This window comes from Delphinapterus leucas, chromosome 12, assembly GCF_059928025.1.
Source record: "Delphinapterus leucas isolate spDelLeu-1000000601 "Yukka" chromosome 12, BTC_Dleu_Yukka2, whole genome shotgun sequence".
Lineage (NCBI taxonomy): Eukaryota > Metazoa > Chordata > Mammalia > Artiodactyla > Monodontidae > Delphinapterus > Delphinapterus leucas.
The window spans coordinates 42,840,774-42,984,952 of record NC_143140.1 but is presented as its reverse complement, the minus strand read 5'-3'; the positions used below and the strand labels follow the sequence as shown (position 1 = coordinate 42,984,952).

General features: G+C 37.3%; 1 protein-coding gene across 7 annotated transcripts; it reads left to right on the top strand.

Moving 5' to 3' along the window:
- Positions 1-28,676: 28,676 nt before the first annotated feature.
- Positions 28,677-124,428, top strand: HACE1 (HECT domain and ankyrin repeat containing E3 ubiquitin protein ligase 1). Of its 7 annotated transcripts, XM_022553357.3 has the most exons (24): positions 28,678-29,009; positions 34,711-34,765; positions 35,769-35,858; positions 36,641-36,745; positions 43,629-43,704; positions 48,894-49,025; positions 60,558-60,640; positions 67,776-67,872; positions 68,820-68,921; positions 69,919-70,025; positions 75,810-75,960; positions 81,858-82,192; positions 87,074-87,142; positions 87,389-87,476; positions 93,553-93,664; positions 93,756-93,853; positions 94,036-94,123; positions 98,214-98,363; positions 98,877-99,073; positions 107,830-107,961; positions 114,976-115,074; positions 115,353-115,423; positions 122,176-122,289; positions 122,847-124,428. In XM_022553357.3, the coding sequence occupies exons 1-24, from the start codon at positions 28,934-28,936 to the stop codon at positions 122,947-122,949; spliced, it is 2,730 nt and encodes a 909-aa protein (XP_022409065.1). In that variant the 5' UTR covers positions 28,678-28,933; the 3' UTR covers positions 122,950-124,428. The 7 variants fall into 7 exon arrangements, with proteins under 7 accessions (XP_089778019.1, XP_022409065.1, XP_089778017.1 ...); XM_089921891.1 differs by lacking the exon at positions 107,830-107,961; XM_089921890.1 differs by lacking the exon at positions 122,847-124,428 and having other exon boundaries at positions 118,587-122,283.
- Positions 124,429-144,179: the final 19,751 nt, after the last annotated feature.

The following is a 144,179-nucleotide window of genomic DNA, read 5'->3' as shown; positions in this document are numbered from 1 at the left end:
AGCTAATTAGACTTGCAGTACTTCCAGCCGCAGGCTCACAGACCCCGCCCAGTCGGCACACCTTTGTCATGCTCCTTTCTCCTGGCGCATCTCACTTTGTTTTGCTGCTCAGAAGTGGCCCAAGAGGGATTTTTATGTTCCAGGAAAAACAAGCAAACAATTTTTGTATTTTAAGCAGCCTGTCAGTGCACTGATCTTGATTTGTTTTTGTTGACTATGCTTCAAAAGAGATGCACAAGGGAACTTAGTGATTCTATGGCCTAAATCTGAGAGACTGAAAATAGTTGTTGGGCAGGTGCCAAGAAGCAACACAGGCAGCACGTGTGCAGGACCATAGCTAGTGTGGTTCTTTTGTGAAGAACATCTTGGTCCCATGACCTGAAGGAACTGCCAAATACTTAGATTCAAAGTCCAGTTATTTGGTTCTTGAGATGATAGGGTACTGCTTGTAGAGAATCCTTGCACATAGAATTTTGTCCTGGTCCTGATTTGGCAAAGTGCCAGTTGGTGAACCTCCAGGGCTTGCAAAATGGTCATTTAAAGTTAGATTTTTATTCTTGTTTTAAGAATTGTCACCATAATTGAGTTTATTATTTTCTAAATATATTATTTTATATATTTCAAGCAAACCTTTCATATGTTTTCCAATTATCTTTTCTCATAAATCATAACCTTAAAGAAAAAATGAAATTGACATCAGAACCATTGGCAGGATTTCAGTTCATAAGTGCTGACATCTAGTGGTTGTTGCAATTCTTTGATAAAGTGATAAAGTATCATCCAGGGAGTCTTTTCTGCAGCTTCTATCAGAATAAGTGATTTTAAAAGTACTTACTTCAAAATGTAGTTAATTTTATTTATCCTTATAAAACTCTATGCATTTCAAATAGTTTGGTTAAGAAAAATCAGTCTGAAACCTTGAGATTAAACAAACTTTTTCCCCCTGCAAGTATGCCCTCCACAGGTGTGGTGCTTTCCCATCATAACATCCTGCTCTATGCAGTGATTTTCAGGAAGGGCATGGAGGAGAGGTGGAAAGTCCTAGGTTACAGGTAAGGAGTTTCCTACACCTCTTGAAACTTACTAGTTTTAACTTTGTTTTTAGTGTCTGCTTATAAATGTGGATAGCATTGATGGATGGTCATGATGCTTAAATTCGTTAGAATTTCCTGGAAGCTTAGATCTGGTATTATTTTGGTGATCAAAAATACCACTTAGAATGAAAACACACTTATTAGGCATGTGCCCAGACTAGCCCTAGGAATGCAACATGAATTATTGTGAAACTTAATGTTGAGAAATCCTAAGATCAGGAAAACAAATGTGTCATGAAATAACTGCAATTTAGTATGAGAGGCAGAACTTTTGACTGTGGTAAAGATTGAAAAGCACAAAGGAGGAAATTGGAGAGGTGAAGAAAAAACTTCACATAGAAGTGATCTCTAAACCAGGTTTTGAAGATTATTTGTGAATTATCTAGGTGACAAAAAAGAGGAATTCTAAACAGCCACTTATTCATTAGCCATTCCATAAATATTTGTTGAGCACCTACCATATGGTAGGTGCTGCATGGGGTACAACATGTGCAAAGGCTGGAGATATAAATTGTATTTTAGAGTACGCTATTGCCAAAGCAGAAAATAGCAGAAATTAGGGGAGCAGTAGGAGATGAAGGCGTGTAGTGGGGAAAAACAAATCTGAGTTCAAATCCCATATCCACCACACTTACTTAGTCTATAGACTTAAGCAAGTAACATGAGCTCACTAAATATCAGTTCTCCCATCTGTGCAGTGCAAGAAAGACTGTTTCATAGGTTATTGGGAAAGTTAAATGAGCTAATAGATGTGAAAGTTCCTGGCACTGTATAAGGACTAAAATGTTAGTTATTGTGTCTATCATCTTTTGCTGTGTAATAAACAACCATGAACATATTTTTGGCCTGCAATAATTAGCATTTATTTTCATGCTCATAGGTCTGCAGTTCAACTGCTAATCAGCTGATCTAAGCAGGGGTTGGCTGGGAAGCTCTGCTTCAGGTTGTGGGTCCAGCCCACATATCTCATTCTGGACTCAGGCTGCAGGGACCAAGGGTATCACAGTATGTTCTTAGAGTGATGGCAGAAGAACAAGCCCAACCATGCAAGCTCCTTTTAAGCCCCTGTTCATGTCACATTCCTAACATACCATTGGTCAAAGCAATCCCATGGGCAAGTTGAAAGTCAAAGGGTGGGAAATCACCCTGTGCCTCCATGGAGCCATGACAAGGATGTGGATGTATAATATTACCAAAGGGAATAAGATTTGGTAGTGATTTATTTTGTTATATTTCTTTTGTTGCAAAGGCCTTGTATATCATCCTAAGGAGTTTGGACTTCATCCTGCAGGCAATGGGGAAACACCTGATCAAACCTGTGACTTTAGAACAGGTTCTCCTGATGCCATGGAGAGTAGAATTGAAGAGAAACATGACTGAAAGCAGAAATAACAGTTGCAATAATTTTAATTCTTTTTTTAAATTTTTTATTTTATTTATTTTTATACAGCAGGTTCTTATTAGTTACCCATTTTATACATATTAGTGTATACATGTCAATCCCAATCTCCCAATTCATCCCCTCCACACTTTCCCCCCTTGGTGTCCATACGTTTGTTCTCTACATCTGCATCTCAATTTCTGCCTTGCCAACCGGTTCATCTGTACCATTTTTCTAGATTCCACATATATTTGTTAATAAACGATATTTGTTTTTCTCTTTCTGACTTATTTCACTCTGTATGACAGTCTCTAGGTCCATCCACATCTCTACAAATGACCCAATTTCGTTCCTTTTTATGGCTGAGTAATATTTCATTGTATATATGTACCACATCTTCTTTATCCATTCATTTGTCACTGGGCATTTAGGTTGCTTTCATTACCTGGCTATTGCAAATAGCGCTGCAATGAACATTGGAGTGCATATGTCTTTTTGAATTATGGTTTTCTCTGGGTATATGCCCAAGAGTGGGATTGCTGGGTCATGTGGTAGCTCTATTTTTAGTTTTTTAAGGAACCTCCATACAGTTCTCCATAGTGGCTGTATCAATTTACATTCCCACCAACAGTGCAAGAGGGTTCCCTTTTCTCCACACCCACTACATCATTTGTTGTTTGTAGATTTTCTGATGATGGCCATTCTGACCGCTGTGAGGTGATACCTCACTAAAGTTTTGATTTGCATTTCTCTAATGATTAGTGATGTTGAGCATTTTTTCATGTGTTTGTTGGCCATCTGTATGTCTTCTTTGGAGAAATGTCTATTTAGGTCAACTGCCCATTTTTTAATTGGGTTGTTTGTTTTTTTGATATTGAGCTACATGAGCTGTTTGTGTATTTTGGAGATTAATCCTTTGTCCATTCCTTCATTTGCAAATATTTTCTCCCATTCTGAGGGTTGCCTTTTCATCCTGTTTATGGTTTCCTTTGCTGTGCAAAAGCTTTTAAGTTTAATTAGGTCCCATTTGTTTATTTTTGTTTTTATTCTCATTACTCTAGGAGGTGGGTCAAAAAAGATCTTGATGTGATTTATGTCAAAGAGTGTTCTGCCTGTGTTTTCCTCTAAGAGTCTTATAGTGTCTGGCCTTACATTTAGGTCTTTAATCCATTTTGAGTTTATTTTTCTGTATGGTGTTAGGGAGTGTTCTAATTTCATTCTTTCACATGTAGCTGTCCAGTTTTCCCAGCACCACTTATTGAAGAGGCTGTCTTTGCTCCATTGTATATTCTGACCTCTTTTGACATTGATTAGGTGACCATAGGTGCGTGGGTTTATCTCTGGGCTTTCTATCCTGTTCCATTGATCTATATTTCTGTTTTTGTGCCAGTACCATACAGTCTTGATTACTGTAGCCCTGTAGTATAATCTGAAGCCAGGGAGTCTGATTCTTCCAGCTCCGTTTTTTTTTTTTTTCCTCAAGATTGCTTTTGCTATTCAAGGTCTTTTGTGTTTCCATACAAACTGTAACATTTTTTGTTCTAGTTCTGTGAAAAATGCCATTGGTATTTTGATAGGGACTGCATTGAATCTGTAGATTGCTTTGGGTAGTATAGTCATTTTCACAATATTGATTCTTCTAATCCAAGAACATAGTATATCTCTCCATCTGTTTGTGTCCTCTTTGATTTCTTTCATCAGTATTTTATAGTTTTCTGTGTACAGGTCTTTTGCCTCCTTAGGTAGGTTTATTCCTAGGTACTTTATTCTTTTTGTTGCAATGGTAAATGGGAGTGTTTCCTTAATTTCTCTTTCTGATCTTTCATTGTTAGTGTATAGGAATGCAAGAGATTTCTGTGTATTAATTTTGTATCCTGCAACTTTGCTAAATTCATTGATAAGCTCTAGTAGTTTTCTGGTGGCCTCTGTAGGAATTTCTATATATAGTATCATGACATCTGCAAACAGTGACAGTTTTACTTCTTCTTTTCCAATTTGTATTCCTTTTTCTTCTCTGATTCACATGGCTAGGACTTCCAAAACTATGTTGAATAATAGTGGCTAGAGTGGGCATCCTTCTCTTATTCCTGATTTTAGAGGAAATGCTTTCAGTTTTTCTCCATTGAGAGTAATGTTTGCTGTGCGTCCATCATATATGGCCTTTATTATGTTGAGGTAGGTTCCCTTTATGCCCACTTCCTGGAGAGTTTTTATCATAAATGGGTGTTGAATTTTGTCAAAATTTTTTTCTGCATCTATTGAGATGGTCATATGGTTTTTATTCTTCAATTTGTTAATATGGTGTATCACATTGATTGATTTGCATATATTGAAGAATCCTTGCATCCCTGGGATAAATCCCACTTGATCATGGTGTATGATCCTTTTAATGAGTTGTTGGATTCTGTTTGCTAGTATTTTGTTGAGGATCAATATTGATCTGTAATTTTTTTTTTTGTAGTATCTGGTTTCTTTTTGTCTGGTTTTGGTATCAGGGTGGTGGTGGCCTCGTAGAATGAGTTTGAGAGTGTTCCTTCCTCTGCAATTTTTTGGAAGAGTTTGAGAAAGATGGGTATTAGCTCTTCTCTAATGAAGCCATCTGGTCCTGGACTTAGTTTGTTGGAAGATTTTTAACCACAGTTTCAATTTCAGTGCTTGTGATTGGTCTGTTCATATTTTCTATTTCTTCCTGGTTCAGTCTTGGAAGGTTGTGCTTTTCGAAGAATTTGTCCATTTCTTCCAGGTTGTCCATTTTATTGGCATAGAGCTGCTTGTAGTAGTCTCTTACGATGCTTTGTATTTCTGTGGTGTCTGTTGTAACTTCTCCTTTTTCATTTCTAATTTTATTGATCTGAGCACTCTCCTTTTTCTTCATTGCGGTGCGTGGGCTTCTCATTGCGGTGGCTTCTCTTGTTGTGAAGCATGGGCTCTAGGTGCGTGGGCTTCAGTAGTTGTGGCACACAGGCTCAGTAGTTGTGGCTTGCAGGTTTAGTTGCTCCGCGGCATGCGGGATCTTCCTAGGCCAGGGATCGAACCCATGTCCCCTGCATTGGCAGGCGGATTCTTGACCACTGCACCACCAGGGAAGCCCTGCAATAACTTCTTAATCTAGAGATGACAAAGGCCTGAGCTAGAAATGTGCCTTGGCCTGCATAGAGGCAAGAGACTCCACTGAATAAAGAGAAGAGAGTAATATGGTAAGTTAAATCCTGAGGCTGAATCCTAAAGAATTTATTAATTTTATTTTATTTGCTTTACTTTTTAATTAGAATTTTTTAAATTATTGAATAAATCTGACTAGAACAGTTCTTTAGGTCATGGAATTTAGACTTGATAACGAGAGGTAATCTTAAATTGAATAAGATAATCTCTTTGTCAGATGGATGTAGAAAGTGAGGCTCAGAGGCAGCTTATACTGATTTGTGAAAGCCAATTGCTAAATTTTCAGGAACTTTGTGAGCCAGTTGATTTACACAGTCCTTATTAAAAATTAAATTGTATAAACTTATAATGAAATAAATACTAAAAATAAAGGTAATTATACTGCCTCCAGCCAAGATGGAGTAACAGGAAATGACCTGACTTGTCCACCTGAAAAAGAAAATTTTCAACTTAGACAAAATATATGAAACAACAGTTTTCTAGATACTGGACATCTGGTAACAAAAGACAGCGATCCCTGAGAGATGAGAAACAAACAAAAAGAAGCCTGCAAGTGGCCTCAGCTTACTGCCTTGAGAAAGGTTCCAGGCAATGGAGCAAAGAGGGAGCACACAGCCAGAGCCTGGACCCACTGAGTTGAGATAGAGCTGAGGGTCTAGTGAGACCAAGGCAGCTACAGTTCTCAGGACAAAGTAGCAGAGGAGAGAGCTGCAGGGAGAGAGCATCTTAGAGCTCTGGACAGGGTTCCTCTGGAATATTCTGCAGAGTACTAACCAGTACCTGCATATAACGAAATTACTTGATCCTGGCAAAACAACTATCTGAAAGGATTACCAAAAATAGTATTCTGTGCTCACACATGATGTGAAATAGTACCTGTTCTCACCAGCTGGAAAAACTCATAATTTGGATAAAATACTCAGAAAGGTCTTGCCTCAGTAGTGGGGAACATCTAACTCTAGACTAACTACTGCTCTGTCCTCACCTTAAAAACCCTAAAAATTGAGGCTCAAAAGGAACAAACTGTTTTTAAGTAACTTAACTACATCTCAGAAAAACTCAAGAAAATTTAGAGGAGTACAAAAAAATGCAGCACTCAACAAAGTAAAATTCACAATATCTAATGCAAGATTACCAGGATTGCAAAGAAGCAGGAAAACAGGAGTCATAAAAAGAAAAATTAATCAGTTAAACCAACTCAGAACAGACGCAGAGGTCATAATTAGCAGAAAGACTGTAAAACACTTATTTATTTTAGCTGTATTCCATGTGGTCAACATTTAAGTAGAAACACTGAAGACAAAAAAAGACCCATATATAATTTCTAGAGATGAAACTACAAGGTTGGAGATGAAAAGATATACTATAGAGTGGATTAACAGCTGATTAGACATTGCAGAAAATGGATGAACTTGAATACATAGCTATAGAAGCTGTTACAATGAAACTCAAAAGAGTAAAAGGAATTTTTTTTTTTTTTTTTTTTTGGCTGCGCCCCATGGCATGCTGGTGTGGGATCTTAGTTCCCTGAGCAAGGATTGAACCCATGCCCCCTGCAGTGGAAGCACAGAGTCTTAACCACTGGACCACCAAGGAAATCCCAAGAATTTTTTTAAAAAATGAGTGTCATTAAACTTTGAGATAGAAACAACCCAAACATCCATCAGTAGGTAGATGGATAAACAAATTATCGTATATTCGTACAATGGAATATGCTCAGCAATTAAAAGGATACATTATTGATATATACAACATGGGTGAATCTCAAAATAATTAGTCTGTGAGAGAAGCAAGATAACAGTAGGGTACACACTGTATGATTCTACTCTTATAAAGTCCTAGAAGATCCAAATTACTGTGACAGAGAGCAGATCAATGGTTGCCTGGGGAATAGAGTGAGGATGGGAGGGGCAAAAGGGAGGGGTTACAAAAGGGCACAAGGGAAATTTTTGGGGTGGTGGATATTTTATTGACGGTTTCATGGGTGCATACATATACCAAAAATGATCAAATTGTACACTTTAAGTAAGTGCTATTTATTTTATGCCAGTTAGACCTTAATTTAAAAAAAAAAGTCTGACCCACAGTAGTAATTCAGTAAAATTCAGCTATTTTGAACACACACACACAGGTAAGAAATACTTAGAACTCATCATTTCCTAATGATTTTTCTACATTCTATTGCCATCTATGTACTTGGGGTTACTGTTTACATCTATTATGTGTGTATGGTAGCAGTACTATGTGATGTGCCGCTTTGCATCTCTTCACAACTCCACGTTCAGTGACATCACGCTGGTAGCTTGAAATAGGTCACGGTGGGAACATATACATCACAGAAATTGGCAAATACTACAAATCATGGCCACTCATCTCCCACCACCCCCCATTCCAAGAACCTGTAGTTAGCTAGTTAGAGATACAGGTCTAAAACCAGGTGTCCTATTCCTAAGTCCAATGATCCTTTCACCCAACCATGCCACCCATCTTACCAGCATAACTAGAAACTGCTCAGAGACACGCTGGGGAGGAGGGAGACTGAAGCAGAGACTGAAAGGGCCCTTTCCTTCTGCCTTCCAGCCAGAGGAAGACTTCGAGGCACAAGACATTTTCTTCATTGTTTCCTCTCATTTTCACTTCTTTGCTACCCACCCCCCATTACTCCTTTTCCACCTTTTTTTCATCTGATAAAAGAACAGATCTGCTCTCAGAAAGCAGTGCTTAAAAAAAGGAATATATTATTTATGTTATTTATGGTAGAATTTCAGCAGTCAATGGAAATGATTTTTTTTTTCTAGCAAGGGTTCTTGCCAACACCTCTCTGATTATAACATATGAATATGGCAACTATATTTCTGCCCCCAAATGGGCCATATAACTTGAAGATGAAATTTATGCATTTCCATGGTTTATTTGAAATCTGGATTTTTACCAGAAAATCCACAAATGCTGAATTCCTCAGTCTTTACCAGCCTGTGGGTACAAATGGCATTAAATAAGTGGTCAATCAAATTTCACGTTACTGCCCCCACCTACTATCACTGGACTTACAGGATCCCTCTGAATCTTAAGGAATGATTCATATCAGCTTAGGAAGCCCTCTCATATCTGGGATTCTGGTCACCTGGTTAATGTGAAGGGAAGCCTCTGAAAGTGGTACCTGGCATTGTTGCCCACTTCCAATATAATATTGACTCTATTGAAGGTGCCATCTTTCATTGCTTTCAGAGCTGCCAAATCTGGAGGTGCTGAAGCCGCCCTGCATTTTCTGAAGCTATTGTTGGTGATGCCAAGTCATGTTGTGCTGTGAGAAGACAGATGGATAATACCCCTGTTCCTCACTATGTCCAGCTGTGTTCCCTTAGCTCCTAGAGTGCCGTATAATGTGTTCCTTGGAATTTTTTTTTTGTAACTTCTCTTTCTGGAGGGCTCCAAGTATCCAAGACACAGAACATACTGTTTTCTCCATCTGTGGCCTCAGGTATGTGGTTGGTGGGAGTGTGCAGGTGTGGGAGACAGCAGGGGAGAAAAGTAGAAAAACAAAAGTCTGGTCCAGACATGGCTAAATGCTGATTTTGACTCAGTACGGCCCCGTTACATCCAATAATGTGAATAACCTTCAATTTTTCCTATGGTGGTAAAAACTGGTCTCTTTTAAACTCTCTGACCCAATTCTTGCCATAGAGGTGAGATGTCTGGGCAGCACATACAGAGATGGTCTTTGGTTGACTAAGGAAATTGACGTGTTACATCAGATCATATTGCCCAGTAGCTTAGCTTTTTTTTTTTAACCAATGATCCTTCTCATCCTATCACTTAATCTGGTATGTTTATTTTTGTGGGATAAAAATTGAGAAGGGTACATTTGAAAGGCAGGGAGAAATGCACAACAAAGAACCCTCTCCTGTTCCTTCTTTCAGATAATGTTAGCATTAATTAAGGTATAGATCCTGGCACGTGAAATCAATTTTATAGAGAAAAATGAGGCACTGAGGTGTTAAATGTCTTAAATTTACAAAGGCCCTTAAGGCAGAAATGAACTGAGAGCCTGTGTCCCTCAGCTCCTAGATCCGCAGCCATCCCAGTGTGTTGGCTGCTTATCACCGTATATTATCTACTCAAATCATAAAGTCCCATCTGCTGATAAATGTTATGGAGGAACATCTTTTTGTTATATTTTGATATTTGTTCATGACTGCAGCCCATGCAATTGCTGAGGATTTTCATGTACAGAGCCTTTATATGATGGGTATTTGGGAAATAATGAAAGCCTTACAGAATGGTAGAGAATCTTTTGACAAATCATAAACCCCCAGGAATGCAGTTTTGTTAAATAGTGTGTTTTTACATCTCCTATAATTCTCCAGAGGCAGATGACCTGCAAATACATGAAAATCAAAAACTCTGAAGGTTTAAAATCATACTTTAAGTTCTAAAGCTGCAGAAGCAATTGAATGATTTAGTTCAGGCAGGGGGTTTGTAGGGCTTGGTTCTAATATTAGACAAATCAGTTCCCTCATCTCTAGCTGACCTATTTGTTCATCCATCCAAGTCATTACCCTAATCTCTATAGCTCCTGTGTTCTGTACCATAATTAGCACATATGGGATCCATTTGTAGCAGACAGTGCCACCTCCTTGATAGTAAGTTTAATCTAAATTCATACATTTATGAAAAACTTCCTCCCCTAAAAGGAGTGGCAGATTGATTAATTGAAACAGGTAAGGTGTACCTTGGCAATAGCTGTCAGGCAAATGCAGAACTCTCTTCACTCCAGACGTGAGTACTGCTCTATAACGTGACACTGGAGACCTCTTCGCTACATGAGTGGGTATGTCCAGTACCTTATGGAGGTGGGAGGTAATGATTGCACAAAACTAGTTAACTGAATGGCTGTGCAATGACCACTCCTACTCATCTGATCATATTCTATTAGCTCCTTTATATATCTTTTGAAATTATATATGAAAGCTGTGTTCTGCAAAAGTAAGAACTGTGAACTAGAGAAAATACGTAAATATGTTTATATAATTATATATACACATTTTATATATTCAGTATCATATATGTATTATATATATAACATATATTTCATCTATTTCTTATATCTAAATACACACACCTATCCACATACAAGTTTTCTCCATATAATATAGAAGGAAAGTTTTCTTCTCTCGAGTTATTGCTTAAACAGTTCTGTCATGAAGAAGAAAATCAAGGAGGGTAGTGATATTCCACTTGAGTTTGTCAGCAGTCTTTCTTATTAATTTACTCCTATAAACATTGCTGCTCATAGGGAATGGACACATATCCTTTTCCAAAAGACAAATTAATTTTAACTTTCAAAAAAACCAAAACATAAATAGCATGGCCATATCATTTCTTTGAAAAAAAGAATGGCACATCTTCTTTAGAAAGTTATTTGTATTTCTCTGGTTTTCATTGATAGACCCTCATCCCACTACTTTCTTTAGACCAATTAACTCCAATCTTCTAACTATTTTCCTGGTAGGAGTTGGCAAATTATGTCCTATGGATCAAATCTGGCTTGTGGTCTGTCTAAGAATTTTTTTAACATTTTGAATTGTTGCTTAAAAAATTTTTAAATGAAGGAGAATATGTGATGGAGAAGAATATGGGGTCTACAAAGGCCTAAAAATATTTACTATCTGGCCCTTTATAGAAACAGTTAGTTGACACCTTTTCTAGGAGTTGGCTCCAAGGCCCTAGTCATAGCATATGCAGAATAAAAATCATTATGGTCCAGGCTTGGCCCTTGATATTCCCAGTTATTAGACAAGACCTGAATGTCTTAGGCAGTGGTATAGTTTCCTGTATATCTCTGACAAGAAAATGCATCTCTTATATAGAAATTTATCCTGTAACCAACAAAGCACGAACTTGGAAAAAGTACACATGGAGCATTGAAGAATTTTGAGGACATCCATGTAGTCAGTCACATTATACCAAATCCATTGAGGAGGTCAATGAACTTATGTTAATACCACATTACATTTGCATCCATGATAATTATGCTGGTGATGTAGCAAAATAAAGTGCGTATATGGTCTTCTACTACTTCTGCTTGCTTATTTGCCAAACTCTTGAACTTCTAGTTAGAGTTTCTTCCCACTTAGTTGGCCAACACTGTCAATCTCTGAGAAAAGAGCCTCTGATGTTAACCATCTTACCTCCTGTACTCTTGGTTTGCTTCTTTTAATAAGACTGTCCTTTATTTAAAATATGTAAAAAGAGATTATAAGGATTCTGTTCTTACCCTTAAGTAAGAGGTGACTTTCTTCTTGAATGGAAAAAACTTTTCTCTATATACTCTGCTTACTTATCTATTTTTCCCAATTGTGTTCGCACCCCTTTATCTATTGGGGATAAAATCAAGACAAAATGTCTTCTCAACTAATATGCACATATACACACACACACACTTGTGGTTTTCTTCCTAAATCAGGTTCATATAAAGTCATTTTTTGTCTTGACAGGAAAAAAAAGTTAAAATGAAATTCCTAAAATAAAGATGAGAATAATCATATCAGTACTCATCATTTTTCCCCCTTCCCCAATTACCTCATTCTTCTTTTCATTCTGTTTTGTTTGTTTTTTTAATCTTCTCTGGGTTAGAGCAAAATAATCGGTAGTGAATTAAGGTATTTGCTTCTAAAATGTCAAGACCATGAGGGCTCCAGAGGACCTACGTCACAGTTGTAATCAATGGCCTCCATTTAATGCTGTTCACACCTGTGAGCAGCGCAAATCTGTTAGCTGTTATCTGTCCACACAGGATTATTGCTTAAAACCATTGTCTCACTATTATTGGCATGCATTGAGTACTTGTGGACTTGAATCCAACTGAATTGAATTGAATCAGATCAAAGGGCAGGAAGACCTTATTCTCTGTGCACTGTTGTTGGCAGCTGCTTGCCTGCTGCTTCACTTGAAAGTGCTGTTTCTAGTTCTCAAGTCTGAATTCCTTCCCTTTCTATTTTATACAGCCTTAGCTTGTACCCCAATCCTTATTTTTGTTCTCAGATTGGACTTTTCCTTTCCTTGAGTGTGACGCCTGGATATCTGATTTTAAGACCTTTACCATGCCTCTGCCTGGGCTCTGTGGATGCCAGATTGGCCTCTGCAGTTGGCCTCTGAACTGTGCCTGTGCTTTCACTCCAGCCACTACTGCATGATACACAATAAAATATGCTTTTCTATAAAAGCAAACTATCCAAAGTAGAGGTGGTGCAGCACTATTTACAATAGCCAGGATATAGAAGCAACCTAAGTGACCATCAACAGATGAATGGATAAAGATGTGGCATATATATACAATGGAATATTACTCAGCCATAAAAAGGAACGAAATTGAGTATTTGTAGTGAGGTGGATGGACCTAGAGTCTGTCATACAGAGTGGACTAAGTCAGAAAGAGAGAAACAAATATGGTATGCTAACACATGTACATGAAATCTAAAAAAAAATGGTTCTGATGAACCTAGGGGCAGGACAGGAATAAAGACGCAGACGTAGAGAATGCACTTGAGGACACGGGGAGGGGGAAGGGTAAGCTGGGACGAAGTGAGAGAGTAGCATTGACATATATACACTACCAAATGTAAAATAGATAGCTAGTGGGAAGCAGCTGCATAGCACAGGGAGATCAGTGCTTTGTGACCACCTAGAGGGGTGGGATAGGGAGGGTGGGAGGGAGACACAAGAGGGAGGGGATATGGGGATATATGTATACATATAGCTGATTCACTTTGTTATACAGCAGAAACTAACACAACATTGTAAAGCAATTATACTCCAATAAAGATGTTAAAAAATATACTTTTATGATACAGAAAGCACAAAACAAAACGAAACAGAGGTGGTAAGGGCACGCACATCACTGTCCATGGTCCTGAATTTACCACTGCGCTAAAACACCCCGGTGTTGTCTTCTCTGATCTACCTACACTCCATTTATCTTGCTCTCCAGTCTGGTTCACGGTCTTGGCCTCTGAATTCTGTTCTGCCAAGCATTGGACGTGAACACTATTTTAAGTTGCAGAGCACCTCCAGGAAGATGCTATGTGGAGGCCCTGAAATAGTGAACTTGGCCTGCATCTGCCACCTGAGTTTATTTTCATTTGATCAAAACATGTTTACAACCAAAGACCATGGCTTGAAAGAAAATGTTAAGTGTGGGTACAAATCTTAGAACTTTTTTCCAAGTTATTTTATTTGCTGATCCCTCTATTTTACTCAACTCTTTAACTACCTGTCAGTGCACACTGATAGGTTTATATACATAATTATCATTGTAGTTCTTTGCACAGGATTTTTATATTTTTTGGTATTTCATTTTTGTCACAGGGATAGAGAAAAATCTTAGAGGATCTAGATTTTAAATAAGCTTGCCCAGATAGTTGTGAAACTCTGATAAATGACCTTGTCATTAATGAAAGATGATTTCAAAGCCTAGTTAAAACCGTTGAGAATGGTGAGTGGATCAGAATCCAGATATTTATAAAAATCTCTTGGGCTTCCCTGGTGGCACAGTGGTTAAGGATCCACCTGCCAATGCAGGGGACATGGGTTCAAGCCCTGGCCCAGGAAGATCCCACATGGCACAGAGCAACTAAGCCCATGCGCCACAACTACTGAGCCTGTGCTCTAGAGCTCACATGCCACAACTACTGAAGCCCGTGCACCTAGAGCCTGTGCTTCGCAACAAGAGAAGCCACTGCAGTGAGAAGCCCGCGCACCGCAAGTAAGATTAGCCCCTGCTCACTGCAACCAGAGAAGACCCGTGCACAGCAACGAAGACCCAACAGCCAAAAAATAAAATAAATAATAAATAAATTGATTAAAAAAATCTCTTCTTTAGAGAAAGATGATTACAAAGAGGAAGAAGTTATATGAATAGAGAAAGTAAAGTTTTCATTTTAGGCAAACATATTTGGCCATAAATTGATAATCACTGAAGCTGGATTATGGATACTTGGGGGTTACTTATGAATATTCCCTCTACTTTGGTTTGTGTTTGGCAAACGTAACAAAAAGTTTTAAAAGTTGTTTTAGATAGTTGGGAACAAAATAAGAGACCTATGAATAAAATCATACTACATCTATATAATAAAATACCAGATACATATTAAAATGATTTCTGAATGTTTTATGTAAGTATGCTTATAATATAACTGTGTCACAGTAACAGAGCTATTAGGGGCATGGGAAATTCTATCAAGTCCGTGTCAAATCCTGCTCTACCAGTTCATGTGGTTTTTCTGTTTTGTTTTGTTTTTCAACTGGCAAGATTAATACTAAATACAACTTGGGATTTTTTTGATAAAAACTTAAGAAATATAGAGACATTAAAATAAATGTATAAATTTCTGCATGTGGCCTTAGCTTTACTTCTCTCAATATAATGTCCCTCCTCAGAAGTAACACCTTTATCAGTTTCATGGGTATTACCCTTGAAGATTTTTTTAAAAAATGAATTAATATCAATGTGTAAATTTATAAATATATAGTTCTATTATACATATATGTGTTAACAAATTGTGTGTTTTTCTGTCAATTGAATTTTAAACTTAATTGCATTTGAGAGATAATAATAATCATTAAAAAGGAATTTAGGGACTTCCCTGGTGGTCCAGTGGTAAAGAATCCACCTTACAGTGCAGGGGATGCGTGTTGGATCCCTGGTCAGGGAACTAAGATCCCATATGCCGCGGGGTACCTAAGCCCACGTGCCTCAACTAGAGAGCCCATGCGCCATGGAGCCCGCGTGCCACAACTAGAGAGAGAAAATACACATGCCACAGCTAGAGAGAAGCCTGCGTGCCACAATGAAGAGCCCACACCACAATGAAAGATCCCGCATGCCGCAACTAAGACCTGACGTAGCCCAAAAAAGGTTTTTTAATAGATTTTTTTTAAATAATAAAAAATAAAATAAAAAGGAATTCACTCATCTATTTAAAATACCTATTTCATCTTAGAACTGAGTCTGTTGTCTCATTATTCTAATGACAAGCTTCTGAGCCTTCCTGGTATAGAAGGAAAAAAAAGGATGCAGTTTTAAAGATAAAAGAAAATATTTATCACCTATTATTACCACAGTCCATGTAAGTATGGCTAATTGTTAGCCTGAGCTTATAAAATACCTGGCAGTAATGATTTGGAAATACTTCTCTGGTTTTCCCAGAGTCATGGTACTGAGCCAAAATTAGACTTCCAATCATGGTGGATTCTGCTCTGGTCCATAATTACACCCTAACGTGCAGAGTCTGACAGCTTTGTTCTGGGTCATCCATGTGCTCATGACTGCCTGTCAGTTGTTCTCCATTACTTTTATTGAGCATACAATTACTGCAATTACAGCATCAAAGCACTGGCAGGGACGTAAACAATTATCTGATTTGCTTAACGAGGGTGATAGCACAAAGCCACCCCATATTATTGACATGTTGATGTCTTAAAACATTACCTGCTTCCTTAAATCCCAGATACTTTTCCCTCTTGCATTAGCTGTTTGTGTGTGTGTGTGTGTGTGTGTGTGTGTGTGTGTTCCCAGCTCTATTGAGATGTAATTTTGTAAGTTTAAGGTGCACAGTGTATTGATTTGATACATTTATAAATTGCAAAATGATTACCATCTCCATCCTATCACATTGTTACCATTTATTTTTTTGTGGTGAGAACATTTAAGATCTACTCTCTTAGCAACATTCAAGTATATGATACAATATTATTACCTATAATCACCATGCTGTATATTACATCCCCAAACTTGTTAATCTTATAACTGGAAGTTTGTACCCTTTAACCAATATCTCCCCTTTTCCCCCACCCCCATCCCCTGATAACCACCACTCTACTCTCTGTTTCTCTGAAGTTTGTCTTTTCTAGATTCCACATATAAGTGATATTATACATTATTTGTCTTTCTCAAAATCCAGATTTTTGCTTTCACGTAAGTAACATTACCTCAAACATCACTGAGGCATATCAGCCAATGGTGTTATAAGACATTGACTTTTAAATACTTTATGATAGAATTTCTGTGTATATGAAATTGATAAAACCTGGGTTACTTTTCCTGAGGCTATGTAGCCTCTTACCAATGAGACTTGCTGCTGGGGTGATATCTTTTAACATTTTCTACTGAAAATCATGTGTCCCTTCCATATGCAGGAGCATATTTCCAGAATCAAATCTGTAGTGAGATTTTCATAAGAGGCAGTATGTCTTGTAGAAGAGTAGCTATTGTAGGGAGGAGCAAGGAGAATATAGAGATAGAAAGACCTCAATGAAATCACTTAGTGAGGGAGCCAGACAGTAAAACAACCTAACACATGGTGATTAAAGTGTAATATATGTGTGTAGAATAAACAATGGGATCCTAGAGGGCATACCCCTAACTCATCTAAGGAGTGTCATGAGCTGAGTCTTGAAGAAAAAGTAGGAATTAAGCAAGTAAATGAGGCTGGAGGAACATTCCAAGGAAAGGTAACAGCACATCATAGATGTGATATGTGAGAAAGCACTATATATTTGGAGAACAAATATTTTGTCATGGTTGGAGTGAGGGGTTCATATAGCAGAATATCAAAAGAAGATGAAGCTGAAAATGGAGATTTAGAAGGGCCTTGCATGCCATTCCACTAGTCTGAACTGTGTTCTGAACGTGATAAAGACCACTTGACAGGGAATTCCAGGGCGGTCCAGTAGTTAAGACTCCCTGCTTTCACTGCTGAGGGCCCGGGTTCAATCCCTGGTCGGGGAACTAAGATCCCACAAGCCGCGCAGCACGGCCAAAAGAAAAAAGGAAAAAAAAAAACCCACCACTTTACAGACTTTAAGTAGGGGAATGATATGATCAAGTATTTGAAAGACATTTGTGTAATAGAAGTATGGAAGATTGATTGCAGGGGGCGAGGCCTGACTCAAGTGAACCAAGTCGGATACTATAGCAAAAAATAGTCTGCTGTGCATCAGACTCTTTCTGCAGAGTGATCCTGATTGTAACCTGGCTGCTGTCCAGATTCCCTTGGGTTTGCCTTGTTCCCAAGCCTGGCTGTATTTTTCCTAGTAACTCCTCTTTAGCTTAAATCAGTCATAAGTTTCTGATGCTTGCGATCAAGTTCTTTGATGGATACTAGCAAATTTGGAGGGTAGAATGGTGTAGGGCTGTAGAGAAAATGTTTTTATGTGTCTATCTAGCTAGGGCTTTCTGAACAAATGTTACTGCAACTTGGTTCTACCAAGCCCTTAAAGGTGACTTACGACTAATTAGATAATGAGAGTTCTGTAGAGATTTACCTCAGAGAGGCATGTGTTTAGAGTTGCGGAGGGAGGGGTGAAAGCCAGGACCTTAAAGGCATCTGTGGGTTGTAAAGCTGAAGACAATGGTCTTTTCCACGAGAGGTTTATTTACATGAGAATCCAGGATCCTTTCCATTCTACCTCCAAGGAGACTTTCTGTGGGGAAGGGGACAGCTGCTTGATTCTTTTATATAAATGTCCTGATTCCTTTTGGTTGGTGGTGGGGAACCCTTTCCTGCAATACAATCCCTGTATTTGTAGAGTAATATCTGGCTTTTGTTGTATCACCCCAGGGGAAAGAATAGGGACTTGGGGAACCACAGGGTGCTTACTTGGTTTAAAGTGAATAATAACGATCTGTCTCTACTCCAGAAACCTCGTGTGTGTGTGTGTGTGTGTGTGTGTGTGTGTGTGTGCGTTCAGGATAATATTAACAAACAAGGAAAGAGAGAGGAAGAAATAGTAATATGTTCATGTATCTTGGAGACATCAATGGACTGAAGGTAGCAGTTTTCAGGAGGTCACAGAGGAAGGACAAGGGGACTAAATTTGAAACGGTGGCAAAAGATAAGAAATGGATCAAAGTTGCATTAAGAAAAAAGTTGTGACTGTAGAGAACTGATGGAGAGAAACAGGAGGAAAGAACTAAGGGCTAAACACTTGGAGAACTCACATCCTCAGGGACAGGGTCTAATCCATTAGCCAGGAAGTTAGAATAGGAATGCTTACCCTCCAGAACCTCATTCATGCCAACAAGTATTTGTGCTCCTACACTTGCCAAGTACTGTGCTAGGTTCTGAGGATATAACAATGAACAAAAATAAACAAAGGTCCTACCCTCAAGAAGCATAAAGTCCAGTGCAGGGAGACAAACAACTCTATGTGTCAGGCAGAAATAAATATACTATAATGAGAAAAAATAAAACAAGATGAAGGAGCTAGAAGATGACAGGAGGGGTCAGATGGATATGTTTAAAGATAAGCTGAGGTATATTAAATTTTTTAAGAGTTTATCTGAGCAAAAATCCATTCAGATTGGGCAGCATCCAACCGGAAGTGGTTAGAAGTGCTCCACTAACAGGAGCTGGGGCAAGACTTTTATAGAGAAGACATGGAAGCGAAGCAAGGAAATTAGATGATTGGCTATAGCTTAAGTGGTTGCCTTATTTGGGAAAGCCTAGTTGGCTCTTTGTGATTGGCTGTCCTTAGGTTTTGAGTTCTTAGAACTGAGGCACTTACAGGCTTAGTATCTGGTTAGCTTACAGAGACGGCCTCAGTCTAATGGCCTCCTTGTTTAATTAATTTAACAGTATTAATTTATACAGGACAGTGGTCAAGGGCTTCCCTGGTGGCACAGTGGTTGAGAGTCCGCCTGCCGATGCCGGGGACATGGGTTCGTGCCCCGGTCCGGGAAGATCCCACATGCCGCGGAGCGGCTGGGCCCGTGAGCCATGGCCGCTGAGCCTGGGCGTCCGGAGCCTGTGCTCTGCAACCGGAGAGGCCACAACAGTGAGAGGCCCGCGTACAGCAAAAAAAAAAAAAGATACGTGCAAAGGTTTGTCTTTTGATAGATATCGCCAAACTGTCCTCCAGATGAGTTATACTAATTAACATTACCTCAACGATACAGGAAAGCTGTTCAATTTCCCATCAAACCCATTCCAAGCAGGTTATTCCACTGAAACCACACTTGTCAAGGACACAAATGACCTCAAACTGCCAAATTCAGTAGTCGATTTTCAGTCTTATTACTCTAACTCTCAAGAGTGCTTTAAACACTTTTTTCACTTGGTTTCTAGTCTACCAAATACCACTGATTGCACCTTCTTAGCCTGCTGTGCTGGATCTATCTACACTTCCCTATCTGTAAATGTTGGATGGCTTATTACCTCAAATTTCCCTATCTACGGTCATTCCCTAAGGGGTCTCATTCAGTTCCGTTGTTTTATTTTTTACTTATTTATTTTTTAAATTTATTTATTTGGCTGCGCCGGGTCTTAGTTGCGGCAGGTGGGATCTTCGCTGCTGTGTGTGGGATCTTCATTGAGGCATGTGGGATCTTTTTCAGTTGCAGCATGCAGGTCCTAGTTCCCTGACCAGGGATCAAACCCAGGCCCCCTGCATTGGGAGCGCAGGGTCTTAACCACTGGACCACCAGGTAAGTCCCAGTTCTGTTGTTTTACTACAATCTAATGCTGATGAGATATGTAATATGAGAAATGTATTATATCTAATCCTGACCTCTTTCCTCAATGCCAGACTCATAATCCAGCCTTCAACTTGACATTTCCTCTTAGATGTCTAGTAAGCATAAAAGGACTCTTGATTTCTCCCATCTGCAACCATCTCCTCCTCCAGTGTCCTCCATATCAATACATGGCCCAATAAGGACTTACAGTATAGCACAGAGAACTATACTCAATATTTTGTAGTAACCTATAAGGGAAAAGAATCTAAAATATATATATATACGTATAACTGAATCACTTTGCTGTACACCTGAGGCTAACACAACATTGTAAATCAACTACACTTCAATTAAAAAAATTGAGAATGAAAAAAAAAATACATGGCAACCCCAGTCACCCAGAAACTCGGGACAAAATCCTTAGGCTCTAAATCTTAGACTCTTGTCTTCCCTCTTTCTCTGAAACTCCTCATTCTATCTACCAGCAAATTCTTGAAAACTATCATATCTTACCACCTTCAGTGAAGTAGTTATCTTAGTTCAAGCCACCACCATCCCTGTACTGAATTGTTCCAATAGCTTCCTAACTGACCTCCTAGTTTGCAATTTTTTACTCCTACAGTTTGCTTTCTGCTCAGTAGCTAGGGAAATATTTAAAAAATATACATTAGATTACATCACTCCATAGGTTCAGACCATTTGGTGATTCTTCAAACTATGGTCTCTTACGTCATTTCCTTGCACTTTCTCCCAAGCTCCCTGTATTTTAATTACCCTAGGCTTTGTGCTATTCCTCAAACACCCCAAGGTCTTTCCCATTTCATGACCTTTGTACTTCTGGTTCCTTCTGCTTTTTTCCCCTAGCACTTTTAGATAGCTAATATTATATTATTTATTTTTATTTTCATATATTAAGTTTCCTCTACTTGAATGTTAACCCATGAGGACAGGGATATTGTCTGTTTTACTTATAGCTATGTCCCCAGTACGTAGAACAGTGCCTGGAATGGAATAGATACACAATAAATATGTGTTCAGTGAATTAAAACGTGTGTGTCTTGGACTTCCCTGGTGGTCCAGTAGATAAGACTCTGTGCTTCCACTGTGGGGGACACGGGTTTGATCCCTGGTCGGGGAATTAAGATCCCACATGCCACGTGACGCAGCATGGCCAAAACAAAACAAAAAACCCGCGTGTCTTAATCTGTTTTCTGCCAAGTATTTCACCTCTGCCCCATCTCCACCACCAGCTCTCGCTTGCTATTTTCTTAAAGACAAGGACAACACCTTATATTTAATCAGTGTCTCCTTCAGCATGAAGCACAGGCTCTGCCCTCTTTCCACCTGTTGAACACTTGATGAAATAGTGATTTGGAGAAATAAAGAGGTGTCAGAAGGATGAAAGGCTTTCTTTTAGCCTTACAGTCTGATGCTATCTTCCAAAAATGTTTAAAGTTATAATCAATTCAATTATAAAAAGCTGTTCAGAAAAGAATAATATAGTAGCTATTCTATAACTGTAATAGAATAGCTATTATAGAATAGTGCCAGCCTAGTGGCACTTCTGTGAGCATCACTATAAGCGGTTCATAGCCATGTGGGTCCCTCAGTGAGAATCAGACACCTTCCCACCCTCAGTGCTCCTGAGAACAGCCCCTTCCAGAAATGAGGTGGTCAGAGCCATCTAATTCTCTAACAGAAAGCTGGGTCTGAGCACAGGAGTACAGGTGATCCCCCCAACCCCTGGACAATTTCTCAGACATCAAGTCTAGAGCACCCACTTCCCCTTTCATCTGCCTTCTGCCCCAATCCCCACCAAACCTCTCTCCACATGACCCAGGAAGTGTAACTGGATCCATTGTCTTGAAATTCAGAGAAAGAAAAAGAAACTAAAGATTCTGTAGAGATTAATCAGGAAGATGAAAAGAAATCATTCCTCACCAACTTAGTGCTCAGCTAAGAAAGTACCATTAAGCATCAAAGATTTGCTACACTCTACTTCTACATCTACATACCTCCATTTCCAGGTATGCACATTTTAGGTAATTGTGAAGAAAAGATAGATCCATCATTTTTATTGTTTTTTGGCATGAATTTCCATATGAAGTGTAGCCCTGCCTTTGTGAATGCTATAGGCATACTAAGTCATAAATGTAATTTGAAGAACCAGTGCCCAAAATGTTGAAATGTAGGGGTTAAACTGGAGCTGTGGGATTAGGTAGGAAGCAGGTGGGGGCACAGAAATTAATGGTTAATAAGGGAGATTTAAGGTTAAATAAGGACTTTGGAGCTGTGGTATGTGTCCAGGTGAAATAAAGCTGTAAGAAAACTGCTCTCTCTCGACAGCATGAAATCCACCACCTCCAAGGCTCAGAGTAAGGAGACTGACCAAACATTCTCGACCCTGTCCCGAATGGCCAATTTGGGTCAAGAGAGTGGTGAGGAGGCAGTCTTCCACAATGGCTGTTACAGAGGGTAGAGGGGACAGCAAATTCTGCTAGATCAGCTCAGCTTACTTTAAAAAAACAAAAACAAAAACAAGTGATAATATATTCAATTAATCAAGAATTCCTGGGGTGTGGTAGTGCTAAAACTGAAGGATTCAGGAGATAAATGCAAGACTGGAAGTACGAACAAAAGAAGCAAAAAATTTACAAGAACATTTTGGAAGAATAGATGTCAAGGATGTGCCAAATAAGGATGCTATTTCCCAGACACAGACTTGTAGGATTGAATAAATAAGTCCACATCCTCTGTATTGGCCAAATTATTTTGCATCTCTCAGCTTCTACCTTTTGGGGAACTACATCTCCCATGTACGTGGTTTTTAAGAGAGCAGCCTATTTAAATAGCCTGACCCTGCACCTTGATCCAAGAATGAGCCATCAAGAAAAGCTGTAAGATATGAGATCATGTGTCCCTCCATGAAATGAAGAAAGAAAGAAGTGAAATAAGACAGATACTGTAATTACCCCCATTTTGCAAATGATGAAAATGGAGGTTTCCAGAGGCTAAGGAAGTTTTTTCAAGGCGCATGGTTAGTACGGATAGAGCCAGGAATTCTAATCGTAGCCTGTTTCCCTCTAAGACAAATCCTGGTTGCAGTAAGCACTCAATAAGTGCAGACAATTATTAAAACAGGACTGGAAAGGTTATTTGAGAACCGATTGTGTCAGGCTTCGAATAGCGTGCTTAGGAGGTTAGACTTTAAATTATGGAGAATGGGGACAGCTGCATAGATTCTGAGGGAGGAAGTGAAATGTTTCCAGTTGTTCTTTAAGAAGATAACTCTGACAAAGAACAGAGAGAGTTCTAATGGTGCCTCCATCCCTTGGGGGTCCTTAAGCCATCCGCTTGTATTAATAAATTTTTTATTTGACATATGCTAGCTGAAGTCACTTTCCTGTCACTTGCAACTGGAAAAGTCCTGATTAATAAATTTCATTTTGCTGATGAGGAAACGTGAAACCAGACAGTTGAAATGAATCACAGTTTTCTGGTCTCAATGTCAGTACTATGTCTCCAATATGTAGCCCTAAACCACCCTACCCTGAGAAATTAGACCTTTTCCTTTTTTTAACTGCACTATTTGTCTTGAAGAAAAGGTGAACAAAATAATTCTTCTTCAGGGGCAATTGAAAGTGACTTTTAAATATAATTGAAACCCACACCAATACGGATGTGGAAAACCAGCACTCAGAAAACAGGCCTTTACTAAATATATCTAGCATAGGATTATCCCATACTCCAGACTCAGCCTTGATAAGGCTCTTCAGATTCTGCAATCTAATGATTTGGAGTTATGCAATAGAATATGCAACTTTTTTTTTTTGAAGATGTTGGGGGTTGGAGTTTATTAATTATTTTATTTATTTTTGCTGTGTTGGGTCTTAATTTCTGTGAGAGGGCTTTCTCTAGTTGTGGCAAGCGGGGGCCACTCTTCATCGCGGTGCGCGGGCCTCTCACTATCGCGGCCTCTCTTGTTGCGGAGCACAGGCTCCAGACGCGCAGGCTCAGTAGTTGTGGCTCACGGGCCTAGTTGCTCCGCGGCATGTGGGATCCTCCCAGACCAGGGCTCGAACCCGTGTCCCCTGCATTGGCAGGCAGATTCTCAACCACTGTGCCACCAGGGAAGCCCCCAGAATATGCAACTTTTGAACAACTTTTTTCCTCTCAAAAGAACTTACTCCTGACAACTACTAACTTTGGAGTCATCTTTAACTCTTACCCATCTAGTCCACTGTTCATGTAGAGTCAAAATTCTGCATCCTGTCAATCCACAGTACCCATATCTGTCTTTTTCCTTCACTCCCACCCTAGCACAGTGTTTTTTTTCCACTCACCTGTACAAGTGGCCTCTTAACTCATTCAGCTGTTACCATTCTCTTCCACTACCATCTAATTGTGTTGCCCCTTGCTGTTTAAAGAACTGGCTTCAAGCTCCTAAGCATGACATTCAAGGCTAACTGAAATCTGACTAACACGTGTTAGCCTTAATTCTCCAATTACCCACAAGCCTTAGCTAAATAAGCTATTGATGCTCAACAAGTATCAACTGTTAATATTTGTTGTTAATCAGATTGTCCTGCTTGTTTCTATTTCCCATGTGTTAATGTGATCTCCTTTCAAGCATGGAAGTTTCCTTGATTCTGCTCCCTCTCTACAATGAAGGGATGATTCTCTCCCCCACATCCCCAGGGTTTTGAGTAGAGCATGAAGGACTCTCCACAGTTTACTATGTATTACTGTCAGATTTGTGCATGTCTAATTTCCTTTCCAGAAGCTGAACTCCTTGAGAGTGAAAAAAGTCTTATTTTTTTTATTTTTATTTTTTTTGCTGTACGCGGGCCTCTCACTGTTGTGGCCTCTCCTGTTGCGGAGCACAGGCTCTGGACGCACAGGCTCAGCGGCCATGGCTCACGGGCCCAGCCGCTCCGCGGCATGTGGGATCTTCCCGGACCGGGGCACGAACCCGCGTCCCGTGCATCGGCAGGCGGACTCTCAACCACTGCGCTGCCAGGGAAGCCCAAAAGCCTTATTCTTTATTTTACTTCCACCTTGCATATAAATATTGGTTTGCTTTGAATTTGGGACCAAGTTACTGATGATGGAGTAAACTCACCAACATTTTTTATTTAATCCAAATTGAATGCTTTAAAAAGGCAGTTATTGGGCTTCCCTGGTGGCGCAGTGGTTGAGAGTCCGCCTGCCGATGCAGCGGACACGGGTTCGTGCCCCGGTCCGGGAAGATCCCACATGCCGCGGAGCGGCCGGGCCCGTGAGCCATGGCCGCTGAGCCTGTGCGTCCAGAGCCTGTGCTCTGCAACAGGAGAGGCCACAACAGTGAGAGGCCCGCGTACCACACACAAAAAAAAAGTGATTTCAAATATACACAAGTTTAGTGATACTGGTTTTCTTAGCACTATTATGTTTTTGGTAGGAGACATTATCTTTCATGTTCTCTCCAGTGATCACTAAGATTGTTAAACTTACTACAAAATTAGGAAAATCCTTTCATAGTAATTTCATGAAATTACTGATTTCATTTTATTTATTACAAAAGTCAGATTTCTACAAATGCATTATTAATGGTTTAAAAATTTTAAATTCTCAGTATGTCTCATTTTGGATGTTGTCTATCTCTATGTATATCCTAATACCTTACTTTGGAAGACATAGCACTGCTCTTAATAGTAGCGTGAACCATGAAATTTTTGCAACAGGTATATGAAAATTTGAAACATCAAAATTATTTTAGTCATAGCCAAAAGCCCCTCCTTTACACAATCCCAATTTAAATGATTTATGGAAATCCCATACTTTACGTCTCTCCCAAGAGCTAATACATTTTTAATCCTAAACTTCATGTAGGCTTGCAATACCTCCCGATAAAGTTCTGGTGGCTTGCAATTCATATCCACGAGGAACAGCGGCTGTTGGCATATACTTCCTTCCCATGGTTGATATGCAGGGAGAACTGGTTTCTATAGTGCTTTGAATTCATAGAGTTAGATATGGATTTTGAATATATAGCCTCAATATTTGTAGTGTGTTATCTCAGGACACAAGAAAATAGAAAAAAAAATATTTTACTGCAGTTAGATTTTTCCAGGACTAATTCTTTCTCATATATTAAGCATATATGTTGTCTGGAAAGGAGAACATTTTCCACCCTATCCACAGTTGACTCTGTTTATATTTTCTGTGATTATGGCCATGAACATATTTGGATTTATTTCTACCATCTTATTTTTGTGTTTTGTTTTTACAGTGGTTGTTCTTTGTTCTTTTCTTTTGTCCCCCCCTGCTCTCTTCCTGCCTTTTATTGAACTGTTTTCTTCTTTTAAATGGAGAAACTTAAGCTTGGGTATCTCCAATAAAACCAATTTTCAGGGAGAAGAAAATCCAGAAGTAGAAAAAAGAAAGTTAAAACTGGGTCACAGAGAAATCTGGATTCTTATAAGTGAAAAGCGCTATATTTTTGATAATGGAATTTATGATACAAAATGCCCTTTTAAAGCTTTCATTTGATATTCTTGGTGTTGACTTCCACAGGGCAAGTGAGAATTTTCAGTTCTTCAACTATAACCTATGAGGAGCTATTTCACTTTTTTGTTGTTCTCATGGGCAGCTTCCTTGGTGTGATAAACTGCCCTGTCCAATATGGTGGCCACTAGGCACATGTGGCTACTTAATTTAAATTAATTAATTAGACTAATTACATTTAAATAAATATTTAAAATCTAGTTACACGAGCCACATTTCAAGCACTCAGTAACCCCTTTTGCTTAGTGGCTACTATTCTGGACAGTGCAGACTATAGAACATTTCTGTCATTGTAGAAAGTTCTATTGGACAGGCAGTGATAAGCCTATAGTGGTACCACAGCTTCATACACCTTGGAGCAGAGCTATTTGAGAGAGTGCATCACATTGCAGAATTTAGAACTGACAACCCACAGCAGCATTCTGTAACATTCTTCCAGCATCTTTTACTCCTGTGGTGAACAGTGACCAGCATGGGGAGAGATGCCCACCAGAGAGGTTATTGGGGACTCCTGCTCTGCACGTAAAATCCAGTCTTGGTGCCCAGAGGACATCGGAAATGACTTATATGGAGCAACAGCTTAAGGGGTGGCAGTAATAGCAGAGGCTGAGATGCTAACTTCTGTATAGCAGTGGGGATCTTGACTTTCTGAATGGTATGGGGAAGCCAAGAAAGGCAGGACCATTTCCAGTTGAAGCTAGGTTGCAAAGGGTTGGACATGGCCTGGCCCATAGTGTTTGGCATTCCTTCGAAGCTCTGATGTCTCCACCTTGTTGTTGGACTGGTTTAGGTCTCATCTGAACCAACTGGTTAGAAGGTCTACCCTGAGCCTGTTGCATCACTGGCACAAATAACTGATAGCAGCAGGTTGGAACTGATTCAGGATGGCATTGGCAGGGAACACCCATGCCAGCCACCATCTGCCCCTGCATATCCTGGAAGGGCAGGTGAGATTCTCTTTCTCCTTCTGGGCCAGCTAATATATATCACCAACGTGCATGTGCCCATTCATTGCAGGAACAGCTTTGCCTCTTTGAGGAAGGAGAAGCTGAGAAAGACCAAGCTCTTTGGTTCTCTCTTAACTCCAGCATCATCTTGGCACTGGTTATGCCCAAGAAGATAAAATTCCTCTTTTCATTGTCAGTGGTGTTAGGTAGGCTCATACTCACCTGCATTGGATAAATTCTTTCATGTTTCAGCTGCTTCAAATTTGTTTTTATCCTGGCTTGTGCTCTACTTCTGTGTAGAGCTGACAAATATGGTTTTTCCCCACTGATTTCCTTTTAATTAATTTCATCCACACTTGTTGGTATTGTCAAGTTTTTTTGCAACTCACGAAATCAGTCTTTGGATTTCCCACTGGGATCTGTCATCATCTTGAGACTTCAGCATTGTTCCCAAATAAACTAGAATTTTCTTTTAGGATGCCACCATCCATATATTCCCCAAAGTTTCAACTTTGTGTCAGGTGCTGTGGTGAGTACGGGAATACAAGGCACAAGATAAAGGGACGGCTTTGCCCTCACGAAATCGCCCAGCAGGGGAGACAAATAATTAAGCTACGGTTACGTTACTTGCAATGAAGGAAAGAGTGTATTCTGCGTTTGCATTTGTTTGACTTTATCATTCTTTAACATATGAAAATGTAATATTTCAACAGTTCATGTATCTGGAAAACAAATGTACCAAAACTGGGATGATTGACGATGGATTTAAGAACAACCGTGCAAATCCCCAATCGGCTATATTGGGGGGAGTGACAGAATTGAAGGGAGCTGCTCTCGTACAGCTTTGCGGTGCAGGAGAAGGGGCTCGTGGGGACACCCAATAAGTCCCTCCGCAAGCCTGCGCACAGCTTCCCGCACACACGGCCCTACCCAGGCGTCTGCGTGGCAGGGGCGCGGAGCCACGGGCGCACCCAGCGTGGCTCCGCCCCGGGCGCGCGACTCGGAACTACCGCTCCCAGAAGGCTGTGCGAGTCCGGGAGGGAAGAGGTGGTGGCGGCGGCAGGAAGGGCCAGAGCCGCGTCTCCGGCGGCGGGTGTCCACTCGGTGGTCTGTCCGACAGCTCCCGGCCCCCGGACGGAGGACGCAGTCCTAAACGGCCTCCGTAGCCCCGGGCTCTGGCCCGGGCGAACCGCCGCCTCCGCCCGCGGGACGGGCGCGGGGCGGGATGTAGGGCGCTGGGCGCGGAGGCCGCGAGCGCGGCAGGGGTAGCGCCTAGGGCGCGCCGAGGATGGAGAGAGCGATGGAGCAGCTCAATCGCCTGACGCGCTCGCTGCGCCGCGCGCGCACTGTAGAGCTGCCGGACGGTGAGCTGGCCGCGGGCTAGGGGCGCTGGGGGCGGGGCTCGGGGCGCGGGGAGGCCCGGGTGGGAAAACTAACCAAAAGCTGAACAAACGCCCACATTTACTTTCCTTGGCAGGGGCCGGGCTGGGACCTCCTGCTACCCCTCGCTCGCCGCTCCCGCCCGGGGCAGGTGGGAGTTTGGGGGAGGGGTCCGGGCTGTGAAGGTTCTGCTGCTAGAAGAAGCAGGATAGACCCAAGTCTCTCCAGACTATCGATTGGGGTTTTGGCGAAGGAGCAGAAATATCACCCGAAGGGCGGAGATCCGGATTCAGAAAACATAACAGTTGTGGGCCATTTTACAGTCTCTGCCTGCTGGGGCTAGAGAGATGCTCCCCAAGTAGTATTGTTTACTTTAAGCTGCTGAGGGGAATTAAACAGTCTTTTCTTTTTCTAAATGTAGAGCACTGTTGTATTTTGACAATAAATAAAAGGGTGTCAAATATCAAACATGTACTTGAAGTACTGTGTGTGTTTACATATATACACTTTAATATGCGTGTCTGCCTTCATTTATTCATCAGACGGAGGGGGCTGGGGCGCTTCTACAGAGAGGAGTAAGGCATGAGCCCTGTCGTTTAGGAATTTTAGTTCAGTGTGCCAGGATTTCTTCAGAATTGGTAAAACACTAGTAATAAAAGAGATGAGAAAGAAAGCCGTTTTGTTTGCAGCCTCATGAATTCAGATGGTTTAGTGGTAGTGGGAGAGGGCAGTGCTGTCTCTAAGAGGCTTGATTCTGTATGCCCAACTGAGAGAAAGGGTAGGAGTTAAGTCTGGTGATTTTTTATTTTTAATGCATTGCATTAGTTTATCTTATTCTTATTCTTAAAAAAATTTCTTTGAATTGTTGCTGGGGAGGTGATCTGTAAGGTTAGTGAAGGAGAACTTGGGTGAGAGCCATAAAAGAAATGTGGGACTGGAGACCTGAGGATAATTTTTCTGAAAAAAATTTTCCCTAGTCTCTACTTATGATTCAGAACAGGATGATTTGTGGCGACTGTTTCTCAAAAGATAATTTTGTACTTGGCACCTTGCTAGTGTAAAGTAAGAGACTGAAAATGATCCTGATTTTAGGAACAAGACTTTTGGCTTCAACGTTTTCTTTCTCTGTTTTCTTTCCACCTTCCACCTTTGAGTCCATTTCTTAAGTGCTGATCTCACTCATTTTCCGCAGTCAAATTATTGGTATCCTTTGCTGCGTGTGTAGTTTCATTTACACGGTATTTGTATTGCTCAGTGTAAATCCCGTTTTTTTTTTTTTTAACGTAAATGTGACTTAGAAGACTTTGATAATGTTTCTTGTTTTAAAAGTAATGTGTTTTCATTGTGGAACATTTTGAAAAGAAAGAAAAATAAAATAATCTGTCATTTCACACCCAGTGATAAACAATGTTAGTATTTTCTTTATTTCCTTCTATTATTATTTTTTCTCTTTTTCTACTGAAACTAAGATCATACTGCATATAGTCTTTTATTTTGCTTTTAGAAAACATACATTTATTATATCTTTAAGTACGCTTAATTATTTTGTAGGATTTAATGTAGGTTTATTTTGTAGGTTAATATGTAACAAATATTGAATCTAATTATTGTTTTTATAATAGATTTTATGAGGAACAGCTTTGTACATTTTTAAATCTCAGTCTGCCTTTATAAATATTTCCTTAGGATTATTACATAGAAGAGTATAGATCTAATTATATCAGCATTTTTAAGACTGAGTATCAACCTCTCAACTAACTCTTTGGAAAAGAAGGTTCCACCCACAGTCTGAGAGTCCCTGGAAACTAGAGTAATTAAAAATAAAACTTTTTCCCATGTTGCTTACATTTGTTTTTCTTTGATTATAGTGAGTTTGCTCATCCTGTCCTTTTAATTTATCTTTGTCCCTAAGTTCTGATGAATATTTTTGAATTCTCTGAGATTGGCCCTTTCAAATGTGTGTGTGTGTGTGTGTTACATTCTAATTATAAAAATTTAGATTGTTGTGCTTTCATTTTAAGGGCTGAACAGAAGTTCTGAGATCTAACTTTAGGAAATAATCAGATGTTTATCTTGCCTTGTTAGACTTCAGTGATTAATAAGCACTTGATTGGAGCTAATTATTAAGGTTGGAAAGTTTTTAATCAGCCCTCACTCTAAAATTAACTTTGTTGCATAGGATTAACCTGCAGATATTTTATTTATTGAACTGAATTCTGGGAAAACGTATTTATGTTTCCTTGGGATGATGAAAACCTGAGTATTCCCTCTAAGTAATGGAGTGCAGGTTGTTGAGTCATCTTAGGCAGGGCTAACAGGAATATTCTTGTGAGAGAGGAAGTGAAAGGAAAACAATTATTTTAGGGATATAGATTCTCTGTGGACTGTAAAAAGTTGGCTTATATTATTCATTTATGTGGAAAAAGTAATCTTAAACTACTGCATTTACAGTGAATGTAATTTGTTTAATAAAATAATAGAACTTGAGCCCATTTGAGCATATATTTGAATAATGATTAGGATAGTTATCAATTTTTTAAAAAGTCTCTCCCATTTTATGGTTTGATGAGACATTGAATATAGCATAGTGAATCTGAGCTTCCTGTTCTTTGAAGTTTTCCTTTTAGTTGCTGAGTTCTGAAATGTTATTAATAAAAATGGCCAACATATCTGATAAAGTGAGAGATTGATTAAACTTTTCTTATCACTCTGAAAACTTTTGTTACATACCTACTTCTCAAGATTTCTTCATGAGTGTGGAGAAGGAAGCACCTGACAGCAAATTTTATTCAGTACTTTCTTAGTATAGTATTTCCTGGATAGTCTCCTTCTAGCATCATAGTTGTGGTTATATTTGTGTCTTCGTACCTTTTAGCGTATGTGAGCTATTTTTTAATAAGGTTAGATACTACTTAAAAAACAAGATCTACCTCTAAATTTTATCTAAATGAACACCCTATAAGTAAAACCCATGCGAACCTTATGGTGCTCACTTAAAAGTATGTACTATCTTGATTTATAAGTTTAAATTCACAAATAAGGGTATTTCCTGTTTATGACTTTGTTTATTATGGAGTGACTTACTTGAAATTGTCATGGTTTAGAAGTTCAGATTTTTATTGGGGCGTGTATTATATGAGAGAGAAAGAATGTTGCCATAATGAGGGAGGCTTAGTGAAGTGCTTTTCAACTCCTTTTGGTGACTCACTGTTAGATAATGAGAATAATTTAGTGGTTGCAGTCAGCATTTTGAAAAAATTGAGATGGACGAGAATAAAACAAGTTAGACTGTATTGTACATGTTAAGAATAGTATTGTAGGGCTTCCCTGGTGGCGCAGTGGTTGAGAGTCCGCCTGCCGATGCGGGGGACACGGGTTCTTGCCCCGGTCCGGGAGGATCCCACAGGCCGCGGAGCGGCTGGGCCCGTGAGCCATGGCCGCTGAGCCTGCGCGTCCGGAGCCTGTGCTCCGCAGCGGGAGAGGCCACAGCTGTGAGAGGCCCGCGTACCGCAAAAAAAAAAAAAAAAAAAAGAATAGTATTGTAGACCTTTTGGCTATTTATATAGTGTATACTGGGGGCAGTGGAAGATTTTTCTTGTAGGGGCTTTGGAATCAGCCCGCTTTGAATTCCAGTTTAGCCATTTAATGCCACCATCACACGGCTTATTACTTAGTGCTTCAGCTTTCTCGTTTGTAAAATAGGGATAATACTAGTACCTACTTCATAAGGTGGCTGTGAAGATAAAAGAGATGATGCATATGCATGTGGAGTATTTAGAACAGTGCCTTTAAGGTAATGGTTTAAAACATGTTGGCTGTTATTAGTAGGATTCTTTGGTTATTAAATTATTATTATAGTGAAAGAGTTGTTGCATCTGCATACTGTACTTGTGAATGTTGACAAGGACTAAATTGCTCTTCATGTATACATTCAAAAATAGTAAAGTAATGAACAAAAAAGTGAAGAAATGGTAACTTTTTTTCTCTTCGTTTAAATACTTCAGGATATATTTCTACATATGTAATGTTTTTTCAAACATAATCACAATACCATTATTAGAGCCAACACAAGTAACAGTAATTTTAATTCTCATCAAATACCCAGTCCATGTTCAGTTTTCTCCTCTCAGAAATATTCACTTACAGTTGGTTTGTTTGAATCAGTATCCAGTCAGGTCCACACATTACGTTTGGTTGACTCATCTCTTAAGAATCTTTTAATGAAAACAGTTCCCCCTCTTTTTTCTTTTTCTTTTTAACTTTCCAGTTTTAAGTAATTTTAGACTTACAGAAAAGTTGCATAAATAGTACACAGTTCCTGTATACCCTTCACTCAGCTTCCCCTCATGTTCACATCTTATACAACCAAAGAACAGTGATCAAAACTAAGGAGTTAATATTGGTGTAATACTGTTAGCCACATTCCAGACTTTTATTAGAATTTCATGAGTTTTCCCACTAATGTCTTTTTTCTATTTAAGGATCTAATTGAGGATACCACATTGCATTTAGTTGTCATGTTTCCTTAACCTCCCCTGAACTGTGTTATTTCTTCAGTTTTTCCTTGACTTTAATGGTCTTGATTAAGAGGACTGATCAGGTATTTTGTGCAATTCCCCTTAATTTGGGTTTGTCTGATGTTTTCCCATGAGTAGATTAAAGTTACAGATTTTTGGCAAGAATACTACAAAAGTGATGTGCCCTTCTCAGTGGAAACTCAAGGGCTACAATATACTGATATGTATTATTTCCGGTGATGTTACCCTTTATCAGATGATTAAGGTGATAATCTGCTGGGTTCTCCACTGTAAATTCACTGTGGGGGAAATACTTTGATACTATGCAAATATCCTTTTTCTCAAACTTTTACTCATAAATTTTAGTACTGCTATTAACTTTTTAAGGGCTAAATGGGACTTGTCAGTGTTACTTCTCTGTAAGTAACTTATTAAAAAACGTAAAGCTCTAATACGCATTGAATTGAGGAATGACCATTAGTAATACATAAAAGTAAATTCAGGGACTCTCCTGGCGGTCCGGTGGTTAAGACCTCGCCTTCCAAAGCAGCGGGTGCGGGTTTGATCCCTGGTCAGGGATCTAGGATCCCACATGCCTCGTAGCCAGAAAAACCAAAACATAAAACAGAAGCAATATTGTAACAAATTCAATAAAGACTTTAAAAATGGTCCACATCAAAAAAAAAAAATTCAAACGCAATCTGAAATTTATATAAGTATTGCATGAGATCATAGATGTTATTGACTTTTAACTTCTTTTGGATCATATTTCTGTGAATTTATTCTATAAAAGATAATAAATGAAAATGTGAGGTAAGTAAAAATAAGACTTTAATGCTGTTTCATAAAAACTTCTAAAAATTTCTTGTGTTATTGACAAGGAGCAAATACTATGTATATGTAATATTTTAAAATAATTTTAGCATACTTATCTTTGATATTCATATATACTTAACATTCCTCCAAGTACTTGTAAGTATGATGAAACATTGTGCATTATTGCAAATCTTGCAATACCTCTGGTGTTTTTCACTATCCATAATCTTCTTCCACCTCTTCTCCTAGCTTTTTATTTAGAGTTAAGAAAACTCTGAAGTAGTCATAAGTATCACCCTTTGGAAAAAGTAGGAGATAAATTAATTCCTTTTCTTTTTTTTTTAACACTTAGATAATGAAACTGCTGTTTATACATTAATGCCAATGGTTATGGCTGATCAACACAGGTGAGTGCCTATTTACAAATTTATATATTTTTTCCACAAATTTATATTTTTTAAGAATATAAATTTACCTAAATGTTGCGTACACACACACACAAACACACCATAGAGTTTGGACATAGGTTTTGTCCTGTGGCAAGTTATTTAACCTCTAATTATAATTTTCTGTCTGTGAAATAAGAAACAAGCTTTTCTAAGATCCGTATCAACTGTAAAATTCTATGATAAGAGATTTTCTAAATGCATAGTCAGAACTTAAAACAAGTATTTGCTTGGTCACTGACAGTGAAAAAAACATGATGGTTTCTGTTAGAGGTCACTACTGATCTTTATAGCAAAAAGTTAGGGCTGATGGACAAGTTATTCCCTAATATTCTACTACTTTCATGTTCTTTCTATTGGGGTAGTGTTGACACTTCTTTTACAGGGCGCACATGAGGTGTGGTTGTCTGGCTGTGTGATGAGATGTTTATACTTGTAACAGACAGCTCTGCTGTGGTTAGCCATTGGGTAGTTTGGTATTATGAGGAGAAAGTAAAGAGACACTGTATTTTGAAACACGTTTAAAATATAAATGATTTTTTTGCTTTGAACTCCTGTCTGATATAATTAAAGCATGTTTTTGTCTGATTTTTCTTATTTGACCAAAATTAATATAGATAGGCTCAACTTTCTGCAGGGGGAGCAGCCAGTCCTACTCTCTTTGCTTCTCAAGAATCTAGTGGGAGCTGAAGCCAACTTAGGTGTCCTCAGAGCAGGTGACATAGTCAGAGCGGCAGACGAGGAACCCTTCAGCACCAGTTTATAGGTGAGGGCAGTTGGTTTTTGGATGATGCTGCACTGGCTGCTGTGCTACGCTTAGAGAGTAGTGCCTTGTTTTTTGGCTGATGTGGGACAAAACCTTTTGAATAATTGGTAAGAGTAACACTAAATAGCTATTAACTTGAGTTAGTATGTTTTTAAAAACTTTTTTTTTTAACCTTGACTCAATTTTCTTTTGGCATAGGTCTGTTTCTGAACTACTATCAAATTCAAAGTTTGATGTCAATTATGCATTTGGACGTGTGAAAAGAAGCTTGCTTCACATTGCAGCAAAGTAAGACTAAGACATTTTGGATTAAATTTTGGTCTAGAGTAATGATAGTAAGCTTTGAATCAGTGTGTTCCATAGTAGTTACGGAGAGAGATGAGAACAGACAGCTGAGTGGTTCTTTGTTTTGTCGAGGGCATAGTGTGCTATGCTTACATTCTTTCACTAGATAGATTGTTAATCTTGGGATTGGACTCAAGTCTTATATCTGATGTTTTAGCTTGCTCTAGATCAGATTAGAGGAGATTAGGCACGGGGATTATCTTTCCTGGATATACTTAAGAGGGTACCTTCACCAAAATTTTACTTTCATCCCACCAATATAAGATTTTATATGCTAATTGCATGTGAAGTTGTTGGCTTTATATTTTTTACTTAGCTGTGGGAATGATTTTTATTCATAATTTTCCAGTGTGTAGCTAATCAATTTGTTGATATCTCATCACCCTTTAGGATTTAGGTTGAGATTACTCTACCTAAATAAAATTGATTTTTCAATATAAATTTGGATTCTGGAAAGCCAAAAGTTGAGAGTACTGTATGGTTTCTTTTATATGCTAATACTTTATTTCGCTTTATGTGAACTTCTCAAATACTTCATAGCTTTTGCAGTAGAATGTACCATCTTGAAAGTAGAGGATATTTACTATTTGTGACAGGAGTTAAATTGTAGGTCAATATGGACCCCCCAAATAATGTGTTTAATAGGGCTTTTTGTTTTTTAATTAAGCTATGTCAACTATGGCTGTTTGTTAAATGTGTCTGAACTGTTTTTAATATTGTTTTAGTTGTGGATCGGTGGAATGCTTGGTTCTGCTTTTAAAGAAAGGAGCAAATCCTAACTATCAAGATATTTCAGGCTGTACACCCCTTCATTTGGCAGCTAGAAATGGGTAAATATTTTTTCTTAAGTAGCTTAAGTTGTATTGTTATGACTAAGAGTAGTCAAGGCACTCTACCTTCATTTGGGAATTTTTTTTTTCTTTTGCCCAATATTTGCCTTGGGAAGAGGGTCTTGGATTATTTTGTTACACTTTTAAGTAACTATAATTTTAATAATTTATTAAGTTTACTGATATTTTTCTTCTTGAAGATATATTTGTCAAAGTTTATTTTTACTAGTATTATAATGACATTTTCTGAAAAGCATAATTAATTACCTCTTTGTTTGAGTGTACTTTTTCCTGGTAGTCTTTTGCCTTGCTGAACTCCATGGCTTATTTTCCACATTGTTTAGTTAATTTTATTAATGCAATTAAAGACAGAGTAAATACATTATACTTAGTTTTTTTTTTTAAATAAATTTATTTTTGGCTGTGTTGGGTCTTCGTTGCTGCATGCAGGCTTTCTCTAGTTGCGGCGAGTGGGGCTACTCTTCGTTACGGTGCGTGGGCTTCTCATTGCAGTGGCTTCTCTTGTTGCAGATCACGGGCTCTAGGCATGTGGGCTTCAGTAGTTGTGGCTCGCGGGCTCTAGAGCGCAGGCTCAGTAGTTGTGGTGCACGGGCTTAGCTGCTCTGCGGCATGTGGGATCTTCCCGGACCAGGGCTCAAACCCGTGTTCCTTGCATTGGCAGGCGGATTCTTAACCACCGCGCCACCAGGGAAGTCCCTATACCTAGTTTTTTTGTCAAGAATTTCAGATAGTCATGTCTCTGTGTCTGCCTCCACAATATTTTTCTGTTGGACTGAGAAACCAGACTAAAATAGTTGGAATTATGTTTAAAATGAAAATAAGTAGTTTTTGATTCAGGGCTTGAGGAACTTTACATTTATAAACATTTTTTGAATGCTGGAAAACTTTTCTATGAAAGACTATTCCTATGTGTCTCTGCTTTTGATTACTCTTGGAAGTATTTTTGTTGACTGTTTTGAACAGGAATTCTAGGTAGTTGAGGTGGCTGCCTAAGTGAGATGGATATGGGGCTAAAATTGTCCACTGCCTCAGTCTGAGGCCAAATTTTTGTAGACAAGGATTAAAGTGGAACCAGAAAGACTAGAACCATAGTGATGTCTCATTTGGACAGAGGAGAAGCATAGCCCTTTGACCCTGTCTGGTCTGTCCCATTTCCTGACTTAGCACGTGAACCAGTTTAGTTGTCCACTGTTGCAAGAGGTAACGTGTTGATTAAACAATTGTTTTTTCTAATAATTGGCCACATTAGGTATGTTGTAGGGTGTCACGCCCAAGGTCATAGACTAAATCATTCATTCCCTTGTTGAATTGATCTCAGGTCTAGATACATTATCCCAGATGTTGGTAGGATAGTGACAAAGCTCTCTGAAAAAGTTACATATAGAAGAATATCTTAGTACAGTGTCTCAACAACTGTAAATGAAAGGACAGATTGGTGCACAGCAGGGATAAAATGTCTACTGCTGTTGTAGTAGGAGACTTAGTCATTTAGGAGACCATTGCTTTTTTTTTTTTTCCAGCTTTGTTGAGGTATAATTGGTAAATAAAATTATAATATATTTAAAGTGTGCATCATGATGAATTTGATCTATACATTGTGAAAGGATTTTTGTCACCTAGTTAATTAACACATCCATCACCTCACATGTTTATCTTCTTTTTTTTTTTTTTGGTGAGACATTGAATTTGGAGACCATAACATTTTAAAGATGAAGAAATATAACAGATATTATTACATAATTCATATGGTAAATCAGTGAAGAGAAAAGGAGTAAAAAGAGTCCATAACCCTAACATAACATCTAACTTGGATGCCTTTCTATTTCTATAAAGATTACTTTTGATATTCCATACTTAACTATTTTGGTTTTTATATATTGAATGAATGCCTTGTACAACTTAGAGGTGCTCAGTAAATGTTTATTAAGTGACTTGATTACTTGTTGCTTCCTGTAGCTTTTGATGGTTTCAGAAATAGTCTTTGGCTCTAATTTCTCTATAAGTTCAAATTTGTCTAGACTGAAGCAGAAGTCATAGGTGAATTCTACCCCTTTTGCTGGTCTGTCTGGTTTATGGGGGTTTTTGTTTTGTCCCCTCATCTATCGTTGTCAGAGGGGTAGAGTATTTCTCTTGGCCTGCTTTAGTGTTTCTGTCTTCAGCCATCAGTGCATTAATACTAAATTGCCCTCCTTTCCAGTGGAAAACCCAGTAAGCTGCCTCTGAGCACGTGGATGACTGGTCCCTGTGTCATTTGGGTTACCATAAACTTCTTATAATTGTTGCAGTATCTGGCCAGGAAAATAGTTGTTTCCTGTACAGTAGGATCCAGCATTGCTCATGATTGTATGAGAATATAAAAAGGGAAGACTTAAAAATTATTGTCTATCCTTATGTTGCATATTGGTCAGATTTGAAACATTTTTTCTTTTTTCTTTTTTTTTTGCGGTACGAGGGCCTCTCACCGCTGTGGCCTCTCCCGTTTTGGAGCACAGGCTCCGGACGCGCAGGCCCAGTGGCCATGGCTCACGGGCCCAGCCACTCTGCAGCGTGTGGGATCCTCCCGGACCGGGGCACGAACACGCATCCCCTGCATCGGCAGGCGGACTGTCAACCACTGCGCCACCAGGGAAGCCCTCTTCTTTCTTTTTTAAAAAATTTTTTTGCCACACCACACCGGGATGTGGGATCTTAGTTCTTCAACCAGGGATTGAACCCGCGCCTCCTGCAGTGGAATTGTGGAGTCTTAACCACTGGACTGCCGGAGAAGTCCCAGAAACATTTTTTCTTTGTTTTTTGGGCTAGATTGTGAGCTCATAAAGGGCAGAACTCATAAGTTAGTTAACATTTTAGTTCCATTCTAAGCAAAATTGGTGTGCACTTAGTTGGTCTTTTTGATTTACTCAGGGTTCTGGAAAATAGCAATAATGATTATTAAGTAAGAAAAAGAATATAGTTCTCTTATATTGCCCTGTAGTTTTGCAGTTCATTTTTGGGATGGGGATTATGGATTGCTGCTTTTCTTCAACAATCTCTACCCTAAACACTTCTTTAGAGCTTTTTTCCCTGGTACAGTCCCACCTAAGTGTTTATTTTGACAATATGCCAGTGGTCCACGACAGGCTTCTGAATAGATTTTAGACATCCAGCAATATGGGTGCAGACACACAGAGACACACACACACACACACACACACACACATAATTTAAACAATGCAATATTAATTTTAATAAGACTTTCTGGTCTGTTGCCTCACGTCATTGAAGATTTATTTTCTAAGGTTGTCATAACAATGTGTTAGATGAAGGAACTTTGTAAACTTTTTTTTTTTTTTGCGGTACGCGGGCCTCTCACCACCGCAGCCTCTCCCGCTGCGGAGCACAGGCTCCGGACGCGCAGGCCCAGTGGCCATGGCCCACGGGCCCAGCCGCTCCGTGGCACACGGGATCCTCCTGGACCGGGGCACGAACCCGCGTCCCCCACATCGGCAGGCGGACTCTCAACCACTGCGCCACCAGGGAAGCCCACTTTGTAAACTTTTGAACTTAAAAGTTTACTCAGAGCTTTGTTTTCTTCCATTTCTTTGATTATAAAGCTGATTTTAAATGACATTTAACCTCATTTTAGATATAAAAAATCAAAGCAAGGAAAGTAATTTGTTCTCTTTTAAAAGGTTTATTCAGTTAATAAAAACTTTAGCTATTGATTATAAGATTTAATAATTAGTAATCAGTTAGTTATGCTTAGTACTGAGTTGATTAAAGAAATACGATATAATCCATGGCACGAAGATATTTATTGTCTGAATAAATAGTTATATATATTACATGTATTATGTATATTCTCTGTATGTCATATATATATATATATATAGCATACTTGCAAAGGGTCCCTGGACCCAGTTCCACTGTGTGTGTGTGTGTGTGTGTGTGTGTGTGTGTGTGTGTGTGTGTGTGTGTACGCTTCCCCATACCAACAAGCAATTCTCGGATGCCAGCAGAGTGTCCTAGAAGTCAGCTCAGTTCCGACTCTACGTACCTTCAGGTAGAAGCAGGTTCTGTAGGTAAAGGGCTCAGTCCTGTAAGACCACTCTCTACTTCAGATGCCATTTGCAAGCTCAGTCACAAGTGGTGCTTCTGACTGACTGGCTACAAATTGGAGGTTCCACCAACCCCCTCCAACTCAGGATTCCAGTCTAAAGTCCAGGTTGTTATCAGTACTTTTGACTGACTGGCTATAAATCAGAGGTTCCCACGATCCCTTTCTTGGGTTCAATTAATTTGCTAGAATGGCTCACAGAACTCAGGAAAATGTTTGTTTACTCACTAGATTACTGATTTATTATAAAAGGGTATTAAAGGATACGAATCAATAGCCAAATGAAGAGACAGATACACAGGGTGAGGTCCTGAACAAAGAAGGTCCCGGCATGGTCACACGGAGAAACACTTTGATTCCCATCCGGGAAGCTCTCCCTGAAAGGGACAAAAATCTCTCCTTTTGGGTCTTTATGCAGGCTTCATTACATAGTCATGATTGACTTAAATCATTGGCCACTAGCAGTTGATTCAACCTCCAGGTGCTCTCCCCTCCCTGGAAATCGGGGTGGGACTGAAAGTACCCTGTAGTCATGTGGTTGGTTCTCCTGGCAACCAACCCCCACCCTTGGGTGGGACCCAAAATTCACCTTCCCTGAAACGTTTTCAGGAAATGAGGGCCATTGCCCTTAACTGCTTAGGAAATTCCAAGGGTTTGGGAGCTGTGACCCAAAAAGTGTGGATTAAGACCAAATATATGTTTTTCCCATAAATCACAGTATCTCAATACTCATATTAATACTATATATACTATATTGTGTAACATTATACATAATATGCTATTACACATACCCTATTTTATATTTTTTATGTATATATATATATAATTTACTCAACTAGATCATAAACTTTTTTATGCTATGGATTAAATCATATTTCCTTAATTCAGTACTGAGCATAGTTAAGCATATACATAAAAAGCATATTTTATTTATTTATTTATATATAGTGTGTATATCACTTTGTTTCCAAAGCATGAATTTTCATTTAATTATTTAATGAAGGGGAAATTGAGATAAATACTGAAGAGTGACTAGGAATGGCTCAGGCTAGGAGGAAACATTGTGAGCAAAATGAAGTGGTAGGCAGTTCAAAAGGTGGCAAAGGACTTTTGTAGACATGTCTCCAAATAAGATACATAGGGGGCTTCCCTGGTGGTGCAGTGGTTGAGAGTCCGCCTGCTGATGCAGGGGACATAGGTTCGTGCCCCGGTCCGGGAAGATCCCACATGCCGCAGAGCGGCTGGGCCCATGAGCCATGGCCGCTGAGCCTGCGCGTCCGGAGCCTGTGCTCCGCGACGGGAGAGGCCACAACAGTGAGAGGCCTGCGTACTGCAAAAAAAAAAAAAAAAAAAAAAGATACATAGGTGGCCAATAAGAACATGAAAAGATGCTCAATACCCCTAATCAGGGAAATGCAAATTAAAACTCACACTCATTAGTATGGCTATCAGAAAAACAGTGTTGACAGAATGACAAGTGTTGTTGAGGATGTGGAGAAATTGGGACCCTTGTGCTCTGTTGGTGGGAAAGGAAAATGGTACAGATGCTCTGAAAACTAGTTTGGTGCTTCCTCAAAAAATAAAAAATAGGATTATCATATGGGAAATTCCTTGGCTGTACAGTGGTTGGGATTCCTCGCTTTCACTGCTGAAGGCCCAGGTTCAATCCCTTGGTCAGGGAGCTAGAATCACACAAGCTGCATGGCGTGGCCAAAAATTACCATGTGATCCAGCAGTCCCACTTCTGGGTATATAACACCCCAAACTTTGTCACAGGGTCTTGCAGAAATATTTGTATACTTGAGCTCATAGCAGTATGATTCATAATAGCTAAAACAAAAGGAACCTATGTGTCCATTGACAGATGAATGGATAAGCAAAATGTGGTATATACATACAATGGAATATTATTCAGCCTTAAAACGGAAAGAAATTCTGACATATGCTACAACATGGATGAGCCTTGAGGACATTATACTAAGTGAAATAAGCCAGTCACAGAAAGACAAACTGTATGATTCCACTTTTATGAGGTACTTAGATAAGCCCAAATCATAGATATAGAAAGTAGAATACTGGTTGCCAGGGGCTAGCAGGAGAGGGAATGGGGAGTTATTGTTTAATGGATATAGAATTTCAGCTTTGCAAGCTGAAAAGAGTTCTTGAGATGGATGGTGGTGATGGTTGCACAACAATATGAATAAACTTAATATCACTGAACTGTACACTTAAAAATGGTTCAGATGATAAATTTATGTTATGTGTATTTTACCACAGTAAAATAAATTGAAAAAAAAGTGAAGTAGGTAGGGGGATGAATAGATAGGCATTTTATTAATTCTGTGGTTTTTATAACTCATCTTAGTATTTTAAATATTTTGCAATCAAGAATGTAGGATACAACATCGAGACATCATTTTACTCTGTCCATTCCCCTTCCATTAGACTTATATTGTCTGACATTTCTAATGAAGATTACTATTCCAAATATTCTGTCAACTCTAGAAATTTCTCAGCATTTTGAATGATGAATTTGTCCCAATGGCATGAAAACCTCATTGTGCCTTTTCTTTATCCTGTTATCTTTGAGTCATAGAAAAAATTTTGTGTTTTGTTTCAGATGTTACGGTACTTATTTAAATATTGCAGATGGAAGTTGATATTTGCCATTAATTAATGTTGAGTATAGTTACTGTTTCAGTAAAATAATTGTCATTTGCTTATATTTCTAGTACCAGTTATCTGTAACTGTCTCTTTCTTTTCAGGCAGAAGAAATGCATGAGTAAATTATTAGAATACAATGCTGATGTCAACATTTGTAATAATGAAGGCCTTACAGCAGTAAGTGCTAAGAATTTTTATCTGCGATTTAAAAAATACTTTTTAGAAAATAATATTGAAGGTGATAGTATGCAAAGTGTAGTACAAGTATTTTTGCAGTTACCTCTTTGTGGTAATTGGGAAGATACAGTATGATTGAGACACAGTTCTCAGCTATATTTATTAAGAGAAGTTATGGTTCACCATTTTTCTCCTTTCCCCTTATTTTTTAACTTTATGACCTTTCATTTATTTTGAAGTCTTGATCCCCTAGCTTTTGTCACTGACTTTCAAGGGAGTTTGTAGGAGCATCTCCACTGAGGTGTGTTATGAGTTCATTATAGGACAGCTGTTTTTCATTATGTCCTTTTAAATTCTTTTAATATATACATGGTAGGAAAATTTGGATGGCTATGTTTTTATAACTCATCTTAGTTTGAAAAAAGGAAAGGAATGAAAAAAAAAAGGAAAGGAAATAAAAGATAACTAAGGGAATGATCACTCACCTGTACTCCCTGCACTCAGAGATAATCACTGTTAATATTTTAGCCTATATCCTTTCAGACTTGTTATATCTTACTTAAACTAGTATTTTTATCCTTTTTGCCATGTCACTTTCTTTTCAAAAATATGATTATATTTTTTTGATCCACATAGATATTATAGGAAGGGTGGTGTGGGATATTTCTGAAGAGATTGCTGAAATCTCAAAATTTTAATCATATTGTCATTTAATGGAGCATATTTGATTTAGAAGTAGAGATAAGATAGAATTATGTGATTACTGAGAAATTGTTTTGACATTGTGACAGAAATAAATTTTGTTAAATTTTACCTTCCTGTATGTGAGGTGATGGAGATTTTAATTAAATGGATAGTGGAAATCCTTTCACAATGTATATCAAAACATTGTGATGTATACTTTAAATGTCTTACAGCTTTGTCAATTATACCTCAATAAAGCTGAACTTTTTTTTTTTAACCTTCCTTTGGTAGTTTTTGTAAATTTTGAGTCCTTTAATTTGTGAATAAAGAAGAATATTGAGTATTTACATACCGTGCTAGTTTTCAAGGCCTTTCTGATTAAAATTTTTTTTTTCAGTGGGCAGGGAGGGAGCTGGGGCATAACAAAACAGCTTTCCTAAGATGTGAGTTATTCTGGGAATGACTTGTTAAAGATTAAGTTCAATCATGATTATTATATGGAATTCACAATTCCTGTGATAATCTACATTTTTGTTACATAGTAACAATATAACACCATTTACTCTGTAAAGAAAAACTGTATTCCAGATATCTACAGGATGCTATAGTGGTATGGTAGGTACCACAGAGGGTTATAAAACTATGGAATTGACATAGCTCTATCCTTAGGACACTCTCTAGCATAGGTAAGATAAGATGCTCAGTACTAACATAGTCTGTTTAATCGCATAAGTTTTTATCTGCTAATTTTCCCCCTTCACTCCTGAACTTTAAGGGAAGTGGAATATAAAATTTTTTAAAATCAAATTTTTATTAAAAAATTATTCATGCATATATTTAAAGAGTCAAATGATTCTACAAGGCTTATTATATAAAAACAGTCTCAGCTCTTTTTCTGCCTGGGACCAATCTCAGTGTTCTGTCCTGTGGCCCTGATTGGTGTGGTGTGCCTCCTTCTCTTAGAAACAATTCTGGCCACCAAGCGTGTTCCTGCCTAGTCCCAGGTCACATGATGGAATTAATTCAACAGCCAGGCACATTGACCCCATCAGCTGAAGGAAGCTAGCTAGGATGGTGGAAATGTGGTGCTGCAGAATTGAATAGTGGCCACCAAGCATGTGGGGCAGTAAAGGCAAGGGCTCCTGAGATGGAAGAACCTTCAGTGGGGAGTCAAGATCCCCAGGATTTTTCATACAAAAGGAGAGAACTGTTGACTGCATCCTTTGTAGGCTGATCACCTTCACAAAGGGCTCCTCATGTTTCTTCATTCATTTGTTCTTTGAACAGGATTTTCTTGGATACCTATTATGTGCTAGGCACTTTACTGGTATGGGGTTAGAGCAGTAATTTGACTGACCCAGTCCTTGTCTTTCCCAAACTTCCAAGGAAGTCAGGATAGTCAACAGGCAATGGTGACACATTGTAATGAATGTTAACATAGGTGATGGAGATGCTGTAGAAGTCAGATAAGGGGACCCATCCTCACCAATGGCATTGGAGGAGGCATCCCAGGGAAGTATCACAAGAGCTGAGGCCAAAGGGACAAACAGAAGTTAGACTAGTGTAAGTGGTGATTGTGAGGTTGGGAGTGGTAGTGGGGTTCTAGCTCTGTGGAATAGGTTGGCAAAGGCTTGGAGATGCAAGAGAGCATGCCACATTGGAGCAGTGAGCTTAACTGGTGTTCAGATACCTCTTGGGGTTTATGAAGACTTCCAAAGGTCTGTAGCATGGATAGTTAAGGGGGTCACGTTCCAGGTCTTCACCCTTTATATGTGTGCTTCTTCCTCAAGCTGATTACTCAAGGACACCTTGCACTTCCCACCTTCACCTTCAAAATCACTCTTCTGTCACTTTTATGTTTTTATTTATTACTTATTTATTTATTTATTAAATTGAAGCATAGATGATTTACAGTACTCTTAACTGAGCCTTTTGTAGTACGGAAGTTTTAAATTTTGATGTTCAGTATATCAGTTTTTCCATTTATGGATTGTGTTTTTGGTATCAAGTTTAGGAACTCTTTGCCTAGCTATACATCCTGAAGATTTTCTCCTATCTTTTTCAAAAAGTTTTATACTTTTACATTTTACATCTAAACCTGTGATCTATTTTGAGCTAATATTTGTCTGTGATGCTTAAGTCAAGGCTTATTTTTTTTACCTATGGAGTCTAGTTACCCTAGCACTGTTTGTTGAAAAGGCTGTATACTTCCTGCATGAAATTGGTTTTGTCTCTCTCTCAAAAATCTTTTGGGCATATTTGTATGGGGTTATTTCTGGGTCCTCAGTTCTGTTCCAGTGATCTGTCTGTCCCTTTGCCAATACCACACTGTCTTGATTACTCTAGCTATATAGTAAGTCTTAATATCAGGTAGAGTAATTACTCCCACTTTATTTTTCTTTGTCAAGATTGTGTTAGCTACTCTGGTTCTTTGCCTATCCATATACATTTTAGAATAAACTTGTCTATGACAAAAAACCTTGCTGAGATTTCTTATTGGAATTGCATTAAGCCTGTAGATCAATTTGGGGAGAATTGACATCTTTACTCTGTTGAGTCTTCCAATCTATAAACACAGTATGTCTCTCTGTTTATTTAGGTCTTTGATTTCTTTCATCAGAATTTTGTATTATTCAGCTTACAGATCTTGTGCATGTTTTAAGTGTATAGCTAGGTATTTTATTTTCTTTGGAGCAATTGTAAGTGACGTTGTTTATATTTTTTAATTTTTAAAAAATTTATTTATTTATTTTTGGCCGCGTTGGGTCTTCATTGCTGCACACAGGCTTTCTCTTGTTGCAGTGCACGGGCTTCTCATTGTAGTGGCTTCTCGTTGAGGAGCACGGGCTCTAGGCATGCGGGCTTCAGTAGTTGTGACATGCAGGCTCAGTAGTTGTGGCGCACATGCTTAGTTGCTCCGTGGCATGTGGGATCTTCCAGCACCAGGGCTTAAACCTGTGTCCCCTGCATTGGCAGGTGGATTCTTAACCACTCCACCACCAGGGAAGTCCCGCAACATTGTTTTTAATTTTTATTTCTGCATGTTCATTGATAGTACATGGAAATGCAGTTGCCTTTTATGTGTTGATCATGTAGACTGTGACCTTGCTGAACTCACTTATTAGTTCTAGGAGTTTTTGGTAGATTCCTTGGGATTTTCTACATAGACAGTCATGTCATCTGCAAATAGAGATAGTTTCATCTTTTCCTTTCCAATCTGTATGTCTTTTATTTCTGTTTCTTCATGTATTGAACCTTAACATTTTTTTTTGTTTTCTAAATACGTGTTAATTCATTACTAGACTTCCCTGAGCTTTGTAAATATCCTCATAACATGTGTTCAGTACCTTTCACCTTCTTGAATAGTTTTGAAGGAGTCTGTTATGGGGACTGCTGTTCTCTAAGTGAGATTGGTTGATTTCTAGGCCTGCTTTACAGCGTTATTTGGAATAACTCTTCACCATCATCCCAGAGATTCCTTTGCCTTTCTTTTGTTTTGGGTTTTTATTTATAGGCATACCTCAGAGATACTGCAGGTTCTGTTCCTGACCATGTCAATAAAATGAATACTGAGATAAAGCAAGTCATACAAATATTTTGGTTTCCTAGTGCATATAAAAGTTATATGTAACTTCAAGAAGTGCAGCAGAGTGTTGCTACCTGTTCTTGAGCCTTTTGGGAGTTCTGTGATTGGAATCTACCTTCTTGGTGCTCTATTACTGGTTTAGGATTCAGCTCTTTGTTCTGACAATGCAGACAAAAGCTTCCAGCTTGCAAAATGTGTTGCTCTTGTATTCTCTCCTTTTCTTTTTCTTAATAGGTCTGTCCTTTAAGAAAAAGTACTCTTTACTGTCATTTCAGTGATGTTCGGGGAAGAAGTAGGAGCTGATGCATGGGTTCAGAATTACCATTTTAAAACAAAAGTTTCATGATATATTTTTTTAATGGAAAAAAAGTCAGATGAAAAATGCATGGACAGCATAGTCCAAAGTTTTAACATTGATTATCTTTGTGGGGTAGACTTATAGGTGTTTTATGTTTTTTTAATCCTCCTCATATATGTTATTTATATATGTTACATGCATTATGTGTAAAATATAGGAAGTAAAGAATATGACACCTACTGTCATATTAATTACTTTTTAACTTACGTTTGTTTCTGGGGGAGGAAAAATATCCAGTACCTCTTCTCTAGAGATAAGCTATACATACAGTCCATGGTCATCTAAGAAGCAGAGTATTTGGTGATCCTAAGTTTAGGATTTTTAACTACTTTGAAACCATGAAATGCTTGATTTTGAAGTACATGGTGGTGTAACCTACATCCTGATGCATATTTTTTCCCCATATAAAAATATAGGAAAAAAGTATATTGGCTTAAATTTTAATTTTAATATTTAGTGTGCGTGTCATGCTCACAGTTGATAAATATTTGCATTATTTATCTGCTGCTTTTATATGAAACACTCTTGCACAAATGTTAAGTAACCTAAATGGCTGCACAGATACACTGGCTGGCTGTGAATGGGCGGACAGAACTACTCCATGACCTTGTACAGCACGTCAGTGACGTCGATGTTGAGGACGCGATGGGGCAGACAGCGCTGCATGTGGCCTGCCAGAACGGTCACAAGACGGTAAATAAAGCCTCGAGGACTTTAAATTAAGTTGCATCTGTTTAAACTTTGAATTCATGAAAAGTTTTCCACTGTGTATAATTGGAAACATGAAGCAAAATCTTATAACATTTTCTGTGTCGTGTGGTCTTCTGATTAATACATTCTATGTGGATAAAAGGAACAGAAAATAGTGTTTTTAAATATGTTTAATGTATTTGTAATTTGGATTTCAATTTTATTTCTGATTCATAGATTCTAATAGCTGAATATTTAAAATTTTAAATGTAGTATGTTCACATATAATAATTTTAACAGTTTATAATGTTTATTGTCCTCAGTTTTATCAAATAACTTTTTCATATTTTTTTACCATTTTCATATTTTTACCCTTAAGCCTCAAGTTTTGGAATTAGTGAAGAAAGTGAGCTCTGACATTGCTTAAATAATTCAACTTGGATTATCATATTTTTCTACTCTCTTGGAATATGATTTAAGTGCTAGAGTCACAGCTGTTTTCTTCCTTACTTTTGATTTCTAAAATCATGCATTTGTTTTAGGCAGTACTTTCCTGTTATCCCTATGTATAAACATTTGGCTTTTAAAATCGCTAATAGTTTTCTCTCTCATTAGAAGACTGCTGCCTTATTTAAAGATTGTTAGCTTAAGATTTTAGATTGAATTTCTGCTTTTTGTATTTTCCTATCCTGGTTACTTTCATTTTTTTCCCACATTTAACATTATGGATAATAGAATATTATTTATTTACTAACTAAACAACAAAAACCAATTGAAAACCAAAAAACACCACCAGCATCTACAAAGATACAGAAGTTTGCTTGTTTATATTTATTTTTTGGTATACACTGAGTCTTATCTTTTTGTTGGGAGAATTCCTAGTAGAATCTAGATTTCTGTCTCTGCAAACACTTTTTTTTTTGTGGTACGCACTGTTGTGGCCTCTCCCGTTGCGGAGCACAGGCTCCGGACGCACAGGCTCAGCGGCCATGGCTCATGGGCCCAGCTACTCCGCGGCATGTGGGATCCTCCCGGACCAGGACACGAACCTGTGTCCCCTGCATCGGCAGGCGGACTCTCAACCACTGCGCCACCAGGGAAGCCCCGTGCAAACACTTTTTTCCTAACCTAGGTTCAGGATGTCAGATCCTACGTATTTAGATGCTTTATGTATGACCTCAATTCATAGAATACTGCACTTCTTTTAAGATAGTGAGCTCAAGGTTGACATTGTCTTATGTTTAATGAGAGTTGGATAAAAGGAAGGATATATGCTTTTTCTTTTTTTCTTTCCTGGCATTTCTTCTGAACACCAATGTTCGTTTTTATTCTTTTGTCTTTTATCATCTGAAAACTAACCCATTTGTATTCAAGGAGTATTCCGTTTCATTACCTTTTACTTTCTCTATGTCAGTACTACTAAATTTAAGAAGTACTACTAAATTTAAGAAGTATTCTGGGTGGGAAAAAAAAAATCATCTGAAATGTTCTAATCTTGACTGGCCCCACTAAGCAACTGCTGCCTGTTAGAGCAAGAGTCCGGCTGGCAGCTCTTACAGGACAGAAAAGCACCCGCTGTAATATAAATACTCCCTGCCGTTAATGAACGAGTGGCGTGTCATTTACTAAGATTGTAAACCTACTTGTCGCCCGGGAACTTGTGTAGTGAAAAACTGCAATTCAGATTAGGAATTACCTACAAAGGCTAATTTTAGCTGCCTTAAGCCAGTGAAGAAACAAGAATGACGCAGAAAACCTTGGTTCAAAACATGTGCATTACAGGGTGCATTAAAAATTTAGAATTGCCTTCTGAAGTTATTGAAGAGTAGTTAGTATAACACACTCCATATGGTTTACCACCTAAAGCAGGCGTGGTAAAGTAAGGGAGAATTCCTCATAGTCATATGCCTTTGAAGAATTGTATTTTCAGAAGATTTATAGGGGGCCTGACTTCACTGTGGTGATGGGCTTCACAGGGTGAGATTTTGCAGGTATACAGGAGGAAGAGTACAAAAAGTCATGTTGACTTGTGATTGATTGTATTAGTGAGTGAGATTCCTTTCTGTCATAGTTGGTCCATTATAGTTATCTGTGAGGATCGTATACAAAGAGAATGTTTAGCACTGTTTTCCAATTCATTGTATGCACCTTTAGTCCTTCAATAGGGCAAAAAGGAATCCTGAAAAATTAGGCCATCTCCTAGCCTCCAGGCTGAATTATACCTCTAAAAATCTGTGTTGATAGTTGTGCTATTATTACGTGTGTGCCATAATTACTCATGTATTTCTGGGACATGTTCAGATCTCAGTGGATGAGAATATTCTTTTGTCTTGAGTTGGATATGATTTAAGAGCTCTGAGATATGTTATTACAGGGTAGATGTTATTGATTTTGTTTTTAACCCTTTGTGTATCTTTCCATAAGTTGAACAGAGTCTAAAATGCTTTGTCAGATTTCAGCAAATGAAAATGGCCTTTTCATTGTCTCAAAGTAGTCAGTTTTTGCATAAATTCATTAAAAGTTCTTCAAAACTTGTGTCCATGTAGACATATACCAGTGCACATAGGTTTCAAGATTTATATATATTGGTTATATATATATTTTATAGAATGAAATGTAAAACTTTAAAGGGGGAAAGAAACTCCCTTAAAAATATTCTCAAAAGCACATCAGCTCATTTCAAATTAAAGAGGATGATACGAAAAAAAAAAAGAGGATGATATGATAAAGAAATCCTCTGAAATTTACTTTCTAATCTCATTTTAAGGTAAATCTCAAGAATGCATGAAAAGATTTTGAACAACTGGCTAAGAGCTCTAAAGCTTTGTAGAATTTATAATTGAATACCATATTCTTGCTTTGATGACAAATAATTTTTAGATTTACATGACATTTTTACAGATAAAAGATTTGGAAGAAAGATTGATTTTGTCATAACTAAGAAATCAAGTAATTTTTGCCATGATTTCCTATAGATGCATCTGTTTAATTAGAGGTAAACCAAGATAAGGGTCTCTTCATCATCTTGTTAGAAAGAAGTGATTTGGGCAGTTGAAGAGTGCAGCGTGACCATTTTTGTCCTTGTAACATAATAGCACTATGATTTTAAACGACTTCTATTCCTATTTTAAAATGATCAGATGAAAGAAATGATCAACTCCTTAATAATTTAATTTTTTATAAATTTCTTTAGGTCAGCTGTTACTAACTATACAATACCAGAATTATGGTTTGTCTTTATTGATTTAAAATAAAAAATAATTAGAGGATTTGGTTATTCATCTGGCTTATTATATAGTCTTTGGCAACTTTTTCTTCCCCTGCCTTTATCTGCCTCTTAAGATATACTCTGCTGATTACACAGTTAAGGAAAGTGTTGTGAACATTTTGGAAGATACTTAAGCGTAATGATAGGGGCTTCCCTGGTGGCGCAGTGTTTGAGAATCTGCCTGCTAATGCAGGGGACACGGTTTCGAGCCCTGGTCTGGGAGGATCCCACATGCCGCGGAGCAGCTAGGCCCGTGAGCCACAACTACTGAGCCTGCGCGTCTGGAGCCTGTGCTCTGCAACAAGAGAGGCCGCGATAGTGAGAGGCCTGTGCACCGTGATGAAGAGTGGCCCCCGCTTGCCACAACTAGAGAAAGCCCTCGCACAGAAACGAAGACCCAACACAGCAAAAAATTAAAAAAAAAAAAAATTAATAAACTCCTACCCCCAACATCTTAAAAAAAACCAAAAAGAGTAATGATAGTATTGGTACTGTTACTACCATTATTAATATTGATGATGTGATTCTGTAAGAACAGTACAAAGAGCACTACCTGGACTCTTCATTCATTTGCTCTTATGCAGTAAGCTAGGCCTAATGTGTTGTTTGATTTTTAATCTCATTTTTAGAAAGTGTAGTAAAACCTAATATTATTCTACATAGGTATAATTGACTCCATTTTTTTTGGCCATAAATTGAACTTACTTTTTGGTAATTTTTTTCTTTGTCATTAGGTCTTTAAGATTTATTGATGTGTTGAATTGCCACAAATGGTTGATTACTGTTTTCCTGGAATAACTTGGACTTAGAAACTCTAGAGAACTGTCAAACGGTTCAATCTCAATTTCTATTAGTTAAAGTACACAGCAGGATTAGTTTTTGGACTAATTTCAGTTCACTTAAGGAAATTTTATTTTTATCACAATAGACTTTATATTGCTAAATTTAGATAACTGAATATGATGGTTCACAAACAATATGAAATGATAGTTGAACCCTGCTTAGAGTAGATTACCTTTGATAGAACTGACTGCATTTTTTTTTTTTTTTACTGAAATTGTAGGCTTGTTAAGGAACAGTGCTCATCTACGTTCAGTCAGCTCTCTTGGTATCTTAAGCCAGCTTCCAAGCTTTTCATCCAGAGAATTACAGGGCAGCCATGCAAACTTAATTGAAAGCTTTTGCAAAAACATTAACTGGATTCAGCCTTGAAGCATGAAGGTAGATGTACTTAACATTTCAGGATATGTTTTTAGGTTCAGAGTAATTTTATTTATTCTAATGTTAGAATTCTCCTTTCATCACTTCTGAGAAATGTGAGCAAATAATAGGAAATTCTATTACTGTGATTTTTTTTCCTAACACAACTGGGTAATATTAATTTTTTTGCTAGGTATTACATAAGGGTTCAAAGTCTTGATAGGCTTAGGTGGACAGGTTTCTAGGGAAGACCTATAAACACCAGTCACTGACTAGTGAGTTGGCCATTTTTCTTAGTGCATAAGTTGTTTGTACATTGCTGTCCTGTCATCAGAATTACTTTTTTTTTTTTTGCCATACGCGGGCCTCTCATTGCTGCGGCCTCTCCCATTGTGGAGCACAGGCTCCGGAAGCGCAGGCCCAGCGGCCACGGCCCACGGGCCCAGCCGCTCCGCGGCATGCGGGATCCTCCCGGACCAGGGCACGAACCCGCGTCCCCCTGCATCGGCAGGCGGACTCTCAACCACTGTGCCACCAGGGAAGCCCCAGAATTGCTTTTAATAAGAGATGAAAGATGCTTTTTTTGGTGTTTGGCTATCATTGTTTTAGTAAATGAGGATACAACTTATGTTGTATGGTTTAACATTGGTTTTTACTTATGGTTTAATATTGAATATTCCTTTCTACTTTGGTCAGTGTCGTTCAGAGAGTTGACATTGATAAAGTAGAGCTGCCTTGGATTTCTTGCTTTGTAACTTATTAGTGTATTGGGTACAGGTGGTCTTGGTTAGTCACTGCCTTCAATTAAATGACTTTTGAGATTGACCCAAACATTAGCTTTTGCACATTAGTTTTCCACTCAGGATTTGTTTTATCATTTGAAAGGTCATGACGTCTGTTGAAAGTGTGTTGTTTCTTGAGGATTTCTTGAAGGCCATGTGAAAATCGCCTTTCCATGCTTTTCTTTCAGTATTCCTTCCCAGCTCTTCCTTACTCTGTAAGGAGGAAGACTCCCCTTGTAGATTATCTAGGAATAGGATAATAATGTGTTTTTGTTTTTTAAGGGGGAGAGGGTTGGACAGGGAATTTGAAGGTCTGAATTATTTTAAAAACATATTTTGGTGATCTATATTACACACATAAAATGATTTTAGTTCAGTGTACTTCTTAAAATTATGTTATATTAACTTGAAAGATACAGGTAATCAGCTCTCAGTCACAGATATTTGTTAGTATACTTTTACATGTTTACATTTACTAAATTGTAAGCTGCTGAGCTTAATTTTTGCAAGTAAATGAGAAGCTATAAAAGTTTGAAAATGGGAACTTATGACCGTTGTAAATTACAGTGATTTATTTTGGACTTCATGGCTTATAGTCTGTTATACAGACACAATGCAGTTTTCACCGAAGTACTTGTGTGTAGGGGTTTAGGGGTGAGAAATTTGCTAAAACAAATTGAATCCAAATCTGTCATAGAGAATCCTATCAGTTTTTCTGGATAGCACTAGTCACCATCTAGCATACTACATATTTTATTTCTCACGTCCCTTTGTTTTCCTTTTCCACTAGAATGTAAGCTTCATGAAGGCAGATGTTTGTCCATTTTGTTCATTTTGTGACTCTAACATCTAGCACATACTAATAGCACATACCAACATTGAAATTTTTGTTGAAAAATGGAATGGGCTAGTCAAATGCAGTATCATTCCAAGCAGTTTTTTCTACCATTTTCTTTCCGTTTGTAAATGTTTGTAATTTTTTTCTTTTGTACCTTTAAGTGAAGCGTATATTGATAGTGCTGATTCTTATAAAAGATTGTATCTGGTTTGTTTATTGCTGAAAATTTCTGCTTTTGAGACTCCTTAGGGATTGTAGTGGTTGAATCCAGAATTTATTCTCTTTGATTTTGTTTTCCCTTATGCTTCTGTATAATTTAAAATCTTCAAGTAGTATTGTTTCTTCAAGGGCTTTTATGTTTTTAATTTAATAGTTTCCTCCACCTGAATTCTCCTAGTTTCAAAGTTATTTTGCCCTTCATTTACATAGATTGGAAATTTTAAAAAAAAAGAAACTTTTAAGTTATGTGACTTTCTTGCTTCTTTTATTATGCTATTTAATCAATAATTGAATTCTGTGTTATCCTTACTCTTCCTGTTTCAGAGATTTTACAAAAAGAAATCTGCATACATTTTTTTTAAATCACAAAGATTGATGACTTTTCACTCATGTCAGTGCTGCAAGGCAATTTTTTTTACTCTTTACATTCAAATCCCTTTATGTATTTTTTTTCTTCTTACTCTGAGGGAAATGGGTTTTTCTCCCTCTTTAACTTCAGGCAACATTTTATCTACAAGTGAGCTATTGAAAGCTTTTTTAAAATATGTGTTTCTCTTAATAGTTGTATATTTTGAGGATCTTAATTGAGATAATTTTGTTAAAACAGAAAAGCAGATTTATGAATGTAAAAGAAAATGCTGGAATGAGCTTTTCCACTTTATTAATCAAGTGTTTTTCTCTGTTAAGAACAGAATTTTTAATGTATTCATAGGATATTTCCTGTGTACAAGGGTATGATAGAAATGTATGACACAGAAGTATTTGTGTGTAGGGGTTTCGGGGTGAGAAATTTGCTAAAACAAATCATGCTGTCTTGCTATGATTTGCCTGAAGTTTGTCTTACCACTTTGTAGAGGAATATGTTAGTCTAATGTTAGTCTAATGGCTAATTTGTTTTACTGTTAGCTCTACAGTATAAATAAAAATACAGAAATACTGTAAAAAGTATATGAATTTAGAAATGGCATTATTTAAAAACTGAACGGAAATAACTGTCTAGGCTCTTGAGCATGACTCTCAAATAGTTATTTAGTAGGGAATTAGTAGATCATCTGTGATTAATGCAGCTTATGAAGATATGCCAAATTAGCCAGAATACTATTTAGTATTCTGAATTTAGAATTTCTGTTTTTTGGTAAATTGGTTAGTGGTTATGACCATGGGCTTAGGTTTTAATCCCCGCTCCCCTGTTTATTTGTGTGTTGGGGTGCTCATTACTTGACCTCTTTGAGATTCAGTTTCCTACTTGTGAAAGTGCAGAGAAGGCTATCAACTTCCCATCAGGATGCAGTAAATGAAATGATAAATGCTTATTAGCACAGCATCCAGGCACATGCTAAGGTTATTCATACTATTATATCATTATATACTTTTAACAATTATATAATTTTTATGAATGCATAGTATGTTTTGTTAATAATTACTTTATTTCAGCTTCTCTCTGGATTGCTGGGTTTTAACTGAACATTAATACGTATTTTTGATATAATTGCTTTTATCTCTCCTGAGCCTTTTTGAGAGATGGCTTATTGTCTATATAATTTCTGTAACAGTCAGTGAAAATTATTGCTGCTATCCATCTCACTTCTGATTTGGGACCACATACACACAACTTCTAGGTCAGATATCAAAAAGGGCAAAGCCATGATCAAAAGGCTCAAGTGGGCCTTGCCTTATAATAACCTAAATGCTTATTTTCTTATATTTTTGAGAGCAGTACTTGACCGCTTGTCCACAGTTTAAGAATTATATAGCTGATAATAAAGTTTTATGTAACAATGTTTCTATTACATAGATTTTCAAATTCCTCCTGAGATAGAAGTAAATTCAAATAGTAATAATACATGAATACTATATCTTAAGATATTTTATTTTTATCAAAATCTTTGTAATAAAAAATTATAGTCCTTTAAATCACCCTTCTTTGTCAATTCACAATCACTAGGTGGCAATTTTCAGCTCTTTTAGCTCTTCTTCTGGTATCTATTTCTACATAATATGCTTCTACTGCTCTTTCTCAATTTATGACTTTTAGATATCACTGAATCATTTCTTGTTATGGTGAGTGAGTGTTTAACTCATTTAAATCCTCTTCCCATGCCCTGTCGCCCCATTTCTAAAATTAAATATATCATAAATTTTAACGAGACAGTATTAGTTGCATATACAGTTAGGTAAATATTGTTTACTGCTGAGTCAAGTAGTGAACTATAATAACATTTTCTACTAGGGTGACTATTAGCTTAGCTCAGGTTTTTTTTTTTTTTTTGGTGAATCAGTAGTTCTTCCTATATGCTCCCACAGAATCTTTTTCAGTACTGTTTTCTTCAAAGACAAGTTCATTAGATAATGTCACTCCATTGTTTTTCTCTAAACCTGGGAATTTCTTGATATCTCCTGTGTTTGATCTTCAGTATTGTAGATTCCACATCTTCTATTTTGATGTATTCCCTTGTTTGGAGGAGGATATCCTCCAGTAGCTTCTTGAGAAAAGGTGCGTTGGAGGTAATTTTTTTGGAAATCTTACATAGCTAAGCCTATTTCTTATTTAAAAGCATGTATTTGAATGATAGTGTGGCTGGCTATAGAATTCTACATTGGAAGTCATTCACCTTACAATTTTGAGGGCATTTCACCTTTTAAATTTCAGTGTTGCTGTTGAAAAGTTTAATGTCAATCTGAATTCTGTTTATCTCTGGAATCTTATATCCCCAGTATTATGAAATTTCACTTTGATGTGCCTTGTTGAAGGTCTTTTAATTTATTAGACTGGACACTGGTGAGCCTTTTCAATCTGGCAACTTGTGTCCTTCAGTTCTGGGAAATTTTTTGGTATTATTTCTTGATTACTTCGTTTTGGTCTCCCACCTCCTTCATTTTCTTTATTCTCAATTTCTACAACGACTCCCTGGATTGATCTACTAGTTTTCTCATTTTTCCTGTTTTCCTTTGTCTTTTTGTTTCTTGTATAGTTTTTCAACATTGTATTTCTAACTTCTATTGAATTTTTATTTCTTCCATCATATTTTTGACATCTTATTCTCTGAATATGTTTCCCCCAGCATCTTGTTCTTGTCCCATGGATAGTATTTTTTCTTTTCTCTCTGAGGGTATCAGTTACTTTTCTAATTTTTGTTGCTGTTTTTTGGTTCCCTTTATTGCCTTTATTTTTCTTACTTCCTTTTTCTGTTTGTTTTTCAGGTTAGAGGCCTGCTTCACTTGTGTCTTAAACATTGTCTGTCCATTCATGTATAGTGGTGAGGCACTGAAATGGGGCTGAAAGCGCTGTGTACATGTGCTGGGTTTGTTGACTGGTCTCACTGTACGTCAGGGTTTTTTAATCTTGACACCATTGATATTTGGGGCCTGAACATTCTTTGTTGTGGGGCCTGTATGTAGATTGTCAGATGTTTAGACGTACCCTGGCCTCTACCCACTAGCTGCCAACTGGACCCTCCCTTCTACAGTAATGAAAATCAAAAAAGTCTCTCAGCATTGCTGAATGTCCCCTTGTGGCCAACTGGGCTATTTCACTGGTGTCTGTAATGGCAGTATCAGTCAGACTCTTCTCTGGTGCCACTTTCCAGAGAGGAAACCTTCAGTCTCCTCCTGCTTAAGCTTTTAAGCCTGGCTACTGGATTTCTGGGAGCCTAGTGGAGCGTGGGGGCTGGAGGTTTTCACTTAATTAGTTGTTTTCAGCATGGCTGCTCATCCCTGCTCTTCCCTGTATTTCTTGTCTGCCAGTCCAGAGCCTCACTGTTCACTTTGTCCAGATAATAAACCTCCCTACTTCCAAGACAGATAGGGATAGTGGCTAACTGTATGGGATGGGGAGGAAGGGTCCTGGGGGAGGGCCCAGCTGTTAGGTTTTCAACTACTTCTCCTGTCTTAGCTCTATATAACTATCCCTGTCTTCCAAGATACCTGTTACTTCCAATTCCTGTGTCGTGTGTGTGTGTTCGGTAGTGAGAATTTGGTGGTTTCTTGTTGGAATCTGCATTTGCAGACACTTAGACTTCAGCTTTCTTTGATCTGCTAAGTCAGTTACTCTTCTTTCACTTGCTTGCCATTTTCCTATAACTTCTGACTTATCTAGTATGTGTTGTATTCTTTGCTGTTCTTCCTTCGAGTTTGTAGTCTTAATATTTTGCTGACAATGTACTAGGTTTTAGAGCAGCAATAAAGATGAACATGTGTGTTCAATCCAGAAGTAATTATTAAACAGTCTAATTCCAAAAACATTTAAGTTTTTACATCTTGTCTTCCTTTTTGCAGGAGAAACTAAAATGAAGATCATAGGAATTAAAACCAGAAAAGATTCTCTTTTTTAAGGTTTTTCAGGCAAGCCTTGCCGTATTCCTAATCATCAGATTTTTTTTTTTTTTTTTTTTGCGGTACGCGGGCCTCTCACTGTTGTGGCCTCTCCCGTTGCAGAGCACAGGCTCCGGACGCCCAGGCTCAGCGGCCATGGCTCACAGGCCCAGCCGCTCCGCGGCACGTGGGATCCTCCCAGACCGGGGCATGAACCCGTGTCCCCTGCATCGGCAGGCAGACTCTCAACCACTGCGCCACCAGGGAAGCCCAAATCATCAGATATTTATTTTTAAAATTTTATATTAGCTTATTTTCCCTTAGTACACATCAAATGATTGCAGAAGTAGAGTTTAGGGGACAATCAGAGAAACTGAGTCAGTATTGGTGACTGTCAGTAGCAAAAGGACTTCTTAGCTTTTTAATATTTTGTACTTTAATAATTATCCTCTTTGAATTTTGAGAAAGAGCTCTGGTACCAACTTTTTGTTTTTAGAGGCAAAAAACTCTGGTTTTTAATAAAATTCAGAAATCTAGAGCAGCACTGTCCAGTGCTGCCACATGTGGCTATTTAAACTTAATTATAATAAAATAAAATTTAAAATTCTGTGTCTCAGTTGTACTAGCCACATTTCAAGTCCTTTGGTAGCCACTACACATGTCAGTGATTTTCTAGAACCTTCCCAGGTTAACACAATTTACATTACATTGATAATTCCACATATACTGTGTAGCGCCTGAGGCTCAGAGCTTACCAAAAAGTGGAATTTGTTCAGCCATCATAATTGGCATGTTCCTACTCTTCCTTCTTTAAAGCTTCAGGTTGTGGTGAGAACTTTCCTTATATGGACTAAAATTGTGATAACTGTGTCTTTGTTCAACTTCTCTGGCTTTACTTTTGTTTCTTTTTCCCCCAGACAGTGCAATGCTTGCTAGACAGTGGTGCTGATATTAACAGGCCGAATGTATCAGGAGCCACTCCATTGTACTTTGCTTGCAGGTATGATAATTTATATTGCCAGATGCTCTCATTAAAGAATGTTGAATCTGCTATATTTCCAAACACAAACATTTGTGTGTATTTTCTAAAACTCCTCCTTTCCTAGAAATACTATGCTCCCTTTTAAGATGAAGTATATAGCATTATGGTTCTGTTACTTAACTGCATGATGAAAAGTGTTTTATATTGCCAGTGTTTTTATATATTGTAAGTGGGAGCTTTTGATTTACTTGATTACTTAGATTTTAGAATTACTTAGTAATAAAAAAGACATACCAATAATCCAGTAACTTTCATAGTTTTCTTTATCAAGTATCAAGTTAGTTCCAATGGGATAAGCTATTAAAGTATGCCTTAGTTCAGAGCCATGTCTTTGCTTTCTCTGGATTTGTAACTTTAAAAAATTTCTTGAATCATTCTTGTTAGATATTGAGTTATGCATTAAGTTGTTTTTAATACTCTGTCCTGGTTCATTTTCTTTTTTCTTTTTTTCTGGTTCATTTTCCTAAAGCATATGTTTTGTTCATTGATTCATTCATGTAATAAGCATTTAGTTAGCATTCACTGTGTGCCATGCATTATTATAGGCATTAGTGATACAGTAATAAATAAACCCCAGTCCTTAAGGAGCTAACAGTGTAATAATTATACACATACCCGGCCCCCCCCATAATATGTTATGTAAATTTAGTTGCAATTAGGAGCAGTTCACAATACACTTGATTTTTCTTTTTGGTTTAGATTATAGGAATTGTAGTATTTATTTAGGCTCTATTTTAGATATAAAGCTCTCCAGAAAGCTCCTCTTTTCTTATCCTTTTTCCTGTTTTATGTCATTTTACTGGAGGTTTGTTTTATGTTTTTTTTTTTTTTTGCCGTACGTGGGCCTCTCACTGTTGTGGCCTCTCCCGTTGCGGAGCACAGGCTCCGGACGCGCAGGCTCAGTGGCCATGGCTCGCGGCCCCAGCCGCTCCGCGGCACACGGGATCCTCCTGGACCGGGGCATGAACCCGTGTCCCCTGCATCGGCAGGCGGACGCTCAACCACTGCGCCACCAGGGAAGCCCTTGTTTTATGTTTTATTTTAAATTTTTATTATTTTTTTTGGCCTCACCATGTGGCTTGTGGGATTTTAGTTCCCCGACCAGGGGTCAAACCTGGGCCCTGACATTGAAAAGTGCTGAGTCCTAACCACTGGACTGCCAGGGAATTCCCTGGAGCTTTGTTTAAAATGAAAGATCTGCTTTTCTTCTCGTTTAGCTTTTCTTTAGGGTCTCTGATGTTGCTTTGGTCTGACTGATTCAAATCATCATTGAACAGCCTTGAATTAGAATACAAGGACTTTTGGACCTCTAGACTTCTCGATCTTACCTGAATCCAGGCTTTTTCTTATGTTATACTTAAATTTGATTGCTTGGCTAGAACACAAATTCCTTTTTTAGTGTCCTGAATTTATGAATAATATCATTGTTTGATTCCCTGAAATCATATCCTGTCTTGAGGGGTTATCTTTAGATCAGACGTTTCTTTGAAGCTTCAGATTTGAATGTCCATCTACCTGATATACATCATCACTTGCAAGTCTCATAGAATCTCAGATATTAGCATGTCCAAAATATAGCTTTTGATTTCCTTTTCAAACCTTTCCTCCAGTTTTTCTCATCTCAGTCATTGGAACCGTTATCTTCTCAGTTGTGTAAACCAGAAACTAGGTCATTATTTTTTATTTCTGTCTCTCTCTCTGACCCTCAACTTGGAATATATTAGTAAGTTCTGTAAATTCCACTTTCAGAATACATTCTGAATCTCATTACTGCTCTCCACCTCACTAAAACACCTTAAATTTTTTACTTCTTGTCTAGAACACTGCAGTAGTCTCTTAACTGGTCTTCCAGATTCCTCTGTTGTTTCCCTCCCTTCTGTTCTTTCCTCAGAAGCCAAAGTGACCTTCTAAAAAATGAATGGGCTGTTGTCACTTTGTGCTTAAACCTTGTATTTAAACTTTTCAGTGCTTCTTTGTTGCATTTCCAATAAAATCCAAACTCTGCCTTCTTCCACGTGACCTGTATGGTCTGACCCTGCTTAGCTCACTGTGCTTCAGCCACGTTGGTTCTCTTTGAGTTCCCCCAATACATCAGACTCTTTCCAGCAGGCTTTTCTATGTGCTATTTATTTTGCCTGAAACCTTCTTCGTAGGGTTTTTATGTGGCTGCCTCCATGTCAGTGCTTCACTGTTACTTTTTAGGAAAGAATTCCTGATCAATCTAGGTAGGCCTCTCCCCATATTTCCTATCACAGTATCATGATCATTTCTTTCGTAGCACTTTGTACTTTGTATTTTATAGTGTTTATGTACTTGTTTATAGTGTGTCTCCCCTGCTAGACTGAAAGCCCAATGAAAGCAAGAATTTTGTTTTATTCATCACTTTATATTCCATGTGTAGTATAGTGCTTTGTGCTTAGATGCTTAGTAAATGTTTTTGAATGAGTGAATCACTATAGTTACGTTTTTGAAAAATATATAAAATAATGCCATGTATACTGGTAAAATATAGGTATATATTAGTGTTCACATAACTGTGATATTTGTATAGTTAGTCTGAGCATAGGGTTATGGTAAAAGAATGTTTTAGAAGTACTTTCTGCTAGTATTGTGTAGCCATCATTAAGTTTTAATCTAGCAAACATTAGCTCTCTTTGAACAAAGATGGCTAAGCAAATATGATTAAAATTGAAACTAGAATATAAATTCTTCATTGTTGCAGGATGATAAATATGGAACATGGAAAATGGTTCATTTTATAGGCAGACTTCTAATTATATTCATGATATCTAGATAGAGGTATACATTAAAAATTATAAATTATTCCCAATGTATTGTCTCTGATAGATGAAAGGGAAAGGAATGTGAGAAATAGAACAGGTTGATCCTGCAGACAAGTTACAGGGCTCTAAGATAAAAAGCTGAACTTAATGTAAATTTTTATTGTTGAGGGATGTTACTAGATATGTCATATGTCTAGTTCAGTGATTAACTCCTAAAACTGTTTTCTTTAAATCGAAAATGTATTGAAATATATAGGAGGCAGGGTTCAAATCCCATCCCCAAAGCTATGCAACTTTAGTCAAGTTTCTTGACCTCTGAAGCTTTGTTTCTTTGTAAAGTCGAAATGCTGATATCTGCCTCGTGGGACTACAGTGATAATTAAATGAGGTGGCTTATATAAAGCATCCTGCAGAGGATTTTATACTTAGTAGTTGGTAGGTGCTCACTAAGCTCTAGTACACTTTTCCACACCCAATGAGCACAAAGTTGTATTGTCCTCTTTCAATTTCATTGCAATGCATGGTTTTCTAAGAAATTTGACTCTTATCCCATCATACAGGCAGGCCTTTTCTTTTTTCCTTTGTATTCTATTCTAATTCTGAGCACTATTTAATAAAGTAATGCTTCTGTGAGTGAGTCATTTCAGATTGATTTTGACCTAAAATTATGACAGGAACTATTTCCCAGCCACTTTTCCTCTCTAGGTATTTTGTACAAGACATTCTAATTCACTAGCTTTCTTTCATGTGGACTATAGGCACACATATATTGACCCCCCCGCCCATTCAGCTGCCTTTGTTTTCAGGACTTTTATGTGGTATCTGCAAATGCTTCAGGTCCTTAAATGATTAGATTGGTTTTATATTTGTCATAATACTTCCCATTCCCTTAACTGGGTTCCTCAAATAAAGGTTTGGATGTATAATGATTTTCAAATATTTTCTGTATCTGCAGATAACTTTTATTCTGTAAAGGAAAGCAAGGTTTAGCTGGGGTTATATAGATACAGTAAATTAGTGAGATTTTTATGGAATTTTGGAGGTCTGTAATAAAGTGAGAAACAGGTTAAGATTCTGAACATAGTTTGCAGCTACTGCTAAGCAACTCCTTTCAGTTAGGAAACTCACAATCAAAGTAGCCACGTGAAACAGTCCATAGATTCAAAATTGCAAACTTTTAGAATAGAAAAGGACCATTAGAAAATATGGCCTCTTTGTTTCATAAGCAGCTCCAAAAAGTGTTGTTATATATATAGTACACATGCACTGTTAGCCAAATTTTCAAATTGTATCACTGCAAAGCCTGAAGTTAGGAGACTTGAAAGTGCTTGAGAAATCAGTTCTAAGTGCTTTAGAAGCACTACAGGTTTCTTATTAGTTAAATCTTTGCCAACTTCTTAGTTTCCAGAAAATACACTGGCATTTCCTTGAAGGGAGTATTATCTCAATCAATATAAAAAAAATAAGTTCAATTGTAAAGAATAATTATTCATTGAGCAAATTTTTGCAGTTATTTGAACTGAAAAGTCTTTCATGCGACACTTTGAGCAGTCTGTAACAGGATGATCTTTATCTTTTGCAATATTACACATGGGGCACTTGAGCCCGTAATGAAGTTATGCAGATTTTATATATTATTAGCAATCATTTCTTTTAATTTACTTTTGAAATGAAATGCCACCTGTTCACAGATGAGATTTTAATGTAGTTTTAGAAATTACTCCAGCTTTCTAAAAATGTCATAGTGGTATTTTTTTCTTGATATTAATTATTCTTGTTGCTATATGTGGTACAAAATTAATCCTAAATAACAATTCGGGTCTTTTGTTATTTTTGTGTAGCTTAGTACATTATTTAATGCTTACTTGTCAGATGAATGGTATCTAAAATTAAAGCCCTCATCTCAACAAGTATATTGAGTACATGTTATAAGCCATGCTTGGTGTTATAGAACAAGGGTATTGTCAAGAAGTTTATAGTTTAGTTGGAAAGATTAAACACATCTAACACAGATAATAACTGTAAAAGAAATGTCATTAAAGTTGAGCAGAATAGCTTTGCAAATCTGGGTTTCTCAGAACCTTGGGTCCTAGCAAAGAAATCACTGACTCCTTAAATAAATTAAGCTCAAGTTAGTTTCTTTTCACTTAGGTATTATACGGAATAGAACAGTGTTAATTATAAAATAATTCCTATTAGCTGCAATATATAATGTGTTGGCCAGCATGCCCAGCTGACAAACGGAGACTAGTAAAATTAGTTTTACTGATTTTTTTTTTGTAGATTTTTCTTAACGTAGACTAGTAAAATTAGTTACTGTTGCTTTTGGAGGGATTGCTGATGTACTTGCTTTCTTGATTTTCTGCTTTTTCTGGAGTAAATTAGATACTGCTCTTAAGTTAGTTTTCATCTGTCGGTATTTGTATTAAGGAAGGTAATCAGTATTACAGTAAAGTATCAAGAGAGTGATACAACTAATGCCTGCCACCAGCTTCCTAGTATGATCCTGTTTTTTTAAATTAAGTCCAATTATACTTTATGCAGTGTCATTTTGTGGAAAAGAAAGAATAGGTTGTTTTTATTTGTTTGTTTTAAGTTTCTGAGGAATCTGTGTAGTCTTTGTGAAATAACATACCTTTTTAGGTAATGGTACTGTGGGAAGAGTATTGGTCTAGAAGACCAGAGATCTGAGTTCTAGTTTCACTTGTGCTTGAATAGTAATTTTTTTCATCTACAAAATAAAATTCTTTTTCTTAAATTAATTTTTATTGGAGTATATTTGCTTTACAATGTTGTGTTAGTTTCTACTGTATAGCAAAATGAATCAGCTATACGTATACATATATCCCCTCTTTTTTGGATTTCCTTCCCATGTAGGTCACCACAGAGCACTGAGTAGAGTTCCCTGAGCTATACAGTAGGTTCTCATTAGTTAATCTATTTTATACACAGTATCAATAGTGTATTATGTCAATCCCAATCTCCCAATTCATCCCATCTCCCTGCTTTCCCCCCTTGGTGTCCATACGTTTGTTCTCTATGTCTGTGTCTCTATTTCTGCTTTGCAAATAAGATCATCTATACCATTTTTCTAGATTCCACATATATGCGTTAATATACGATATTTGTTTTTCTTTCTGACTTACTTCACTCTGTATGTCAGTCTCTAGGTCCATCCACGTCTCTACAAATGACCCAATTTCATTCCTTTTTATGGCTGAGTAATATTCCATTGTATATACATACCACATCTTCTTTATCCATTCTTCTGTTGATGGACATTTAGGTTGCTTCCATGTCCTGGCTATTGTAAATAGTGCTGCAACGAACATTGGGGTGCATGTGTCTTTTTGAATTATGGTTTTCTCTAGGTATATGCCCAGTAGTGGGATTGCTGTGGTAGTTCTATTTTTAGTTTTTTAAGGAACCTCCATACTGTTCTCCATAGTGGCTGTATCAGTTTACAAAATAAAATTCTTTGATGAGATACTCTTCCAAACTGTATGACTTCCTTGGGCATTTTGTAAAATTAGCTTTAAACTTTAATGTCCCTGCATTATAAATTTATTATTTATTGTCTGTGTCTAGGATCAGATTAGCTCATTTAATAACGAAATGTAGAGTCTAGTGATTACTGCCCCCAAAGCAGCTTCCTCCTAGCTTAAAGAGAGGTTGTTAAACCTACTTGAAAGAGCAATTAGAGAGAATGGGGCATGTGGATGAGAGTTGTTCATTCTAGGTCAGATTGAATAGCTGTCAGCAGAAGCCAAACTGAGTGGGTTGATAAAATGAAGGTTGGCATTTAGTTAGTATTTTTGGCTAATGAATCCCCCCCATTTACTCATTATGATATTTGTCTTTTCTCCTTCCTTTGTTTTTATTTTTTTACCACATATTAAAGTGTCATAAAATGTACTTTTGTTTTGAGTATTGAGGTTCTTTTGGACTAAGAAGTCTGGAGACTTGGATGTATGTGGTAGGAAGGTGGTCAGGCTAGAGTTGAGAAGGAAAAGATTGGAAGAAAAAAATAAAGCATAAGCCTGAGTACCAGCAACTTATCCCAAAATATTATGATTTATTGTAGGTAATGTGTCCCAAGTTCAATTCTAAGATTCAGTAGGCCAGTTTCTTATCTACATTGTAAAAATATGACTTAACGTTGGGAAGTTTTCCTAACGGTTGAGGTTGTAGTTCAGATCTTCCTCTCAATTTTTTAAGATTATTAATCCTCTGTTGATTGATACTAACTGTCCATAATTTATAGAGAAAGACTTAAAAAGATTATATGTTTAAACTTTGTTTCTGTACAGTCATGGTCAGAGAGACACAGCACAGATTCTTCTGTTGCGAGGAGCCAAATACCTGCCAGATAAAAATGGAGTAAGCCCTCTGGATTTATGTGTGCAGGTACGCTGTTCACGTATATTCTTAGTCCCTTACTTCGTAAGAGAAACCGACAAGATCACTTTTTTTCCTCAAATGAGAGGATGGGTGCAAAGATTTTTATTCTGTTAAGAATATGATCTTTAAAAGGTACTGTGATAGTATAAGAAATATATATTGGTCTTTATCCCAGTTCCTAACACAAGAGCTTCTAAGACCCTTGGAATCTCCAGAGTGATAAGCATGTCTTTTTGTATATTAATGAGATGAGCGGTGGCTGAAAGGCCCTAGGTAGCTTCAGGAACAGGGCTGGTTGACAGGTGAGCCAACCATGTAATTAGAAGGCAATTTCCTCCCCCACCCCCAGGGAGGAGTCAGGGGCTAGAGACTGAGTTTAGTCCTTCAGGCCTGTGTAATGGAAGTTTCATAAAAACCCTAAACAGTGTGGTTCTCAGAGAGCTTCTGGGTTGGTGAACACATCAAAGTGCTGGGAGGGTGGCATGCCCAGTGAGGGCATGGAAGCTCTGTGCCCCTTCCCACATACTTTACCCTATGCATCTTTTCCATTTGCCTGTTCCTGAGTTGTAGCCTTTATAATAAACAGGTAATGGTAAATAAAGTGTTTCCCTGAGTTCTGTGAGCTGTTCTAGCAAATTATCAAACCTGAGGAGGAGGTCGCGGGAGTTCCTTACTTACAGCTGGTTAGTCAGAAGTATGGATGACCTGGACTTGTGATTGGCTTTTGAAGTGGGGGGTACTCTTGTGGGACGGAACCCTTCTGTGTGGTCTGCCCTAACTCTAGGCAGTTAGCATGATAATTAAATTGGACACCCAATCGGTATCCACAGAGAATTGGAGAATTGGTTGGTGTGGAAATCCCACATATTTGGTGTCAGACTTATATATAAAAGAAATGTTTTCCTTTAGGAGTTTTGTTTTTAAACCTAGATAATTTTAAATCTTGTTTTTAGGGTGGATATGGAGAGACTTGTGAAGTATTAATTCAGTATCACCCTAGGCTTTTCCAGACAATTATTCAAATGACACAGAATGAAGATCTCCGAGAAAACATGGTAATGTAATTGTGCTGGTAGCTATTAAATGAACAAGCTTTTTTTTTTTTAATTAATTTATTTATTTTTGGCTGCATTGGGTCTTCGTTGCTGCATGTGGGCTTTCTCTAGTGGCGAGCGGGGGCTACTCTTTGGTGTGGTGCGCAGGCTTCTCATTTTGGTGGCTTCTCTTGTTGTGGACCACAAGCTCTAGGCATGTGGGCTTCAGTAGTTGTGGCATGCGGGCTCGGTAGTTGTGGCTCGCGGGCTGTAGAGCTCAGGTTCAGTTGTTGCGGCACACGGGCTTAGTTGCTCCGTGGCATGTGGGATCTTCACGGACCAGGGCTTGAACCAGTGCCCCTGGCAGGAGGATTCTTAACCACTGCACCACGAGGGAAGCCCCTGAACAAGCTTTGTTCATGTTTGGTGTATATGGCATCTTACAAATGTGTTTATTGATTTTATTATTATAAATATTTAAGTAATTTGAATTGGCTTATCTGCATTATAGGTTAAGTATGAATTATATAAGAATTAATAAACTTTATGCTAATATTTGGCCCTATGAGTCTTCTGTCCTCTGTGCCCTTGATCTCTCCTTAAGATAATTAGAATATTTCCCATAGGTAGAGGAAAAGAATCTAAGGAGGAATATCATGTTACGATTAGTAATCACTAGTTTACTGAGCTCTGTATTTGTTAATAGTTCTACTCTTTGAATAATTACAGAGTTTTTTTCTTACATTTTTAGAAGTTTGGAATTAATTTTCCATAAATAAACTTGGTGATTTCTGTTCTCTCTATTTATACGTTTTCACTGGGTGATTTTGAACAAACATTGTATGTCATCTTATCTCTCTATAAGCTTTTGATTTTATGCAAGACCAAATAACTGTAAAGGACTTGGTTTCAGCTAATTGAGCTTTGGGATACTTACTAAACTAATAGGTACTTAATTTCTTGACAAAGTTTAGTGGATTATTATGTAATCACATTTTTTTATTTGTAAAAAAATTAGTTACGGCAAGTTCTGGAGCATTTATCTCAGCAAAGTGAGAACCAGTATTTAAAGATTCTAACAAGCCTTGCTGAAGTTGCCACAACAAATGGTCATAAGTTGCTGAGGTAAGTGTTTCACAATATAAGCAAATCAGTAGGCAGCAATATCTGTCAGCTTCGTCACTTTTTAGGCTTTTCTGGGAATAGTGTATTTTGTTGATTATTTTGTTGATGTCTTTTGTCAGTGTTAAGATGTTCCAAACATTTGTTGAGTTATCACTGTTTGTTTTGTTTTAAAGGATCAGGGCAATCAGCTATTCCTGAGGAGACTTTAGCCTGTCTAAAGAGACTAAAAATAGAGACTTAATTAAGTTGATTTGGACTTCTGTGTCTAGAATTTTAGAAAATGATTGCTTAGACTAGTCATGTAAGTAAAATGTTCATAGAGAAGAATCAAGAACGTAGTTTAGGAATCTTGATCAGTAATTTACAAAACTGGGTGTAGGCTACTGTTCAGCCTTGCAGTATTATACCCTCATGCTTCTTTATAAAGTTTTCTCCCTGAACTGTCCCGCTCAGTTCAGTTCTTTGTTTTTTTCCAATTCTGTGGTTTTAATGGCTCATCACTAAGTCCTTGAAGTTAGTGCCTTTATATATTTTCCTGTACCTCCGCTTGTTTGTATGTGGTTAGTCACCCCAGTTAGGAGTAAACAGCCATTTAAAAATGATTAATGTGTTATTTCTTAGCTTAAATTTGGCCTACTTCTGTTATGGATGCTTTCTTCCTTTGATCGGGTTTGCCAAAAAGTTCGTTTGGATTTTTCCGTAAGCTGGAAAAACCCAAATGAACTTTTTGGCTAACCCAATAGTTTTCTTTTCATGTCAACTTTTAATACATTGACAGTATTAGAATAGGTCGTGGTCTTCTCTCACCTCTGTATGTGGAACTGGACTTTGTTCCTCCCAACTGTATGCTGCTTCTGTAAATCAGCTACATTGTCAAGTCCATTATGTTAGCCCTTTATTCCTGTCTTCCTTTGTACTTTTCATATACTTCAGACCAGAATCACACTGTGTACTGTTTGCTTAGAAGGCTCCTTACACTTCATGGTCCAAGATTACTTTCTTGTGTCTTTTCAGCTGTTAGGTCTTTCTTCAGCAGTCCTACTCAGTATGCCATTTGCTAATTTTTCTATTATTCTCTTTCTCCTTTTGAGGCTACTTTAAACTTTGTCTATAAGATTCATTGAATTCCAACTTTACATAATGCTCTCTTTTTATTAGTCATTTCTGTTAATCCATTTATATGATGAGGACTTTCTAAGACATACTGAGTAAAAGCATGGGCTCTGGAGTCAGCTAGACTCATATTTAATCCAGACATCACCATTTACTGTGTGACCCCAGCAAGTAACTTTTTGGAGTTTCCTTTCATCATCCATCCATCTATCCAATACATATTTTTGAGTGCCTGCTATCCACTAGGCCATCTGCTAGATAACAGTGAGTGAAACAGACAAGATCTCACCCTACACTTAATTTACAGTCTAGTCAGGATTTTATTTCCTTGTTGGAAAATGATAGTAAATATCTTAATGAATTGTTGTAAGAATGAAATGATAAGGTTCTGTAAGCATAGTGCCAGCCATTATGTCTGGCCTGTAGTAGAGATGATGATGCTGCTGGTGATAATGATGGTTCTCTTTTAAATTCCTCATAATACCTTAACCTGTTTTCCTACATTAGAAAACTTGTTTTTTCTACTTAAATCTCTGCCCTATTTTCTGCTCTTCCTAATAATCAGAAAGCATTTATGTTTCTCTGTTTTTATTTTAAGTTCACCTTTAATACGTACTTAAGCAGGTTCTAATAAGCTAAAGAACATTCAGATACATTATTTCCTTTAAACCTCACAGTGACTTTGTGATTTAGATATTATCTCCATTTTATATATAAGAAAATTGAATTTCAGTGATTTGCTAGGCTAGAAGAACCAGGATTTACATCCTTACTAATGGATAAAGAGCAGATCCTGGGCTCCAATTTAGCTCTTAAAAATGACAGCGATATTAGTGGAACAGGAGAAACAGGGTAGGAAAGAGGGATCCATGCCAGAACAAGTTTTAAAATTACCTTGCTAGACTTACTGCCTCACCATTTACAATGATGCCTTTCCTATGTCTTATAGAGTATGTTATTATGGCCAATTTGGTCTGTAAACATCTCTTTGTTGGGATTGGTAACCAGTATTGGTTATTAGTATTGTGTTAGAATTTACTGTATTGGTACCATCTTGGCAAAACCTAGTCTTCCTGCTGTGTTTCTCCTTTACTCTCCCACTACTACCACATCCACACTCCTTTACTCTCACACTACTACCACACCCACAACACTTTGGAAACCAGAGGTGGGAGTTTTTATTCCCCACACCAAGCAATTCTTTGACACCAGCCGGGTGTCCTACAGTTTACCTCAATTCTGCCTAGAGATGGCATTAGATCCCACAGGTTAAGGGCTCAGTTCTAGGAGACTGTCCCCCACCACAGATGCCACTTGGAATTAGTGGATCCCCAGATTACCCACAACTTTTGTTACCTGACTACAGATCAGAGGTTTTCACGACCTCCTCCCCTTTGGATTCAGTTATTTCCTAGAGCAGGTCACAGAATTCAGGGAAACACTTACTTTTGTTTACCAGTTTTTTAAAGAATATGATAAAGGATATTGATGAACAACCAGATGAATAGATACATAGGATGAGGTCTGGGAGGGTCCATAGTACAGGAGCTTCTGTCCCCATAGAGTTGGGGAATGTCACTCTCCCAGTTTGTGGATGTGTTCGTCAACTTGGAAGCTCCCTGAACCCCCCATATTTTTGTTTTTTATATGGAGGTTTCATCACATGGGTGTGTTGATCATTAACTCCATTTCCAGCCCCCACCCTTCTCTGGATAATGGGGGATAAGGCTGAAAATTCCAAGTCTCTAATCATTGCTTGGTCTTTCTGGTGACCAGCCCCCATCCAAAAGCCCACTAAGAGTTGCCTCATTAGAATAAAAGCTACTGCTATCACCCAGGAAATTCCAAGGGATTTAGGAGCTCTGTGTCAGGAACCAGGGTCAGAGACCCAATATGAGAACAGAAGGTGCTCCTAGTGCACTTATCACTTCAGAAATTACAGGGTTTTTAGGAGCTCTGTGCCCGGAAAAGGGCTGGGGGCAGAAAACATATATATTTTTCTGTTATCTCACAGCTACCGAAGTAGATTGTTAAGAGGACCTCAAATACAAATCATTCCCCCCTGCCAATTTAGTTTAATGGTACTTTTGCAGGTTGTCTTCCTTTTGTTCATTTGTCAATCATTTTATGTTTCTTAACCCACAATGTGGTGTAATTTTGGCCACTTATTTTAATAGATATTTTAGTTAAAAAAATAATTCAAATACATATTAATTAGCAGCAATTGAGGTGTTATTTAGCATACTTTCGGAAAAATGGATAGCCTTTTTGTCTAAGTGATTCTAGGAATATTTGCTGAAGATAATAAATATTTATTGAGGGCCCTTTTGCACATAGTGTTGTGTTTCACTAAATAAGTGAGTCATCTTGCTTCCTATATATTTATGATTGAAGGTAAAGATAGTTACCAATGTGCAAATGAAAAGAGAATTCACAGCTATTTGCTAAGTAAGACACTGAATGAAAGTATAATCTTATATTAACAAAGGCAAGTACATTGACAGGGCTTTGAATTAGGAAACTAATTTTTAAACTTTTATTTTGAGACCTGGTGGCTTGGGAAGAAATTATCATTTTGTGATGAGCTGGAGCAGTTTGTGATGAAGTTTGGATTTTATGATCTTTTCGTATAATACGAAAGAGATATTTCACTGGTTGGAAAGTGAAAAATGACATTTTTTAGATCAGTGACTTAATTGGAAGAAGTTTAAACTGGGTAAAGTAATATTAATATAGTCTAATAATCTTATATTAGACTGTTATTAGACTATATTAATAATTGATGTTCAGACTCCATTGTATAAGAGAATACTTCTTACCTTAAGGTAACTCATGAAGTTCCCTAAATCAGGTACTTAAAACAAATATTTATATATATGGTAATTTCACAGAGGAAAATTAAATTCACATCTTTCTCATAGAAGAATTTTTTGTTGTTGTTGTTGTTTTGGTTTGGTGTTTTTTGTTTTGTTTTTTTTTTGCGGTACGCGGGCCTCTCACTGCTTCGGCCTCTCCCGTTGTGGAGCACAGGCTCCGGACGCACAGGCTCAGCAGCCATGGCTCACGGGCCTATCCGCTCCGCGGCATGTGGGATCTTCCCGGACCAGGGCACGAACCCGTGCCCCCTGCATCGGCAGGCGGATTCTCAACCACTGTGCCACCAGGGAAGCCCTCATAGAATAATTTGAGAGTCATTGGAGTTAACTTTTCCAATAGCTGCAACACAATATAAGAAGGAAATAGTTTCAACCATACTGCATTTCTCTTTTGTCAGTCTCAACAATCTTATGATATAGAATTAAAAACAACTTTGTAAAGGCAAATATGTAAAAATCAGTGTGAGTTAAACTAATGATTCTATACACATTTGATTCAAAGTTAGTAAAACAAAGAAAAAGTTTTGCTAGTGTTGTAGCTATCCCAGTCAAATACAGTATGGATAGCAATAGCTATTGTATTTTACTAACACTTGTAACTGATAGCTAATTTTTATGTATTGTTTTTAACAATTTAATAATTTTTAGAATGAGAAAACAACATGAATGTTGAAGTAAAAATGTCAGGAAATTTTGGTTCAGTTGTCACCAGAATAGAAAATACTCTCTGATTTTTCACTTATCAAATCTGAATACTTAGAATAGGCATTTGCTATTTCCACATAACTAATCATTATTGTTTTTCATGTTAGAGGATACCTAAAAATACCATAGAGGAAGATTTTAATGAACTGAGGAAGATAGAGTAAGCTTTGATGATTAAACTTATGCAAAGGCAGTCATATCATTCTGCCCAAATGTCATGCAACTCTTTACTCTGCTTTTGTGTAACCATTGTAATACAAGATAACTGATGTTGGAGGTTTCAAAATAAAACCACCCCTGAAAAACAGCAACAAGTTTTTTTTTAAGATCTATTAGATTCAATACACATTTACCCTAACTCCTGCAGTTTCTCTGGAAGAGCAATGATTGATATTCATGATGATGATGAACAATCCCCAGGCACTGGGATTTTGAAGGGCTTTTTGATTAGTCAGAGAAAGTTTATATTATATTTAATACGGTTTAGTATTAATTGGATCAGTCTTTTTCATAGTAGGATGTATTTCCCTTATTTATATACAGTCATAAGACAACCCATAATATGGAGAACCACCCTGATACAGTTAGTAACTTTAAGATTATTCAATTTGTACATGTTCTGTATGTGAACAATTGGTTACTATTCTGGGATGAGTTAGGGAAGATGGGGTTATGGATAGAATAGTAGAGTTCAGCCTCTACAATTCAGTTGTGGGTTGGCCTAAGATCATAATCAACATTCCTATTATTGGTTCTCAGTGAAATGTTCTCAGAGTTCTAAAGAATTAGTTTAATTTATAAATATACTGTTCTATACTGGTGATTTTCTTCATATTTTATGCTTTGATCATTGGTTATATTCTAGTTACTTAAAAGTAAATAAATCATTCACATGCAATCCAAATAATGTACATTTGCTAACTTCCTGGTAAACAAAACATTCCATCCCATATCATGACAGGAAAGAAATTTTATTCGTTAAATTATGAAACAGATGGTAAATGTAATGAAAATGTTTTAAAATCAGTATTTTAAGATATAATTTGTTTTATTCCATCTAATCTGTTCATATTTTAATTTTTATTTTCAGCATATCTAGTAATTATGATGCTCAAATGAAGAGCCTTTTAAGGATTGTGAGGATATTTTGTCATGTCTTTCGAATTGGTCCATCCTCTCCCAGTAATGGAATCGATATGGGCTACAATGGGAATAAAACTCCAAGAAGCCAGGTGTTCAAGGTCAGAAAAGTATATGATGTTGTTAGGAAGATAGATGTAAAAGAGATGAATTTGACAAAGCATACATTCATTAATTGGAAACCTCATAAACAGGATGTAAATTTGGTTTATACCAGTGATTGACACTTTGTAAACTAAGACCTTTTTCCTTTCATCTCTGTCTAATCAGCAGCAAGTCTCATTTGGTGAGCTTTCTGTTTTTCTTACAAGTAAAATTTTAATTTCAGTAGTGTTTTATTATAAGGGTAAAGGTATTTAATGTTTAAATATAATTAAATCTACTTTTTTTTATTGGATTATAGGTCCTAAATGCAGCCATCACGATTTTTAAAAAATATGTCTTATTCAGAAAGAAGACATCCGGTTTTTAATTAGGTTTTATTATCGTTTGTGTTATGTGTGTGTCCGTGTATGTTTTTTTTTAAATAAGTTTACTTTCATTTATTGGGTTTATTAACAATTCCTTGGGTAACTTCAAGGAAGAAACATTGAGGTATTTTCTTAATGTATTTTATATTGCTTCAGCTGCTGCTTCTTTACAAGCACATTTATGAATGGAATCCTTGGAAGAAAGATTTCCAAGGCAGTGTAACCATGCCAAATTACAATTTTGTGAAGTAAGCAAAATGTACATGACTATAATGGCTATTGTTAATAAATGTACATGACTATAATTGCTATTGTTAATGCTTTTTTATGGCATTATATTTTCAAATAACTCAGATTTTGGACAAATGTGTAATTTAATAATTGTTTTCATGTTTTTTTTTAAAGGTAATTTATCTGGAGAGCTTTTCATAGTATAAAATCAGCTTTTGGGTTCATGAAAAACTATATTTCTTTAAACAGTCTTTTAGGTATAAATATAGGTTGTCTATCCAAAAGGTGATATAAATGTTTTTATGTGCCACATCCTCAAAAACGAGTTGTGATTGACAGCTTTACTTATCTATAAAATATGAAGTTATATAAAGTTAAATTAATGATGTATGCTAAATGATTCTATTCTTACATGGCAAGTTTTTGGCAGACACAAATAAATGGTTAGCAAGCATTTTGACACTAGTCAATTCTTTAATACCTGGAATAGGTGTGATAACTTTTTAGAATAGGTATGTATCCGTTTCTGTGCATCTGTTCGTCTGCTTCAGGCTCTTTTTTTTTTTTTACATTGGTGCAGGAGTGTTCAGCCACATATGTGCATGCTTCTCCCTCCCCCCGCAGTTGTGCATGCGAGTGTGTGTGTGTGTGTGTATACGTGTCTTTTTCTTCCTTCTTTTTTTTTTCCCCTATTGTGCCATCTCCTGGAAGAAGGAAGTTATGCATCTTCTTGTAATTCAGATTTTAGCTTTTCAACGTACCACTTCCTTTAATACTAGTTAGAAGTGATAGCTTCCTGTCTTTGTAAAATTTGAATTTGAATTATTGATCCTCTGTTTTGTTAGTGCTGTTTTAAGTGAGTTTCACTGCTCAAACATTCATATTACAGGAAGTTGTTCTTAATGTGTTCTAATATGACTCATGCAGTTTGTTACTGAAACTTCTCCTGATTGATTTTTCTACTTGTCCTTCTACTCATCTGTAATGATGAATGAAAATCAAACCAGGTATAGATATGGTCACTATTGACAAATTGAGTATATATTATATTTATTATTGTCTTATTTTTTGTTAAAATTTCAATTTGCCACCTGTTGCTAATGATATCAGAAAATACTTATGTGCTAAGTAACCTCTTTATAGGCGTTTAGTGCTCGATTTAAATGTTATTTTTCTATCTAGACCGTCAGTACAGATAAAACAGAGTAGAAAAGGATATTATTGCTTTTCTTTTAGCTTTTCTTTTATGTAATCCAGACTCTTTGTTTTCATTGTTATATATCAATGATATATATAATATATAAAGTTCTTTCCTTCTCTTTTATTTCATTTGTTAGTATCTTTATTTCTCTTTTTAAGGTTTTTTTTTTTTCCCCTGTATCATTGACAACTGCCTTTGTCTCTGAGCACTTATTTTCTCTTAAATTTTGACCTTTCACTTTGGTAAAACATTTTTGTTACAAACGCAGCCAGTTTTTTAAAACATTAACAAGTGTTACTCTTAAGGAACTGATTAATCTCTTTCTATCTAATTTTATGAATTAAATGTGGACTCTTTGGAGGATGGCAAAATGATCTGCCCTCCCACTTACATGGATAAAAATAGAAACTACACTGTCATCCATGTATTTAAGGTCTTTTCATTTTGGGATGATTGAAGTTGTAAAAATCTGAACCATCTGGTGAGTTGCTGCAATTTTAGATTGGAAATACCATTTTAATTTTTACCACGTTTTGTCTATGGTAGCAATTGATCCCTACTTTCTATTTCATTAACTAGTTACTATGTCACTTTATTGTTGGGGTTAGCTAATGGGTTTTCCATTAAGAATGAGTGGGTTTATAGGCCATGTGTTTGTAGTAGGTTTGTTTAACATCCTGTTATTAGTTTCCTGATTTATCTTAGAAGTCCTTTAAGTTAATCTTAACACTTAGCCCTTCTTTCAGTGTTAAGAGATTTTTATCTAGAGGCTTGTGAACTTTGGAACATCTGAAGGAGAAAGTAGTTCTGTTTATAGAAGTAGGGTGAGCATGGGGAAGAGAGTTTAGGCTTCTTGAATCTTGATATGCTCCTTTTTTGTGAGTAGTAAGCTGTGACTATTAACGGTTTCATAGAATTATAATTGGAAATTTGGAAGCCAAGAAAGATTGAGAAACTTTTAACTTTAAGATCTTATCTTTTGGATCGTGGCATTTGACATTATCGAGTTGAGAACAGTCTGATTAACAGAGAATTTCAAGATGCTATTAATAAGTTTGTTAGTAAAATGCTTTCCATTTGACACATGGATCTTGAGATTTTTTAAATTGTCCAACAAGTTTGGGATTATATATTATAGCTTTGACTTGTTAACTTGAAATGTTTTGAAAATCATGTATGCTTGTCAAATCGTTGTTATAGGCAGAATATAATTCTGTGGTGAAGATCACTCAATAATATGAAATGAAGTAATACTTCCATAGTGCCAAGCAGCCTAATATTTTCCATAGTCATTGACTCATTTTTCTGTAACAGTTAATATGTACGGTACTTTGTATTGATGTTTTTTATCATTATGATGTATGAGTATAAAAAAGCCTCATAGATATGGTTTGCAATTGTTAATTTTTAATTTTTTAAATTAATTTTAACCCTTTCTGTCTGTGACTGCTACTACAGTTAGAAATTAAAGTTATTTTCACAGTATTCTTTTTGTTATTGAGGAATGAATTTTCTGAACAAGTCTTCAAAGGGACAACTCCCTAGGTAAAAATGTTTTAAGGTTGGGATTTAGTTTTAGTGCATGTGTGAATGAATAAATAAACAGTGGGAAAAAGAGAAAACTAAAGAAAAGCCCAAGATGATTTACTACTTCTTTTTTTCCCTCATTCTCTTTTAATTCTTTGCTGTGCTACTTTATTGAAAACTCTTTCTAGCTTTTCTTGGTATCTTTATTGTCGCTATCATTTTTACACAGATCTGGCTGTTTTTGGATATTATTTCTGGAATGATTCAGAATTCACCTTTAATTTTTGCAGGTTGTCAGTATTTGAGAATAGGATGATCGTAGTTCAGGCTCAGCACTCTCATGCACGTGAGGAGCAGGTATCACTTCCAGCCTTAGCCTTCATCTCTATCTAGTGTGAGGATTTTCTGGGTTTTAGTCCTTCTCACTTAGAGGCCAGTTATTCCTTTTTCCTTTTGTTTCAAGCAGTTTTTCATCACCACCTTTCTTTTTTGGAAGTTCATTTTTTGATGAAAGCTAAATAGTTTTGCTGACATAAGAAGTTCTTTTCATCTTTTATAGCAGGGTTTAATGTTTTTCTCATGAAGAGAGACTATAGACCCAAACTTGGATCATGATTAAAATTAAGACATTTTCAGTGAAGGTACCATGTCAGTGTTGATGGCAGCTGGTGCTTCTTGCCCTTCTTTTAAGCAGTTCAGGGACCCTTTAAGAAGTTAGGCATCCAACTGCTGTGACTAACCATGGAAAAGCCTTCTTTGTGCAGGAGAAGGGTGCTTATTTCAACCTCAGAAAGGGTTTCTCAGAAATTAGTTTCTCACTTTGCTTACCTGTTGACCTAGGCTGTACTAACTAAATATTTGTTGAATGAGTAAACTGGTTTTTTGTTGATGGTGGTAGGGTTTTTTCCTTCTTGCTTTTTGGTTTAATTTTTAAGTGAAGACTTAGGGGTGATTTAATTGTTTGCAAATTCAATAAGTAGATTATTCTCAAATAGAGTGTTCTGGAAATCTGAAGAAAGGCTGACGATAACAGCAGGGATATTTATTAGATAATAATTGTAAAGAATTGCTTGGCAGAACAGGTTATTTAAACATTTCCTAAAGTTCCAAATATGGTTGTATAATCTCTTTACATAGTGGTCTTTAAAAGTAAGATTATTTCTTTTAGTTGAAATATTTAGGGTGGGTTTTTCAGAAGCATGTGGTCTAGTTTGTAGTGCTCTGTGATCATATAAGAATCAAAAAGTAAGATTAACTTTTTATTCATTTGTAGAAAGACAATTTATCACTCTCAATAGGAATATTTAGAATAGTGTAGGAATGGAAGACCATTAAACCACTATCCCCCCTGCTCCCCTGTGCCTTCACTGTTCATCTTTATTTGGGATTAAAAAATGTTCTGGCAGGTCTTTCTTCCCCCCAGCTTTACTGAGCTGTAACTGTTACATAGGGTTGAGTAACTTTAAGGTATACAGTGTGATGATTTGATACAAGTATATTTTGCAAAATGTTTAGTAAGGTTAGGTAACACATCCTTCACCTCACATAATTACCACTTTGTTGCTGTTGCTGTGGTGAGAACATTAAAGCTTTATTCTCATAGCACCTTTCAAGTGTACAATACAGTATTGATAACTATAGTGACAATGCTGTACATTAGATCCCCAGTAGCATGTCTTTTAATAGTAGTTGGGCATTTGTATTTCTCCTTGTGTTAAAAATTACTGTTTACTAGAGATGATATATATATATTTCATTTTTCTGTAGTACTTAGTCCTGTTATAGCATTTGTGATCACATAATATCTTAAAGATAAAATTTCATTTGCTTTTAATTTACAAAAGACATTTTATTATTCTCAAAAGGAATATTTAAAATAGTATTGAATTAAGAAACTGTTTACTCCTATGTATTCCTTTTTTATTAAGCTGTTAATCTTTACTTTGAATTATGGATTTGCTAACCAATATTTGATAGTTTCTAGTTATTAGAGATGGATTCGTGTGTGGTTGGGTATGCCTCTATATGTATGTGTGTGTGTGTGTGTGTATGTAAATATCACGTCATATTTTAAAGTTTCTCATCATAAATTTTCAAAATCTCAGAGATTCCATGTAAAGAAGAGTGCAGTAAACTAAGTTTATTAAGCTCTTTATGAATTCTCATTTTTTTAATTGAAAAACAACATAATTAAAAATAGTTGACACATTAATACAGTAAAGGTTAGGGGGATTGTATTCATAAAAGTAATGTATGGTTTAAAACTAATATATTTGAAAAATTTTAAAAGAAATATTGCTTATGCATTTTTTTGTTAGAGTTTAATTTTCCTTTTTTTATTCTAAGGAATAAATAAGTGCAAATTAAGTTTTTGCTATAAATGAAGAAATTGTCATTTATATGAGGTTTATGTTTTTGTTACTTACCTTTAGGCATTGCTGACACATAAACTTGGGAAAATAAAAGTATCTAGAGTAAATATTCTCTTCTATAATACTTGTCTGAGTGGGTTTTTTATCTTGCAGTTTAAGAATGATGTTTTAAAAAAACACTTTTCTTTTTTTCTTAGCCTCTTGAATTGCTTTGGCACTCATTAGATGAATGGCTAGTTTTAATAGCTACAGAATTAATGAAAAACAAAAAGGACTCAACGGATATCACTTCTATTTTACTGAAACAAAAAGGCCAAGATCAAGATGGTACTTCCATTCCTGCATTTGAACCTCCAGGACCTGGGAGCTATGAAAATCTATCCACTGGCACAGGGGAATCTAAACCAGATGCTCTTGGAGGGAAACAGGAAGCCAGTGCAGACTGCCAGGATGTTATTTCTATGACAGCTAACCGGCTAAGTGCTGTCATTCAAGCTTTTTACATGTGCTGTTCTTGTCAGATGCCTCCAGGGTAAGAAGGTTTCTGCTTGTTTTGTGTGCTGATCTCTGCCTATCAATAACCAATGTTGTGGCTGGAGCAGCCCTTGTGGTTCTTATTATGATTGCAAGACACCCTTCAGCAATAACCATCAGGAAACTTTGAAAAAAAAAAAAAAAAGGTTTATTACTTACAGGACGTGGAAATTACATGACACACCTGGGGCCACACAGCAAGGTTGCCAGTAGAAAGAAAGCTCGAGGGCCTGGGGTTCTCTTTTTATTGGAGTTGAAGGTAGAGGCCTAGGGTTTTGAAAGCTCACTCTTTATTGGTGAATTTAAAACATGAGAGTGGGAATTTGAAGCATGAGAAGAGAAAACACAAGTGGCTCAAATGGTCAGTTATTGAAATCAACCAAGATCTCTAAAACAAAGGAGCTTGGAGATGGAGGGGTGGGTCTTTATCTCGTTGTGGGCCTGGCATTATGTTTATTCGAGATAGCCATCTTGGAAACGGATGCCTCTTTGAAGTGGATAAAGTGGAGGCAATCTGCTAGATTTTCCTGGTTTGCAGTCTGAATGTATCTGGTGATTTTTCTGAGTGGCCCATATAGCAACAGGCACAAAGATTGTCCATATATGAGCTGTTGTTGTTTCTCTGAATTTTACATCAAGTTGTCCTACTTTATATTGTATGGATTTGGAAAAGGAGCAGTTTTAGTTCTCAGTGATTCCAAGTGAGAAGGGTGGGAGAAAAATTGGAAACATTAATTTGGAGAATTGTAGCTGGATATTGGAGGAAATGAAAATTCAGCATCCAGTACAGTTTACAGGTAGAAAAAGAAAACCTCAAAGGCAGTTAACAGGACTAGAATCTGATATCCACAAGAGTGCTTCCTTATAGTATAATTTTTCAGTGTGGTACAAGACATGTTTACTAAGAGAACCAAATTTATCGTTAGTTCCTCTGTAATAGAAAGCCAAAAGTGGATAAACCTATGTTTAGTAATTAATGTTTCAATATCTTACCTTATTTGGAAATGACCTAGATATTCAGTAAATTTTCCATCATTTAATTTAACTTAGCAAAACTCTGAAGTTTTTAAGTTACCAAAGAGATTTGGGAAACTTTTTAAGTAGACGTACCATGAAACATAGCTATTGCTGAAAAGTTCACCTAAACTTTACTCCACTTACATCTGTTTAAATCACTTGTTCTTAACAATTATGTCTTACTCATGAAAGTCTCATTAGGCATTAGACAAAATTGGCCGTCATCCCAAGCTATTTTTCTTGCTAACAAATTGTGTAACCTAGATAATATGAACTTATTTGAATTGTAAACCCAAGTAGAATAAAAGCTGCATGTCTGCATTATATCTAATGTTGATAAATCTGAGATATGCCTTTTTAAATTAAACCAACAAGTTTAAACTACCTTTTATTTACAGAAGATTATCCCAGATCACATGAACTTGAAAAACGTTAGGGTTAGTTTATTACTGAGTTTTAGGAATACTTAATTCATAGTATTTATTTTTAAGCCAATTAAATACAGCTCTTTTACAAATTAATTTTGTCAATACCATCCAGAGGTAGAGAGAAAAAAAAATCACTTGCACATAACATACATCTGTATAGACATACATAAACATGCAGCCAGACACAGAGACCCTATAGCTTCCGTTCTAAAATTTTAGCTGTGGATCAGGTACAACAATATACAACTTACTAGTTTACAGACTACCTTTGAGTCCAAATTGTGTCTGGCAGATGGAACAAGTTAAGGTTACCTGCTCCAGCGGTTAAAGCTTTTTACAAATATTTGTGGAGAAGACTTAAGATTTGTATTTGTCTTTGACATGTTTTCTTAAGGAGGGTGTGGACTAGATTTGGGGTAAGAGGTTTTACAACAGTTTATATTTTAAAAGGCCTCTTTCCCTTTCTCTTTTCCCTTCAGGCTCAGGTGATTGTGGGCAGAGTTTTAGTTACCTCCTAGGGTATTTGTATTTCAAAAACATGGTAAGACTTACATCTTAAGGGACAGAGAAAGAATGTGAGTTTCCTCCTAGGATTTTTAGTGCCTTTTGGATGGTTTTGGCAGTCCCAATAAAATGTAGTAGGGCCAACCTGTAATTAGGGGGAGTGTCCTGTAAAACGAATTCCCTGGACTCAGGGTCAAATGGGGCTTCTCCAGGGTTGGAAATGAAGAGGGGGTCACTTGGGTCACTGTGGTCATGGAAATGATAAATCCATTGGACCATGCCAGTTTTGCACAGCAGGAGATGGGCCTCATCGTAATGTTTTCCATTCACAGTGAGCCTTAGCAGTATGGAAGAGTCGGCATGGTGCCAGGCATTAAATATCCAAGTGAGGAGAGGAGGTGCCCTGGTATGAATATTTGTGGCTCTGGGTGCTTTTGCCTTCTCATATCCGTTTTTTTTCCTCACTTAGAGGCCTTGCTAACCCTCTCAGCTTTTGCCTTGGTGGCAGGGACGCCTTGTGAGGCGTTTTTCTTAGTTCTGCCCCGTTCAGGGGAAAGCGGAAAGGGGCTCAGCATCTGTGATCTCTTGGAGGAAACAAGCTTGTAGTCCAGATGGATCTGTAAGAAAGTTATGGATTTTAGGGTGTTTAGAGATACTGACCAGTTGATGCATTTTGGTGGTCGCAACAATTTAGAGCTCATTCTAAACAAACAAGAAAACCTGCAGTAGTCTGCTCCCTTCTCCTCTTCCTGTTGCATAAAATCTTTGAGAAGGGTTTGAATTTTGAATTAAGGAGTGGTTTTTGAACTCAGTTTCTACTTCTTGTTTTTTTCCTATTACCTTAATCTTATGTGTTGTTACTGGAAAATTTTAGATGACGTCACTGTTAGCCCCTTTGTAGATGGCTGCTTTCCTTTCAAGGGGTCCCAAGAGAATACTCCAGGATTGTGGTCTGCCTCTGTTAGCACCAGATACTCAGGCTCTTTGGGAAAAGCTCCCAGGCTTTTGAAATGTATTGGATTGGCCAAAAAGTTCGTTCGGTTTTAAGTAAAAATAGAAGACACATTTTTCATTTTCACCAAGAACGTTATTGAACAACGTATTCATTAACCGAACGAAGTTTTTGGCCAACCCGATAATATCAGATTCTTGGCATGTTAGTATGCATAGCATTGAATAATGCCCAGGTAGCGACCAAGGGGTTTTGCGTTTATCGAAGAGCCGGTGTACCTCCTCAGTGTTCTTAGGAAGCACTGGCGCTTCCTTTTTCAGTAGTGTAATACCACGGATTGGACCCGATATCCCATTGGGTTAGTGGACAAAGAGTGACAGTAGTGAGTGAAGTGGTGACACAGACCATAGGCCTCTGGTGTATTTTCCCTCAGGTGGTGCCACTGGTTTCCACTGTGAGGCTATTGTACTCTGCTAGGTTAGGACACTTAGTCTAGGCACAACATACTGACACCGTGGTTACAGACAGAGGTCTCCCCTCCTCACCTACGGAATCTTCTCGTGCCTTTAGCCCAGAGCCTTTCCTTGGGTTGTGGTAATAGCCTTGCTGTCCAATTCAGTTTCCTTAGCTCTCCTTGGCCTTGAGGCGAAGAGGATCCTCACACACATTAATAGTCATTCAAGGCCTTTATAATCAGTGGCCTCATTGTCTCATTAGACCATATATGGCCTTGATCATACTGCTCTGAGGAGATTGTTGGCAGCTGTGACCTTTTGGGTTGGATGTCTCAGGCAACACATGACAGAGGCAGTACGCAAAAGCACGTTGCTGCAAGGCAGATCCCCAGCAAGTGGTGCTCCTTTCCCAGATGATGTTACTTACCTGAGTTAGGTGGTGGTAAGCAAGCTGCAGCCAGAGGGCATTCCTCTTGGTTCCCTGCAGGGCAGTCATGCAGTCCTGCTGAGTATACCAGTTGTTCTGTGTGCCAGTCTCCACCTATCAATAACCAGTGTCGTGGCCGGACTGGCCCTTGTGATTCTTCGTATGATTACAGGATGTCCTTCAGCAATAACCATTGGAAACTTAGGGGGAAAAAAGTTTTTTTACTTATAGGACCTGGAAATTACATGGCACACCTGGGGCCACACAGCCAGGTCATCATGGGGGAGTGGGGGGAGAGAGAGATAAAGAGGGAAAGAGCACACACAAGCCTGGGGTCGAGGGCAGGGGACTAGGGTTTCGAGGGCTCACTATTGGTGAATTTAAACGTAAGAGTGGGAGTATAAAGCATGAGAAGAGAAAAAAACAAGTAGCCCAAATGGTCAGTTATCAAAATTAACCAAGATCTCTGAAACAAAGGAGACTCAGTGGGAGGCATCCTGGCTCTTTATCTAGTTGTGGGCCTGGCATTGTGTTTATTGGAGATAGCCATCTTTGAAGTGGATACTTCACCAGTCAAACCTTAAGTCAGGCACTTGCATTACAGAGTAGAGAAAACCCAGTTATCTGGGCTTACGCTACATGCTTATTATTTCCTTTTCTGATAGATGAAGAAAAGCTATAATTTTTTTAATAATTGCAGAAATAACAATACTTTGCTGTTTTTGGTTGTTTTCTGATCTTTAGGATACTCATTGAACTGATCTGGAATTAGTACAGAATATTTGAGTTTTAAGCATCATTTATGTTATTAACATGTAGGATGGTGAATGTCACTTTCTATAGGATCATTTAACCATGTATTGGAAACATATAGACAGAGATGCTTAAAATTTCAGGGTTTTTAAAAAGTCACTTGTTTATATCATCTGTTAATGAAAAGTTATTATAAATTGACTAGGCATGCCTCAGATTCCATAAAGACAATCCAAACCCCATTTTTTGTGTGTGTAGAAGCCAGTCCAATTCAACGCATAGTCACATTTGCCATATCACCAACTTTGGTCTGTGTGTTCTGATTGTTTTTTACCCCCCACAGAATGACTTCACCCCGTTTCATTGAATTTGTCTGCAAACATGATGAAGTTTTAAAATGCTTTGTTAACAGGTAAAGCTTTCTTGGTTTCATGGATTACTATTGTAGCCTTTTCTTTCTTTTCTTACAGTTTTTATCTCAACAGAAAAAATATTACTTCTGTTACTATTCAAAAAATGCTCAATGACAAGTACAAGTATAGTAGGTGTGGATTAATATGTATTTTTATTCTGTTTCAATATCTGTATATCTAAATTTGCATGTCACTTAATGCTACTCATCCTTCCCATCCATGTAAACAATGTGTTTTTCTTTTAGGAATCCCAAGATTATATTTGACCACTTTCACTTCCTCCTTGAATGTCCTGAACTGATGTCAAGATTCATGCATATCATAAAAGCACAGGTAGTGCTTTTTTTAATCTTGTTTTTAGAATGTCTAATGAATACTGTTCAGCTAATTTGAATACTGTTCAGTAATTATTATACTTGAGACCACCTGCTGTAAGTGGAGTGACATTACCTTATTCTTTACTTTAGTATATGGAGTTACATTAGTATGTAACTTTTGTATGAGGAGTAACTTTAAGAAATGTGCATTGAGTGCCTACTATGTGCAAAGACAACGTGTTGCCACATTGCTGAAATGGAACACTAGTCCTATAAGGCTGATGGTCCTTGGGGATTTTATCCCCAAATACATTTGGGAAATATAACACATGCCCTGTTGGAGATTAATAAAGCATATCACCAGCTTGCTAAAGGCTTTGAGAAGCCCTTTGGTAAAAATAATAATTCAGCTTTGTTAGTCTTCCAAACTTAATTGACCTGAGAGCTTTCCCTGATGAAGGTTCATTCCATATATCTCATGTTTCATGAAACATGCTTGGGAAAAGCTTGTTTTGCTACTTAGCAGCTATGTGACTTTGGGCATATTTCTAACATCTTTGAGCCTTGGGTTCTTCATCTGTAAAACAGAGATAATGACACCAACCTCATAAAACCTCCATGGTGAATAATAAGTTTTAAATAGTGACTTGTATATATGTTCAATAAATGGTAGTTGTTTTGGAGATAGAAAGGATATGTTCTGTCTCCAAGGGGATCTTAATTCAGTCTAGCACGGGAGATAATAAACGTACGGGAGATAATAAACGTACCCGTAAAATACAGTAATTACAGTATGACCTGATTCTTTAGGAGTTTAAGGGAGGAAGAGCTTGCTTTTGGCTGCTGTAGTCAAGGGAGATTTCGAAGAGGAGGTGGATTTTAATCTAAAAAACATGCAAAATTTTGAAAGGAGTAAATGGGGAAGATGAACATTCTAGCCAAGATATGGGTCAGGACATATAGATGGAAAAGTGTATTAAAATACAGTGGGTTAAAGCAGAAATTTTGTGTAGGTGAGGAATGAGATGTAATTCTGGGAAGGTAGATTAGGGTTATACTGTATGGAACATTGATTGCCAGATTGCAGACTCTCCATTTGCTAGGCTGTCAGGAGCCACTAATAATTTTAGGAGAATGACATGATCCTGCAAAGTTTTAGGAAATAATTTGTCTGAAATGTAGGCTAGACTGGAGGTAATGGTTTGGTTAGTAGTCATAAGATAAAGGCTATAGATATTTTAAATTGTCTTCAGGGACACTGATCCTTTTAGAAATTAAAGAAAGCTAAGAGCTAATCTTTATAAAATTATACACATGTATGTAGGTCTCCTTTGGCATCTGTTTAATAATGATGATGTAAAAGATAAGGTAGTAGTAATAACTTGCATTTATTTAATGCTAACTTTGTGTCAGGTTCCATACATTTTTTCACATAGATTATTTTATTTTTGTAACAATCATGTGAGATAGGTACTCTTTTACTGAAGCCGGAGAGGTTAAGCAACTTGTTTAAGTCATTCAGCTACTAAGTGGGGGAACCAAAATTTAAAAGTCCATCTGGTTCTTAAGTTCATTTTCTTAATCTACACTAAATTACTCCATTCTAGGGTAAATGAGATTATAGGTGAAAGAAGCTTTTAGTTTTTGAAAGAGGTAGTTTGCTATATTTAATACTGTCTCTGCTTTTCACTTCATTTTCCCTCTTCCATTCCTGCAAAAGCATCTGCGTTAGCTATCCACCTTTTTGACCCACAGAGGGGGTTTTGTTGCCTGACCAGTGCGGGTGTCCACATGCATAGTGGTGGCCCAGTGAGGGGCTTGGACATGCTAAGGAGGGTGTTTGTGTAGAAGAGGAGCTCAGCACGGAGTATGTGAGTTGGCACGGTATATGGAGGATGTCCAGTGTGCAGGGTGGTGACAGTTGCTCAGAGTAATTTGACAAAGCTTGAGTGGGGCATAGGGTATCTATGCAGTGAATGGTCCGTGTCAGTGACAGAAGATTGATTATATATGAGGTGGGGCAGTTGATTGAATAAGTCAGTATAGTAAAGATAATGTGTCTCACTGTTGGAGAAAGTTCAAAAATGGAGGAAAACGATGAATCATGTACTATTGGATTGGAATTGGAGATATCACTGTGAACTTATAGTTTCCTATGTGGTTAGATAGATACAGCAAACCTGGCATCCATTTCTTGGTCTCTGAATACCATTCTCAATGAACGAGGGCCTGTTGGAGAAATGGCTAATTCAGAGAAAGTACAAGATGAGCCTGGATCGTCTTATTGTGCCAGAAAGTTGTGCAGAGAATTATGAGGTTATGTCAAAACGGTTGAGAACCAACTTGAATGGATTCTACTGGCCAAATCTGGAACAAGTTGAACATCAAAATAAATAATGATGGCAAAATATTGCAAATAAAATCGGAACCTGTAAGTCTATAGTGAAAGAATTAATGAATAAATGGAAAGTTTGATGAAGGGTGGAATATTTTTATAGTCTCAAAGTATCTCCTCTTAGAATACTAACTAATTACAAAGATTAAAAAGGAACTTTACAGTGGAGAAGCTTGGCAGTGTTCACAGCAGACATACCAGTGTGCCAGCTGATAGGATGCACTGAGAATATGGTGTCACTTCTTTGATATTCCTGTCAAAGATGCATACCCTGAATTTAATCATGAGAAATCATCAGACTAACTCTGAGAGACATTCTACAATATAACTGACCTGCAATCTTTAAATGTAGGCCATGAAAATTAAGAAAACACTGAACAGCTGTGCCAGAATGAAAGCGGACAACTGAACGCAGTTCATGAGTCATTATGCTATATAGGACGTTAAATGGATCCCGGCAAAACTTGAAATGGGGTCTGAAGATTAGATATAGTAATATATCAGTGTCAATTTCCTGATTTTGATGATTGTAAACTGCTTGTGGAGGAGAATTCTCTTGTTTGTAGGAAATACACACTGAAGTATTTAGGGGTAACTGGACATCCTGTTAGCAATTTACTTTCACCTTAGGGGAAAAAAAACACCCCATTGTACTATTCATGTTAGCAGTTTACTTTCACCTTAGGGGAAAAAACCCCCACCATTGTACTATACTAAGAAATTTTCTGTAACTTGGAGGCAATTTTAAAAAGTAAAAACAAAAACAACTACCTCTGCTAAGGGATTGACTTCTTCTTCTGTTGGTGGTTTTCAGGTGGCCTGCTAGTTAAAGGGAGAGACATTTTGTATTGCTGTACAAATACTATTAAGAAGAGCCTCTGTAATCAGTCCTGTTTTGTGAATTATTTTATGGAAATGCAGGTACTCAGAAAGTTTACGTACAGAAATGTGCTCTTTGGCTTTGTAGGTATATGGATGTGTGTGTGGATGTTTTGATCTTAACAGATAACTTACTAGCTTTTGAAGGTAGCATTTTGTATCTTTTAATGTTACATTCGAATTACTTTAAAAAAATTGCCACTTGTATTTATTTTCAAATGGTCCACATTTTCTATATGAAGGATAGAATTTAATATTTAATATCTTATAATGGCAGATAAGTTTACTGTCATTTAAAATACTTATTCGCAATAATTTTTACGTTGTTGTGAGTGATAAGAACAACATCTATTAGCGTTCTGGGAGTTGAGTATTTGCACAAATTACTTAACCTCTTGGTGCTGCATTTTTCTCTTCTGTGAAATGGAGATGATAAAAGTCCCTTTTTCTCAGAGTGTTGTGAGGATTAAATGTGAAAATGCATGTAAAGTGCTTAAAACAGTACCTGGCTTATAGATGCTTTAATAAACGTTAGTTAATTTATGATTATTATTATTTTGTTCTGTATTTGCATTATTTCATTTAATCCTCAGAATTAGCCCTTGAAGTGGTATTATTTTCCCCATTTTACCGGTAGGAAAACTAAAGTTCTGAGAGGACTTGTAATTCCCCTAAGATCACAAACCTAGTAGTGGCAGATCTAGGATTTCAAACCATGTTTATCAAACTTCAAAGCCCATATTTAAATACATTAATTCTGTGTAATATTTTTTCTCTCCTCTTTTACCTAAGTTTTAGGAATAATCAGCATTAAAATTTCAAGCACTTAACATTCTAGCCTGTTTACTAAAAATGAAATATTTTATTTATATGACCAGTAATGCATATAACAACAGCAGCATTTTATTCAAAATGTGGAAAACTGCTAGAAGTATGGACAAAATTATACATTTAACTTTGGAAAAGGGAGCATTTACTCTTTTCTTATTGAAAGAACAGACATTAAAAGGCAAAAATTAATCTTGCACCAGTTATTTTCATAAAAATATTTTTATTAAGAATTAATAAAAAGATGTTTAAGTCTTTTGAAGAAAACAAATGTTTAGTTTAGCTCAGATGAAGAAATTTACTCGTATCCTAAAAATTGCATGAGAGAGAACCTCTTTGTGGTGTTGGACATGAATCGTATTTATCTCTTGAAACTTCTGGCTTTTGTGGTATTGCACCACCCTGGTTCTCCTTTGACTTTTCTAGCTGTGTGTATCATTTGCTAATAAGCAAATTCTCAGTCCTGACCTGTGATCATAAACTTCTCTGTTCTTGGTGTTTGTCCCTGTATCTTTAATCTCTTGAACAAGGGACATTACCTTGTCTCCCATTTCAGCTTTGTTCATGACTCTCTTTCTAATGTCTCAGCTGCAGAACGTTCTAGTATTTATTTCTAAGCTCTTCGTAGTTATATTCTAAGTAACCTTAAATTCAGAACATATAAAACCTCATTCGTTGTCTTCCACCAGTGCCTTCTAGGAGTGGGGTAGACGGTGGTGGTGCTGGGGTTCCCCCTCTAAGCTGTTTCTGATTTTAAGTTCTGCCCCTAGAGATCTTCTTTTACTTTTCTTCTTTATTCAGAGGAGTAGTGTCTTTCAGATTTACTTCATTGTTCTTCTTTCCTACCATGACCAGGACCGTATCAGTCTATACGTATTATTTCAACTGCTGCCTAGATGGCCTCCCTTTATCCTGGTACTACTCTCATTTTAATGAGTGCATTTACCATGCTATTCCTCTGGCCAAGTATCTTCAGTGGCCACTGTGTCTTTTACTTGATTCGAAAGATCCATAATTATGTCCTTGATTTACTTACAAAAACTTCCTTCTTTCAATATGTGTAGGGTTATGCCGGCGCCTTCATTGCATCTTCCGCGGAGACAGTTTCTCCTTCTGAGCCTTTTTCCTTGTCTCCCTTAGCCTGGTGTGCTTTCTTTTCTTGAGCAAGACCTACCCATCTTTAAGTCCTGGTTCAGACCAGGACCTCATGAAGCCTTTGTACTCCACTTATCTGCACAGTCTCTGAATTCTTAGTGCACTGTGGCCTGTACTTCACTGTTTAGAACTTGATATCATTATGTGTTATATTGTTCCAATGTTATTCTCATCTCTTTAAGTGTATTAAACAGTTTTCAGCAATGAAATTTTTACATTTTACACATCCTAGGTACTCAATAATACTTTCTGATGAATAAAGTTACAAATCACTTACAGTTTGCATATCTGGCAGAAGAACAAAAGGTAGAGACTTTATTTACTGTTCACGAGATCTTATTCTTCAGTTTTTAGGGTGGAGGAAGGGAAGAAAAAAGGATAACAAATTCCTTTCTAGTTGCTGCATATATTCAGAGGATGGAAATTACAATTAGCCATAAAGATTATTTTCATAGAAAATTAAATGAACATGCAACATAATTTTTCTGGATGTGGAAATTCATTCTTACAAGCCTTCTTGGGTTTAAAAGAAATTGAGAGTGTGTTCAATTGTATGTCTGATATTGAATTCTTTTAATTTATCAGGTCTTTTCTGTTGATAATATAGGGAATTAAAAGAAATATGCTCTCTAGGTAGTCAAAGTGTTTCAGCTCACATCTGCCTTTTTGTGAATAGTGGATGCAATGTCAGAACCTTATCTAGAACTACTTATTATAAATAAAGGTCTAAGAATGATTATTTGTAGAAAGGGCATTTAGCATGCTAGTTAAGTAAATCTGACAGTTAAGTGACTGAAATACTGCTAACATATTTCACTGTTATTTGTTGGGGTAGCCATTTAAAGATCGCTGTGAATGGTTCTATGAACATTTGCATTCAGGACAGCCAGATTCAGACATGGTGCACAGGCCAGTGAATGAAAATGATATCCTGCTAGTTCACAGAGGTATGTTTAACAAAGTGGTGTGTGTGTGAGGCACAAAATACTAGTTATTGTAAATTTTAATATGTAAAATTAACCAATGCTACATATTTAGATTCTATTTTTAGGAGTAGCTGTGAAGTTGTGTCAAAAGCAAATTGTGCAAAGCTAAAGCAAGGAATTGCTGTACGGTTCCATGGGGAAGAAGGCATGGTGGGTATAAAAATAAGTGTTGTTAAGATCACTGTCTCTAAAAGATTGAAATGCCCTTCAGTAAAGTTTAATATTTAATTGATAATGGAAGAAATTTAATATAATTTTAATGTTATTATTATTTAGAAATAAATTTCACGATATATTTCTGTTGATACTTAATCTTATTTTCTTGAACTCAGGGTCAAGGTGTTGTGCGTGAGTGGTTTGATATTCTGTCTAATGAGATAGTCAATCCTGATTATGCATTGTTTACCCAGTCAGCTGATGGTAAGTTGTACAGTCTAGATGACTTTTTCTGTGAGTTGTCACATTTTCAGACTACTTCAGTGCATTTTATCCTTTGATTCCTATACTAGCCCTGTGAGCTAGGGTGGTTGGATATTCCCTTTTCATAGAAGAGGAAATTGAAATTCAGGGTTTTTGTTTATGTTAGCAGTTAATGAGTGGTAGGATCTTGAGTGGAACCTGACTCAGCCTAGCATTCTTTCCTCTGAACAGTTGGTTCTCAAATGCTTGTCTCAAGGACTAGTGCTGGCCTCAAGGAAGTTTTCCTCAGTTCTTTGTATAAAATAAAACTAAATTTATTCAATTTAAGGATCATCCTTTAGTCTACCTTTCTTGAGTTAAAATTTCCTTTTATAAAATCATGCTAGTAGATGAACTTAAAAAAAATACAAGTCCGTGTTGGAAAAGTTAAAATTTGCTAACCCTATTTGAGTTTCCAACTCTTAAAAGTTATTGGTCATTAAAAACAAAGTCTAGAAATCATGGTGTGTTAAATCTTAACTTATAATCTGTTTGTTTATAGTAACTTTGTTTTCAGCCCTTTTAAAAGATTAAGACTTGGTAACTAAAAAGCTCTTATTTAACCATGTAATGCAAATAAAAACATCATTGAAATGATGTTTGCTACCTACTGAATTGTCATTTGATACGCTAAATGGCAATGGTTACCACCTCATTTGTATAAGATATACCTGAGAGTTCTTTAACTTAATAAAGACTTACATCCAAGTGAAGGTGGGATTTCAGTTTTTGAATGCTCTGTTCAGTTGCTTTTATTTCCTGAAAAATTTTTCTTTCCCAATGTTTAAATTCTCCTATAAGGAGAGAGTGTCTTATTAATTGTAGTTTCCTATTGTATCCAACCAAACCAGCAGCAAATCTCCATTGAATAAGAAGGATGACTGTATGAGAGGCAAGTGGGGGTGGGCTGCAGTGATGCTAGAGAACTGCAGATATTCACCTATGTGATGGGCTCCTCAGACACATTCAGTGTATTTGAAATTATTTAGGAATATGGGACTTCCTACTTTAATTCTGTAACCTTTGATTCTTTGCTCTGAGATGAACTTAGTGTCATTGTGATTTTACGACAAGTATGATGAGGCCCTAGTTTTTTAGGCCTAATCTTTGCAGCAAGATTTAGCATTAAAACATTGTATTTTAGATTTATTTCTTTTCTTTATAGTCCCTTATTCTGAGTTGTTTATTTAGTTTCATATCTGAAAAACAGATTTGGTGTGGAATCATTAGTTGAGGTGCTTATTCTGCAAATTTATGGCAGGTAATATGATGAAGCACATAGACCATAGTTTCTGATTCGTCCTTTTTGTAAGCCATGTATGTCTTCTCTTTGGGGCTGTAATATTAATAAAATATAGATGAAATATTTTCATGTTCTTATGTTTAGTTGACAAGAAGAAAATTACATTTAGGGTCCCTAAATGTGGGGAATGTTTGGATAGACCTAATGTATGTAGTAATTTCTTTAAAACTTGCTTTCTAATTAAATTAAGTTGCTTACTATAGAGCAATAGTAGTGTAGTAGAGTGGCTAAGAGTTTGGCCTTTGGCACATTCCACTGAATGCGAATCCTAGCTCTGTCCCTTTTTCTGCTATGATCTTGTGCCAATAAATGTAGTATTTCTGGACCTTGATTTCCTTATTTGAATATGGTGATAACCTGTGTTTTGTAATATAGTGGGAAATCAGCTGATGTGTAAAAATGGTTAGCCCAGTGCCTGGCACATAGAAATCAGAAATAAATATTAGATGCTATTATTGTTATTTTTTAAAAAATATTTTTAAAAATTAATTTTATTTATTCTTTTTTTTTTTTGGCTGTGTTGGGTCTTCATTGCTGCATGTGGGCTTTCTGTAGTTGAGGCGAGCAGGGGCTACTCTTCATTGTGGTGCACAGGCTTCACACTGCGGTGGCTTCTCTTGTTGCAGAGCATGGGCTCTAGGTGCGTGGGCTTCAGTAGTTGTGGCACATGGGCTCAGTAGTTGTGGTTCGCGGGCTCTAAAGCACAGGCTCAGTACTTTGGGTGCACTGGCTTAGTTGCTCCGCGGCATGTGGGATCTTCCCGGACCAGGGCTCGAACCACCAAGGAAGCCCGATGCTATTATTACTATTCTGTGAAAATGATATTTTCTTATTGAATAGGGTTTTTCTGAGATGATGAAATGTCACAGTTTTATTGGTTTTGAACTTAAAACATGACATAAACTTTATATTCTATCCTAATTCACTTTCGAGCTAAAAATTATTATTCATTCCCTGAAGACCTTTTCCCCCGTGTGTTTCCTTTTTTTCTTTTGACTTCTCTGTATCTATTCTTTTTAATAACCCAAATTTCCCAGAAAGTACTTAGAGAAGGAATTATACACAGACCTAGGGGAGGAAATAGGTAAAAGTATTTCTGATTATTCTCAGAATATTGTATTTTTGGAATAATGGTTATGTTTGTCTTTGAAGTCTTTCTTCATCTCACAAAACTTTGTTTTGACTTTTTTTTTTTTTTTTGGCTGTGCTGGGTCTTCGTTGTGGCATGTGGGCTCTCTAGTTGTGGTGCGTGGGCTCCAGAGCTCGCGGGCTCAGTAGTTGTGGTGGGCGGGCTCTCCAGTTGTGGCACGTGGGCTTAGTTGCCCGCAGCATGTGGGATCTTAGTTACCCCACCAGGGATCGAACCCGCGTCCCCTGCATTGGAAGGCGGATTCTTAACCACTGGACCACCGGGAAGTCCCTGCTTTGACTTTTAATACCCAATCTTATATCATGACTGGGAATGATTCTCAAAAGGTACTTAACAGTGGATGACTAGCTTCATGTGGCCCTTTTAAGTCATTCAGCCATAAGCTTCCAAATGTGTACCTTGTATCTAAGTAAACTTACTGGTCATGGCAATTTAGTCCAGTGCCAGCACTGATAAATCAAAGACCAGCAAAGCACAAAGAGTTAAAATATGTATGCTCAATGGCCAAACATTTCACTTTCCAATACTTTCACTTTTTCTTTGTTTATTTATTTTTGATGCTATTTCATTAGATTTATCAGTCTTTCTTTTTGCCCAGGTGCCTAGAAGAGAAGTAAATAGCATGAACTCAGTAAATATTTGTTGAATGAATGAGAGGTAGTGGTCACACAGAAAAAATAAGGAAGGTTATTTAAAGTTGAGATCTTGGTATTAGGTTTTTCCATTGCACTACATTTTTGTTTTTGAGAGTTTCTTATTGTGGTAAAATATACATAACGTAAAATTTACCATTTTAACCATTTAAAAGTGTACGCTTCAGTAGCATTAAGTACATTCACCACTATCTTATTTCCAGACTTTTTTTTCATGTAACTGGAATTACCCTCCATTTCACTAGAGTTTGGCAATAGTCAATAACTATTGCTAATGCTGTTTTTACTTTTATACCTCAGTGGTACTTATTCAAACTTGATTATTTGTCATGAGGAAAACAGTTGTACATTTAAAAATTTTAGTTACTCTCTTGTAGTGCTCAATTCCTTAAGGAGCAAAATGGTAGTGAATACCTGCTACGCTGGGCATGTATAGGTGAATGAAACAATGTCTGCCCTAATTCATAGCCTAAGTAGTTATTTCCACACTGCCTGGGAAAACGTGTGTGGGTGTGTATGTATTTCTAGGATCTCTCTGACACCTCTTCCAACTACTTTCAGTGAAAAGTATTCTAAAATTTTCTCTCTGCACAAAGACTTATTCTGATAAGTATGTGTGAATTAATGATTAGTATTTCCAGTTCCACTATTGTGTGTATGTATTTCTCGGATCTCTCTGACACCTCTTCCAACTACTTTCAGTGAAAAGTATTCTAAAATTTTCTCTCTGCACAAAGACTTATTATGATAAATGTGTGAATTAATGATTAGTATTTCCAATTCCACTATTAAATATTCCACAAAGAACTTTCTTCGCTGAAGAACGTTTATACATAATGTAACCTTAGCTTTGCTGAAGTTGTATGTGAACTAATTTACCTGCATTGAAATGATCTCTCTTATGCATGGTCTTAAAAATAAATTATTTTGTCTTTATTTTAATAGGAACAACTTTTCAACCTAATAGCAACTCCTATGTAAATCCCGATCACTTGAACTATTTCCGGTTTGCTGGACAGATCTTGGGATTAGCTCTGAACCATAGGCAGCTGGTGAACATTTACTTCACGAGATCATTCTACAAGCACATTCTTGGTATGGCTCCATTGTTATTTCCTTAGGCATTTATTTAAAGTGTTTTTCTTATAGGCTTTAGCGAAAATTAAGTAGATAAATGGTGGCATTTTGGGTGAATAATTTTTGTTTTGATTGGAGACAGTCTGTGTATGTAAGGCATTTGGGGGCCTGAGGGAGAGAAAAAATAACCTACATTTTTGATTTAAAAAAGTTTTTTTTTTCCATTTTAGTGTGTGTATGTTTATGCTAAAAATGCATTTTAATATGAATATACTTAAGAGAATTGGCACTTTTTAAAGTTTATAATAAGTTCCTGAATAGCTGTTTCAAAGAAAGGTTACATTGTAGAAAGGTAAGCTTAAATTTACAGACTTCCAAATTCAGGAATTAACATTCATTTAAATCATGCTGTGAATTGGATTATATTTTGCAGTTTTACAGAGTATCTGTAGAGGGCAGTATTTCATCATTAAACAGATAAGGAAAGGCAGAAACATTTAGAATATAACTGCTGTATGTTTGCATTTTTAGGTATTCCTGTGAATTACCAAGATGTGGCATCCATTGACCCAGAATATGCCAAAAATTTGCAGTGGATTTTAGATAATGATATTAGTGATTTGGGTCTAGAACTAACTTTTTCTGTTGAGACTGATGTGTTTGGAGCAATGGAAGAGGTGCCTTTGAAACCTGGGGGTGGAAGTATTCTTGTAACACAAAATAACAAAGTAAGTATTTGAATTTTTACCTTAGCCATTGTTTGTAACTTAGCCCTGATAGTTTGCTAATTACTCTAAGTCTCCTGGCACTAGCCAGGAAAACTTTTACTGTTAGACTTTTGTAACATTTATAACAGATAAAATATTTAAATTAACTAAACCGTCAAATACCAGACTTTGAATTATAAAGGATCATTTCATTGTTGTGTTAGATATGCTGAGGCAGTTCCTGAAGCAGCGTAGAGCATAGTTCAGTTGATTGTGTAAGTTGGGCATCTGCATATCAAAACATTTGATTAGAAATATAAACTTACATCAATATCATATTTGCACTAGATCACTATTTCATGTTTTAGAAGTACGATATTAATAGTTCCAATAGAGAGAAGAAATCCCAGTGTTTAAACTTTGTACACACTTTTGGGATGCAGTAAATTCTACGGGACCTCTGAACTTGATCTTTTTTTAACTTTATAACTTGATTATTTTTATTTATTATTATATCTCCTGTTTGTACATATTTTTTAAAAACTTGGTGCACGTTTTAAATTACACTGTTGAAAGTTAATATTATTTTAGTATATAATACAGCTTTATTTTATGTTTTGATAGATTATGTAGGAAATTGGGAGTCAGAAAATCTGGTTTTGGAATTCCAGTTCTATCACTTACCAGTAGCAACTTCTGGTAAAACAGGACTAAAACCTTTTTCCTTTCCTTTATTGGATTATAATTCCAAGACAGCTTCAGAATCAGCTAACTTAAAAAATAATGTCCACTGAATCATTTTGTAAACTAGAGATATAGTAAAATATTGTGTTTTTTTTTTTTTTAAAGCCAAAAGACTTGGCCGTGTTTTAACCTCTTTGAGCCTCAGTTTTCTATTCTGTGTGCTTGGGATAATAATACCTCCCATACAAAATTGGTACCAGCATTTTTTAAACTGAAAAACACAACACAAAAGTTAGTTTTCATTGGATAGTTTTCTATAAAAATAGGTTCCTAGGTTTCACATATCTATAGGAATGAAGACCTAAATTAAGCTATGTAATTTTACCTTTTGAAACTTAGATACTATACATATTAAAAAATATATATATATAGTTTTTGAATATAAAATCAGGACCTGAGTTTTTGTACATTTATACTTAGTAAAGCTTTAGTCTACCCTCTCATTTTACACATGAGGACATTGAAACCTGAAGAGTTAATGGTAAAGCTGGGGCCAAAACCCAGGTCTCCTAGTTTCAAGTCTAAGGTTCTTCATCCTGTTAGTGAAAGTAATCACACTGAGGTAGATCTTACTTGATTTAATATAATGAGTCACATTAAACTCTGGAAGATTAAAATAGTAAAATGCTTAAAATAATTTTTTGAATCTATATGAACTTGCCAGTGAATGGAAGTTTTTATAAAATCTTCTAATTATTAGATTGTCCACCTCATAGTGCATTTATTATTTTATTTTACAGTGGCTACCTCCTCTCAATTAGGGGTAATGAAGTCATAAAATCTTCATTATAAGCAAGTGATTGCTTTTCATGAGAGAATCTCATACATGATTCCTATCTGTGAATACACTTTCTGGTGATTGGATTTGTCACTCCTCTCAGATATATGAAAAGTGGAAAGGCTCATTAACAATTGCATGGTAGATAGCTATATTTATACTTGTATCTCCTAACAGCCTCTCTTCCATATGACATGATTTTTGTTTAGATTTTTTAAATATGTATTCTTTTGCATTTGTGTTTTTGTATTAAAATCTAGAAAGAAGGAAGATATTTAATAAATAATAACAAATAAGAATACACTTACATTGAGGATTGATCGTGAGTCTAGCCTGAGGCTGGAATACTGCTGTAACATGAAAGAGCTTGGATGTTTTGTTTCTAAGTTTAGCACATTTTTATTTAACTATATTATTGACATTGTTTTGTTAATGACAGGCTAACTTTGATGACGAGGTTCAGTAATATAGAGGTAAAAGCAGGATCTCAATCACTAATATGTTAATTCTCAGCTTTTGTTTTTCTGATACAAACATTTCTCACAATAAAATGAGCCTCTCATTTTTCTAATATTACTAGTAAAGGTCAAGTGTAATTGTATATCAAATTGTTGATGCTTAAGCATTTAATGTTTGTGCAATAAGCAACCTGATTTTTTAAAATTAAAAATCTTTAAAAACATACATCTTAAATTGATCACTTGATTTAGAATTGTTAAATTATTCAATTTACAAATAAAATTTTCAAACCATGTTCTTTAGAGGTGTTATTGTTATATTTTAACATAGATTTCTGTCATGAACTTTTTCTGTTACTCTAGGGTCAGCCTTTTACTTACTTAACTTTATGTATAAAGTTATAATTGTCACATTTGGCATCAACTTCAGAATTTCTAAGCATATTGAAGCTTAAGTGACTTGCCAAGCATGTTAGTAAGAAAAAGTCGATGTAAGCTAATCTCCACATGGGGGAGTCATTTATTCCTAAGTTTTATTGAAAGGCTTTGGTAATTGTAGACTGAAACCAAATAGATAAAATACCTTTGTTTAAAAAGAAGTATATTAATAAATACAAGTAATGTAGGCAGAACAGTATATATTCCATATTTGAAATAAAATTCTCTTTTAAATTTAATTTTATATCTGTCAATGATTTGTTTTAAAATCTAGAGGAAAAAATAAGATCACTTGGTTTCACTTTAGAAAATGGCTGAATTACCAGGAGCTGAACATTTACATTTAAATAGTATTTTCAGCGTTTTAAAAAGTTTTGCTTTAACTTTTCACTTTCACTTTTAAATTCTTGACCAAACGGTAAAATTGTGGAACCATAAAACCTTAAGTTAGGAGTGACATATTTTTGCTAGACCTTCAGTTCTAGCTCTTAGTACTGAAGAGTAAGCTCTGTGGCTTTTAAGTGTTAACAACACTTTTACCATACTAATCATAAAGTTCATTAAGTCTGGGAGAGAACAAAATGGGGGGGTGAGATGGGACAGATATCAGGGAATGGAGGAGATGGCATGGAAGTTGAGTTATAGAGGAGAAGCATTAAGGGGTCAGATAGGAGTGAGGAAGGGGAGAAGGAAATGTTCTGGGCTTATAGAAGGGCACAGAGATGGCAGAGCACGGTCTGTTTGGGGAACCACAGGTAGGTCAGAGTTGTAGATCTTAGCGTAGATTGTAAAGTAAATGAGTGGGAAAAGATAAGGTGGGAGAGGTAGACAGGGACCAAATTCTGAAAGACTTTGCATCCACAATTAGAAACTTGCAAATTATTCTGAAGGCTTAGGGGTGATTGCAGATGCTGTAGAGGGCACTGACGTGACTGAATTTATGTTTTTTAAGAAAAACAACACCAGTCTCAGCTTGGAGTGTGAAGAATGGGTTGAAATGGGGCAATATTGGAGTCAGGGCAACTGATAGGTGATTGTGGCGTTGCTCTGGGGAGCATGCATGAGTGATTTTATAAGACAGTGGCAGTGAGGATGGAGAAAATGAGACATCTTTTGAGGATGTAGAATTTGTAGAACATGGTAATTAGCTGTTTGGGAAGGTGAAAAAGAAGAAGGACTCCAGGATGAGCCACTTAGGTGGATGGGCTCTAGAATGATGGGTGGTGTTGTCATTCTCCTAGTCGTCAACCTCATCACATCAGTTGTATTCTCTAGTGATGATAATAGCCACTGCCTATTGAGTACTTTGTATTTCATTTATTCGAGTTGTGTTCTTTATGCATTTCTCATTTACTGTAACAGCCTTTTGAGATAGTTATTTCTATTCATTCAGTGTGGGAACAGCTTTAATAATAAAAGCGTCTTACATGTATTAGGTGTTTATAATGTGCTAGGCACTGTTAAAAGTGCTTTATGTGTATTAACTTACACTTAAACAATCCTATGAGGTATAGATACCCCTTTCTACAGGTGAGGAAACTGAAGCATAGAGAGGTTAAGTAGCTTTCCTCCAAATCACAAGACTAATAAGTGGTGGTTTTGAATCCAGACAGTCTGTAAATTTCAAGCCTGAGCTTGTAACTATGACACTATATTTCTTTAGAATATAGACAGACAAATAACTGTCTAAGGGCTCAAAATTGGTAACTGGTAGACCCTCAGTTTAAATCGAGGTCTGAATGGTTGTGTAACTGCTGGGCCTCTCATATACTAAGGCACTGAATATGAACAAGGTAGCAAATACAAATTTAGTGTGTTTTCCAAATTTATGGTTAGCAAAGGGCAAGGATGGGGAGGGAGGGATAAATGAGGAGTTTGGGATTAACAGATACATACTACTATATATAAAATAAACAACAAGGACCTTCTGTATAGTACAGGGAACTATACTCAATACTTGTAATACCCTATAATGGAAAAGAGTATGAAAAAGAATATATATATATATATATATATACACACACACATATATATATAACTGAATCACTTCGCTGTACATCTGAAACTAACAAAGCATTGTAAATCAACTATAGTTCAATTTAAAAATTTAGTATGTTTTCCTCCATTTCATTTTTATTTGGTTAATACCTTATATTTTATTGCTAGTTTAATTTGATTTATTTCACATACAAGCACATTTGATACCCATCCAAGTACAAAATACAAGCTTGTCTATATAGATTATTGACTTAAAGTGGATTCCTATGTGTATCTTCAGAAAAGTATACTATGGGAGATCTTTTTATTACTCTGAAAACTTTTAAAGCAGTTTAGGTCTAAGGTTCTCCATATTGAGTGTATGTATGTATTTTTAGATTGGGTTTTAAATTATCTTTAGTATCTTTTTGTCAATGAAGGAGGACATACTTTCCTCTGCATTTTAGTCGGTATATTCTAAAAATTCACTTTAAAAATCACCAAATCCGGGGCTTCCCTGGTGGCGCAGTGGTTGAGAGTCCGCCTGCCGATGCAGGGGACACAGGTTCGTGCCCCGGTCCGGGAAGATCCCACATGCCGCGAAGCGGCTGGGCCTGCGTGTCCGGAGCCTGTGCTCCGCAACGGGAGAGGCCACAACAGTGAGAGGCCCGTGTACCGCAAAAAAAAAAAAAAAAAAAAATCACCAAATCCTTGTAATGGTAACCTAAAGAGTCACTATTTTCAATGACTGAATTTGTTCTACGGAAACTGATGTAATAGGATTTTTATCAGACTATCAATCTTTATAACTAATTAGTGACCTTAAAAATAAGAATATATTGGTAAAGGATAAGTTATTGGAAAATGTTACATTGTAAAAATGTGCGTCTCTTTTTTCTTATATCTACTTATTCCTGCAGAAGAAATCTGGTATCCTTTGAGTTTTCAGTGGAGAAATTTTCAGTGAAAACTCTTACATACCAGAGCAATAATAATCAAGTGGATAAGCCCAGGAAAGAAGCTTTTATTACTAAAGCATTTATATTCAAACAGTGAATTGAATTATGCCAGTCATAATGCCATTTTAAACTATTAATTTAAAAGTAAAAATAACTATTTCAAACAGTTTTACAAGTATGTCCAAGTTTATCAGCTTACTTGGGATAAGAACATTTTGCTTTCACTATTAAAAGTTAACTATTAGTTAAGTAAACGTGATATATATATATATATATATATATATCTTTCAAAAATCGTGAAAAAAATTTTCAAGAAGAAAAATAGCTTCAAAAAAAAGGTGTCAATTTTCAATGTTACCACCACTCCTCATAAGAAGACATAGTTTAGATTCAAAGCCTGAAAAGAAGTTAAAATTTTAAGGAAGATTTCCAAGGGGTGATATTATTCATTGCACACATTCAGAAGACTAGGAGATAATTAAAACAAAATGTTTCTGTAACTAGACATGCAATTTAACTGGAACGTAATATCTGGAAGTTGAATCTGAATCTTAGTGTTTTTATTTTTCCCTTGGCACTTATTCTTTGCTTACCTATCTTATATCAGTTATGAGGCTCAAAGGTTGAGCTAGGAAAAAGTTGCTAAGGCTCTGTTTTATTTTGTTATCTCTATGCTGAGGCTTTGTAAGTTGAAAGCTTTCTATAAACATAACTATTTCACCAGAACAGGTACTAGCTCAGATTCTTTAGTATAGTTAATTCTCCAATTTACTTCTGTGGCATCTGGTATTATCTTATGCCCTCAAAGAATTAACAGTACAACTCAGGTGGGAGCACGTATACATCTGTTGGGGATAAAAATAACCCCCACACCCAAGTTATATCATCTCTTTAAATACCTTAGAATGAAGTGGGATTTTAGGTTTCCTTTATATTTAATGTTTATTTGAGCAACTCTTTATGCCAGTGTTTTGTGGACTGATTGTCATCTACATGTTGACTGTTTCCTTAGAGCATTTAAGGTATTTGATGTAGTTACTCAAGGGCATGAAGTGTGTGGATGAGTCACTTCGGTGCCTTCGTAGGTGGTGGGAATGCAACCAGTGTATTTCTGTACAGTATGAACCGTCAGAATGTTAGTGTATGATAATAGTGGATGTTCATAGTAATAATTGTGTCATCAAGAACACGTTAATGTGTGTTATTCTCTCTGAGGATGTGCTCTTTAAGGAGGCAGGGAAACATGTTAGAAGCAGCTGGATTCAGATTTTTTCTCTTAAACACAGTTGTCTTTCAACTACCTGGAAAACTCTTACTTTACTAAACAACTCAGGAGACTTTGTGATGGCTTGGATTTTATTTTACTGAGAAATAATTAGACCAAGATTTGTCCATATTTAAATTAACTTAATGTGGAGACTGGTATCTGGAGGAGCTGATTTTTCACAAATTGATATCTAATAACTGTGGGCCAGAGTTACAAAAATAAATGTGGGAAATAATATTAGAGGGGACATTAGTATATTTGTGAAATTAATTTTTAAAAATAGAATGTATGAGGAAATAATAGGAATTAATTGATAGAAAATGTGTACTATTCTGATAAATATGGAATACAATGGCAAATTAAAATAAAGTGCACTTGAGCAGTTCATGCTTCATAATTTGAGGTCTTGAATAATTATTAGTGAATAGTACTTTAAGATTATAAAAGCAAAACATCTTGAGAGAAATATATAATTATTAATGAATGAATGGAGGAGAAAAATTTTAGTATGTTCATTAAGCAGTTTAGTTAGAACAGACATCAGTTAAAAGATAATCACGTGTTAATGCTGAAATCATTGCTGGTTATTACTTGGAAGTGTGTTATATATATTATTTTTTTAGATTGGATCCTGAAAATTTAGTTTGTGTTTCTGTTTGATTGTTTGGCACACATTTCTATTTCCCTCTCTCTAGTAACTACCTGGATGTAACTTGTAGAAACTGATTAATTCCTATACAATGGAGAAAAACCTTTGGGCGGTTGGGAGTGGGATTTGGGGTGGGAGTAGATTGAATAGCAGAGACGGTAGCTTTCCCCGTGCCAGATTGCAGAAGGAGCCGTGCAGGGTTTGGGGAGAGCTGTGAGTAATCCATTGTGACAATTCTGTAGGTCTGCGATGTATGGAGAATTCATAGCCGGAATCCTGTATAACTTGCTGGCTCAGTGCCTGACGTTTTTTTGGCAGGGGGAACAGAGCGCATCAGATTAGTGCCAAAAAAAAGAAAATATTAAAGGAAGGGGCCTAAAATAGGTTTTCTCCCTCTGTGTTTAGAGCATTCATTCCTGGGAGGTGAGAACCATATACAGCATATTGCTTTTAACTCTCAAAGTTTCACTTAGTTGTAATTTAAAATATATGAATAATGACAATGGTAGGGTTTATATACAGAGAGTGATGATAATTCATTTTGTTTGAGCCAAAATACATTTTTTTAGTTAAATTTTAAGAGACACTGTTCTAGATGATGGTGATGTGTATTTTAAAAGAAAATGTGTGAAAATAGGTTACCTTAACTCAGAATCAAATAGGCTACACTTAAATGAGTCTTTTTATCAGGTTCTAAGTGTGTTTTTAATGAATTTGTAGAATGTATGCATTCATCACATTATTTGTTGAACACTTACAAAGTGACAGCCTCTTTTTTAAGAGCTGAGGATATATACTGGTAAACAAAACAGAGCCCCTGCTTGCAGAGAGATTACAGTCTAGTAAGAGATTTCAGTCAGAGAAACCAGGAAGTATACAGACACGGAGGCCTGAGCAAGCTTGTATTTGGGGGATAGAGTGAGGGAGCAAAGGGGAAAGTGGAAGGAAGTGAGATGAGAGAGCAAGGCAGAGGCTGGGTCATTTAGGGCCTTATGGACTAGGAAAGGAGTTTGGACTTCAATCCAAGTGTCATAGGAAGTCATTGTAGGGTTTTGAGAAGGAGGGTATGTGATCTGAATTATATATAAAAAATCTATACGTAACTTTAAAAAGTCACTCTGGTGTGGTGAAGAAGCAGTAACAGAGGCAAACAGAGGCAGCAGTGATACCAGATGTTGCAGTAATCCAGGTGAGAGATGATGACGGCTTGGACCAAGGTGCTAAAAGTGGAGGTGGTGAGACAAGGTCTGATTGAGAATGTTTTTTCAGGTAGATCTGATAGCACTTGCTGATAGAGGGTGTGAGAGAATCCTGGGTGATTGATTCTTAGGATTTTGGCCTAAACAGGTTAGTGAATGGTAGATTACTGGTTTGCTGAGGTGTATGAATATTTCTGCCAAATTAATTCTAAACCTTTACCTCTTAAATGAGAAATGATTATATCAATAGTGTCTTAAGTACGTGAAATTAAAAAGAAATCATCACAGAAACTTTTTTTTTTTAATAGGCGGAGTATGTCCAGCTTGTCACTGAACTTCGAATGACAAGAGCCATTCAGCCTCAGATTAATGCTTTTTTACAGGGCTTTCATATGTTCATTCCACCTTCCCTCATACAACTTTTTGATGAATATGAATTGGTAAGGAAAACATCAGTTCATTTTTTAAAATTATTATTTATTTTTGGCTGTGTTGGGTCTCCGTTGCTGCGCACGGGCTTTCTCTAGTTGCGGCGAGTGGGGGCTACTCTTTGTTGTGGTGCTCGGGCTTCTTATTGCGGTGGCTTCTCTTGTTACGGAGTGTGGACTCTAGGCGCGCAGGCTTCAGTAGTTGTGGCACACGGGCTTAGTTGCTCCGCGGCATGTGGGATCTTCCCGGACCAGGGCTTGAACCTGTGTCCCCTGCATTGGCAGGCGGATTCTTAACCATTGCACTACCAGGGAAGTCCCAAACATCAGTTCTTTTGTTGTTATGCAACACAACACAAAACTCCAATTGATGTAGTTTAGAAATAGTTTTGGAGCACAATGATGAATGGAATAATGTAGAAGACATTATGGTTTAATGTTGATTTTTGGGGAGGTACAAGATTTGTGATTGTGCTTCTCTTAAGGTTAATAACCAGATTAGCAATTTCTTAATGTGGAATGGAGTGAGCTGGTGATAAAGAAAAATGTAATGTATTTCCAAAGTGTTCTACATGGGAGATGTTGAAGGCCAATCTTCCCAAAAGCAATATTCACATTATTTCTAAATTTTTTGTTTGGCTGTATGAGGTAAAGGATACTGATAGTAACTTCGTGTACCTTTTATTTTTTCCAAAAAGAAAAATTGACTGAGGGATTTTCTTGTATTTCTGTTATCTTCTCCAGCTTCTTATTTCATTATGTATATAATTTTATAATTTTCCATTTTAACCATGTATGGAGTCCACTGTCTTTGCTGGCCCCTAGTCTCTAATGAATGTTTTGTTTTGCTTCTTTAATTTGCTTGCCCTTTACTGTGATCTAACAGGATTTCTGATTTTATATGAATTATGTCTGCATTTTCCCCCATTTCCTTTTTTCTCTTTTATTTTTGGTAATAAATTATTTGTAAGCTCTTTGAGTTGTCTAACTCCTTAATAAAACCACACAATATTTTAAATAGAGTATGGCTGCTTTCTTAGTTTGGAATAATAAATTTTAGATTTGGAATAAAAAAATTTATAATTTGGAATAATACATTTTAGATCAGTGGAAAAGTGTCCTTTGGCTTTTATTCTGTCTCATAAAATTAGTTTCACCCTATGCCTTTCATTTTAATATATGAATAAGTACATTGGTGTGTACCGTACATTGGTGTGTACTGGTTAATTTTACATATACCAGTATTTTCAATTTATCACTCATAGTATGTCTTAGTATAGTAGTGGACAAAATTTGCTAAATAATGTTGAAGTCCATGGTGACTTAGTTTCACTAAATGTCAGTTTTGAGGTTTTTTTGTTGTGTTTTTACGGTTAAGATGAATGGTTTTATTTAGCATAGACTTGTCTAGTTTTTGTATAACCATAAAAGTTACTATTTTTAGTATTTAAAAATGGAGCAGTACTTATGAATTGTTAAGCAGAAAATTACATTATTTTCTGGACCTGTGTATAAAAAACAAATAACTGACAAAAACTTTGCCTCATAATTTACTGATACTGAGTTTAATGAAACTTTTTATTGAACTACAATATACATGAGAAAAGTACATGCATCGTAAATGTATAGCTTGATGAATTTTCACAAACTGTATACACCCATGAAACAGCACCCAGATCAAGAAACTGAGAAATCCTAACACCCCAGATCCCTCTCATGTCCTCTTCCAGTCACTCTGACCCCTCATGGGTGTCCACTCTCCTGGCTTCTAATAATACAGACTAGGTTACCTGTTTTTGAACTTAATGTAAATGGAATAATCACCTAGAATATATCTGACTTCTTTAGCACAGCTTTTTGTTTGTGAGAATCATATGTATTATTGCAAGCAGTTGTAATGTGTTCATTTTCATTGCTCTGTAGTACTTCATTGTGTTAATATACTTTTTTTTTTTTTTTTGTCTTTTCTACTCTTGATGGACATTTGGTGGGTAGTTTTCAGTTTCAGGCTATTGTGTAGATTATATATCTTGGAGTGGAATTGCTGGGATTTAGGGGGTGCATTTATTCCATTAGGGTAGATACTAGCAAATAGTTTTCCAAAGTAGTATGTCAGTTTACACTCCCACCAACAGGTTATGAGAGTTCTGGGTATTCTGCATCCTAAACAGCATTTGATATTTTTGTCTTTTTTATTTTTACCATTCAGGTGGAATAGTAGTGGTACTTCCTGGTGATTTTAATTTGTATTTCCCTGGTATTGAGTGTGGGATTGAGTGTGTTTTACATGTTTATTGGCCATTTGTATACTCTGTTTTTGAAGTGTTTATTCAAGTAATTTGTCCATTTTTCTGTTGTGTTTTCTGTTTTTTGTGTTTTTTAAAACACTGATTTGTAGGAATCTTTATATATTCTTTATAGGAGTCTTTGTTAGATATATGTATTATGAAGATCTTCTCCTACTCTGGTGTCTTTTAACCAATAAAAGTTTTTAGTTTTAACGCAGTTCAGTTTATCACTTGTTTTTTCTCTTCCCTTTTTTTTTTTAAATGAATGGAGCTTTTTGTGTCCTGTTTAAGAAACTTTCTTATTCCAAGGTCATGAAAGTGTTTTCCTGTATTTTCTTCTGAAAACTTTATTCCTTTGTCTTTTACATTTAGGTTTGCTACTGGTAAGTTTTTAATTGTGGTTCTTACATTAGAAGTTAGGTCAGGATTCCTAGTCTGTCTTCTACTCTGGCTTTACTAAGTTGAGCTGATTCAGATGGTGGGATTGTTTTGGAAGAGCAGTGTTGTTGGCATGACGCTTAACTTATGCAGTGATGATAATTATTAGTATTAAACACTTAGTATTTGCCAGGTACTTCATGTGTATTAACTTTTAAAACCTTCACATCAGACCCCTGAGGTAACGTATTATTCCCATTTTACAGATGAGAAAAACTAGGCCAAAGAAGGTATGGGACTTGCTCATGTTCACAGAGTATATGTTACAGCCAGACTGAACCCATGGTCTCTGACCACAGCCCAGTCTCTCTTCATCAGTATTGCCTCTCAGTGGCGTGCACTATATAAGTAGGACTTGGTTTTAGAACCTTTGGTGTGACTTTGTGTCTTTCGTAGGAAAGGGCTCTGCTACACTGGGATAGAAAACTTTTTTAAAAAGTTGGTGCAAACATCTAAGCTAGATGTTCATCAGAGTTAAAGGATACTGGTTAGATTCTAGAGTTTTAGTGAAAAGAAGGTATCCAGTAGCATCAGTGTCCTTAACTGGATGTGTATTCATCCATTTGTGGATAGAACGCAGTCTCAAGTCAAGAGGTGATCATCAGGTTCAAAAATGGTGACAGCTGGGCTTCCCTGGTGGCGCAGTGGTTGAGAGTCCGCCTGCCGATGCAGGGGACACGGGTTCGTGCCCCGGTCCGGGAAGATCCCACATGCCGCGGAGCGGCTGGGCCCGTGAGCCATGGCCGCTGAGCCTGCGCGTCCGGAGCCTGTGCTCCACAACGGGAGAGGCCAAAACAGTGAGAGGCCCGCGTACAAAGAAAAAAAAAAAAAATGGTGGCAACATTTTGTGATTACTGTATCTATAACATTATTACAGTTGAGGGGTTCCTCAAATGTCTGAGGGACTCTCCTGCCATACTGTGTTGCTTATGAGTTTGTCCATGGTGGTACCAGGATATTAAAACACTGAGTCATGTAAATTCTAGGTAAGCTAAGAGCTGTGAACACCTGCATGACTCAGTTTCTGACTATTAGTTTATGGGTTATATATGTTGTACCTAATTCCAACAGACCAATTCAGTTATTTTGTCACTTCCCTGGTGGTCCAGTGGTTAAGATTTTGCCTTCCAATGCAGGGGGTGCAGCTAAGATCCCACATGCCTCAGGGCCAAAAAACCAAAACATAAACAGAAGCAGTATTGTAACAGATTGAACAAAGACTTTAAAAATGGTCCACATCAAAAAAATCTTAAAATAAATAGGGGCTTCCCTGGTGGCACAGTAGTTAAGAGTCTGCCTGCCAATACTAGGGGACATGGGTTCGAGCCCTGGTCTGGGAAAATCCCACATGCCGCGGAGCAGCTAAGCCTGCGAGCCACAACTACTGAAGCCCGCGCACCCAGAGGCCGTGTTCCGCAACAAGAGAAGCCACCGCAATGAGAAGCCCGTGCACTGCAATGAAGAATAGCCCCCGCTCGCCACAACTAGATAAAAGCTCACACGTAGCAACAAAGACCCAACACAGCCAAAAACAAATAAATATATAACTTTAAAATATATATATTAAAAATAAATAAATAAATTATTGATTGGGATTTAAAATCTTTTTGTTATATGCATATGTACTTTGTATTGTGGACTTCCCATTTCATCTGTTTTCAGTCAGTTTAATAACTTTTTTTGCCCAGGTGTTAAATGGGAATAATAAAGATCTTTTGTCCTCTTCGCAAAGTCATAACATACGATGTTCATGAAATGCTTCAAATTTCTTGAGAGAATATCGTCTCACTCATTTTTATTCACAGTTATTAACAATGAAAGTGTACTTAATATTATTAAAAGCTTATCTTCAGCCTAGAAGGGAAGAGCATTAAACTCCTGGGTTGTAAGAAACATGTAACGATCATCCATATTCCTTTTGGCAGATCTGTGTCAGGGTACTGCCAAGGAGCAGAATTTCCCCAGATGGTTCAAATAAAGAAACTTTAGTGAAGGAACTTAAAGAGGCATGGGCAGGTTAAGAAGAAACAAGATATCGTTGAGGCATCCAGAGAATAGCAACAGTGGAAAGCCTTATCACCCCTAGAATTGAAGACAAGTGGAGGAATTACTGTGAGGAGCCCGGTGAGAGCCTGAACCACCAGGGGCCACCAGGTGGCAGCTCTAGTTGAGGAGACATAGCTACTGCAAAGATGTACTGAAGCAGGGAGGGAGCAGAAAATACTCTTACCTGCAGACTCCTGCCTGTTTCCCAGTGATGGAGCCCAACCTGAAACCAACAGGCAAGAGAGCCAGTCTGTGCCTCTTGGGGCACAGAATGTGCAAAGGAAGATGGAAAATGTATTTGGGGGTGATAAAATGCACCCTACCAGAATGGCTTCATCTAGTTAAAGTATTTTATAATACTATGGCAAGGAGGACTAAAACACACCCTAGATAAGCAGTTCTCAAACTTTTTGGTCTTAGGACCCCTTAAAAGAAAAGAGTTTGTTTATGTGGTTTATAGTAATTGATACCTAACTGTATTTGAAATTCAAACAGAAATGTAAAATTTTTTATTAATTCACATAAAAATAACAATTCATTACATATTAACATAAATAAAACATTTAAGAAATTAAAACTGCATTTTCCAGAATAAAACAAAAATAGTGGGAGAAGTGGCATTGTTTTACATCTTTGCAAGTTTCTTTAATGTCTGGCTTGATAGGAGAAACTGGGTTCTCATATCTGCTTCTGCTTATAATCTGTTGTGATATGTTGCTTGGTTGAACTATATGGAGAAAATCCAGCCTCAGATACGCTGGAAAAGGGAGAACCTTGCAGACTCCTTAAATAGATCCCAGAAACACCCAAGAGTTCTGAGACACCACGTTACATTGGCCTTCATACTCTATACTAGGAGCATACTCTATACTAGGCAGGTATATATTATGAGGAATTGCTGTAGGAGAAGTGATTTTGAACCACGTGGTATCTATCTCTGCGATAACAAAGTCTGCTATTCTGGCTTGTCGGTGTTAAGCTTAGGCTAGTTATTACCTCACTTTACTGTGTAAACACATCCAACTGTTAAATACGGGCTGATTCATAGATTTGTTTTGTTTTGTTTTGTTTTGTTTGTGGTACTCGGGCCTCTCACTGTTGTGGCCTCTCCCATTGCGGAGCACAGGCTCCGGACGCGCAGGCTCAGCAGCCATGGCTCACGGGCCCAGCCGCTCCGCGGCACGTGGGATCCTCCCGGACCGGGGCACGAACCCGTATCCCCTGCATCGGCAGGCGGACTCTCAACCACTGTGCCACCAGGGAAGCCCTGATTCATAGATTTGGACAAGCCTTTTTCATGTTCTCTTTTCTCTTGGGGAACATGATGGTAAATACTTTCGCCATTATTAATTTCATTCTTAGTTATTGGATTGATATTTTGTTTGTTTGATGATCTTCCTGGAAAAAAAGAGTACCAAAAGTCATTAGTAGGAAAATTGCATTTTTTTTTTTCACCTTGGAGAAATTTGACTTGAAAGTTGGATTGGAATTATTCCAGAATAGAGTTCTTCAAAGGCCTAAATCTGTTTTGGTTTTTTAAAAATAACTATTTTTATTATAATAACTCCTTTTTTTTCTAGTGATTAGGGTTTCTTGATCTTTTCCTTTGCTTAACCCAGATTTATTTAGGTATTTGTTTTCACTTTCATGCTGAGAGTACAGTATTTTTATAGAATATAACAAATTCATGAAATATATACAAACCAAAGATAATAATGTTCACAAAATTATTGCACATATAAACTGTTGTGGCATATGTGTTTCTATATAAAGGTAAACTGTTATCTCATGGTTTTTTGTTTTGTTTTGTTTTTTTGTGGTACGCGGGCCTGTCACTGCTGTGGCCTCTCCCGCTGTGGAGCACAGGCTCCGGACGCGCAGGCCCAGTGGCCATGGCTCACGGGCCCAGCCGCTCCACGGCATGTCGGATCCTCCCAGACCAGGGCACAAACCCGTGTCCCCTGCATCGGCAGGCGGACTTTCAACCACTGCGCCACCAGGGAAGCCCTATCTCATGTTTTAATTAAATTGTATCAGTGTAGAGACATCTCTACATCTCACAATATTTGAGATTATTAGTATCAAGGGTTCTCTCTCAGGTAGTACTTGTTATTGATGACTTGCAGACACTGTTACAAAAATAAATCAGTTTTACATGGGATTAGTTTCTAATTAAGGCAAATTTACTATTTAAATGTAATCACTTTTTTTTCCCCAGAGAAGATTAATGAAATATTTTGCTTCTTCCCCAAAGGAGCTACTGCTTTCTGGCATGCCAGAAATTGATGTGAGTGATTGGATAAAAAATACTGAATACACAAGTGGCTATGAAAGAGAAGATCCAGTTATTCAGGTAAAGTCTCTCTAGAGCTTAGAATGAAGTTAAGTTTTGCTATTTAATCTTGTAAGCTTTTCAGCACTATTGGATGAAAACCTACATTAATTAACAAAGTAAAGTTTTTCCCTAAATCTTCTCATGGGAATTGCATATGAGCGCTTTGTATGAAATCTTTTCTGATAAATGAGTTTCATGGAATAAAATATGCTTTATGAATATTGCATATTTCTCTGGTACTAAGAAGCCTGCAGTTGCTCTGAAATATGAGCTAAGTTTTTTATTGTTGTTTTTAGTGGTTCTGGGAAGTTGTGGAAGATATTACTCCAGAGGAGAGAGTTCTTCTGTTGCAGTTTGTTACTGGCAGGTAAGAAGTGTTTTTATGATAATGTGGAAAGAATTTAATAGATTCCATTTCTAATGGCTTAGACGTAACTCAAAATGAATTATTACTCTGAATTATCAATTTCTTACCTCCTTTTCCATTTTTTTAGATATTAAACAAAGGTTTATTTAGGCATTAAAGTTAAAACATATAGTAGTGCTCAATAAATGTTTATTTAAGGTATAAAAGATAAACTGTTCCAATCAGGACTATCAGCATGTATATTATATTTTATAACTTGGTAGTCTTTTCATTCTGCAGGTAAGTCAATGATAGTAGCCGACATTTGTTGCTGGGACAACACACACACACATGCACACAATACATAATAATACCCATACACAGCAGGTTTTCTCCAATTCTTATCAAACTTTAAAGTCTTAAGATTTGTGGCCTGAAAAATAATTTGTGATACCACACTTTGAAAAGTCTACTTTTGGAACCAATTAAATATCATAGATATTAGAAAACTAGATGATTTAAACCTCTTTTAACTTACAGTTCTGAAAGATGTAAAAGAAAAGGTCTGATTTTCATTCTTTTTTAAAAAATTAATTTATTTTTTATTTATTCATTTTTGGCTGCATTGGGTCTTCATTGCTGCGCACGGGCTTTCTCTAGTTGCAGTGAGCGGGGGCTACTCTTTGTTGCAGTGCGTGGGCTTCTCATTGCGGTGGCTTCTCTTATTGCGGACCACAGGCTCTAGGCATGTGGGCTCAGTAGTTGCGGCTCACGGGCTCTAGAGCGCAGGCTCAGTAGATGTGGCGCACGGGCCTAGTTGCTCCGTGGCGTGTGGGATCTTCCCAGACCAGGGCTCGAACCCGTGTCCCCTGCATTGGCAGGCGGATCCTTAACCACTGTGCCACCAGGGAATTCCTGATTTTCATTCTTGATAAGTTAGAATTTCATCTGTGTCCTTCTATTTATGAAAATATAGTTTAGTCATTCCATTATAAATGTACATGGTTCTTCTAAGAAAGTTGGAACACAGAGAATTAGAAGAAATAGAAAAACCATCACCTGCCAGCAATAAGCACTGTAAATAACTTGATGTATTTATTTTTTTCATACCTGTTTTAAAAACATAGTGTGAATATATATCTATCATATATATGTAATTTAAAGTCAACTGTTTTATTTTTAAAGTAGTTCATAACCATTATAGAAAATTTTGAAAATGGAGACTATAGATAGAAGAAAATGAAAATCCCATTAAGTAATTACACTATTTAGAGATAGCACTATTAATATTTGCTGTATTTTCTTAGTTTTTTAGGTATATAATTAGAAAAATATACACTATATACCTATATAATATATACTATGTACCTAATTTCAAAGAATAAAACATGAGTTATTCACAGATTATAGACTAAAGATATGAAAGAAAATCTTGTCAGTTTTTTTTTTTTTTGGCTACTTAGTGCCAGAAATACCTAGAGATTTGAGTAATTTAATAAAAAGCGTTAAGGGCTTCCCTGGTGGCGCAGTGGTTGAGAGTCCGCCTGCCGATGCAGGGGGCACGAACCCATGTCCCCTGCATCGGCAGGCGGACTCCCAACCACTGTGCCACCAGGGAAGCCCGACAATTCAAATTTTTAAAAAATCACCTTTAATATCAGTCTCTGAATATAATCACTTAACATTTTGGTTATTTTTCCAGAATTTTTCTCACATATATAAATTTTTATTTTTAAAAAACATTGTTCCTATTTTGTAACTTTTGAATTTAGCAATATATCATTAAAAATTGTTTCATTTGTAGATCTAGTTTTTTAAATGGCTGTCTATTCTTCAGTCTGTGGACCTCCCTTAATTGATATAGTCCTTTATTGCTACATTTTCCTGTTTATGAATAATGCTGAATAAGGAATTCTTGTGCTTTATACACTTGCAGTTTGATTATTTATAAATATAGGATAAATGTAATATATGTAATATATATATTATATATAGGATAAAAATATAGGATAAATTCTTAGAAGGGAAATTTTTAGATACAAACGTATATAAATTTTTATAACCTTGAGACATTGTTCATTTAACCTTCGGAAAAATATCAGTATTCACCTCAGCCTATTTCTTTTATTCTATCAATACAGGATGTAATCATTTTTATTTTCATAGTTTCATATATGTATACTTTGTGTGGTGTGGATTTCCTTTATTTTTTGCACATTATTCTACCATGATTTTCAAAAATTTGGTTTTAAATGTTCTTTATATATAGGGACATTAACTCTGCAAATATCTTTCCCAGTTTATCATTTGCCTTTTAATTATATTAAGTTAAATGTACAGCTTTCCCTGTAATTTAGATTATAAATTAAATTTATAAAAATTATATAATGAAAGTGCTAAATTAGGTTGCAAGTTGATTATCAGTACTTTCCTTATGTTTTTTAAAATAAATTCTTCCCTACTCCCAAGATTTTGTATATATATGTTTATCTACCTTTCTTTCTGTAACTTTTTTGTAGTTTCTGTTTTTACATACCAATTTTTAAGCCATCTGGACTTTATTTTGGTTTATGTTATAAGGCAGGGCTCTTTGATTATTTTTCTAAGCAGTTTATATTTAAACACCATTTAATAAATTATTATATTTTCCTTCATGATTCAGTTGGTATGAGTCTTTAAGATGTAGGAAACAATTATTCAAGTTCTTTAGTACTAAAAATGTCTGTTAGATTGCCGCTCTTGTAGAATAAAAAACACTTCGATTAGTAATACACTGTACGTCTCCCGTGTCAATAGTACAGTCGTAGTTAGCAGTGCTGAAAAGAACTGCACTGTTTACTATTTAATTGGTCGAGAAGTGTAGCTGCGAATCCATTTAAACTGAGATGAAGGATGTGGGTAAAGAGTAGAAGCCAAGAGGGAGGAGATATGGGGATATATGTGTATGTATAGCTGATTCACTTTGTTATAAAGCAGAAAGTAACACACAATTGTAAAGCAATTATAAAGAGGTTAAAAAAAAAGAGTAGAAGCCAAGGAAGCTGAGGGGAAACTACGTGGAGCTAAGCTTTACCTTCAGGTTGAAGAATCCACTTTTCAGCACTTGGTCTCCATTGGAGTCCTTGTTTTGAATTCAAACTAAGTCTTAAGTTCTTTTATTGTTTGTTTTTTTTTTTTGCGGTAGGCGGGCCTCTCACCACTGTGGCCTCTCCTGTTGGGGAGCACAGGCTCCGGTCGCGCAGGCCCAGCGGCCATGGCTCACGGGCCCAGCCGCTCCGTGGCATGTGGGATCCTCCCAGACCGGGGCACGAACCCGTGTCCCCTGCATCGGCAGGCGGACTCTCAACCACTGCGCCACCAGGGAAGCCCTTAAGTTCTTTTAAACCTTAACTTTCCTTTTACACTAGACCCAGTTATCAATAGGTATTGCATTTGCCATTCTAGACCTAGAGTGTGTGTGTGTGTGTGTGTGTTTTTTTTTCCACTTTTTGGAAAATTCTATCATTTAGATTGTAAAATGTCTTTCTCTGTGTCCATAGTATAATTTAAAAGAATCTTACTAAAGAGTCAAATGTGTTCCAGTTGTAGAAGCAAGAATCTGTATCAACAGTAACTTTAAAATATTTTTATGGTGGTGACAATATTTTGTTTATCTACAAGGCTGTCTTAAATGTCTTACTCTTGTTTCATTATCTCTTAAGAATAATGAAAGTCAGACTTAATGATTTGTGTATAAAATAGAAATATTTCATTTTTATTAACTAATTTTACATTGTATACGTCAGGTGTCATAATACTCAACCAAAGACCATTTATTTTTCTCATACATGCTTAAGCTTGATGAGCCATAATCTTAGCTAAGATCCACTGGTTATTCAAGTGTGGGGCCCAGTCATTGTAGTTTAGAGGAAAAGGAGTAAGGTTTCAGAGATTGTTTGTGAATATCAGTTTACAGAATAATTTCAATTTAGATATGAAAATTGGGGGATCATCTGATTTTTTAAGCTTATTTTTCAAAATTTATTTATATGAAAGACATTAGATTGATCATTCTGTTATTGAAATACTGTGATATAATTTGTGTAAGAATCAGTGTCAAGGCTCATCTCATCTTGTCCTGGTGAAGTGGAATACTTGTTTTTAAAGTCTGCCTCTGTAGGAAATTGAAAACAGCTTGCCTTTTATTCCTTTTCATTTTTGGTCACCTTTGTTAATTTTTTAGGCAAAGGTAAATATGCAGAAAGTAATGTTTCAGTTTACAGACATATTCAAGTAATGTTTCAGTTTACAGACATATTCAGGTCTTTAGATATTCTCTTTCCCTAAGTAGGAATTGCTCATGTCTTAGTGTTTTGTTAGCAAGATGCAGGCATCCTTTTTTTTTTTTTTTTTTTTTTTTTTTTTTGATGCAGGCATCCTTTTAACATTCACTTGGATTCCTAAAGTAAGCTTAGGCATTTCATCAATAAAGTGTTTAATAGCAACCAGACTACTTCCCAGCTAGAAAAGAAAAATGCTGGGAAGAGATCTGTTTATATTGGATTGCTTTTTTTTCCCTTTGAATGTAAACATATCATCTGTGATTTCAGACAGAAAATCCTGGTGCATTATTCGACAGGCTTTTTTAGTGTGTGTGGTAAAACATACTTAATATTAAACATTTTAATCATTTTTAAGTGTACAGTTCTGTGTACATCACATATTTGTGCAGCCATCACCACCATTCATCTCCTGAGCTTTTTATCTTTCTCAGTTGAAATTGTACCTATTAAACACTAACTTTCCATTTCCCCTACCCCCAGCCTCTGGCAACCACCGTTCTACTTTCTGTCTCTATGAATTTTATAATTTTTTAAATAGATTTATTTATTTATTTTTGGCTGTGTTGGGTCTTTGTTGCTGCTCATGGGCTTTCTCTAGTTGGCATTGAGCAGGGGCTACTCTTCGTTGTGGTGCACGTGCTTCTCATTGTGGTGGCTTCTCTTGCTGTGTGGAGCACGCGCTCTAGGCACACGGGTCTTAGGCTCACGGGCTTCAGTAGTTGTGGCACGTGGGCCCAGTAGTTGTGGCTCGCAGGCTCAGTAGTCTCAGTAGTTGTGGCGCACGGGATTAGTTGCTCCGCGGCATGTGGGATCCTCCCAGACCAGGGCTCGAACCCGGGTCCCCTGCATTGGCAGGTGGATTCTTAACCACTGCGCCACCAGGGAAGTCCCTCTATGAATTTGATTACTTTAGGTCCCTTATGTAAGTGGAATCATACATTATTTGTCTTTTTGTGACTGGCTTATTTCACCTAGCATAATGTCCTCGAGATTCATCCATATTGTAGCATATGTCCTTTTAAAGGCTGAATAGTATTCCATTGTATGTGTTTACCACAGTTTGCTTATCCTTTCATCCATGGACAGTTATTTGGGTTGAGTCCACTATTTGGCTATTGTGAGTAATGCTGCTATGAACATGGATGTACAAATATCTGTTTGAGTCTCTACTTTCTGTTCTTTTGGATATTTACTGTAATTCTATGGTTAATTTTGTGAGAAACTGCGATAATGTTTTCCACAGTGGCTGCACAATTTTACATTTCCACCAGCAATTGCATAAGGGTTTCAATTTCTGCATGTCCTTTCCAATACTTGTTATTTTCTAGTGATCTTTTTTTTTTAATAGTTATCTTAATGCCTATGAGGTTATCTCAATGAGGTTTTGATTTGCATTTCCCTAATGACAAGTGATGTTGATTGAGCATCTTTTCGAATGCTTATAAGCCATCTGTGTATCTTCTTTGGAGAAATGTCTATTTGAGTCCTGTCCCTATTTTTTAAATTTTAAAAATTGTCCCTATTTTTTGTTGTTGTTAAGTTGTAGGAGATCTATATATTTTCTTGATATTAATTCCTTGTCATATTTATGACTTCAAAATATTTTCTCCTGTGGCTCACATTTTCACTCAGTTCATGGTGTCCTTTGGCACACAAGTTTTTAATTTTGATGATGTCTAATTTATTTTTCTTTTGTTGCCTGTGCCTTTGGTGTCATATCCAAGAAATCATTACCAAATCCAGTGTCATGAAGTTTTTCCCCTGTATTTTCTTCTAAGAATTTTATAGTTTTAGCTCTTCATTTAGGTCTTTGATTCATCTTGAGTTAACTTTTTGTATATGGCGTTAGGTAAGGGTCCAACTTCATTTTTTTGTAGTGGATATCCAGTTTTCTCAACACAATTTGTTGAAAAGACTGTCCTTTTTCCATTGGAGATTCTTAGCACTCTTGTCAAAAATCATTTGGCCATATATTTAAGGGTTTATTTTGAGGTTCTCTATTCCATTGGTCTATGTATCTGTCTTTATGCCAGTGCCACACTGTTTTGATGACTGCAGTTTTGTAGTTTAAGTTTGGAAATTAGGAACTGTGAGACTTCTGAGTTTGTTCACCTTCCTGTGGTCTCACTATGTTAGGGGACATTTAAAAAGAATACAACCAATGCTGTAAATCTCTGGAAAGAGAAGTGTAAAGAATTTTCTAGTTTTCCCACCGTGTAAAACAATACAAAACAAAAACCCTTTGACTCTAGATATTTTTCACAGACAGGGAAATCATTTGGATAATATGTAAGAGCCTCTGTTGCTTGAATTAATCAAGTAAGCCATTTATTTATTCAGCAAATATTTAATGAACATCTACTAGATACTAGTCATTTTGCTAATTCGAAATATACCTGTTACCAAGATTTTCCTTGCATGATTACGACTTACTAAGATATGAACTCTTAGTTCCAGGGTCCCACATGGTGGATTTGCTAATATCATGGGTGGAAGTGGATTGCAGAACTTCACAATTGCTGCTGTGCCATATACTCCAAATCTTCTACCGACTTCAAGCACATGGTATGTTAAATTGGTTTATTTAAATGCATTGCAAATTGTTCTGATTAATTTTGAATGATCAAAGGTCTAACTACTGTATTGCTGCATTAAGAGGAAAATCTCAACAGTGATCTCTATTCAACATTTTGTAATCACTGATAAATAAGTAGCTACATAGTTTTTTGCCTTCCCCTTTTTTGGTAGGGAAAATGTTTGAGGAAACTACCTACCTATGCTCTAATTGAATATGTATAGTTCAAGTATCACTGAAGTTACACTGTCATAAGTATCACTGAGTTACACCATCATTTCAAACTAAATTGCCCTATTGCTTATTTATTTTAGGCTGAAGGGAACTTATTTTCTTCTACTACATTTGCATGCTAAAGGAAACTGCAGTGCAGCAGGGTTTTGGTTTTTTTTTTCCTTTTTAAATACTACTTCAGGGTTTTCCAATTTGATTGCAAATTTAAGAGGGTTCTTTTACGTTAATTTTGAGTAGTGTTTTCACTGCTAGACAAAACAATAAAAAATTTCAGAGATTTCTTAGTTAATAGTGGTATGTTTTTCTTTTAAAGCATCAACATGCTCAAGTTACCTGAATACCCAAGTAAAGAAATACTCAAGGACAGGCTTCTTGTGGCACTACATTGTGGCAGCTATGGTTACACAATGGCATAATGAAGTCTGGAAAATTCATCTGACTGCTGATGCGCAATGCAGAGTCGCAGAAGTAATTTAGGAAACCGTCAACAGAAAAGCAGCCTAAATGCAGCCCACAGGCAGGGCTGATGTTTAAAATTCATAAAGGATCAGGTTTTCTTTCTTCCCCCTCTCTTTTCCCTTTTATGTTTTCTCAGTTTGTGATACACTTAGAAAATATACATCACAGTAGTCTTCATTTAAAAAATGCTAATTGAAAATAGTAGAAACTGTCCTTTTTCATATTTCTTTAATCTTATCCAAGAGTGTGTTAGGGCAGAATCTTATTCTACATTCCATGTCTGCTATGTAACTGTTCTGTTAAAAAGGTGTTGTCTCCTTTATTTTTCTATATAGTAAATTAATTAGGACATCCAGCTTGGTATGTCCTATTGCATGTAAAGTGCCGTTTATATTTTGGAAAACTGTTGTATAGAATGGATTAATTTACATTGTGTATAAAGCCACAAATATGTATTTTCCCATATTGAAACTATATTGCAGTGATGTTTTCTAGCCTTTCAGTATTTTAATATGTAAAGTTTAGACTGATGTGACTAATAAACAGCTGATGAAATGACATCTAATTTATATATTAAAGCTTATGCTATATTGTATGAATTATTTGCATCTTTCAGTGGTCAGTTTTTCACATACATATATTGTCTCAAAGTTTTTCTTATGCCTTATTTTAATTTATATTTTAGATAAAATTAAAATACGGTATTTTACTGGGTTTCTTTTCGTTACTGTTGTTTTATCTGTGAGCTCTAATGATACATTTGAAAACGTAATCTGATGTGCAGATTACAATTTAAGTTTGTAATTTTTCCGTAAACTTTCTTTTTATTATTAGAATGTTGAGTTCAAGTGATGTATACGTAATACAAAGCAGTGGGTTTAATTTTAGGGTGTCTTTTTTTTTTTTTTTTTTTTGGCGGTGCGCGGGCCTCTCACTGCCGTGGCCTCTCCCGCTGCGGAGCACAGGCTCCGGACGCGCAGGCCCAGGGCTATGGCTCACGGGCCCAGCCGCTCCGCGGCATGTGGGATCTTCCTGGACTGGGGCACGAACCCGTGTCCCCTGCATCGGCAGGCGGACTCTCAACCACTGCGCCACCAGGGAGGGAAGCCCCTAGGGTGTCTTGGAAAAGACACAGTTGAGTAGTTACAGCATACCTTTTAGGGGAAGTAGGAACACTCAGACATTTAAAAATACTAACGGGAATTTGTAATGTTTAGGACCTTGCCTTTGGAAACTAAAAATAGATTATCCAGTGGCATCATTATTGGTAAAATGACTCTTATATGCATATTTTCTGATATGAGCAGCCACTGTATTTGTCACTGACAAATGTAGACAATGTATATATGTCAATATAGGCAAATATGTATTGTATATACATGTATTTAGGCATATATGTTGAAAGCTTTGCTAAGTCATAAAACTTCTTTAATACATGTTTTTTGGTCCTCTTTTGTTATTGTGGGGTTTTTTTTAAATATTAAGAAAACATCTCTCAACAGATTACATTAAAAACTAAGAAATCTTTTAAAATTACTATTAGCCCTAAAATTAGGATTCAGATGCATTATTTACAACAAATGAAGCTAATAATTTTTAAAATGTTGGTTTTTGAAATTTAATTGTACAAGAGGTCATTGCCTTCTAACTTCAGATAGGTAACTGATTTATTTAATATTACATTGCTTATAATTTTAGTATTTACAAACATTTATTTCTGTTTATAATCATACATTGGCTTTGTCAGATTGGTTCTTTTGCAGGTATTTATGGAGAGGAGATAATAAAACATTAAAAATCTCATGGTTTTATATCCATGAATTTGAATATTTTTTTATATAGAGCTAGGAATTTTAGGGTTTATTCTTTTATATTATCTTTAGTTTCTAAACAATAAGAATTTAGCTAATATAAAAAGATTTTATATGGATTAAAAATCCTATTTAAACTAGAGGCAGCAAGTCTTTTTAATTCTATTCCCACAATTTCTTCTGTAAGTAGATGGATATGTTGAAGGCAAATATAAAAAAATGATTAGAGATTTTCTTCTCCTTTGGGTAAAAGAAGATTACACTAACAGGAAAATAACTCTTACAACATGTGGTAGTTTCATATAAGGAAGAAAACAGAAATACAGCACTTTACAGGAATGAAACTAGAAGGCAAGGGAGCATATTGTAGGAAACTGATGAATGAAAACACCTGGGCAAGAGTAGATTAAGTTATTCAAATAGTTTGTGGGGATAGTGACCACGTAGTTAATAAAACCCATCTTCTAATTCATCCAAAAACATAATGTAATCTAATGAAATCCTAGTTTTACAACAAGATGCTAAACACAGCCGGTTGCGGTGACGTCTTTGTTGGCTTTGGTGGGGCAATGATAGCTTTAAACATAGGTCACACATTGGAGGCTCAACGAATGAGTCCCACTCACACATGTGTTTTGTTTGTTACACCAATTCTAAATTTTTCGTGAGTTGTCAACATTTTAAAAATCTGGAGATTTCATGCAGAAGTCCAGATTTTTGGCTTTTGTGAGAAATCTGACAGTTTAACATTGGGCAGAGATTCCTAGAAGGCATTATTAGTAGGCTGGAATTGAGTAGAAGCTGCTTCTTGCAATGACTGAACATGCTCTCCAGTTTGCCATTTTCTTACCGCAGCCTGCTTCACTAATTTATTTTCCTGGCGGTTGACAGCATCGGAGTTTGCTTTAAAAATAAATTCTGTGTTGATTAGAAATGTTCCCCCGGAGTGTAAAGTGATACAAATTCTTTGGAAGGCGATTTGGCAATATCACATTTTTTTAATGTACACCATAGTCTTTGAATCAACAATTCTACTTATAAGAATTTATCTATGGAGATACTTATTCCCATACATGACATATTCGTACAAGAATGTTCACTAAAGACTTGTTATAGAGAAAAACAAATAATTTAAATATCGTTAAGGGGTTGCTAATTGTGTTATGTAAATACAATAGAAAATTAGTATGTACAAAGAATGCAGTGGATGTATACATACTGATTCGTAAATGTTTTTCTAAGGTACATTAAGTGAAATAAGGTGTATAGAAGTGTTATTAGTGTGTAAATACAGTATACATAGGGTTATATGCAAGAAAAGTTTGTGGCCCAGAGACTTGCAATATCTGGGAAAACGTAAGATGGGATTAAGACTTTTTCACTATATAACCTTTTTTTCCTGTTTGTCTAAATCACAACCCTGTGTTATTTTCTATATGATATATATAAAATGTCCAGAATCCTAAATCAAGAGAAGACTCAGTAATAGGTTTTATTGAATCTATAAAATGCCATAGTAATAGTGATAAGTAATGTTTTCACAATCACAAAACTTATTTTATAATATGATTAATTTAAAATGAGTATCCTAATTAAACTCTTGGAAACATAGTGAAAGAAAGGAATGCTCCTTTGTCCACAAAGCTCTGTTTCCATATTGCCTGATAATTAGCACTGTTTATAGCTCTCTCAAATTCTATTATTTATTTGAATTTACACTTCCCCCAATTTTCCTTTTTTTTTTTTTTTTTTTTCTTTGTACGCGGGCCTCTCACTGTTGTGGCCTCTCCCGTTGCGGAGCACAGGCTCGGGATGCGCAGGCTCAGCGGCCATGGCTCACGGGCCCAGCCGCTCCGCGGCATGTGGGATCCTCCCGGACCTGGCACGAACCTGTGTCCCCTCCATCGGCAGGCGGACTCTCAACCACTGCGCCACCAGGGAAGCCCTTCCTTTTTTTAAAATAACAAAAAGTGGTACTTATTTAACATGGGAAAATCTGGAAATCATGGATTCATGTACTGACTTGAAAAAAGCAATAAATTATACTACCCAACAATTGTATTTCCTTCTAATCTTCCTCAATGCATTTTTTCAATAGTTGTGTTCATAAAGAACATAGCATTTAGTATTTTCTTTATTCAGCATTATATATTAAACATATCCTATGTTATTACAGCTTATTTGTAAACTTTTTAAAAAATGATGGCATGATCTGTTATACAGATGTTTCATAATTTACTTGATCATATCTCTAAAATTTTTAACACTTAGATTTCTAATATTTTTTGCTTTTATAAAAGGTGGCCTCTTTCAACACTATAGTCTCAGAGTAGTAACATTTTCTGGGTTATTTGTTGAAATGTTCATCAGTTGCTCCATAGTTGTGGAATTACTGTTTGAAGGCTCAGGAAGGGGCTGTTGGAACAGAGAACCCTTAAGCAGGACTGATAGGATTGTTCCAACAGCACGATTAGGGCTATGTACCCTCCCAGAATGTAAAAGGGTTAGAAGGAGGTAGAAAGCTGTGACAAAGGTAGATTAGTTTTTTTTTTTGCGGTATGTGGGCCTCTCACTGTTGTGGCCTCTCCCGTTGCGGAGCACAGGCTCCGGATGCGCATGGCTCACGGGCCTAGCCGCTCCGCGGCATGTGGGATCTTCCTGGACTGTGGCACGAACCCGTGTCCCCTGCATCGGCAGGCGGACTCTCAACCACTGCGCCACCAGGGAAGCCCAAGGTAGATTAGTTTTAATAATTGCTTACTTCCAGTCTTCTTCCCAAGAATAGGGAAGGAAATTCATCTTCTATGTGACACAAGCCCCAATCTCAGGACCCAGAACTCAAGCATTTAATGTTATGTTATATAGTTCATCTACATCAAGGGTCACTTACGTGCTTATGGGTTAAACTAAAAACTTAGCCTCCATTTATAAAGTTTCCCCAAAGTGGACTTACAGTCTTTTGGAGTGCAACCTTTTTGTCAACTGGAGAAAGTGTAATAGCTGTCTTTATGAGTGGGCATTTAGCTAATATTAAAATTTTGGTTATTTTCACCACAACTTAGGCATATCTATGTATATCTATAGTCACAGTTGTTTTTTTGTGTGAAACACGTTCCCCTGTTTCCTATGTATTTTACAGTTGTTAGGCAACAAACTTACTTTTAAGGTTAATAGTAACAGAAATCCCAATTTTATAGTTTGGTTTAAGATATTTTAATGTGGACAAGATTTCTGTTAGAATGTCCTTTGTGAAATTCTTAGGTCTTGGATTATGGTTACTTGTCTATTGGTCTGGTGCAAATTGGCACAAATTAATTTAAAATCAGTCCTTTCATTTTAAAGATGAGAAAATTTGAGACCGGAGAGGCGATGACTTCCTTAACCAAGGAAGAATTTAGAACTTAGATTTTCTGATTTTAAATCCACTAGGTTTTCTTTTACTCCATGCTGTCTCTTTATGACATAACCGCATTTATAAAAAGACTTTTAGAAAAACACCTGCAGCCTACTACATGTAAGACAAACCTGTTGGGAAACTATATTAATAAGCTGATAAGAGTGATTAATTGGACTATATTTCTTTTCTCCCACTATGCCACAATAAGCTAGGGTAGGTACTTTACCATCTCAGGATGAAAAAGAACAGATGTCAGATTGTAGATCATGGGTAGTCATTAACTTTTATTATCTTTGTAAAAATGTTCAATTTCAAGCATACTTGGTGCTTGGAAAGACATTGTGCCTCTAATGTTGCAAAACATTAAAACCATAAACAGAATATAATGACTATAATGGTATACTTGTGTGAGTGCATCGAGGGGATGCACTCCCCCTCGATGTTGAGTGAAATGCAGGGGAAGTAGTCCTAGGTGGGTGCTGGTTATACAGTTAGTGTAGAAAACTTTTAAAATCAATTCAACAAATTCCCTTTAATGCCTTCTATGTATTCAATACTGGTTTAGGGACTGTGACCAGGCCCTGCCCTCAAAGAAAATCAAATTCAGTTGGGCAGATGGAAGGCCTACTTGACCAGGTTTTAAAACTGCTGTGTAGCATATGATTAAGTGTAAAAACCAGCTACAGAAAAGTATTGGTGCAGGGGAAGAAGGGTTTAATATAGACTGAGTGTCCAAGGCAGCTTTAAGCATCTGACCTAATTGAATTATTAAATTGCCCTCTAGATTTGGAGACAAATAAATTGATTAGCCTGTTGATTGAGCAACTAACTGAAAAGCTTAAACATGATAAACTTAGAAAAAAAAACCTAATGTGTGCTAGTCATTGAGTTCTAAAATATTTCATTAGTGTATTATTAGCTTGCTCAGTTCTATGTTCTAGTTATTCCTTGAGAATTCTGATCTGGTGGCTTTCATGATTTGGAGGCTGTTGTGTCCACAAGGCTCCACATTCTTCTGAGAAGAGTGGCCATATCTGATTCTTTTTGATAAGCTTATTGAAAAAGTGGGGAAGAGTGCTTGAAGTGATGTCTATACAGTATTCAAGTAAAATTAATATTCTCAGTCAAATTCTAAAACAGTATGAAGGTTCCTCAGAAAATTAGAAATAGAACCAGCATATGATCCAGCAATTCCACTTCTGGATATTTATCTGAAGAAAATGAAAACACTCGAAAAGAAATCTGTGCCCCCATGTTCATTGCAGCGTTATTTACAATAGCCAAGATATGGAAGCAATCTAAGTGTCCATAGATGGATAAATCGATAAGGAAAATGTGGTACATATATACAGTGGAATATTCTTCAGCCATAAAAACAAATGAGGTCTTGCCATTTGTGACAACATGGATGGACCTTGAGGGCATTATGCTAAGTGAAGTAAGTCAGAAAGATGAACACCATATGATCTCAATTATATGTGGAGTCTTGAAAAACAAAAAAACAAGTTCTCAGAATAGATTGGTGGTTGCAAGAGGCAGGAGGGTGGAGGGTGGGCAAAATGGGTGAAGAGGGTCAAAAGGTATAAACTAAAGTAAATAAGTCATGGGGATGTAAAGTACATCATGGTGACTATAGTTCATAATATTGTATTGCTTATTTTAAAGTTGCTAAAAGAATTGATCTTAAAAGTTATTGCAAGAAAAATATTTGTATGGTGACAGATATTAACTAGACTTACTGTGGTGATCATTTTGCAATATATACAAATATTGAATCAATATGTTTTACATCTGAAACATAATGTTATATGTCAATTATATCTCAATTTTTAAAAAGATATCTCTGGATTGGAAAAATAAGAATTAAAAAACAAGATGAAACTTAAACAGCTAAATGTTAAAGTTTTATATCTTGATTCCAAAAAAAAGTTGAAAAATATAGGGAACATGTGGCTTGAGAGTAATTAATGAGGGGGAAACTACCCTGAGGATTTTCGGGGACCACTAAGTAGCTTCATAAAAGCCAACAATGTGACACGAATGAATGCTAAATAGCGAAGTATCTAGCTGCATTAATAACCCTCTTTGTTTCTTGCCAAAGAGAGATAGTAGTCATACTGCTTTTTTCTTCTCAGGCTACATATGGAGTATATATCCAGGTAGAGCAGGGTTTCTCAACCTTGGTACTATTGACATTTTTGACTGGATAATTCTTTGTTATAGGGGCTGTCTTGGGCACCGTAGGATGTTTAGCAGCATCCCTGGCCTCTACCCACTAGATGTCAGTAGTATCCGCCCCCGAGCCATGACAATCAAAAATGCCTGCACACATTGCCAACTGTCCCCTGGGAGACAAAATTGCCTCTAGTTGAGAGCCACTGCGTTACAGGTGTCTCTGCAGACAGCTACTCTCACAAGGGACACTTTGATGTCGTGGCATCTGACTCTAAGGTTGGCTCCTTTAGAGTTGGGCTGCTTTTGATTCTGCCAGGCATCTGGGTGCACCACCAACCCAGAACCGTTCTAAACCCTATTCCTATCCTGACGTTTCTTTGGTACCACTCCAGTGATGTGCATTTGGGCTAGAAACCCAAATGAAGGTCTGTTCTGTGGTTATGAATTCTTAGGAGAGACTTTTTTCCTCCTCTCCTAGCACTAGGGATTGAGAAATTAGTCTTTCTTATTATCTCTGACGTAGGGGGCAGTGGATCTGTGGGTCACTGAGGTCTCCCACTCCCCACCTTGCTCAGGCCCTGCACTTTGACTTGTGTCTCCATCCCCACAACCCTATGAAATCAGAGAGCCAGGTCCTCAGGATCAGTGAATATTGTCAGACCTCACCGTTCAGCTTGCCTCTCTAGGCCCACATTTTCTTGTAACTGTAGGCACCTCAGTATTCCTTCCTTTTCTTTTTTAAATTAAAAAAAAATTATTTTTGGCTGTGTTGGGTCTTCGTTGCCGCGTGTGGGCTTTCTCTAGTTGTGGCAAGTGGGGGCTACTCTTTGATGCGGTGCATGGGCTTCTCATTGTGGTGGCTTCTCTTGTTGCGGAGCACGGGCTCCAGGTGTGCGGGCTTCAGTAGTTGTGGCACGTGGGCTCAGTAGTTGTGGCTCGTGGGCTTAGTTGCTCCGTGGCATGTGGGATCTTCCCGGACCAGGGCCTGAACCCTTGTCCCCTGCATTGGCAGGCGGATTCTTAACCACTGAGCCACCAGGGAAGCCCCTCCTTACTTTCTTGCCAGCTTGTTAGCATGTTTTTAAAAGTTTTTTCCTTTTAATTTTATGCATCAATTTTAGGTGTTTTTCAGTGAGAGGATCAGTTAGACTGACTATCTAGGCTGTACTATGCCCTGATGTGGAAATACTCATTATTGTTTTTAGAAAAATTAATGAAATTTCTCAGAATTCAGAAGTCTTCCCAAATTCATCATTATTGCCACACAATAATCAGAGCACAAGTTGGAGAATCAGTTTGCCTAGGCTGGAATCTTAATTTTAACATTTACTAGCTATGTGGTCACAGGTAAGTTAATCAACCTCTCGTTGCTTCAGTTTTCTCCTCAGAAGAACAGTAGCTATTTCATAGGGTTATGATGAGAATTTAATAAATATACATAAAGCATTTAGAATAGTGGAAAACATTAAGTGCTTGATACATTATACATTAGTTTTTTTTTTTTGGCCGTGCCACATGTCTTGCAGGATCTCAGTTCCCCGACCAGGGACTGAACCCAGGCCCACAGCAGTGAAAGCCCAGAATCCTAATCACTAGGCCACCAGGGAACTCCCTAGCTCTTACTATTCCCATTATTATCATTCCTTCATATACCTTCTAGCCAACCTACTTTTTCATTGCCCTTTGATTTCACTGGCTACGTGTCAATATTTTTCTTAAAGCTCTCCTCCAACTGTTAATAAGTGGAGGTCACTCTCAAAGAACACTTGTCCCATCACTTAGGGAGAACTGGAGAATTTTCAGCACTGCCCTCTACTAGACCCCACACATTTAGTGCTGCCTCCACTTCTGCTGTTTCCTTATCTGAAGTGTGAAAGAGTTCTCTGTAGGGAGCAGAAGGACCCTGACAATGCTGCCCTACTCAGGAATAGGACCTCACCACTGCTATCCCTCCCTAACCCAGCTACCCTAGACTAACACTAGAACAAAAGCTCCAATAACAAGATTTCCAGCATCGGGAAGACCTCAAAACTTGAAGTCATCAGATCTAGGTTTGAGTCTCAGTCCTGTGACTTACTAATGATGTAAATGATGCTACCATCTCTATTGACCTCTCAGTGTTGTTGTGCTAGCTAAACAAGATAAAGTACTTAAAGATCTTGGTAACAGTAAAGCCCTAAATTGGTACGGGCATTATTAAGAGGTTGGGAACCCTTGTTTAAAGGATAGGAGGTCATTAAAAACAACAAGGCAAAGGTTTGTTTACATCTTGAGGAATGGAGCACACTGTTGGTAGGTGCTTGTGAGGATAGTGGGTTATATGACAGGAAGCCTGGTGGATGTAATATCATTAAACATGAGCTGACATCACCACGCACAGGAGGGTACTCCTCCACCAGACCGAAAGCAGTGATCATTAACCTATGCACAAGAGGCTAGAGTTTGTGTGTCAACACAGAGTTCGGCTGTTATGTACTTATTCCTCTAAGTACTCGTGACATGCTATGTCAAGAGTTCAGCAGCTGAGTTTCACGTGGGGCAGTGTGATTCATCAGGATTATTAGGATCCTCCAGGAATAACTTCCCCGAGTTGATTGCCTTTGACAGATCAGTTTGCTTAGATTAAAAAGCAATTGCCGCTGTCTAGTCAAATTTTAGCACTTTGGCTAGAAGAAGCTGAACTCTAACTCTGTCCAGTCTATAGAAACACCTTGATGTGAAAATTACATCGAATGTAGTGAAGAGAAAACTGAGTTAGCAATACTCCGGGGTATGGTTTTGTAATAACGTGAAGGAGTGTAAATGCCAAACAAAAGTGACCCTAGGCATATGTGGGGTGGGGGGGGGAAGTGTATTTTGCTTTTAATAGCAACTGTATCTGTGCCCCATGTACTGGGAAGGTGGTGATGGATGTGTGAGGTACCACTCTGCTCCACATTCATACAACACTGACCACCGTTAGAACTGGAGTAGGAAGGACTCATCTTCTGGCTGAACAATGGAAAGTATGTGGGGATATAGGCAGGGGTCTCACACTTCCCCCTTTCTGAATGGACCCAGGAATTTAATAGAAGAAACAATACTATCAAGGAGAATGAAATAGCAGTATGATAAGATTTAAATCATCTTTTAAAAAAATGAGTGGAATATCTCACTTAAGTGAAATATAAGCCTAATGCCTGACATTACATTTCCAGCCTGCATGAGCAGTAGATTAAAAAAAAAAAAGAGGCTGAGATGTTAAGCTGACATCCAACCTATCTCTGGTGGATGGGCCAAATACAGTGACACGAGTATGAGTAAGAGGAAAGTCTCATACCATCGCTTTTATCACAGCTTCCTTTTATATTTAGGCTTCTTGATCTCGTTGAATGTGGGGGCTGCCTGAGAGAAGGAGGAGATGAGAAGCCTCGCTTGATGGGCTCCTATCTACTTTCTTAGGAGTCTAAGTCCCCTGAGAGTATAATCCGCACACGGACCTAGGCTACAGAAAGCCTTGGTTATACAGTTTTATTTTTAGTGAATTTGTAGTGAATTTTTGTCAACAAAGAGCATCATTACCATGTCCATCTATTAGTATATGTGTCGAGCTGTGTGACCATCATGATGACAGAGTTTAGACCATTTTCTTCACTCCAAAGGAACCCAGGCATCTATGAGCAGTGTGTTGAGCAGAGCACTGTGTACCAGGAATGAATGCCAGGGGAGAACGCCATGTACACGGAGGATAGCAAAGATCATCACAGTGCCTGCCACCGGGAAGAGACGTCCAAACATTCTGCCCACTGCATCTTGGTATCAGAGTCACCAAGGAAAACACAACACTGTCAAGTGCTGCCCGGAGCAAAGCTTTTACTCACACAGAATAGATGGAGCAGCGAGATGCGCTCTAACAGGAAACGCCGGGCACTTCTAGCTAGCGCTGCCCCCGCAGCAGCTGACACACGGCAGTCGGCCTTCACACACCCATCTCGGCCAACAGCAGAAGTACCTCAACCCCTCCTCTGTGGGTCTGAAATACTGAAATAAGGGGGTGCACCTGAGGGCCACTGAGCAGAACAAAGGACCACTCACTGAGTCTGAAACAGCCTGGCCCACAGCCAGACAGCGCGGGCAGCACCAGGGAGGCGGCGAGGCGGTGGCCACGTGGTGGAGGACAATGACCAAGTAGCAGAGCAGTTCTGAGAAGCGCGACACACACTGGTCCACAGTCCGCCGCAGAAGCAGCTCCGGCCCGCCCTTCCACGAGCCGCTCGGCCTCTTCCAGCTCTGGATGCGCAGGCGCCCTGCGAGGAGCCGCTCGGGGGCCCAGTGCGTCTGCGTGCGAGCGCGGGGCCTAAAGCTCCCGGGAGCCGCGCGGGAAGCCCAGGGCTGAGTGACCCTCTCCTCACTGCTGCTGCTGCTGCTTCTGTGGGGGCTGTAGCGGATGCGCAGGGGGGCTGCTCAGCAGCTCCTCGGCCTCCAGCCCTCTGGGTGCAGTGCTCGGCGCGTCGCGGGCCTCCGAGGGGCCTAGGAACGCGGCCTCCGCTTCGCTCACCTACAGCTGGTCCTGTGCACCTTTCGCCCCTGAGGGGCTCCCGCGAGGAGGCGCACTGCAGCCCACGCCCTGGTGCCGCGTGAAGGTGGGCAGCCAGCCCGCCAGCTGGTCCACTGGCGCCCGCCCCAGTAGCCCCAGCAGCTGCCCGGTGCTCAGCGCTCGCTGCATCAGGTGGCCGTGGCCCGCGCCACCTTGTCCTCCGGGCCCACCGCCGGCTCCGCCTCCTGGCTGAGGCCGGCTCCCATGGGCAGCTGCCCTGGCCGCTCCTAACGCTGTGTGCCTCAGCACCTGCTGGGCCATGGCCACCCACGGCTGGTAGTCCATCTGGAAGGCGCTCTGTGCCGATGGCCTGGGGTTCTTGGTCTGGGCTTTCTCCTCCAGACTCGAAAAGGAAGCACGCCCAGGAGTGGATGACTGTGGCGTGGTCCAGCCATGGCCGCCACTGCTATCTCTGTGGCAGAGAAGAGCCCCCTGGAGACTGTCGGGCCCTGGCTCCTGGCTGGGGTCCAGGGGATCTGAAGGGGCCACGGCCGGCCCGGCCCTGCCTGTGCTTCTCGTGCTTTGGCACAGATGTGCTCCATCGTGGGGAAGCCCCGGAACTGGAAGGTGTAGACAGCAATGAGTACCAGCGTCATGTAGGCCCCTCCAGCTACCTTCAGCAGCTTTCGCCACAGGCTGTAGACCTGGAAGAAGGTGAGCAGAGCAGGAAGAGGAACAAGTAGACGAGCAGATGAGCCTGGATGAACATGATGCCTCAGACCCCCTTCGACATGATCGAATGCTAGGACTGTCCTCCCATCCCCCAACATCTTCAACAAGCACATCGGCACTGGGGCCATCAGGGCAGAGGGGCAAAAACTCGCTTGATCTTGATTTTCAGTATGAATACAGACTGTGAAAGTGGGGCCTCACAATCCTCCTGACCTTTTGAGTTTTAAGTAGGAGGTGTCAGAAAAGTTACCAGAGCTACGTAACTGACTTGTGGTGACGAAGCATTCCTAGCGATACTGCTTCTCCGTCCTTTGCCGTTGGCTCTTCCTATCATTGTGAAGCACAGTTTACCAAGCATTGGATTGTTAACTCACTAACAGGGAACGTGAGCTGGGATTTCTCCGTCGTGTGACAGGTGAGTTTCACCCTACTGATGATGTGTTGTTGCCATGGTAATCCTGTTTCGTGTAAGAGGAACTGCCCAGTCATTTTAAATAATCACAATTCTGGAATTCACTTAAAGTTCAAAGAAGTGTACTGAGCTTCACACTTATGAAGTCGATTTTGCTAATGCAATTTGAATGGAAAGTTTAACTTTCTACAGTCATGTTTAGGCACTCAGAATTTTGGAGATTATCTGGCTCAGGGATTACACAGCAGTCGCTCAGTGCCGGTCAATTATTGCTAGACTGGACTGAGGGCCTAGTGATGCTGGATCTTACAATTAAAAAAAAAAAAAAGGAAATCTGGAAATTTATGGGAAATCTCCAAGTTTTTAAATGGCAGCAATGAATTAAAAACTTTAAAAACTCTGTTAAGATCAGGGGCCCTGCTGTTTTAGTTTATTTGTATCCTGCTTTGTCTTCAGCGTGCTGTGGATTGGTGATAGATGTAGCTAAAGAATATAATTGAAGGAGTTCTAGGAGATTATATCTTAACACTGACACAGACAGGAAAAAAAATGATCAACTTTAGCTTTTTAGTATAAATATTGGCTATTTAGAACCAGTTAGGTATTAAGAAGCTATGTCAGTGAACTTTCTTCCCTCTTTGAGCTTTCACACTTGATTAGCCAGTTATTTATAAAGTTGGATCTTTAAAGACACTTTATGTTAGGCCTGGGAGTTGTCCCTTTTACTCAGCTGGAACTTGACAAAATGCCTTAAAATCAAGCATTTATTCTCCTACTCAGCTCAAGTTTTAAGGACTGGTATGTTCTGGAAGCGAGGCTCTTGTAAAGAAGCATCCTGGGCACTTTGACATTCAAGGTGAACGGCCTGGGTTACATGCGCATGGAAAGTCCAGTACCATTATTCAAAGCAATATATTTAAAGCTATACTTGGAAGTGACTAAAGATGCATTTAAAAAATTGAGAATGGGTCCTTTTTTTTTTTTTGGAGCTAGAGATAGAATATCCCTTGTGATCTTTTTCTTCTTGGTTGATCTTGGGATTTGATTTCTCTGTTCAGAAAAAGAGCAGGGTTGAGCATTTTGCTCTCGGAAGTGTTTTGAGCTCTTTACAGATGACTGCCATGGTCCTTAGTTTCCTGATTCCTTTCTTACTTGAGATTTCCTTCCTGGGGAAACTTTGTCTCATAGCAAAAGAATGAAGCCCTCTGGCCACATCCTGTCATTCTGGTGTGTGGCCAGCCTTTTACAAATCTCAGGAAAAGGCAAGGTGAAGTAGGCTCCTAACCCTTCTCTTTTCTACCTATAAATATTTAGAACTAGAAGCCTTTGAACCAACGCAACTGGGTGTCTAAATATGTTTTGCCAAGTAAGGCAGTCTTTTTAAAATGGGGCTATTTAATGGTAAAAATGGAAATCTTGAACAGTTAGCCAGGGAGAATGCCTGGTGCTGGAAAATTTTTTTAAAATGTGGTGTAAGACTCTCTTGCTGAAAGACTGCAGTGCTTTTCCTCCCTTGTGTGTGACTTCTGTTTTGTACCCCATTTAGGCAATATAGATTTTTTCCCCCTTAATGAACAAGCAACTGAAGTATACATTTTATGTGCCAGTAAGGTGACTATGAGACGCTTCTGAAAATTAGCCACTAGCAAGTACATTTCATGTGTGAAGCAACTGTCTGGCAGCTGGATTTAGATTAAAATTGAGAATGTCCTAAGCTAGCTTTCAGGATCTTAATTCCATGTGGAACCCCACCAAAACTTTTGGCATTAAATGGAGCATGGTATTAATATTTGAAATGTACATCACACTGGATGAGTTGGCTGGCCTTTCTGATAAAAAGTGAGTCCAGAGGCTAGACACCTGGTGGTGGTGTTTATGCAAAATATATTGCCAAATTGCAGCCTATAGAAAAATAATGATCGTTGTTCTCTTTTGCTGCCATTACTCCCAGGAGCATATTATTTTCTGCTCACTAGTCAAAATTATGTTAAATGACAATAATAATAATAATAGACAAGCTTCACAGGGTTTCAAACCTACCATTACCAGTTGGTTGTTCTTATGGAATGTGACTTATCTCTACTTTGTGATGCTGCAATTTCTTTCTTTTTCACGCGCATAGGTAAGATCCGCTCAAAGCCTAAAGGAGGAGGATGTATGTTTTTCAAATGCTGACTTCCGTTTTACCACCTGCTTTTATTTATAAAAAAGAACATGTTGTATTTCTTCCTCTTCTGAATGTAATTTATTCCATTTCAGTGTGCTTTCCAGTTCTGGTTAATATTTATTTCTTGTTTTGAAGGTATTCTTTATAATTTTCATCAGATTCTTAGTTTTACTTTTGCAAACCTTAAGATCCGTGATTTCAGATTATTATTTCTTTACCCATTATAAATAACCTTTATGTATTTAATCTAATGGAGCTTCAGAATACTTAAATTGATGAAGATAGTATGTGTAACAGTGGTTTCAGTCTACCACGATAATTCTGTTTGAAATATTCTGAATTTGAACTTAAAGAGGGTAGATGTGATTTGATCTGAATATCTTATCTATTCAGGCCAAATCTCTAGGTTAGAGTAGGAAAGAGGGGCTGGTAACCATTCATCTCTCCTCTGTCTGGAAAACTTTTACCCCTTTCTTTTGTACATTTGTTAAATCCTACTTATCTTTCAAGCATCTTAGCATAGGTAGCATTCATTACGTGTTCCACAAGTTCCTTACATTGATGCCTAATGAAAAGCTTCTTTCATGCAATGTACCTTTAAATATGGGGAGTTTTAAATGGTCCACCTTGGGAGCATCCTTTCAATAGCAGGTTGAAGAGACTTTCCCCACATTGCTACTGTCAAGGAGAACCTAGACCTGTGTTAAAGGAGGTAGTACAAAGCAATTTGTATCGATGAAAAAAATCTAAACTTTGTTGAAATCACTATATTGCTCACCAACAAAAAAGGAGACTGTCATTTTGAAGACCTTTTCCAGTGACTGAACTGCCATTTGGCTGAATTGTCCTGGCCTACTATGAGTGGATCCCTGCCCGTAAAATGAAATCTCTTTGTTCTTGTGGTTATAAGTTTTTATTCTTTGATGATAAATCTAGTCCAAAGATATTTCTTTACTGTAAATTTGTCTCCACTGAAGCGCTCGTGAACAGTATCTGCTTCCATTACGGGTGGTAGAACCAAGTTCTAGCATCTTGTAGAGTAAGCATATGCACTAAGAATCAATATGTGTTTTATTAGCACCGAGAGACTCATTGGATTGATTTTTTTTTCCTTTTTACCTTTATGGGCAATTACTATAAAAAGGTAAATTAAAAAGTTAACCATCTGCTACCTCACTTTTCATTTAAAGTCTTTTATTTGATTACTCTTTCCAGGTGATCAATGCTTTCTATTCTATTCTGCGGGATAGTGAGTGAAGGTGGTTTTAATTTATAGCTTTTATTTATTTAACGGCATTGTCAGAGTCACAATCTTTATGCATCCTATTAGTAGTCTGGAAAATATTTCTTACTACATCGAAACAGAACAAAATTCAATTTAGAAATATAATTTCCTGCCATGGAGACACTTGATAACAGGGGGGAGATTAATGGAGCCCAGTGACAGAAACTTGATTTAAAGCAGGAGATTAATACTGCTTTATCAGCCTACACTGCAAGTGAATTGGCTCTGAAAGAAAAAAAATCTGTTTGAAGTTGCTGAGTTGTCGGCTTGGTTGGTTGGGAAAAGGTCTCCGGACATTTATTTTGTTATTGCTGAGTATTTGCTGCATGCTTGTCTATTTGACAACATAGGAACAAACCTGCACACAACACCAGACTTGCTTATTTACAGTAGTAACATGTTTCTTATTATTCCTTTTGATCCCACAGGAAGCTTGAATGCTGTGGAGGTCAGCTTCTGACTTAAGGGGATTATACTCAGTAAATCATGTCAAAATTAACGAATAGAGTTTTGCTGACACTCCAGTTTGGTTGGATTTAAGTAAAATGTTTAAATCGTATTTTTAATTGCAAAGCTCCTGCCCCGAAATCCCATTATAAATACTTTTTTTTCTATGCTTTATAGAAGTCATTAATTTCCTTTCCCAACTATAAAAGTATGAATCTTCCAGAAGAATTTAAATCAAATCTCAAGATTACCCCAGTGGGTTGGACTGCCCACTAGAATTGTTCTGAAACAAAATTTGGAGCTTGGTGAACTATTAGAATGAGTAGTAAAGGAAGTGGGTCCAAATTTTGATTTTTAAAAAATTTTTCTTAGACGCAAGAGGGAAGACATATGGGAACATATGTATATGTATAACTGATTCACTTTGTTATAAAGCAGAAACTAACACACAATTGTAAAGCAATTATACCCCAATAAAGATGTTTTAAAAAAAAAAAAAAAAAAAATTTTTCTTCCAAGGAAGTTAGAGTATTCGTATTGCTGGGATTAAATTTTTTGAACTTGTGCTTGAGCTGTATGAATTTTTAAACTTGGTATTTGTCTAACAAATCCCTCCTGAAAAATAAAAAAAGAAATAGGGTAAGTTCCTTACCCAGTAGCTTCACAAAAATGGCTACATGTTTTTCAAAAGCTTGAATTTTTACATAATTACTTACAGACGAATTAGTTACCTTATTACTGAGGGAAGGAGATATGTTTAACAACGTTTATTGTTTTAACTGACTGAAATCTTGAAGAAATGAACTGAAAAAATTTGCATTAATTTTTATTAAGTTCTGTAATAGAGTATTTTGCTAGAAATCAGACTAACTGGGATGTAGTTTAAGGTCATTTAAAAACGCTGTGTTCTTATGGATATTTTTAAACCACTTTCTCTTTCCAAGAGAGCTGAATAGTAATAATAATATTGGCCTTACTATATCACAGGTTATTGAGAATATCAAATGAGATGATTTATGTAAAATGTTTAGACATATAAAGGACTACAGCAATATAAGCAATTTTACTTAAAATAGTATTAGTATATGTAGACTAAATATATTGCATTTAGGATTTTGTTGGAGGAAGATGCATGATTTCACAGACATCTACTTTAGTATTATGTTGGTGTAACTAACATTATCAATATTTTTTAGAATTGACCTACTGAAAGTTGTTTAGATGTTTTAAAATATATGGAGAGTAATGACCTGTAGTGCTCTTCTCTTTGGAAATAAACACATGGAATAAATGAAGTAAAAGACATGGTAGGGCCACTTTGATTTGCTCATGTTGGGCTCTCAATGCAGTAAAAAAAAGAATGATAGTGAAGGATAGTGAAGATGGTCAGCCTAGTGGACGTGAGTCCTAAGGGCTCTTAGCCTGGTGCTTTGGGTGGTACTCTGTCTGATGTCACCCATGTGGCACTTTTAGGCATTTGTTAGCTTGTGGACTCTGTTTGGTGCTTGAAAAAATCCATATGTCTGAAGGGAATAGTAGAGCCCGTTAAAACTTTTCCTGGCTGAAGGCACATATGAAACTCCCAGGCAAAGCATCTTAAAGTGGCTACGCATTCACTCAGAGGGGAAGGAGTTGCTTTCAGGAATTTAAGGTCATTTTCAAGCCATAAGAATTTAGCAGAGAGGACAGCCTAAAAGGGTTTTTAATTTCAATGAACATGCATATGCTTTTATTCCATCTTGTTTCACTGATCCAGAGGGACCTTTAGCGAATATGCCCCTTTGACCTTTTCCTAGTCATCAAATTACCCTCATCCTGCTTTTTCTCTTTTGCGCTTCCTTTCCCAGATGGCCTTTCTTTGGTGATGCAGTTTAAATTGTGCAGTGCCTACTCCAGACATTGCCACTTGTATTAATTTTAATCCCCTCCCTTCTGATCTTGCTGGGACACGATCATCAAGTGTGCTGACCTCTTGGGAGGCGGTCTGGGTTTTGCCTGGGGTTCACGGCAACCCCAAATATATAAACATTTTATTTTCCATCCTTGTGGGCATAGTATAGAAGATTTTGCTTCTCTTTTGTTCTTCCTTTTAAACTGCCTCTTCTCTGTGCTGAGAGTGACATTTGGAACAGGTGTGAAGGTTACTGACTGCGGCCGTTCTGAGTCCGAGTTGGCAAATCTAACTCGGGAGACACAGACAGGCTTTAATCTGATCCTACTCTTACTGAGCTTTCTGGAAGGGAAGACAGCAGGAGACGTAGCAAGGAGATGAAGGATCATCAGCTCATGGGGAGGCGCAGCAGCTCCCCTAGTAGCCGCTTTTTTTTGGCCACCACACCCACGTGCAGGGCCAAGGTGTGTGGGGTCATCTTGTCACAAAGAGGCCACAGCCCCCTTCCCCCCTCAGTCTGGTATATGGTTTTCATCAAGCCTGAGGTCTGCATGCCAGCTTGCAGATTCCCACCCCAGGTTTTTGTTTCACACAATACAGAGGGAGACACAACTGTTCCCTATTTATCTTAACTCCACTGTTTCCTAGGAAACAGGGCCTTGGGAGACCGAGGTCATTCTCAGGCAGGCCTGCCTCAGCCAGGCCTGACGTTAACCCTTTACTCACAGTCATATATGCTGCTGTCAAAATGGTAGCATCACTAGATGCGATGCTAATGCCAAGCTTCAGTGTGCTAGTAGAGTGTCTTTAATATCAACATTTACCATGGTGTAGTTTCTAGGGCAACAAATAGAGAAAGCCTTAAATATCCATCCGTCCAGCCAACACTCCACATTTATTGAGTGTGCACTACATGCCTCACCTGATTTTAGGTACTGAGGATGCAAAAATCTGAATCTGAATTCACATCAGAATCTGGAGGGCAATTCTCTCTGTATTTGAGTTACTACAAATCTCCAAGTTCCATGCAGAGCTGAGTGCTCTCTGTGGGAGCATGAAGAAAGCAACTCACTCTTTTGCCACTATTTTGTATCTTATAGACCTTATTCAGCCTTTCCTTATAAACGTGATCATATAGAATAGTAACTGATGTCCATAATGATGACTCTGTGATGTTGTAAGCTCATAAAGTGCCCTGTGAATCACTGAAAACAGACCTTAGACTTATCTGCATTTTATTATATTCTAGACCACAAATATTCAGATCATCTTTGTGTTCCTCCCACTATATCAACACAGTATTGTGTGTCGAGGAAGCAAAGGATAAAGTTTGTTAAGTCTAAATAATACCACTAGGAACGCTTCACGATATTCAAGACATTAAGTTATGGAAAAATAAACAAGAGTACTCCAAATCCAAACTTATGGAGCTTATGCCTTCCAAGACTTCATATGTGCTGAAAAAACAGAATTACTAGAAACACATTAGGTAAGTCCATCAGCTGTAGTTCTGTAATAGGCTATGGAAGGGGAGAGTGTTAAGGCATGTTACGTCCCTACCCTTGAAACAGATGTCAGGGTGCATAACCGCTGCCTCACACAAACTGGATCTGGATGTCACCAGCAGATGCAGTTCTAAGTGGGGGAAGCCAGGGACCCGACCCAGTCATTCCGATTTCATTACCTAGTATACTTGTTTGTAACATGCACTGATGGTATTTATTTATTTTCCTTATTGTCTGAGTGGAAAACTAATTCATGAGGCTTCTGCCAGTGTTGGGGAGAATCCAAGTTTAATGTTAGCAGAGAACCTGTTCAATGTTCAGATTTTGTTTCAACAAACAATTTCTGAGTTCCTACTAAATGCCAGGCACTTCCACATGAATTATCTAATTTGATTCTCGCTAGAAATAAGCTTTTTATAATATTTCACTTTTCAACTGAGGACATTAAGTTCAACGAAGTTGAAGAACTTGGCTGAGTCACACAGCTGGAAAACGGCAGAGCTGGAATTTGAACCCCTGTCTTTTGAGTCAAAGGATAATGTTCTATTTATTATACCACCACCAACTGTAAGCTGAGAAAAAAAAGCAAGAAAAATTTTATGGGACTATTTAGAAGTCACCAGGTAAGACGTTGTAAAGATAAGAAGCCATAAAAACATAGTAGCATCTTTTTAGTTCCTAAAACAAAACACATTTAGTGCCTGTTCCTTGCTTTGGTGGCTTCTAGGTCTTTTGCAAATCTCATCTCAAATGTGATCACTTCAGAGGCCTTCTCTTACTTCTTTATTTTCTATCCCACTGTAATGTTTGTTTTCTTTATTGCATGTTTCTTAATTTTTACTTCATGTT

What these genes read in the sequence shown, in the direction of transcription:
- HACE1 (XM_022553357.3), top strand. Translation starts at nt 28,934, where the DNA reads ATGGAGAGAGCGATGGAGCAGCTCAATCGCCTGACGCGCTCGCTGCGC. An exon ending in AATGGTCATAAGTTGCTGAG is followed by an intron (nt 70,026 to 75,809) that starts GTAAGTGTTTCA and finishes TTTTATTTTCAG; the next exon opens with CATATCTAGTAATTATGATG. An exon ending in TATCCTGCTAGTTCACAGAG is followed by an intron (nt 93,665 to 93,755) that starts GTATGTTTAACA and finishes CTACATATTTAG; the next exon opens with ATTCTATTTTTAGGAGTAGC.